General features: G+C 37.6%; 1 protein-coding gene across 1 annotated transcript; it reads right to left on the bottom strand.

The window, feature by feature from the left end:
- Positions 1–34,529: 34,529 nt before the first annotated feature.
- On the bottom strand, positions 34,530–89,904 carry ALDH1A1 (aldehyde dehydrogenase 1 family member A1). Its single transcript, XM_036893430.2, has 13 exons — positions 89,756–89,904; positions 74,694–74,798; positions 67,107–67,247; positions 65,069–65,198; positions 63,382–63,443; positions 60,919–61,047; positions 59,474–59,587; positions 55,005–55,107; positions 53,248–53,432; positions 48,388–48,552; positions 45,424–45,581; positions 39,740–39,814; positions 34,530–35,143 (listed from the first exon to the last, which is right to left on the bottom strand). Exons 1-13 carry the CDS (start codon positions 89,819–89,821, stop codon positions 35,071–35,073), a joined length of 1,506 nt encoding a protein of 501 aa, XP_036749325.1. The 5' UTR covers positions 89,822–89,904; the 3' UTR covers positions 34,530–35,070.
- Positions 89,905–144,179: the final 54,275 nt, after the last annotated feature.

Here is a 144,179-nt window from a genome sequence, read left to right as displayed (position 1 = left end):
AGTTGCAGGATACAAAATTAATACACAGAAATCTGTGGCATTCCTATACACTAATGATGAACTAGCAGAAAGAGAAATCAGGAAAACAATTCCATTCCCAGTTGCATCAAAAAGAATAAAATACCTTGGAATAAACCTGACCAAGGAAATGAAAGACCTATACTCTGAAAACTACAAGACACACATGAGAGAAATTAAAGAAGATACCAATAAATGGAAATACATCCCATGCTCATGGATAGGAAGAATTTATATTGTTAAAATGGCCATCCTGCCTAAAGCAATCTATAGATTCAATGAAATTCCTATCAAAATACCAGCAGCATTCTTCAATGAAAAAGAGCAAATTGTTCTAAAATTCATACAGAACCATAAAAGACCCCAAATAGCCAAAACAATCCTGAGAAGGAGGAATAAAGCTGGGGGGATATACTCTACTCTACTATAAAGCCACAGTAATGAAGACAATTTGGTACTGGCACAAAAACAGACCCATAGACCAATGGAACAGACTAGAGAGCCCTGATATAAACCCAACCATATGGTCAATTAATATATGATAAAGGAGCCATGGATATACAATGGGGAAATGACAGCCTCTTCAACAGCTGGTGTTGGCAAAACTGGACAGCTACATGCAAGAGAATGAAACTGGATTATTGTTCAACCCCATACACAAAAGTAAACTCGAAATGGATCAAAGACCTGAATGTAAATCCTGAAACCATAAAACTCTTAGAAGACAACATAGGCAAAAATCTCCTGAATATGAGCATGAACAACTTCATCCTGAATGCATCTCCTTGAGCAAGGGAAACAAAAGGAAAAATGAACTCATGGGACTATATCAAACTAAAATGTTTCTGTACAGCAAAGGACACCATCAACAGAACAAAGAGGCATCCTACAATATGGGAAAATATATTTGTAAATGACATATCTGATAAGGGATTAACATCCAAAATATATAGAGCCCACATACCTCAACACCCAAAAAGCAAATAACCCGATTAACAAATGAGCAGAGGATAAGAAGAGACAGTTCTCCAAAGAAGAAATTCAGATGGCTAACAGACACATGAAAAGATGCTCCACATCACTAATCATCAGAGAAATGCAAATTAAAACCACAATGAGATATCACCTCACACCAGTAAGTATGGCCAGCATTGAAAAGACTAAGAACAACAAATGCTGGTGAGGGTGCGGAGAAAGGGGAACTCTCCTACACTGCTGGTGGGAATGTAAGCTAGATCAACCATTGTGGAAAGCAATATGGAGGTTCCTCAAAAGACTAAAAATTGAAATACCATTTGACCTGGGAATCCCACTCCTTGGAATTTACCCAAAGAATACAAGTTCTCAGACTCAAAAAGACAAATGCATCCCTATGCTTATTGCAGCACTATTTACAATAGCCAAGATATGGAAGCAACCTAAGTGTCCATCAGTAGATGAATCGATAAAGAAGAGATGGTACATATATACAATGGAATACTATTCAGCCTTAAGAAAGAAACAAATCCTACCGTTTGCAACAACATGGATGGAGCTGGAGGATATTATGCTCAGTGAAATAAGCCAGGCAGAGAAAGACACGTGTGAAATGATTTCCCTTATTTGTGGGGTACAACAACGAAGCAAAACTGAAGGAACAAAACAGCAGCAGACTCACAAACTCCGAGAGGGACTAGTGGTTACCAAAGGGGAGGGGTGTGGGAGGGCAGGTGGGGAGGGAGGGGGGAGTAGGGGACTGAGGGGTATTATGTTTAGTACACATGGTGTGGGGGGTCACGGGGAAAACAGCATAGCACAGAGAAGGCACATAGTGAATCTGCGGCATCTTACTACACTGATGGACAGTGACTGCATTGGGTTATGGGTGGGGACTGGATAATAAGGGTAAATGTAGTAACCACATCGTTTTTTCATGTGAAACCTTCGTAAGAGTGTATGTCAAGAATATCTTAATAAAAAATTAGAAATAAATAAGTAAAATAAAATAAAATAATTGATTTTGGAAGCCAAATCTCACATGCTACATCAAAGTAAGTATCACCCTATATTTGATAATCTAAAGTGCCATCTGGGAAATTGGCATTTTTTCCTATATTATTTGATTTTATATTGAATTTATATTTTTACCTTGTTTTTAAAAGTAACTAGTCCAAAATTATTTCTCCTTATCAGAAAAGACAGGTAGAATCCCTGATATTTTGAAGTTAATTTTATGTTGCTGTTGATGAGGGCATGTTTCCCAGGTCATCATTGTTATTCAAAAGAAGAGTCTGGGATGCCTGCCCTTGGCGTCTTAGCCATTGCTGGTAGGGCACCAGTCAGAGTCCTTCTGGGTCACTCACTTTTCATCATATGTAAACTAATAGAAATTCCCAAAAAGTCCAAATGAAGTCATAGAGTATTTCATAATGTAGCAAATTAGTAATTGTTCATGTCAAGTGAATAATGATATAATCCCAATACACCCAGTTTGAATTCAGAGGGTGATTTAGGTCTGAAAGCCATTGATTGACCATCTGAAGACTTTGCCAAGAATTTTAGGGGAATAATACCAACTTAAAAGTGAATTAGAATACCTATGCCCCCATAAACCTCTAAAATTGTAACCCTCCATAAATCACCTTAGAATAACTGATTAGATTCATTGATACTTCGTCATCACCAAAGTCAGTATTATGAGCAAGCTTTTACCTGTGGGTAAAAGTGGATTAAAAAGGTCTAGCTAATATAACACCCCATTATTACAGTCCATCTTCTGAGTTAGTTTTCTTTTGTAAACAAAAATATTCTGCAGCAGTCAACATATTATGATTAAGTGAGTCATGAGAAAGAACTGGAAATACATTAAGAGATAATTTAGTGCTTCAAATAGAAAAACACATTCACCAATTTGCCAGGTAATTATTAGTAGCTATTATGGATACCTTGATCTTCAAAGGGAAAGCAAAATTCTATCTATATGATCTCCGTTGGAGTAGAGTATAATTGTGCTCTTTTTATATAGAAAGTAGTGGAGGCAGGCACAAAGGAGGTGACCTGCCCATTGCAGGAGGTGGAAACACCAGGGATCAGAATCGGAGGTCCTAGTAGAGTTCCTTTAAGCTCAGGTCCTGGAGGGGAGGATGAGACTGTTGTCAGCAGAGCACTGGACCAAAGAAAGAACTTCCCAGATTTATTCTCTGTGCTGTATTATTTCTACTGAAAACAGCAACATGATATTTACAACTCTAGGAGAGAATTGGTTAATGTAATTGCTGAGATCTTTGAACAACTGTTGGATCTTTTGGAGCTAGGTCCTCCATAAAGGTAGGTGGTGTCCCCTTGCTTCCCACTGACTTGTAACTATGTATGTGACTGGCCTAGTTAGGCTTGGAGCTCCGTGCTGGCTTGCAATGTTAGTGAGAGTGTATCCAAATAGAACACAGAAGGTATCTGTTACTTTTCTTCAGTATTGCAGGTTGGGAGGCACCAACGTGTCATTCATTTTGTTATTAATTTGTTCTTCTTTTTATTGGGCTGTTATGCTTCAGTTTTTTTGTATATCAGTCAACCAAACATTCCCAAATATGCTCATTTAAAACTGAAAAAAATTAACATGTCATGTGACTTTTAATAACTTGTTCAACCTCTCAAAGCTCACGTTTCTCATCTCTAGAAATGGGAATAGTAAGAGTCCTATTCCAAAAGTTTTCTACTTGGGATTAAAAGATATAAAGCCTTTAAAGAATACAGCACTGTGCCTGGCATGTAGTTAGTGCTCAATGATAGCCCTGGTTGTTAACCTTGTTTTTATGGAGTTCTAAATATTTGTAGTTGTGGTATAATTAATTTTTCTCCTTGACCATACTTACAAACTTTGTGAAGCAGTTGAGAACACCTTGAGATGTGTATTAGCCAGAGCCTGATTTTTATGGGAATGGAACACTGGAAATATCATGGTGATCCCCAGTATCTAATTTTATATAAAAAACAATATTAGTCTTTACTGACTAAACTTATACTCATGCTGAAGTCAGATGCTTCTTTTTTTAAAAAGAAATTCCAGCTTTGTTGTTTCTCTAAATACCTGCTTACTTACTCTGTTGTGTAATCCAGCTATGACAATCTGTAATGCTGATGTGATTATTAGGGTGTAAGCCCTTATAGACACGGTTAGTATTTGTCAGGAATTTTGCAAATGGGCTTAAATACAGGTCAGCGACTCAACAGGACCAGAGAGTGTGACTTAATTGAATGCTAAAATCCTAAAATGATTTTCCTTTTCTTTTGGGATCAAACTTTTTTCACACATGAATATAGCTCAGAATCAATCATAGAAGTAAATGGGTTCAGCACACATTTTTAGAAACGATCCTGCAGGTTCAGGTCAAACTAAATGGCATTAATTAAGAGAACCTGTATGTGAATGTGGTATTGTTATGCATGATGTGAAGATAATCCTGAGACAGCAGGAAGATGAACAGGTCTGAGGGGCAAGGTGGTTAGGTCACTGACCTCGAAATTGATAAATACATTTGTAATGGAATTCACGATTGCATAAATGGCTGTGCAAGAGCCCATCTACAGATGAAAATTAGCTGTCAAAGGAGCCATGAGCTGGAATTACAACTGATCTCAGTGGAACATGGAATAAGATGGTTCCATGGGAAATGTTTGTCCCTAGTGAAGCACTGGATAAGACACAGTTATCTAGTCTTATAGGAAATACTATAGTATTACCTACTATAGTATCCTATATACATCATATATATATATATATATATATACATATGGCATTCTCTATATATACTGTATATACTATAGTATTCTAGGAAATACTCAGCCTTTTGGACTTGATTTGCAGATAAGCCTCCATGTATCTCAGCTCAACAGATGACTAGGTATGTGGGGACTAAGAGGTGAAATGAAAGAGCCCTGGCTAGGGAGTCAGGGCTAAGGTTTGAGTTCAAGTTCTGTTCCTGACTAAAAGCATTACTCACTGGCCATGTGCTTTTTCTGCTATTGTTATTTGTTTCTTGGCCTGGGCTAGTTACTCACTTCACCAGGCTTCAGTGACTTATCTTTAAATGGATTATAATAGTTTCTACTTGAATTGCTGCAGGGATTACAGGAGATGATGCTGAAAACTGCTGAGCAATGTTTAGAATTTGGCACAGCTCTGCATATAGTTAAGAGCTGGATAAATACTACCCATGGCTCTCCTTTTTTGTCAGCCAAATAATTTTATCTGAAAAATTTAGTCATGTTCTACGTTAAAAGTTAGGTTGATTTTAACTGACCTAGTTCAGAAAGCGTTTAATCAAAAGTCAATTGCAAGGAAGGTTTTACTCAACTGGAAACATTATCTTTTCCAATAAAATCAATGGTCCAGATCATTTGGGCACATTCTTAGTTATATTTTAGATGTGAATGTTTCAGTAGTTGAGTGGTTTAACACATTTAAGATAAGCCACATTAAAAGAACAAAAATGCACGTGACTGAGCACTGGGTGCCAGAGTTTGAGTCCGGTCTCTGCTACTGATTAGCTGTTTGACTTGTAGGAAATCACGTAATCTCTCTAAGCCTCACTGGCAAGATAAGGGGGTTGAGCAATGTCATTTCTAAAATTCTTTCCTATGCTCTAAATCTGAGCTGCTGAATGTGTTAGCTACTAGCCACACATGACTATCGAGCAGTTACAATGTGGCTGGAAACTGAGATGTGCAATAAATAGAAAATACACACGGATTTTGAAGACCATATGAAAAAATGAATGAAAATATCTCAATAATTGTTTTCATTTTGATTGAGCCATAGAAATATTATTTTGCATATATTTCATTAAATAAAATAAATTACTGCAATCACTTTCACTTGTTGCTCTTCCCTTCCTTTAATGTGGCTGCTAGGAAATTTTAGGTGACATGTGGCTTGCATTTGTGGCAGTGTGCCATTTCTATTGGATGGTGCTGCTTTAAAGATTCTCTAAGCTTATGAAATAAACTTCAGTGGCTTCAATCAAGTTGTACACAGAACTGGTTTTCAGTTCTGCCAGGAAATTTCTGATAACCTGATGGAGCTGGAGGCTCCTGCCCATCCGGTACAGCAGTTTATTTGTACTGGGGATGGTGTTGCTGCCTTGAGGAGTTAGGGGAAAGGAATGTGAATGGATTAGAGTCCAGGGGAGACAGACAGAGGCTGCAGACAGATTCCGATGAGGCAGGTTGGTGGAGGGGGGTTTCTGGGACAGTAGGTACATGTGATTTCCCTCTGGTGGTCAGGAATAAGGCCCAGCATATAGGAAGAGAGTCATTCCGCTCACCTGTGAATGGAGCATGACACCACGTGGCACTAGCATCCATCGGCAGTTTGGGGAACATGGCAGATGCCCACCTGAAAGGATTCTGGTGTCCTCATGGCAGGCGGCCACCACAGGCACTTCTCAGGCATTCGTTTGAAAGGCTGGAATAAGAACACAGACCAAGTTTCATGGTGAACCAGGCTGATAGATCAATTCATAAATATGGACCCACAAACATAACAAGGTGACATTTTGCAGTGTCTTTTTGTTTATATCCCAAGATGTGGGTGCCGTAACATTTGGGATCTTAATGTTAATAAATGCTTCCTTTGAACCTGAGGCTGGTAAGGTTTAGGGAAGTTTTTTTAGTTAAGCAGCAATAAGAAGCTTTAAAGGGCCACGTTTCTTGAAAGTAACGACAAGTGAGGTCAAAGAGAAGGCAGTGTGCTCATGGAGATTGGCTGGGTTGTGCCGGGGAATGGGGATGGAGGAAGGAAGGGCTGATAGACATACACTTTGCCAGTTTTGTGATTCCTTTTCTATTACTTTGTAGCCAGTGGAGTATAAACGGGCGCCACAGAGCTTCCTTTCCAGGGACACGGGAAGAATATTCTAGAGGCAATGGCAAGATTGAATGCTAAGTCATACCATGTCCCAAGCATGTAGGTAAAAAATAATTCAAATTATGACTTTGTGACAGCACTCATGCTTAGTTTTTCTTAAACATGTCTATCATATGCCTATTGGTTGTCTTTTTGTTGTTCATGTCTATGCTGATCTGATAAGCTGTAACATATTAATTAAAGAGATCTGACCCTAGGGATGAAGCCACATGCTTTCTTCCCAAGTTCCCAAGTTATTTAATTCTGAAACCCATTTTAGAGTTTAGAAGTGGATCAAAAAATTATGAAAAGCAAATCTCCCAAATCTGTGAATCACAAGCGATACCAAATATTCCTGGATGAATCCAGTAAGCCCTTCGGAGAGAATTCTTGGAGTCGTGTTCAGGGTCAGGCTGATGGCTGAGAAGTGCTTCCCGCCTACTTGTACACATCCAGCAAAGTGTATTGGTGCCTCCTTGATTGTGAGTTCTCGCTTTGTCCTCCTTGGGCACATCAGCCGGATTTCATGACAGTCACTCATTCTGCCTTTTCCATTCTCCCTGGCGATAACCCGTGAGAATATAGAGAACCAGCCATCTTCCGTTTGGGAAACAATACCCTATGAGGTACCTGGATATTGGTGGGGCAGTTAGTGTCAGGCACTGTGCTAGGCTCCTCAGCCCTGAATATAACAGGTCTCTTCCCATAAGGAGGGCACAGACAATAAATCATTATTAAAAAAATCAGTAAACTGAATAAATGCACGAGATTTTATACAATAAAGCAACTTGCGCTATTGATAATGTCTAAGAAAAGGCAAAATGCGGTAAATATGATTAAGAGTGGCTGGAAAGGCTGCTCCACCAAGGCGATGATGGGCTGAACGATAGGGTGTTTTTGCCCAAGGTGACCGGCTGGGAAGTGGCAAAGCTGGGAACCAGAAGGCTCCTTTATCCCATGTTTTGTGCTCTTCCAACAACCTGGAGCCTTTTTGCTCTGCATTTCCTGCTTTGATAGCGATCACACATCCAGATACAACAGCCAAGGAAGTAACACAATGGGTGAACTTTTGTACTGGGACTGTGATGAACTGCACAGTCCTATTCTTAGGGAGCATTAAGTAGTCAGTTCTGATTCCAAATCTTCTGATTTTTAAAGAGAAGCTGGAAACCTGAATTGTTATGACACATACCAAAATATTTTATATGCTAATAATGAGCACAGATTATTACAGATACTATCAGCAGGATGCTGTGCCAAGGCATTAATGTACATTCTGATATTTCCAATATTAGAGGTCCTTCAGATAAACAGCTCTCTTTGGTGCATTCTAAAGCCGCTTGTCAGATCTTTCCTGGTCTTTTATTCATTCAAAAAATACAGTTTCTCTCCTGGCACACTGAGATATATTCACGGTTTTCCTGCGGAAACAATCTCAAAACTTCTACCACAAGGGGGAGCTCAAACTTTTTTTTTCAAAGTTTTACTTGACGTTAACACTAAGGCAGTAACCCAAACTATTATCCTATGACATTTTAGGTTACCTCTTCCTGCTGAGATTGCCTGTGTGGCTTGATTTTGTACAGAACCGTTTCATTAACTGTAAAAACAGATGCCAAACAAACCTCCATAAAACCCAGCATAATGGCCTATCATGGTAATTTCAGTTTAATTTAACTATTTATTGTTTTTATTTTATGTATAGTATGTGTCCAATTTTATATGCAGACAAGCAGGTAAATTTACAATGAGAAAACAAGACAGTTAACCTTGACCTGTTTTTCTTATATCTGATGAATATCTCTGAGTCTCCTATTAACTTCTGCTAAAATAATTCTTACAACATGCCTGAAGAAATATTAAGTTACCTAATAAAGCTAATCCTTCAGTCTCCAACTGGATGAAGTTTAAGAAGATAAAAATTGTGTGTAGTTATTTTATAAAAGGTTATATACCAGGGTTATGACATAGAATCTAATCTTCAATTACAGCACTTTCTTTATATGAAATCTGATTTGAGTTCACATAATTTTGATTTACAGGAAAGTGGCCAATCTCAAGTAAAAGCATAAAAGCATTTTCTGTTATTTTGTGAATTGTGTCATCCATTAATTTATTTAACATATATTTATTGAGTGTTTATTACGTGCCAGATACTGTTCTAATTACTAGCACTCTTCCCAATTTGAAAACAAGAGACCACAATACTTATATTTTCTTGCTAAACAGTCAAAATCAAGTGAAGAGATGAATAACCAGAATAGGTAAATTAAGGCAGTTCACAGCTTTAATATCTTATTAGTTTTTAAGGAAACTGAGGAGAGTTAGTCTGAGAGGTCTCTGAGTGTGAGTCCTCTTGACTTTGCCCAGTCTCGGACCTGAACGCTTATACTCACTACTGCCTCCTCGTGGCTACCTGCCGTCTCCTCAGACACAGCCTTTTGGAGAAGGTGGGGGCGCAAGGGCGATGTGTAGACACGTTGCCTTGCGCCCCATCTGCCCCTGACTTCCACCACTTTTGGGTTTAGATTATTATAAGGGTTTCCAAATTCCCAAAAGCTATTAATCTTTGATATTTGGGAACGAAGGATCAGAATGACCAGGAATTCTCATGAATTCCTGAAATGATGTTATTCATATAATAAAAAAAAAAAAATTTTATTTACATATTGTTAATTAGTAGTGAGTGTAATAATAAATCATTTTCTCACAAAAGGTTTTACTAAAAGTTCAGAAATGTATTTATTATTAATTGGTATATGGAAACAAAATTATATATTTCAATAACATTAAAATGATCTCTACTTGATATTGATATAAGAGAAAACATTGAAAAAAGGGAATATGAAAACAAAATAAATGTCAAATTAAAATATTAAAAAGTGTAAAGATTATACCATATGTATTTAATATTTAAAAGTTAATATTCTTGAATTTTAAAATACACAAAGTATTAGTTGCTGTGATGGTGTTGATATGTGTTTCATGGCAAAAATTGCTTTTATTCTGCACTGACATTTGTTCACTCATGCAAAATCACATCTAAGTTGGGTATTAGGATATATATTGTTTCATATAAGCTTATTTCCTTTTTAAACATTTTTTGCTGTTTTTGTTGACATCTATATTGCTTTTGCTCATTCAGATTTAAGATCAATTTCTGATTTCCCAAGGGACTATCCTTCAATAATATTCACATGTTCTCCTTACATGTCCTCTCTAAAGGTATTTACAAAGAACTGTAGCCTAGAGCAAGCATTCAGACCCTGGATAATGACAGAAAATATTGTTGGGCAATACCTGAGTGATGTAATGTTAAAACAAGTCTGTGAACCTTGGTTCACAGTACTGCACAGAAGCAGTTGACGTTGAAGTTGCTAATTTAGGCACTCATTTTGCTTTCCAAGCTTGTTATTGCTTGACATACCATTCACTGAATTTATTTAAAGTATACAATGAGGACAAACTTTTTAATATTTATTTTATTTTCAAGAATAACTTACTCTTAGTAGCTGACAGGGCCCTGAACACCCTTATGACATGGTGTCTAATACAGTACGGCTGGATTAGAGCATTTCTGCTTCTCTATGTTCCTGTCCAGGTTTCTGGAAATGTGGATATTAAACATCAGGCCCCAAATATCTTGTTTTGTAGTAGATATCACTGAATTCCTTGGAACCAGGATTGCCTTATGTTGACTGTTACACTTGCAGGAAAACAAGTTTTTCCCTTTTCTTTAATTTCTCAACTGATTTTTCATGAGCTTCTGAGAAATGTAAATTTCCAACAACATACCAGGAAAGAGTTTTCACTTTGAAAGTCCAGTGTAGAATACCCTGAAAGCCGTCCCCACTTTTTCTGCAGGAACTCCCTCGCATTTTTCTTGTGTTCTGAGTTCCCTTATAAAACCAACCTATTGCACTGTGTACTTCCAGGATTTCTCATGGTTTTGTTATCTAATGTATTTCTCCTTTGTGTTTTCAGCCTGCTGAATATCCTTTAAAATATATTTCCTGTTATTTGCAGGGTTCGGTGTGAGAGGGAAAGAGTGTGTACTTTATACTATCCTGAATGAATGTTTAGCATTTTCATTTTCAGATTTCATTACTGCAGTAAAGAGATAAGCAGATTCCCTTTATAAATATAGTGTTAGAAATGAAGGAGAGACAGGATTCCCACCTGCCTTAGAGATAAATGGTGCTATATTGAGCTGTTCCTGTCGACTGTGCCTGCAAGGTAAGTAATTTGATCAGCCGTGGTTTGACTCTTATTTTTTTATCTTTATTAAAATGAACCATTTTCACTGCAATAATTGCTTTAATATATTAATCAGTACTTTCTGATTAAATGCTATATTCCATTATACTGTGCCATTGAAATGACAGGCTGATGATTAGAGACACCTTTCTTATTAATGAGAAAATCTGGCTTCACATCTGTTGACTGCTCACACCTGCCCTCCCCATGACCGGGACCACTCCAATTAACAGGTGATTGTTAAAATAGTTAACTTCAACTTCAATCCTAATGCTCTTTATGATGCCCATTTCTTTGTTATTCTGTTTTTTATTTGTAAAATGAAAGCTGTTTTGGTAAAGGAACACCATTAGTAAGAGAGAGAAAAGAGTCTCCCTCCATGCCTGTCCCTTCCTCTGGCAGTGCCACCAGCCTTGGTTTATAGCAGAAGGATGAATGGATTCTCTCCCTCATGAGAAAGGACCTGCGGCACCAGAAGTCCTTGGCTTGAGCATGTCTGTAGTGGATTTTCATACGGTTGAAAAATGAGCTTTGCAAGCCATAAATTTGTAACATCTGCAACCTAGCATTTTAATTTGATCCAGACAATATATATATACAATGAGGATCAAACAATTAAATATAACCATGGCATTTTAATCTTATTTTATGAATAAGTTACAAATTGGGAAATTGAAAAGGAATGAGTAACAATGTAACTGAGATAACAATGGAGTTCTTTAAAGATCCTTAAATGATAAATCCCAATCTATTTATGACCCTTCAATGAGGTATGTGATGGAGAAGGAAAAGGACAAATTTAAGATTGTGTTCAAAATGATGGAAAACTGTGTTGTAGTGGATGTTTGTCGCTTTTTGACTGCTTGGTATACAAACTCCCTACCTATATTAATCAGGGTTCTCCAGAGAAACAGAACTGCCAGGATATAAATATATGTGTTGTATCCATGTACATATGTTTGGAATTGGCTCACATGATTTTATAGATTAACAAGTCTCACGATGTGCAGTCAGCAAGCTGGAGAGCCGATGGTACAGTTCCAGGCTGAGATGAAAGGTCTGAGACCCAGAAGAGTCAGTGGTGTTCTCCTGTCCAAAAGCTGGTGGGCTCAAGACCCAGGAAGAGCCGACGTTTCAGTTGTAGTCTGAAAGAAAAACTGATGTCCTAGCTCAAGACAGTCAGGTGGAAGGTGGTTCCCATTACTGTGGGAGGGTCAGGCTTTTTGTTCAATTCAGGCCTTCAACTGATTGGATGAGGCCCACTCACATTAGGGAGGGCAATCTGCTTTCTTAGTCTACAGTTTAAATGTAAATCTCATTCAGAAACACCCATCACAGACATGTCCAGAGTACCCTGGGCCTGGTCAAGTTGACACATAAAAGTAGCCAACACAGTGCCCTTGGGGAGATTGGCTTCTAAGTGTAGATTTAGTGGGAAGTAGTTTCTTCCCTATGGATGCCAAAGGGGCCACATCTTTTCTGTCTCTACTTTGATGCAGCCATGGGGTGGACATGTGACTTGAGATCAGCCAGTCAGAAACTCTCTTTGACTTCACATGGGTGATACACTCAGATGTGTCACCCATTGGCAATCCATTGCATGGAAAAATACTAAAGGTATCCATCGTCACTGAATATTTTTATACTATTTTATCTTTCTGGGAGTAAAATTTCCCTTACAACAGATGCACTCAACAGTATCACGCATCATACAAGTAGTATTCTATACATAAGCAGAAGATTGACTGTATTTCAAGAAAAGAAACAGCCAAAAGCCCCGGGCTGCAACACTCTGGAATTTCCTTGGAGGAGATTCTTAGTGCAGATTAAGAACAAGGAATGAAAGGGAAAAGACACTGTGGGATTTTCCTTACTTGTAAATGAGAGATAATATACAGGCCTCATGAGATTGTGAAGATAAAATGACATCTGTAGCACCTAAAAGAATATCTGTTGCACAGGGTGTGTTTAACAAATACTTGATTTTGGTGATGAGGATGATGGAGATAATAATGATGATTGTAATAACATGTGGTGATGCCCTTAATTTCAGGGCTCATCCAAGAGCAGAGGTGAATAAGAGCCAAAAAAGTAGGTGGTGAGAAGGAGCATTTGACCCTGGAACAACAGTACCAAGGGTATCTGCACTGCCTGCAGGTGTCATATTTATTTGAAGTGGTTGCCATTGATTTAAAGCTCAGCAGATTAAAAGGCAATAAAAAGAAAGAAAATGAGCATAAACAATGGTGGCATATGGAGTGCGAACATCTTTTCTTCTCTAGAGTGGCATCCACTTAAAATGAAGCCCAGAATTCAAATGAATCCACTCATAGAGCTGAGATGTTGAGTTTATTTTGAACCCTGACTAATCACTACTCTAGTGTGTCTGACACGGTGGTAAACAAATAGGTTATCCTATACTTCTTCAAAAGAGGAAGTGACATTTCTCACAAAGATAATGCCAGAGTCGGTATACAATCCCAAAGCTCTAATGACAAAGTCGGGATGCTGCTGAATGGACCGCTAATGGACCGCAAAGCCGCCGCAGGGAAGTCTGAGGACACCCAGTCCAGTCCAATCAACTATGGGTGAGTTTAGGGGCAGCCTAGGGATTGGGAGCATTTTCACGACCGACACTTAGCCTGAGACTATTCTAGAAGTATTTAGGACATCATTTCTCAACAAACAGGCCACCTCTCATCGTCATACGATTCACTAGTAGGGATAGGAATGGTCATTACAAATGCTCAGTAAATACCAAATTTCTGACCTCTACTTTTTAATCTTTTTAACCATAATCTCTGCTAAGTGGGGCCCTAAAACCTGTATTTTTAACAAACTTTCTAGGTGTACTTATGCAAAGTAACATTCAATTACCTCTGTCTATTCAGACTAACAGGGATCCTGGGTATAATTAGGTCTCTGGAAAAGATGTATTCTCCACTGGCCCATCCCCAAAAAAAGATGGAGTTAGAGAGAGTTCTGTGTGTTATTGACCTTGGCTTAATAACCTTAGAATCGCCAGTACTATTGAGGCTGTTCCAGATTATCTCCATCATCAAGGTTATAAAAGAACATTTATGATTTTGGACCATTGTAAGTACTGTCCTCCAGAAAAATTAGCAGGCACTAGCTAAGAACTAGCAGTCATTGGCTGGGATGGCTAATAACATTTGAAGGTTTATCTGAGCCTTATCTCATTGTAATTTCCACTCAGTATTTCTTTTCATTTCTTTCTCATTTTTCCAAAGGCTACTTCAACATTTACTTATATTACCATGTGAGTAAAACTCGTAAATATATAGCATATCAAAAGTAATAGCGTCCCTAAAGCTGGCGCCTGCTATTAACTAAAAGCTGTAAGTAGAATTTGTTCTTCGATTACACTACATTTTCCAAAATGAATGCTCTGTTTGATGCCTTCAACTAAATATGCAGTTGGAGGAAATAAAAATTTTAAAAACTACATCTAATCTGATGTGGATTTAAGAACAGAAGGCAAAGCAATTTACAAAACCATGTTTTATATAATTTGAGAAATGGAAGGGGCATGGAGTTAACACTGCTACAATTTTGATGTTATTTTCTTCCAGTTTTTCATCCATGTGTTTCATCATGTTGTCATAACTGTTCTAAATGCTGTCTATAAAATAAGCTTATGCCACAAATTTTTTTTCGTATTACTATATCATATTTAAAGCATATTATTAGTGGAGGGTTAATTTTCCATCTAATGAATGAACTGTAATGTATTTAACCAATTCCCCAGGGTGGACATGCAGTTTGTTTCCAATTTTTTTCATTTTCTTTTGCTTCTTTTTCATTATTACCTAAGACCAGATTAGTATAATTAACATATTACACATAATTATATACACTGACTCTAAGGGCAGTCAAAGCTTATGAACATGTTTATAAGACATTGCTCAGTTGAGTCCCAAAGAGTTGCAGCAATTTATTTTTCAATAGAGCAGTATTTTCTGCCTTTCCTTTCCAGAATTTCCAATTATGGACAAAATGTTACTCTCTCAGTAATTTCTTCAAAAATATTTATTGAAAATAAATAAATAAATAAATAAAATATTTATTGAACACTTTACTGTGTGTGAGGGTCTGGATACACAAAGAAGAATGAAGCCTAAAGGAAGCTGTGATTAAGTAGGAGGTAATAGAGAATCAAAAAACATGTATTTCCAGTTTAATCTTAAAAGTCCTATAAGAAAGATTTTCAGGTAAGATGGTACTAGGTAGCCATAACTAAAATGCTCCATCTGCTTCTAATATGTAACAATGATAAGTAAAATATAAATTGTAAAAGGTACGGCTGTATTTAAAGCCAAGGGCAGCTGAAGTCACAGGCCTGCTAAGCTCCTGGTGCCTGGTAATTAAGTAACCATGGCCCTGGTGCAGGGAGAGACTAGCGGGTTGACAAGTCCTTCCCCTATCCCAGGGAATAATACATACTTTTATCAGTGTGTGGCATTTTACAAAGAGAGTCAAAGGTGTTGATCTTTCGCTCCACAATGGAAAATGCAAACTCCTCCTTGTACTTTGTTTAATGCTTAATTCATTAAGCTTAGAACCTATTTGATATTAACATTCACTTAAACATTGAACAATCATATTTCCAAATATTTTTTATACTTATAGGGCTAATCCATCAAAACTTAGATTATCTCAAATATTTAAATGATTATGAACATTCGATTTTACTTGTCTAAATACTTAACAGCAAAATATAAGATATGAAATTCTCTTAAATGCGTTAAGCAACTTACAGTTCAGGAAAACACACAAAATATCATACCAGCTACAAAATTACAGTAAAATTTAAATAGTTGTAAAGGTAATTATGAAAACATTTAACTACATTAACTTAGGATTTCATTATATACTTATGTTCTTATTTTTGCTTTTATGCTTTTATCTTCCCCAAAATGCAGTAATTTTTCCAGATGCTGATGTTTATGACTTTTTAAAGGTGGAAATACTCTTTCCAAACCCCAAACGAAAAGAGTGCTCTCTCAGATTTGCCAAGGTCCAGGTTTTGCATTCTTCATCAGCTGATTCTTAGTTGAGCTGCAGAACCCAACCCATTCAAAGTGATGCCAAACTGAGCCACTTCTTTAGAAAGGATCCTTCCTAATAATGGATTTCCCTTGTTAAGGAAATTAAGTCCATGAGAGCTTAAGTCCATGTATTTTATGAAATTTTATGTTTTTGAAACTTGATACTTCTTCAGGAGTAATGTACACTTTAAAATGAGCAACAATACTAATTCATTATCCTGAAAAAAATTTTGGTATCACTGGAAATTGACATATGGCTTCATTAGTGTTTTGTTATTACTAGTAGAGACATCAGGGGTGTCAGCTTCTATAATGAAATAAAGGAAGCAATATGAAAGGAACAAAACTTGGTGAGAAGCACTTTTTAAAAACTTCAAATCCATTATATGGAGTAGATTTTTGGCAAAAACAGTATAATCCAGACCCACATAGACATTGGTTTTCCTTCTTTATTCTTGGAAAAGCTACCATCCAAGGGACACTGCCCTCTTTCAGTCCAGTACTGTATTGCAAGCTGGATACAGCTAAGTGGTGGGGTTAGGAAAACAGATTAACTTAACCCCTTGGTTAAGTAATTCCCAAGTATTTTATTCTTTTTGATGCTATTGTGAATTGAATTGTTTTCTTACTTTCCTTTTTGGATCATTCATGAGTGTATAGAAATTCAACTCATTTTTGCATGTTGATTTTGTATCCTGCAATTTTACTGCACTCATTTATTAGTTCTAATAGGTTTTTTTGTGTGTGGAATTTTAGTTTTTACATGTAAGATCAAGCTTTCTGTGAACAGAAATAATTTCAATTCTTCCTTTTCAATTTAGATGCCTTTTTTTCTTTTTCTTCTCTAATTGCTCTGATTAAATCTTCTAGTACAATGTTGAATAGAAATGGTGGAGGTGGGCATCTTTGTCCTTTGCTTAACCTTAGAGGGAGATTTTTGGTCTTCTACCATTCAATATGATGTTAGCTGTGGGTTTTTCAGATATGGACCTTATTATATTGAGGTAATTTTCTTTTATCCCCATTTTATTGAGTGTTTTTATCATGAAAGGCTGTTGAATTTTGTCAAATACTTTTTCTGAATCAATTGGGATTATTGTGGGGTTTGTCCTTATTCTGTTAATGAGGTATATTACAATGATTTATTTAGTGTGTAGAACTATCCTTACATTCTAGGAGTAAATCCCACTTGGTCATGCATATAACACATTTATCATGCTGCTGAATTCAGTCTGCTAGTATTTTCTTGAGGATTTTTGCATCAGTATTCATCAGGGGTATTGGTCTGTAGTTTTCTTTTCTTGTCATGTCTTTTTCTGGTCCTGGTAATAGGTAATGCTGGCCTTACAGAATGAGTTTGAAAGCCTTCCTCCTCTTCAGTATTTTTGGAAGAGTTTTAGGAATATTGGTATTAATTCTTCTTTAAATGTTTGGTGGGAATCACTAGTGAAGCCAACTGGTCCTGGAGTTATATTTGTTGGGAGGCTTTTGATTACTGATTCAATCTCCTTACTAGTTACAGGTCTATTCAGATTTTCTATTTCTCTATGATTCAGTGTTGATTGTTGGTGTGTCTCTAGAAATTTATCTGTTCCATCTAGGTTACTTGATTTGTTTGCATATAAGTTCATAGTACTCTTATAGTCCTTTTTATTTCTGTACATCATTAGTAATATCCCCTCTTATCTTCCTTACTTTAACTATTTGAGTCTTGTCTCTTTTTCCTTCCACCAATCTAACTAAAGGTTTGTTATTCAAAAAAAGCTTTTCAAAGAACTAACCCATGGTTTCATTGATTTTTTTTCTATATTGTTTTTTATTCTTTGTTTTGTTATTCAGCATATTGTTTTTTAACAGGCTGTAATTGGGTAACCACAGGATTGCCAGGGAAGATTGCCTTGAAGTTAACTCCTTTTTCAATCTCTTTGTCAACCAGTAGTTCAAAGAAGGGAGTGATAGAATTTAATTTGCTATTTAGAAATATAACGTGGACAGCAGTGTGCAGAATGGTTTAGAAAGAGATTTAGAAAAAAACTCAAAGCACAGAGAGCAGTTTGGAGCACCTTGTCATAATGCAACTGATAAATGCTTGAACTAAGATAGTGACTACAAATATTTTTCTAATTTGAGATTTGCTTTTTCATTTTTTTAATTGAAAATTTTAATTTAAAAGTCTGTGTATGCAAACATCAGTCTTTTGCTATAATGTAATTTGTAATCTCTAAAGTTAAAAAGATCATTTCTAGTTTCTTATATTTTCTTCTATGGTTTTCTAAATTAATAATAATAATAACTTTTTATTTACCAGGTCATTTTGCTTTATCTTCTGAAATTCATCTGAATTAGCATATTCAGGTCTTGAGGCAGAAGTGAGTCAAAAAGCATTCTAGGTTTTTTAAACAGAGGAATCAAATATAGGAATTTGGTTATACTCAGCTAACTGTATGTTCAGTAGCAATGACCTTTCTGACTGAAGGATAAATGGAAGCAATGGGGTCACCAAGCCTAAGGTCACAGAGAAGGGGCCTATCCCTGGCCAGTGCTGAGACCACAGTAAAGCACCACCTAACGCAGGGGCCAGGACTGCAGAGGCGTCTCTATTAAGCAGGTGACAGGAGCCTGCTGCACAAGCCAGAAGTGTCATAAGACAGTGAAGGCGTTAAATACCCCTTGCTACTGGAAAATACCGAGAGAACCTGGAACAGGAAGCAGATCCCTTTTCCTGACTTCTGCTTTCCAAACTTCTGTCAGTACTTTGCATTGGTAGAAACTAATCAGAAGCTTGCTGGCAAGTAACTGGGAAAATGAAATATGCAGGTCCCCAGACTCTTAAAATACGTGGCAGATCACAGATGGGCAGAAATGGGAGCCAAGAGCCACAGGTAAATGATGGTTCCGACCTGTTTCTTCTCAGGGACTCTGAGCGGGTAGAACACATCCCAGAAGGTCATCTGTTTGGCTTTTGAAGGTGTCTTTTTTCTCTATCATTTGGAATGGTTTACTTCCACAGGTTTCTGTATCGTCCACCAGATGGAGTCAGAGGCCATTTATTAAAGGGTTAAATTCAGGAAGTCAGCGTGGTGGAGGGTTACAGTTTCAGATTGGATGAAGCGAAGATAAACAGTAGGAGGGGACTACATTTTTTCCCTGGTGCTTCCTGCTAGAACGTTACCTTGTTATTACATTCCCTTTGGCTGTTAGGTGAATGTGCCCCTTCGCTGGCTATGACTTCGGAGAATCCAGTTACAAGGAACAGACTCATTCCAGCTGGCTCAAGATAAAAGAGTTCTATTATAAATATACAAGAAGGACTATCACAGACATTTTTGGAAGAGAAACAAAATACAGCAAAGGCTTACCAGGAGCAGGGGCTTCTTATTGCTTTTCTCAGGGAACACAGTCACTCCCATTTCTGCTTCTCATGTATTTATTATTCATTGAATATGCACTGAGTCTCCACTTTGGCACTGGGGACTTAAGATACAGGGTTACAAAACGCTTTAAGTTGGAAGAGCGGTATTAAACAAATAAATGAACACACATAAAATCAGAAACTGCTATAAATACTATGCATGAAATGTGCAGCTTTACATGGGGATTTAATTGCAATTAGGAGATCAGGGGGAAAAAATTCTAAGTGGCATCAAGTATAAACCTAAAAAGACAACTAGGAATTGGCCCAATTAGAGTGGGGCAAGAGTTTGCTCAGTTATAAGGGATTTGACCAAAGAAGTGTTTAACCATTTCTGTGTGTATATAATAAGCACGAGGCTTATTATTTGAACAATTATTATTTTAATATGGGGAAGCATAGTTATGGTGAATGGAGGAAATCCTGTCGGAATTACAGAAAACCCTTCGTTGTGGAAATCTGTAAAGTATACATTGTTCTATTGCATTCAGATTGGTTCTTCATTTTATATTTGCTTAATGTGTAATTGAAGGTAGAAATCATAAATTTGTTGTCAGCACCATGTTCCCCAGCCCTTGTTCCTAATGTAATTTTCAAGTGCATGAAAGTAACTGGCCTTGCATTTTCAGTTGGTCAAACTCCCTGCTTCTTGGGGGAAGTTTATTACATTAACTAGAAGGTCTGCTTCTCTTTCTCGCCACTGAAATGGCACAAAGGCAAACTGGAGCCATGTGTGTAAATAATGGCCTACCTACAGGTGATTTTTCTTTTAAATCAAGTCCTTGAAAGTCTCAAGACACCACCTGGCATGAATCTGGTGGCACTGTGCCCACTGTATATACGTGACTGTCAGAGGTGACGCCATGTCCTTATTCTCCCTGACCCCCTCATGAGCACCAGGCTAATTATGAATTAGAGTTGGCCACTGAGTCAGAATGTTACTGGTGGAATTTTTTCCTGTAGGTCCTGATTTCATAGACAACAATCCACAGTTAAATTCATTGATTTAATAGAGCTTCAGTGACAATTCTGATCCCTATGTTGATGTTCCTGCACTTACTGGGTTTGGGATAGTGTACTAATAAGCCATAGATTTTTTAAAAATTGAGTAACAAGGAGCAGGTCCTAATTGTCTACTGAAGTAAAAGAGTGAATATGAAATGATCACTATTCTCTCCTAGCTATCTAACCCTAGCAAAAGGACTGTTGAAAAACCCTGTCTAAAAAGGCAATATTCCACTTGGAATTTTCTGAGGAATACCTAGAAAGTATGATGAATGCAAAGGTATCTGCGTTGCTTGCATGATAGAACTGGCAATTTAAATGAAAACTTCCTGGTACCCCTGCAAATCCCTTGCAGGTATTTTTTTAAAGAAGAAGCTTCTAGGTCTGCGCTTTTTGCCTGTTAAGTCATTCCAATAAAAATACCTGAGTGTATTTAGTCACAGTCAATAACATCTTATTATCTTTAGGGATCTTTCTGGCCTCTGCACAGTTAGTGGTTCAACTGCCAGAAGATACACTAAGATGTGAAACTTACTGTATTCTTCAGAACTACAAATTATTTGCCCTAGATAAATAGGCATGACTCCCAATACTGAATCATCCCAAATAAACTAGATTAATTAGGCACAGGATAGATAAGAAAGAATATCCACAAAAAGATTACTTATTTTATTATATATAATATATAATTATATTATATATAATATTATTATAAACTTGTAAATATTCATTCTCTTATGATGATAATTTTATATTTAGTCTGTGAACAGTAAAGAAAGTGAGTGAGCCTAGCAAGACTTTTAAAGCAATATTCATGTCTCAGTGCATTGGTTAAGATGACAGGCCAGGATTCAATTCCTAGCTCTGCTTGTTACTAACGTGCAGCTTTGGGTCAATTCCTTGTTTTTCATGCCTCAGTCCTAGCCCATGAAGTGGACATCACCATGATTTGTACATATCATGAGGTTATTTTGAGAATGGAAGGAGATCAGGTTTCTAAAGTAGCTGTGTATAATAAGCCCTCATTTAAAAATCAGATAGCATGATGAACAGCCCTCAGTTTTATTTGTTTCATTGCCTATTTCTGCCACAGTGTACCTCTAGGGCAGTGATCTTTGACTGGAGGCTACCCTGCCTTCTGTCCCCAAGGGACTTTTGCAATGTCTAGAGACATTTTTGATTGTCACATCTGAGGAAGGAGCTTGTTACTGGCATTTAATGGGTAGAATTCAGAGATGCTGTTAAATATCCCCACAGTGTCCAGGGCAGCTGCTGCAGCAGACTCATCCATGTCAACAGTGCCAAGTTTTCAGAACTCTGCCTTAAGGGTCAGTGGGCCTCTGTGTTGCTGTGTGCTGTGTCGGTGTGTGACTTGTGTTTTTTCTCTAATTTAGTCTTTTCCCTTGCCCCACCCCCACTCCTCCCTCCTAGACCATGAGCTCCTGGGGACCAACTTCTGGGTCATCCTGACCACGGCCAATGCCTGCAGTGTCCAGCCCCAGGCCCGGCCTAGAGGTCACCTCAGCAAATGCTTGCTGAGGGCTGTTTAAAATATGCTTTTCAGAAAGTCCATAGTAAAGGGCTAAATCTCTCACTGTGGGGCTATGCACGGTGACCATATATTTTGAACCAAAACTCAGGGCATTTTTTCAGCCAGTGTATGAGGATATTTGTGGTGCAGTAGTCAGAGCACATGTTTTGGAGTTACAAAGAACTAGATTTGAACTCTCTCCTGAATATAACACTCAGCACATTAGTCTGAGAAGGTATAAAAATGTTGATAACCATGCACTGATTCTTGGGTTGAAGTTTTCATAAGATAGTCCGTGTGAAGTACCTAGTTCAGGCCAGTGGTTCCTAGCAATTGGGGTGTCCTATGACTCTGGGGAAATTCCCATCCCTCTGAAGCCCCAGGACCAGTCTTCAATTGTAAAATAGAGAAAAGAGCTTCCTAGGAGGTGCTAAACCATGTGTGGAATTTGCAAAGAGTTAACTAAAACTAAATTATACAGTGTGTGCTTCACATCAACTCCTTTTGGGTTCCTAGATCTGATTCCAATGTGTGTGTGTTGGTGGGGGAGGAGAGGGGTCTTCCCACACACCACACCAGAAGTTCTCAAGCACCAAAACAGGTTGTCTGAGAACTCAGTTCTGATGCTACTTGTCTGGAGACAGCACAAGAGTCCCCAGGTTAAGTGCTCCATCCTACAAGACTGCCTTCCACCCCCCACTCCAGATGCCAGCCGCAAGCACCAGGCTGTTCCCTATGCTCCTGACCAACTGGTTAAAGATTAGAGACTCCAAAGACTCCCCCCTTAGATTCGATTAACTGGCTAGAGCAGCTCACAGAATTCAGGAAAACACTTACGTTTACCAGTTCAGTGCTGCAAAAGATAAGAGTTAACAGCCAGATGAAGAGGGACAGAGGGCAAGGTCCCAATTAAAGGAGCTTCTATTCCCCCTGGAGTTTGGGGTGGGGCCTGGCCTGGCGGCACGTGGAAGCCTTCCAGTTCCCCAAGCATGGAAGTTCTCTTCAACAGGGAAACAGGATGCAGAAAGGGAGAAACATTCTTCTCGTGGGTTTTTGTGAGGGCTTCATTGCATAGCCATGACTGACTAAATCATTGGCCACTGGCTGACTTGACCTCCAGGCCCCGCCTTGGGTGGGGTCCAAAAGTCTCTCATTAACATGACAAGACACCCATTTCTCCTTTAAGGCTCTGAAGTGCTTTCAGGATGAAGACCAAATATACCCAAGAAATACATTTTTGGTCATCTGAATGACCAAATATAAATTTCTTATGACTCATTTTATCACACAGTGATGGAAATCTCTCACCTTTATCCAAAAAAAAAAAAGGTGGCTTGTATGATATTAAGGAGGAACTGGAGAACAGCATCTTTGGAGAAAACTGTTTTTGAGAAGGTATGAGTGGGGGTTTTAAAGGAATCACTCTGACAGCTTGAAGTGCACCCTTTGCAGTCAGTTTCCCCTGTAATCTGATTCTTCTCAGAAGCCTAGAGGATGAGAGAAAAGTTGACAGGCTTCCCTAGAAGAGTAGAGAATCACTGTATATTAGCTTTGCACTTCCAAAGTCTGACAGCAGAATGACACATAGGTGTTTCCTCTGGACAGTGTATTAGTTTGCAAAGGCCATAGCTTAACAGTAGAGACTGACTTTCTCAGCGTTCTGGAGGAGGCTGAAATCCACAATCAAGAAGTCAACGAGTGTGGTCTCTTCTCCGGATGCCTCTCCCTTGGCTGCAGACAGCTGCCTTCTTACTTCATTCTCCATGGTCCTTCCTCTGTGTGTCTCTCGGCACCCGGATCTCTTACTTTAAGGTCACAAGTCATCGTGGCCACCGTAATGATCTCATTTTAACTTAGTTACCTCTTTAAAGCCCCTTCCTCCAAATACAGTCACCCTTTGAGCTCCTGGAGGTACTGGGGATTAGGACTTCAACATGAATTTGGAAGGGGTGTAGGGACCCAATTTGGAAAAGTGACAGGAAGCTGGACACTGGGAAATGTCCTAGTCAACAAGCCAGCAATCCTGGATGCTAGTCCCGATGCTGCCTCTCACTTGCTGCATGACAGCAACCATCCACGTGACCTCTCCTAGCCTCTGTATCTTCATCTATATAATAACAGGTCTGGACTAAAATGTATACTTGATCTCTTCCCACTTATAACCCTGTGGCAGCTGGAAGGACTTTGTTTCTAGAGGGAGGACATTAACTTTGCAGTCTGACTTCTTCTTCAAATCTATAGCAAGCAATCTATCACAACCAAAAACGCCCTGGAAAGTTACTTGTAACACGGCTAAGTTACAGACATGTAATTTCAGGGCTTCCCTTGTACCTGTTGGGTATAATCATGTCATAGTTGCCCACATATTTTTGCTTCTAAAAAAATCTTATAAACCAGCAGAAGATTAGATGAGACTTTTACAAGCCCAGCAAAACCACTCTCTTTCTTTAAATTGCACCCACCCGCCTTATGGGAAAATCCTACCTAGTTTTTCCCTTCCAGAAGGTGACTCAAAATAACTGGAGAAAAAAAAAAAGATAATGCAACAGTGGAGAATATCCTGCAATCCTTTAATATCCTCTGCATAGTCATTTTCTGCCGATTCTTGCAGTTTGAGATCACAGGATTCTTGACACCCTAATAGCACTTCATGCCAATAAAGTCGAGACTGCCTTTTTGTTTGATGTTGTTCGGAACATGCAATTATCCCAGGGCAGGTTGGAGCTAAACATTTTCGTCTACCCCAGCTTTTTCTGCCTGGAGAGAGCCTGTGACAGATCTCTCGGTTTCAGTTATGCAAAGGTCTGGGATTTGCAAGGTTCTGAGCTTTTACCTTTCAGGATGCTTGATGCTGTGAATCCCCTGTGGGGAGGTTTTCTGGTTCTTAAATAATGGCCACTTTGCTTCCAATATTTGTTTGGATGAAAGGCCCAAAAATTTCCATAGTGTCCCACCTCCATCACCATTCAGACCTTCTCGGGAAGCTTTTGTCCATCTTTGAGATATGAAGGGGTTGGCGATCAGATTCTCAGGCCCCAAATGTAGAGCACCCTATGGGATGGATGAGGGTCCTCTCCAACCTGCAACTTCCATTCTTACGCAGATCCCATCTACCCTGCCCTAGGCTCATCTTACTTTTAGAAACAGGAAGCAAACAAATAAGAGCTAAGGGGGTCAGGCTTTTGAAGGGAAACAGAGCATCCCTTAGGGAGTAATGTTATGGGGTTGCTGGTCCAGTCGTGTTGAGACCTGTATCCTTACCTTCCATGCAGAACCAACCCCACGCAGCTCTCCCTGGGCATTATGGGCAGCGTGAAAGAGGAATGGCGCTCTGCCTCCGTGCGTAAGAACCACCTCCCATCCGCCTGTCCTCCCGTTCCTGGCAGGGAGCTCCTGCTCCTTGCCAGAGCTGTTTCACTTTCAAAGTGCAGTGAGAGGAAAAGCCATTACTGACAAGGGAGCTGTCGAGGAGCCTGGAGTAATAAAATCAGAAGATTCAGCATAATCTTTGTGCCATCACACCTTAACTTGTGTGAATTTGAACAAGTTAAAGTTTGTTATTTATCCGGCTGGATAACGATACTTTCCCAGCTCACCTCATGAGATCCTACAAGAGTCAAATACAGTAAGTAACGTGTGTGAAAGTGCCGTATGAAATGCAGCAGAAACGTTAGCTGGCATGAGTAATGGTTTTACAGCTGACTTTCATGAGTCACAGACTAAGACTATGGGCCGAAAACGATGGTAAATTATACGAGCAGGGCTTAATTGTCACGGCCTTCTGAAGTTTTCACCGTCACCTACCCGTTTCACTGAGGAGCTGAAGTAAGTGAAATCTCTAGCAGTTATTCTACCCCAAGTGGCACCATTATTCACATGAATTAGGAGCTGGCTCTTTGAAGCAAGTCTGTGTGAGGCAAAAGTTAGCTGGCTTGTGCAAAATCTGTACAGTATTTCTTGTAAGGATCAATGTGCCCTGCCTGGGTTAAGGAAGGTGTATTTCTGATCTGCTTTGCATGTTCTCCACCTGCATCTTGAGCAATGATGAGCCACTCCGGCCCGCGCGTAGCCTCCACTCCCTCTTCACTGGTGTATATCGCCCCCAGATTTAGAGCACTCAGAAGAGCAAATGGCAAAAGCCAAAGTTGTAGAAAATTCAACAAACACATGTAACACATAAAACGTATTTCTGGAAGTGAACTAGAGCTGGTGAAAGACCAGCATGTTGAGTGCAAATTCATTCTGTAAGTTTCATTTGAGCCCCTAATAAGCGCTAAGCACTCTATCGGATCTAGGAGTGTGAAATAAAAACATGGCATCAACTTCAGATTGTCCTTTCTCAGTCTAGTATGGGAGGCAAGCAAGCAGAGGGTTACAGCTGCAAACAATAACTTCTAGATGAGAGATTAACCAAGTTTGCTGTGGGCCGTATAGGAGATGCAGCCAACTAGAAACCTAGAAGAGAGTTAGGGAGAAGGGTGGGGTAGGGAGGCTTCTGGATTAGGTGACCACTAACTTAAGTCATAAAGAAACATCACCACAGTTAATTAACACTGCAGTAGAATATACTTCCTCCCTGTCTGCATCTGTACCTACAATCACTCCGTGTTTTCATTCCTTATTCTCCAAATCTTACCCTGATTCTTCCCTTAGCCATCTTTAACTATAAAAAAACCCCTCAAGTTTAAATACCTCTTCCTGCACCCTTTCCTTTAAGACTTGATTTGCCTAAAAATGGTCACTCCCTTTGTTGTTGGAGATGACCCCTAACAAAATTCTTTTATCTTCGAAAATCAGCTGAGAGTAGCTTACAAGTCTTGCAATGTTATAGAAACACAGTAATCACTTCGCTAGGCCAAATAAGACCTTGGATAACTACAGTGGTGGGAACAGCTATTTTAAACATGACTGGGCAGAGGAATATTTGAGTACATTTTTGGCAGATGGGAACAACTAAGGAGAAAGCTGAAGCTTTGCTCATGTGCCCCTTTGTGAAAAACGGGCACCGAGGTGACACAGAAGGAGCTCTCCCTCAGCTGTGTCACCAGGGGTTGCCTGCCACTAAGATCACCAGCCCATGGGTTCCTGCCAGCAGAGGTCAATAACAATATAACAAACTTGTCTGAGTGGTCTGGACTTAAATATTAAAAAGAGGAGGACAAAAATTGTACATTTGAAATTTGAAAAAACCTCAATGACTTTTCATGTAAATTTCATGCAAAAGAAAAAATGTAAGGTTTGCTAATGATTTCCTGTAGTTTATGATTGCTCAATTGGGCCTAGTGCCCAGATATTATGGTTAATTGATCAAGAATATGGGGGCTTCTGTAGTTGGACTGCCTAGCTTTGAAGCTTGCACTGCTAGCTGCTAGCTGTGCAATTTTGTCAAGTCAGTTAAATTTTCTGAGCCTTAGTTTCCTCAACTACAGGATAAGGAAAAATAGTACCTGTCTCATATGGCTGTTGAGAAGAGGAAATGAAATAACTCACTGAGTGCATCTAGAATAGCAGCTGGAGTGCACTGAGAAAGGGGTGCAGCTGTCTGGTGGTGTTCCAGGGACCCGGTGGTGTTCCAGGGGTTCAGTGGTGTTCCGCAGGGTCCGGTGGTATTCTGTGGCAGCTGCACCTTTCACTCTCTAGAGAGGGTCAGAGAGTAGGTGGGCACTGTGGCAGTCTTAGCCTGATGCAGCAGTTGGAGGAATAGAGAAAGAGCCAGGTGCATGTAGGGGCAACCTGAGTTCTTCCAGATATGGGAAGAAAGTGGGAGAAACCAGTCTGTTTGGCAGGATGAGGAGGTTTGTCAAAAGGTTGTGAGGGAAAACCCACATGCTTTTTACTACCTCAGGCATTCTGGGGGGGACTCATGAATAGAGATGGATGAAGACACACACGGGCTTAAAAGTCTCTTGACCTGTGTGTGCTTATCTGGGAACATGAGGTGCATTCTCTCCCATGGTGCCCTGCGCTGTACCCATCAAGAACTTGTTGTTCCTAATATGGAGGCTGGAAGAATCGTCCCTTCTATTTTTTTCAGATCTAACTTAGAATTCAGAGGAGATTCAGTTACACCTCCAAAAGAAGAGAAATGGAACATTCTGTGTTTGTGCTGACAAATCCTTCTTCTTACTCCCCTCTTCACTGTTATTCTATCCTCATATTTGGCTAGGGCACAATAAGAACACTTCAACTCTATTTAGAAGTTATTAAAGAAAAAAATAAATAAACTTCTTTCCAAAGACATCTACCTTAGGATCTGTCAAGACAATTCCCGTTACGAGTGATAAAGTGCAATCATGAGATACACTTACATTTACACATATTATGATTCCATGCATACAATAACTTGGATAAATTTTCAGAGAATTATACTGAATAGGAAAAAAAATTCCCAAAGATTACATATTATGTCCATATTCTTGCAATGACAAAATAATAGAAATAGAGGACAGATGGTTGGGAGTTAAGGAAGGAGTGAAGACAGGAGAGACGTGGGTGTGACAGAACCACCTGAGTGAACCATGTGGTGGTGGAAATGTTCTGTGTCTCAGTGTAACGACATCAGTGCTCTGGTGGTGACAGTCTATTAGTTTTGCAAGATATTACCGCTACAGAAACTAGGTAAGGGGTACGTGGGATCTCTTTGTATTATTTCTTACAGCTACATACAAGTGTATAATTGTTTAAAAATTAAAAGTGTGATTGAAAAAAATTCCAACCCCCATGAATTTATCATTCATTTTAAGATTTTTTTTTGTATGTATTTCTTTATTATGTTTTGACTGAGGTGCATATGATACAACGCACAAATTTTAGGGTACGGTTTGATGAACTCAGATTTCTCTTTTAAGTTTTTGTGGCTTAACATGGAATTCAAGTTCTCTCTGATCTTGCCCCAAATTATCCATCCAGTTTATCTTCCAACCAAGCAGGACCTTCACTGTCACCATATAAACATTATAAGCCACCCTATGAAGTGGCTTTCTCCTGTTCACTCCTTCTTCTAGGTCGCAGCATGCTTCCTGCCTTATTACTTGTACATGGTCAGGTCTCACTCCACGTCAAGGCTGGGCCAAATGCTGCCTACTGCATGAAAGCCACCCCATGGAGAAACCATTTTCCTTCCTCCAAACGATAGTAGTTTTTGTTGCTATCACTCTTACCATACTCTGTACATTCTTTTATTTCCATGACTTTGTTCATATTTCTCATCTCCTCTATTAAAGTATTGTGATTGCAGGATCTTTCACTTTTATATGAAGAAAATAACCTCTGTAAGGCACCTAGAACTGTGTTTACACAGAACAAGGACTTGATACTCATCATTTCCTTTTCAGTCCACAGTATTTTGTACAAAGTAGACTTCTAATAACTGTTAAGTAAATCAATATAATGGATTTTAATTTTTGTAGCTAAATCAAAGTATTCCTTTTCGTGAGTGATTGAAACTAATTTGCATTATTTAGGCTTATAAAAAGCTATCACTTGGGATTTTTTCCTTTTTTTAGACAAAAGGAAGAAAGTCCAATAAATAAAATATATTCAAAACAAAGCGTAAGAATGGGTGCTACATAACTTTCTTTTTTTAGACATAAAGGAATAAAATATAATACATAAAATACAATGATGGGTGTTATATATTTAATCAAGTATCAATTAAATATGATGCCACAGTGGACAGGCAGTAGTATAGAACCAGGAGTTGGAATACAGAAGGTATTAGCTAAACTATGCCACTCAAAGTTTGATGACCTTTCAGGTCCATGTGTCTGTGAAATGAAGTTATTGGGCAAAGAAGAACACTAGATTCCTTTCTAGCTCTGACATTTTGTGGTTACATGAATGTGGGATGACTGAACATTGAACACAAAAGCTAAGCCATTGTTTTTAAGTCCCCTAATCCTTCTCATCGAATGCGTGGGGGCTGAGTGTCTGAATCAATCACCCGGGGACCAATGGCATTGCCAGCTCCTCTGCTGCATTTGCAACCAGCCTCTTCTGTTTGTCCCTCACTTAGTCCCACTGTCCCTGAGTATTAGTTTAGGGATTTATCATGATGACTGCCAACTCAGGGGTGAAAGGCAATTGAGTTCATTTAATTAGAGTAACCTCTCTTTGTTATTAAATGTATTTAGATTTCTAATCTCAACTCTTAGCCAAGGTTTTTTGCTCACATTTCTTCTCCACCCTGTTCATTCTTTGATGGTGAATTTGAACCTTTAGCTAAGGTAATGATTGAAAAAAAAGGATGGAAGCATTGGGCAAAGTACAGTTAGGGGTTCTACCTGCGATTAGCCTAATGGTTAGGACACAGGAAGACTGAGAGAAAGCATGTAGAAGACAAAAAGCCAAGGGAAAGGGAAAGATACTTTTTTTGGTGTCTAAAGAAACTTTATTATTTGAGTTGATATTGTTATTATTAATTCCAGGACATTCATCAGTAGAACAGTTATATGCATTGGGTACTTGTTCTATACTAGGAACCCTGCAAAGCATTTTACAAACAGTATTTCTTTTAATAAAATAACCCAATTTGATAAGCACCATTATTAATAATACATCCTTACAGATAAAGCAACTGAAATTTAGAAAGATTGGTTATCTTGTCCCAAATAACAAGACTAGGGAATTGAAGCCAGATTACAGGGCCCCAGGGGCCCACATGATTATGTAGAACATTGTATCACTTCCCTGCAGAAATAGCAACCATTATATATTGAATGTTTGCTGAAAGAGGAAGTTTTAATAATTGACCTGAGATAATATCACTAGCAAGTGCTGGCATCAGACTTTAGCCTCTCTTTGATGCCAAAGGGCAAGATCTTTTGGCCACAACTGTACTTTGAAAAGAAAGTCATTGTGAACATTTCTAGGTAGCTAAGGGATTTGTAACTAATTACTATTAAGGTACTGCATGTGAGTTTTATCGCCATTATTATAAGGAAGGAGACAAGAATGAACCATGACAACAAAATGCAATCCATGATCCCGGATTAAGTTTGGGACCATGGGGAAAAAAATGTCATGAAGGACATTGGACAATTAGAAAAAATTATATGTGGATTGTGTATTAGGAGTCAGTATTTTGTCAATAGTAAATTTCCTGAATTAGAGCAGTAAACTGGTTTTGTGAAATAATTACCATGTTTCTAAGAAAGATACTGAAGTATTTTGTGGTAAAGGGACAGGATACCCAAGAGTTATTTCCAAACGTTAGTCTCAAGAAAAAAAACAATCTGTATAGAGAATGGGGATGATAAAGTCAGGGAGCAAAAATATTAAAAATTAGTGAATGATAAAAAAGAGTTATTTGAGCTCCTTCAAAGATTTGAAATTATTTAAAAATAGAGAGTAAAAAACAAAATCAATTGCCAGCCAAAATCAGTTTTGTGTTCTCATGTTTGGTACATTTTTCTAGACCTGCTGAAACTTTAAGTGGCTTGACAAAAAGGGAACAAGCTAAAATCTTAACATCTGGCGAAATCATTTCTGGATAGAACCATGGTAGCCTCCTATGAATATATTTATAAACCTCAGAGATGTCCTTTTGAAACACAACAAAACTAAACTAAATGCTTGTGAAGCTAGTCAGCATACAGCACAAAATGGGCAAAAAAGCTTTGCTTTATCTTTGCCGTAGATATTTCCTGAGGCAATAAACTTGACTTTCTAGGGATTTTTGAATTATCCTTAGTGTTTATAAACCATTATAGATGTTACTATGTTTCTCTGGGATAAACAAACCACCCAGGACCCGAGGACCAATTTAGAGAAAGGCTGTTCATACCCTTTCACAGTGTCTGTGCTAATTGAGCTCTTTCTCCCTCGTTTGTGTCTTGACTCAGGACACAACAACCTTCCAGAAGGCCGCAGTCCCAGTGTGCTACAAGAGTTGTGCTTTTATGCCCCCTTGATAGTCACTGAATTTTCGCATCCAGGGAGTTTGACCATCATCTCCAGTTCTCCTCCCAATATATTTTTTTCACCATCTAAATGGGGAGGCTCAAATGCATCTCTAAAGAATGTAAAAATAAAAAAATCCCAAGGTAAAACAGCAAATGAAGTTCGAATTGAGAACTCTGTGATTCATGTGAACATAAAACCTGGTTATCTGATATACTCTGAAAGAACCATCAAAAGATAAGAGTTTAGCTGATGGTACATGTGCACTTCTAAAGGTCCAAATGAAAAGAGAAACTCAAAAATTACATGTGTTGCCTGGAGAAAGGGGTCTTTTGGGTTTATGACTCCCTCCCCAGTTATGTGAAGAAATGGTTAAAATTCCCAACTTTGAGTTAATTCTATTTTCAGTTGGCCAGAAGATTTTAAGAAAAATATTTCTCCCTATTTCTCCTTGGCTATTTCAAAAGAAACCCAGAAGCATATAGCTTGAAAAATGAGAAAGAAAAGAAGAGAAAAGGGAAAGGACACTAAACATTTGAGAATCTGTATCTGAGTCCTGACATTATCTGTCTGAACATTGCTTCCAACTTCTATGACTTAGTTCAGTATTTCTGGACATGAAAATATTTTCTACCATGTGGATGTTGAGGACAATGAGATCACATTTATGATTGCGGAACTGAAATCTTTGTGACAAAATTCCCCATTGTATTTCCTGAAGCTTATGGGCTAATAAGGTAGCATTAACTTTTCAAGGTTTTAAGAATTACTGCCAGTATGGCTTTATAAACTGAAGGAAAAAGGATATAAGTAATGTCTTCAGGCTCAGGACAAGCCAATATAAAACAGATATTTTCTGTTTAATCCTGTAATGTCTTATTTATACAACGAAGTTTCAATTTTCAAATATTTAAACTTGATTCTGGTTTTTGTCTTGTTCTGTGTTCAACCCTCTTTGTTTTACATTTAAAGAATGTTCTGGTGAGATGCCATTATAATATTAACTTGTCTACCTATTAATTTATTTATGTGTGATTTTAAACACATCTTTTAAAAAGGTAGACACTCTCTGGTTTTCAGAAAACACAACCCTTCTCTGTATTTAGCTATTTTCCCTTCTCTATGCCCAAAGAAAGAGCTTTCAGTTTTCCCTAATACTTTGATCCCGCCAGCTGTCAGAATGGGAATTATGTCCAAAATCTTACAAGACAGTCCAGATTGCAAATGTTCTAGGACCACATAATTTTGAGAAACTTTTGCAATTGGAATTGAAATTATTTCAGGTCTAAGAAGCTACTGATTTTCATTTGCTTACACATCATTGCTCTCTACTATGACAGCTTTATATGTCCTAGTAGCCGTGTCACTGAGGTATCTATTAATGTAAAGTGGTATACTTCATTATTTATATAAAATCTGAGTGTGAAGAAGTGTTATCCTAAAGATTACTAGACTTAAAAATTTTAAGGTGTTGAACTTAAGAACATTTTAGCATATGTACAGTTAACACACAAGCAATATTCATTTTATTTTATTTCCTATATAGGAGCACAGCAGAAGCTCTTTCTGTGAGGGCATAAATATGTAAGTATGGTCCAGATCATTTTACATAGAGGACACAGTTCCGGCTGTCCACCCTTGATTCTCACATCTTTTTTCCAAACACTGAGAGCTAACTTGCTGAATAGAACCGCATCTTCTGACGGGGAGCTTCTTAACGTTAATTGTTGTTAAATGAGGATGGGAGGAGGGCAAAGTCTCAGATTAAATAAATTTAGAAAAAAAAAGTATGTATATTAAACTGACCTAACAGGTTGTAAGACTTCTCAGAAACTAGAATATGCCAAAATGCAATTTGAAACTCCAAGAGGAGAAAATATTATATAGAATTTTTCCAATGGAACATATCCTAAGAGCCTATGTCGTAGAATCTCTTTTCTCCTTACTAAATCTGCTCCTCGTTAAGGTTCATATCCAAATTTCCTTCATGAGGTTATTCCCAAGGGCCTCAGTTAAAGGTCATTATTACTACCCTTTGGTACATTACCACAATTCTATAGTTTTCAGAATCCTCATTTCCATTATAGGCCCCATTGTTGTTGAATTTTTTTTTGGATGGTGTCTTTGTTTCTATTAAATGAAAGCACCTGGAGGTAATAGACCAGCCACTGTTCACCTGTTTTTTACAACACCTAACTTAGTGCCCAGAACTTTGTAGGAACTCAGTACGTGCTTACTGAAGGGCTAGAACCTCTGTGTCAAATATCTGCTAATTGATTTCAAGAATTGCCCTGGAAACTAAACTATTTTATTTGAGAATGAGTGTATTTGACTTTTATTCTTAAATGTCTCTTTAGGTTTCTTTATGCTCTGCTTAACACTGTTTTTGAGCAACAGGGAGAGCAAATCACCATAACCAAAACTTCTACTGGAAGAATTCAGACTTAACAAGAATCATGCAAGGTTGTTTTTATTAAGCTTTATATTTAGATTACAGCTAAGTATTTCAGGTATTACTTCATTTGACAAGCAGACATGACATTCTAGGAATCATTCTGACAAACTACAATCACTTCACAACTATTGGGAAGAGGAAGAGAACCCATCTAGTCTGAAGTTAACAGGTGTGTTAAGGACCTCAAAGGGTCATGAAAGGAAAGAAGCTAAATGGCAACTGCTACTCTTCTATAAGATTATTATTCTGGACAAATAACTACAAAGTAGAGCACGAGACTGCATCAGAGCTAGAGACATCTTTCATCCAAATCCATCCTTTTTATTACAGGTAGGATGCAGGGGTCATGTAACAGAAGATAAATGATCCTTTGAGAATAAGCTACATGTCATGTTTTCAATGTAGAGTAATGCTACTATGATTAGCTCATGTTAAAAAAAAATCAAGAAAAGAACAACTGTGTGTTTAAAACCCACTACATAAGCGACTGTAGGAGATGCCTAACCATTGAGGGTTCTTCTCTCCATTCTTGTAGTTTCTTCATGAGTTCTTCTGAGAAATTTTCATTGTGACAGTCTTGACCTCTGTGTATTCATGAAAGCCATACTCGCCCCTAGAGAGAAATCCACAGAATTTAGCACAGCAGTGTAAATGTACTGCAGTCCATGATTTGTGCAAGTTTGTTCTTGCTTATCTAGCTAGGGACAAATGGAAAATACTGTCTTTGCACAGAAGCGCTTCAAATAGCAGCCAGCCAACCACAAGGTATCTAGTCTTACATAAATCCTCTTGTGGGGGAAGTTTTTAAACATTTTTTTTTTGCATCTTAAGTGATCATGTACACTCCATTGGTTTTTACAGAAATTGTCTATTTTGACATTATTCTACTTGACTATGAACAAGCTCATCACAAAAAAAGACAATTCAGCCCAACAAGAATTTTATCATTTCTAGTTTAGGTTCAAATGAATATGACAGATGTAGCACAAGAAGAGAAGTAGTACTGTTTAGTTACTTGAGCAGTATAATAAAACTATAAATTCAAGTAGAGATGAGCTTAGCACATTTATTGTTTCTGTTGGCTGGGAAGTCATGAGGGGGCAAAAAAAAAAATATGGCCATGCTTGGTTTTCATCCTAAGGTGCCCTAATATGGCTTGAAACAAAATATTTTCTGGCTGTAGTTTCAACAATATCTTTTGTTTCTTGGGAAACAACAAAAGAAAACACAACAGAATACAATACAAAACCAAAAAGGCTCCGGTCTTTATTGTTAGAGTGCTTTTTTTTTTCTTTCTTTCTTTTCTGTTTGTTTTGTTTTTAAGAGAGGCAGAGGGTTTACTGGCCACATTCAGGCCTTTAGGCTTTTTGTGGTTGGGTTTTCCTGTTCATACAACCCCTGCCATTTTCTTGTATAACTTAAATCCAAGCTGAATGATCAGGAATTAGCCAGAGTCAGTCAGTGAGAAGCGTGGTATCTTGTTATCAGGTCTATTGAGACCTCCTGCCAGTTTTGGAAACTGACTGGTTTACCCATCCTTGAAGAGATAATTAACTAAAAGAATTGGACTAAATTATTCTCTGCATTGTTTTGATGGGAGGGTTAAATTACATGGACCTAAGAGTCCTCTTGAAATCCTAACACTATGTACATGAAGGCTTCCAAAGGAAAAAAAGATCTTGATCCTATTCTACCCCTCCCTTCTGGTTATGCAGACAGGTATATAGAAGACATCTTTTTCTCCTTGGTAACCTAATCCTCTTACACTGATTATTTTCTTGGGCAATTAAGCTTCTGAAAATACCTTCTAAAAGCTTCAGTAGGCATGTTTTTCAAAGTAATTAAAAAGTTTAGCCTCAGTTTTCTGAAACCCATTAAAGGATAATATTTTAGTAAGAATTTTATCTCCCAAAGTTAGATAATCAACCCATGATTTTTGCCAATAGGTGTTCCATTGTATTTTCAGTTACATGGACACTTGAAACTCTCCACACAGTACTCAGTGATTTTGTCATACTCAGGCTGCAGTAAGTCCTGCTTCTTAGTATTATTTGGATACATAGACATTCCTATGTTCCTGATAGAACTGAAAAACATCTGTTTACATTTCTTCTTATCCTTCTGGTCTGTGTGGTTCTGTGCTTCTAAAATCTTCCATGTACCAACCATCCGGGACCTTATTCATCAAATGCTGATTCTGTTTCAGTAGGCCTATGGAGGGTCCTGATACTCTGCATTTCCAACAAACTTCCAGGTGACACCATTGCTTTTGACCCTGGGTCTATGCTGTAGCAATGCGTTACTACTGTTAGTAGTAGTAGTAACCCATTACATCTGTTGTACCCACCCAGAACTGAGCCTGGCACTAATTAAGTAGACACAAAGATAATGTTTGCTGAACTGACTTGGCAAATATAATCAAGCAAAAAATATTCATGCAAGCCCTCTCTATGACAATTCTTACAATAATTTCACACTCCCTTTCTCCAAAGGGGTCAGGAGGAAGGAAGTACCTTGTGATGGAATGTTTGCATTTAACTCATTCCAGCCAGCACCATGATGGGAGAAGCAAAGGGCTGGGCATTCGGCGTCACCACCACATGAACTGGTACACCACTATTTTTGTCTCTTTGAAAACCCTGTTCTCAACTGGTCAATTTGGCCTTTCTCTCTTTGGGGATAAATTGTAACTGAACTCTTGGGAGTCATATGAAGTTATTCATGGCTTCATTAATTCTCTTCAAACATGCAGCAAATGACTTGTTTATTAAGTTCCCCAAAATTGACTTCAGGTAGACATTAACAGTAGCATCCTCAGCTGGAATTTTTGAAGTAAAAAATTACAGCATGACTGTTTTCTTTGAATGTATATATGTAAAGAAGGAAATTATCTAGATCCACATTCCAGATTTTTACAACATGACTGATAGTTGATTCCTACATTCCTTCTCATTTTATTTCTGTCTGCCTCAACCTTAAAGTCTGACCAATTTGTAGTCAATAAAATTGACATGTTTGGTCTACATTAGTTATTTCATCCCTCTTGATGATTTTATCTTCAACATTTCTAGGGAAATGTTTAGATTGCTGCGCCAGCAGTGAACTAACTGTCCTTCAGAATAACCTAACCTTTCTTATAGCTTTTTGTGCAAAGTAATTAGTTCTGCCAAGGGATTCTCCAACGTGGATATTATAAAGGAAAGGAACTCAGAAAGGAAGAAACTATTTGAGTCCCTGCTTTGTGACTGTAAGAATGCTAGGGAATGAACCTGCAGTATGTCATTTAACTCTCACAACCATTTTAAGAGGAATGTTAACATCTCCATTTTAGGTAGGAGGAAATAGAGGTTCTAGAGTTAGACAATGTGAACCAGGTTGCACTGTTAGCAAGTGGTGTAGTCAGGATTCAAATGTAGGTCAGTTAGTCTCCAATTATGTTTTCTCTGCCCTGTCATGCAATTTTAATGACTGATCTTTTGTCACTCTACCTCCCAGCAACATTCCAAAGATATACATGGTTTTTTGTTGCTTTACTAATAAAATTTGAGCCAATTTTCTTGAATTCAAGACTTCTTAACTTGTCTTATTTAACTCTTAAATCATACTTCCCATCCCCATAAATCCCTGCCAGCCAACCAAATTCATGTCCCCTCCACCTGCAATATGTAATGTTCTATTCAAGAATGCCCTCTTCTGTACTTACTGACATCCTCCACTTGTTCCATGCCCTAGATCAAGTCCTATATTTTCTGTGAGATCTTCTCTTATTCTATCAACCGCCATAAAGTTTTTATCTACTGACTTCCCAGTGGGGTTAGAACCAGGGACTCTTAAGCATAGGAAGGAGCTCAGAGACCTTCTGCCTCCTTCTCTCACTAGTATCCCCACCCACAATGGCTAACCTTATCTGATAGATGAAAGCAGAGCATTAGAGAGATACCATAAATGTTATACTCTGGTGGTGCCCAGATTGTCTGACTTGTAATACTGTGCTATGTTTTAACTGCTTTTTTATCTCCATGAGCAATGGCCTCCCAGTCTATTGGTATTTATTTCACTGTGCACACAGCTTGTTTTGCATTATATGTCTTTTTACATATCCCTCCTACCATCACAATTCTATGGAGGATGGAATATGATATCATGTTTCTAGGGCTCCTTGGGCCTTAAGTATACAGCAAGTTCTTAATGAATATATATTGAGAAGGACGATGGATCATTTTATCATTCCCCCTTTTCACTGCCTCCCCAAAGAGAGCTGTTTCATTGTAATTTTGCCGATCTATTTAAATGACAAAATATGTACCTATTTAGTGCTTTCATAACCCTTAAAAGGGAAATTTATTTTTTCTTGCTTTCTATTTAAAAAATGAGCAGCTTTACTATGTTTGATTCCATAAGGTTTGTAGATGATATCTTTTTTCCTCCTGACTTTTAAAATTTAGTGATAAATATAAGAACATTTTAAGAAATAAAATGGTTGAAATTCTTGAATAAAATTGATCAAACATATTTTCTATTTTCTGCATATACATATGTATATTTTTAAAAGTTTATATACCTTGGTCTCAAAAACAACTGAAGGCTCATATACATTTATATATATTTTTTTCAATTTTGTCATGACTCTAAAACATGTTTTCCTTAGTCAAATTTTGCTTTTGGTTTAGATTTTAGTACCAGAAGTAACTCATTCAGGTTACTTTTTAAATTTTAGTAATTTTAAAGTTACTGAGTCTGCATCAATAATATTTCAACAAATGAGAATCATTCCTCTTAAAACTGAAAATATTTTGAGAGAGGGCACCTAATTTATTCAAAAGGTATATTCAAATAACTAGCTCATTCTTATATTTGTGCACTTCTTACAATCACCAATTTGTACTTTCCAACTCCTTTTTGGAAATGATTCCCAAATAGACTGCATTCATATACACAGCAAGCAATTCTAAAAGTAGGCAATATTTTAATAACCAATGTAAGGTGCCTACTATGGTCCCTTGCGAATGGTAGGAACTTAATGTTTCCCCTCTGCCATCACCTCTTTGCACTAATGGTGTAAGTCCAGCATTTAAAAACTATTAGATGGCATGAATATCCAGGAAAGAACAAAGGCAGGTTTTCATTCAAATAGCAACTCTGAATTAATTCCCTGGGAGTGACAAACATTTTTTTTATCAAGGTAAGTAGCTTAATACAAAGTTCTTACAGTTCTCTTCCATTTCCAGACATCTTGTATCCCCCAAAGGGGCACTGGGAAGATACCACACTATAGCAATTCACCCTGCAAAGCAAAGAAGGACTTTATCAATCATACTTAACCTATGAAATAACTCTTAAATTCTGAATTTTAGAAATTCAGAGAGCTCCTTAACAACTCCATTAATTTCAATATAATATATTTATTTTAACAAAAATGTAGCACTGTACCCTAGAGTGCAGAAGTATAACTGTATGTATATATACAGCCTAGAAATAAATAGAATGGTACAACTTTGTGTGTGGATAGTCATTTTAGTGCATCATGTCCCTAAGAAGTTGTGGTATGAATTGTAAAAGACAGAATGGCTAACATGCTATAGGAGAAATCCCATGGGTTGCTAGAGGCTGGAGTTTGTTGGATGCATGTTCTTTATTGCTTATATCCAATAAGCTTCCTAATTCTATATGAGTTTTGTGTTTAACAGGCTAGAATCAATTGTCTTTTGTTTGTCATATGTAGCATATTATTTATGACATAATATGTTGTGTATTAATTAGGTCACTTTTTTCACTAATTGGCTCAATAGATTGCTTAAACAGAGGCCTTGGTGGGACTTAGATCTCACTATTTCTATTTATCCCTTGCCATATTTCATAAAATGTTTAAATATGCTTATGTGAAAAAACATAATTACAAAAACATGAATAATTAGAATTAAAGAAAAAGTTATAAAAGATTAAGACAAGGAAAAAAAGTTAGAATGTAGTTATACAGGACATGACTGATTTGTTTAGCTTTAAATTTCTGGGCGGTTCAAGTGGACAGCAAAATCTAATTACCTATATGGTTGTTATTATGCATGAAAAGAAAAAAATATTATTTAAGGGAGAAACAATGTTCTTTAAAAATATTTTACCCTCCCTTCATGTTATTCTAATATGTGAACAAAAGTATGACTTCCAGATAAATTGTATTATGTTTGAAAGAGTTTAGTTATTTGATCATAAGACAATATTCAGACGTTTTCTCAGTTAAAGCATTTGCTATCCCAATTCCCAGAGCTGCACAGTCTCACTGGATCATAGAGTTCTTACTCAAGTCTCTCTTCCTGGAGTATAGTTCCTTAGATAAAGTTACACTTTCAAAAGACAACTTATCTCCACTTCGTTTAATTGCTCATTCAACTGCAAAATCAGATCCCTACTTTGAAATTATTGGTAAAATCCCAACAGCTCTGGGATTCAATAGTTATCCTGAAAACACCACACAACAACTATATCTGGGACAATGCCAGAACATTATTGTGGTCTTGGATAAGGATATGGTTGTCTCTGTTTTATTAGGAGAGAAAATTCCTGACTGGGGATTCCCATGCCACTGGGTGGGATGTCATATATAAGTTTCTTTCTTACACAGGTATAGAACATTTTCTTGCCCCAAAGTCAAAACTGGAATTGTGTCTTTGTTAAAAAGTGCAGAATATGAATTTGCTCTTGACATTTCAAAGGAAACTAAACTCTTTTAGTATAGGTACATGGAGAAATATTCAGTGAGAGAAAATTGTATGTTCAAAATGATCAGCTTTGCCAACTGATTCTCCTTCTGTGATCCTTTTTTGTTATAAGGTAGGAAGATGCTATGACCACAAACCCTGGCTCTGTGTTTTAGTACCTGGATGATGTAGGGAAAGTTATCTAGCCTCTCTAAGCATGTTTTCTCCTCTGTGAAATGGGAGTAATAATATTTAATGGGACTGTTTCAAGGTGTGAGTGAGATTATATATAGAATGTACTTCTTTTGGTGCTGGGTACATAGTAAGTCAAAATGATATGCATGTAGCACTAGTAATGCTGAATTTTTAAACAATTTTATCATAGAAAGAGTCTACATTAATCACTAGCCATACTGATTATTAACCTTGTTAAAGCTTGTGGCTGTGTGCCAACACAGCATACCCCACCTCCTTGCTGAGGCCACTGGGCATGCCCTGCCTCTTGCACTCTTCTACTGCCTGCATAATGCACCCTGCAATGCTCTCCTGCTGACCCCCTAAAGCTAGCAGGTGCGTGCAGTCCACACAGAGGGTGCCTATTGATTGCTTGACCCTAGTGGCCAGGAGGTTTGTGTTTCTGGGCCTCATGGGACTGTAATAATCAGAAAGACAGCTCTTGGCAGGCTACCACCTCTAGGGCAGTGCAGAGACAGCAGACTGAATGAAGCACATTCCCAGTCTTCCTGTGAGAAAGGCCTGGTACTTCAGCCTGAGGGACAGGCTTCAGTTTTGCCTCACATCTAGAGGCTAGGGAAGTGCTCTTAGGAAATGTAGACAAGAAGAACCCATCTTTGCACTCTTCCTTGCCCTCGCTACAGTGGGTACCTCCCAGAGAGGAGCTTATATGCTCATCTGAAGCTCCAATTTTTGTAACTGTTATTCAGGGGACACCTCCAGATCTTCTGGTCTCGAGGTCAGTAGGTTTACTACTGTGGTCCCATAGGACTGGGTATATCTACATATGTTAAAAGCTACTGCCTGAGGATGTGGCTCCTAATCATCTGAAACTGGGTGCTGACTGAGATCCCTCCCTTTGGAACACTGATTGGTCTTGGCACAGCCTCTACAAGTGGGACGTACCAAGAATAAATCAGGGTGCTTACACAATCATAAGTGTTCAAAAGACAACCAAGAGCTACAGCAAGGTTCATCTCTTATACAAGGCTCCTCTTTCAATAATGCAAGATTAGCTGTTTCACCTAATGCATAGGAACAAACAGAGAGACTCAAGAAAAAATAAGGAAATAGAAGAATATGTAATAAATGGAAGAACAAGATAAAACCTTAGTAAAAGAGTTTAGTGAAATGAAGATAAGTAATCTACCTGATAAAGAATTCAAAGCAATTGTTATAAAGATAGGAGAAGAATGGATGAACATAGTGAGAGCTTCAACAAAGGGATGCAGAATGTAAGAAAGTACCAAACAAAAGCCACAGAGCTGAAGAATATAATAGCTGAGCTGAAAAATACACTAAGAGGAGTTCAACAGTAGATTAGATGGTGACGAAGAATAGATCAGTGATCTAGAAGACAGGGCAGTGGAACTCACCCAAACAGAACAACAAAAAGAAAAAATAGTTTAAAAAGTAAATATTGCTTAAGGGACTTGTGGGACAACATTAAGCAGCATAACCTCCACATTATAGGGGCCACAGAAGAAGAAGAAAGAGAGAAAGGGGAAGAAGACTTATTTGAAGAAATAATGGCTGAAAACTTTCTTAATCTGGGTTAGGAAACAGATATCCAGATCCAGGAAACAGACAGAGTTCCAAGTAAGATGACCCAAAGAGATCCACACCAAGATACATTATAATTAAAATGGGAAGAGTTAAAGGTAAAGAAAGAAATCTTAAAAGCAGCAAGTAACAACAGCTTGTTATGGACAAGAGAACTCAATAATACTAACAGTAGATATTTCAGCAGAAACTTTGCAGGCCAGTTAGTGGCATGATAGATTCAAAGTGCTGAAAGTCTAACTGCAAAGGTGAACCCTTTAGATGAAGCCTCACAGACTTCCCATTAACAAAGAGAAGCCCAAGTTCCTTAATCATGACCTTGAGTGTGGAAATTAGACTGGGTAATTAAAGAAAATGGGAGTTTGCAAACCACAGAAAAGCAAACTAAACAGATACAGGACTCTTAGTTCCCACAAAGGACACAAATAAACCCTTGATTCATGTATCCTTCAGATATTTTGCAGGAATTTAGACCTCAACAAATGCGCTGCCTCCTAACAATAAGCCTCCTGATCCCAGAATAGGTGCAGCCAGAAGACTGACAGCTAAGATTCCTGAAACAATCTTGTCACCTCACCACTGACCAATCAGAAGAATGTGTATGAGCTGATTATATACCCTGCGATCCTTTCCCATAATTTTTCCCTTAAAAACCCCTGCTTGCAACTGTACAGAAAGTTTGGGACCTTGGGCAACAGCCACCCAAGCTCCTTGCATGGTGCCCTGAAATAAATGCTCACTTTCTTTCACTACATCCCTGTGTCAGTGTTTGGTTTATTGTGCATCAGGTGAGTGGACCCAGGTTTGCTTAATTCAGTAACAAAAAGAAAAAACTCCAATAGAGAATTCTCTACCAGCAAGGTTATCACTACTTAATGGCCTTACAAGAAATGTTAAATGGACTCCTTTAAGCTGAAAAAAAAGAAGGTACATATTAGTAATAAGAAAGTATATTAAATTTAAAAGCTCAGCAATGAAGATAAATGTATGGTAAAGGTAGTGGATTAATCATTTATGAAGCTAGTATGAAGGTTAAAAGACAAAAGTAGTAAAATTAACTATAATAATTAGTTAAGGAATACACAAAATAAAAAGATGTACAATGTGACATCAAAAACATAAAACGTGGAGGGGGGACTAAAATTGCTAGTATTTTAGAATGCATTCAAACTTAAGTTACTATCAAGTTAAAATAGACTGCTATATATGTGAACCTCGTGGTAACCACAAAAAAACCTATGTTAGATTCACAAAAGATAATGAGAAAGGAATCTAAAGATAACACTAAAGAAAGGCATCAAACTACCAGAGAAGAGAGCAAGAGAAGAAGAAAGGAACATAAAGGAACTTTTCCACAGAGACATTTTTTTCCACAAAAGGCATACAGATGGCCAACAGCCACATGAAAAGATGCTCGTTACTAATCATCAGAGAAATGCAAATCAAAACCACAGTGAGATTTCACTTCACACCTTTTAGAATGACTAGTACCGAAAAGACAAGAAATAATAAAATTTGGTGAGGATATGGAGAAAAGGGAACCTTTGTGCACTATTGGTGGGAATGTAAATTGATGCAGCCACTATGGAAAACACTATGGAGGTTCCTCAAAAAATAGTCCAGTAATTCCACTTCTGATATTTATCTGAAGAAAATGAAAACAGTATTTTTGAAAAGATATATAAATCCTCTATTCATTGCAGCATATTTACAATAGCCAATATATGGAAACAACTTAAGTGTCCATTGATAGATGAATGAATTAAAAAGATGGGGTATTTACACATACAATGGATTACTAGTCAGCCATTAAAAAGAAGGAAATCTTTCCATTTGTGACAACATGTATGGACCTTGAGGGTACTATGCTTAGTGAAATAAGACAGAAAGACCAATACCATATGGTTTCACTTATATGTGAAATCTAAAACTCAAAACAAATAAGAAAACAAACCAAACAAAACAAAACTCATAAAAACAGAGAACATACTGGTGGCTGCCAGAGGGGAAGTGGGCTGGAGGGTGGGAGAAATGAGTGAAGGGGGTCAAGAGATACAAAGTTCCAGATATAAAATAAGTAAGTCATGGGGATAGTGCCACAGGGCAACTTCAGTCAATAACGTTCTAATACATATTCAAAAGTTGCCAAGAGAAAAAATCTTAAAAGTTCTCGTCCCAAGGGGAAAAAATACTATAACTTTATATGTGACTGATGATAATTAGATTTAATTGTGGTGATTGCTTCACATTGTATACAAATACCAAATTATTATGCGACACACCTGAAACTGATATAATGTTATATGTCAATTTTATGTCACTAAAATTTTTTTTAATGGCTCAAAATAACTTTTCAATGTTAATCACATTGAAAAGGCAATATCACATCAGTTTGACTTACCACACTGTCCCAGACTGCAGAGCAGAGGAGACTGTAATAGCTTTGTCAAGGTCTTTGGTAAAGATTCCTGCTGATAAGCCATAAAGAGTATTATTTGCTCTCTTGATGACATCATCTAAAGATTTAAACTTCATGATTTGCTGCACTGGTCCAAATATCTATATTACAAGAAATGAATGAATGAAATCACAGTAATATGTTAAAACTAAATATTTTAAATGGTATTGTAGTGTTTTCCCCTAGAAACTATCCTAACTTGATTAAGATTCTTTTTTACTTCTCATCATAAACCTTTGTGTAAGAATCAAAATGGTAGCTTCTGGAATGGGAGGTTAACACAGGCAAGGTCCTTGTCAAACTCTCTTTGGAACAAGATGAGGTACAAATAAATAAGGCGATACTCATTTTCCAGATGTTGGAATTAGTCTTCCAAGAACCTACCATTGTGTATGAAATCATTAATTTGAGAGTTTTTTTCCATTTAAGAACATTTTCCATTCTCTCTCTAGTTTTCCTCATCTTCCAAGTCACTACATTAATAGCTAACCTGAAAAATCAATGCTTGCTTACTAGATAAGTGAACAAGCAATAATTGATAATAATCATAATGTTTTAAGTATCACTGTACCATCAATATCAACTGTTCTAATGGAACTTAGAACTTTTCATATTTGGTGAAATTAGGTGAAACAATATGACTTTTTTTCAGATCAACTCTTCAGTGGAATTTTATGCAACTTACATACATCAGTGATTCATGACTACAAGAGCTCAAATCCACAACCAGCCCATACCAACCACAGCATGAGTTCATTGGCAAAGGCTTTAATCAAAAGACAGGAAACTGAAATCACAATTTGTACATTCCAGCCTAACTAGCTCTTTTACTTTTCCTAGAATTTCTAGTTAGCTCAAGTCCCAATTCAACTCATTCTGTATCTCATGCCAAGGTGAGAGAGAAACACTGGGTTTTCCTTGAAACATGAAGCTCCTATAATCTATTTCCTAAAACATATGTTAAAATTAAATAAAAGAGGGGCTTCTCAGAGTGTTAACAGAATTTTCTCAGAAATGTAAGTTAGGGGAGATAAAAATCAGAAAAGATAAAACAGTTTTCTGCTGTTCATCTTTGATCTAAGTGTTAGGGGTGACTTAAGTCTTATACTTTATATAAAAATTAACCTAAAATAGAGCACAGGCTTAAATGTAAAACATAGGCTATAAACCTGTAGAAAAATAAAAAACACACAGGAAAATGTCTTTTGGATCTAGGAGTAAACAGAGTTCATAGAACCAAAACACACTACTCATTAAAGGAGAAATGGATAAATTGGACTTCCTCAAAATTAAAAACTTTGTTCTGAGAAAGACCTTGCTAAGATGAAAACAGGTTATAGACTGGTTGAAAGTATTTGCAAATCACATATCCAAAAAAAGACTAGCATCTAGAATATATAAAGAAGTTGGAATAGGCTCATGAAAAGATGTTCACTATCATTAGCCATTAGGAAAATTCAAATTTAAATCATAATGAGCTATCAAACCTATCAGAATGGCTAAAATTAAAAATAGTTATACCACCATGTTAGCAAAGATGCAGAGAAACTGGATTACTCACACTGTTAATGGGAATGTGAAATTGTTCAGTTACTCTGGGAAACATTTTGGCAGTTTTTTAAAAACTTGCATCAATAATATGCCCCAGCAATTGACTTCTGGCACTTATCCCAGGGAAAAATAAAGACTTGTGTTGATATAAAACCTGTATCCTGTTGTTTATAGCAGCATTATTCATAATAATCTCAAACTGGGAACAACTCAGACATTCTTCAGTGGGTGAATGATTGGACTGTGGTATTTCTGTACTATGGGATACTACTCAGCAATAAAAAGAAACAGCTATCCTTAAGTGCAACAACTTAGATGAATCAATAGAGAATTATGCTGGATGAAAAACATGCTAAAATGTTGCATGAAGTATGAATCCACTTTTGTAACATTCTTGAAATGAAAAAGTTACAGTAATGGATAACAGATTAGTGTTTAAGAGAAAGCCAAGGGTTAAGGATAGGATAGGAGGGCCATGGATTTGGCTATTAAAGGGAAGCATAAGGGGTTCAAGTGGTGATGAAATATTCTGTGTCTTGACTGTATCAATGCAACATATTTGCTATGATGTTATACTGTAGTTTTTTGTTTGTTTATAGTATCTTTATTTTTAACAGTTCCAAAATGGGAAGAAGCAAATGTTTGTGAACTGGCAAATGGATAAACTGTGATCCATGTGTAGCATAAATATTACTTAGCAATAAAAAAGTAACAAAATTTTGATACATACAACTTGGATCAATCTAGTGTATTATGCTAAGAGAAGGAAGTCAGACTCAGAATGACACATAACGTATCTCATTTATATGAAAGTTCTGAAAAAGACAGAAGTATAGGGATGGGGAAGAAAACGAATGGTTGCTAGGAGCTGGAGAAGGGGTTAAATATGATTATACTGTAGCTTTATTCCATGTTACCACTGAAGGAAATTTGGTAAAGAGTACATGGGATCTTTCTGTATTATTTCTCACAGCAGCAATTTAATCTACAATTAACACAAAATAAGAAGTTGAATTTTAAAAAACTGCATGTCACTTTCCCTTTTCAGTTATTTTCAAATATATTATTTCCAAAGGAGGAAAAGCAACAATGAAGAAGGAATTTTCTTGTCTATTACTATAAGGCTGTGGGGGAAGCCCCTAGAAATTGCTAAGCATCTTAATCTGTGTTTGGCCCATGAATTCCTTACTATATTTGGTCTGGATTACAAATAACTTTAACAGTTACCCATAACAGTATTGAAGAGTAACTTTTACTGAGAAAGATGTTCAAAGTAAAGAATTTTGAAGGGATACTTTGCATATGCACATGCAAAACAGGGCAACAAAGGGAACAGAACAGAATGAAACCACGTACCTCCTCCTTGGCGATGCGCATCTCATCTGTGACATCAGAGAAAACGGTAGGTTGGATAAAGTAGCCTTTGTTCCCCCATGGGCCTCCACCACACTGCAGTTTGGCCCCTTCTTTCTTTCCACTCTCAATGAGGTCAAGTATTTTTTCATATTGCTCCTTATCAATCTATTTGAAAAATATCACATGAAAAGGAAGATAGTAAATTAGCACCTTGTAAAGGCAATGCATTGCCTGGCCTATTAATGAGGAATTCAAAATTCTAGGATATATTTATGAAGTCAAATATTCCATCAAAACAGCTGACAGAGGCTCAGATTCTTTGGGCATATTTTATTCTCCTGACTTTTTCTGAGAAAAACAAAAACAAAAGCCTTGAAGCCTTGAAGACAGGTACGTGTATTTCATATTTGTTTGACGATTACGTGAGAAAAGTGTATTGATGCTGCAGACACATGGAAACCTTTTTTCACAACTGTCATTTATTTAACATTGGAAGAAATGCCTGTTAATAACCAAACACCCTACCTGGAAACTGTAGCCCTAACTGAAAAAAAACAGTGAAAAGAGAAAAAGAGAACAGCAGTACTGGTTTAAGGAAGTATGGCAGTTGGAAAGAGATGTTCTGGGACTTTCGGAAGACTCCTAGACCTCCTTTGGGCCCTCCTCGCGCCTGACCATCCCCTCTGGTCCGATTCATGCTGACCACAGCCTGGTCCTCCCCCCCAGTTTAGGGCCCCCTGGGGCAGTCAATAGATTTGCTTCCAATTTCTGTTCTGTCCTGAGTGTTACCATCCTGCTTCAGTAAGTGGGCCCCATCTGAATACCTGACAAGAATTACAGAACTTAAATGGTTTGTGTGACAATTTTTTAGTCCGGAAAAAAAAATGAGTCCAGAGTTCTGGCTGAAAACACCAGGGTTGCATACCTCTCCTCCATGCCCTGGAATTGGGGAATTCCTGTTTTGGAAGGCTGAATATGGGTGATTTTTGGACTCTCACTGAATGGTAAAAACTGCTTTGTCTCAGATGTGGCCAGGCTTCAATTTTAAAGGAAAAACTTCAGAGTTCCAGAAGGTAAGGTTGGGGCCTCCTGTTTAACTTGTCCTATTTAAAAGGTATTGTCCTTTATCTTCTTTTTTTGACTTCTGCAATCTCTCCCATCTTCCAAGGCCCAGAAAAAAGGTTTCATAGACTTTTAACTGCATACAACCTGGGCCCCATATCCAATTAGATGAAGTGCTACCTGAAAACAAAAACTGTTTTATAAAATCTGGCCCAGTATTTTTTACAGGGTTGCTTTGTGCTCCTTCATGCACAATATTAAACTGAATGTTCCTTCATTTTCAGTAGGTCAAATAAATTGAAGTGTTTGTTTAATAAGTGTTGATTTGATATTTAAATTATTGCATAGTATTTAAAACTAAGCAGTGTTGTTATGTTAGTTAGCTCCACTTGATTAAACTTCTAATTCGTTAGTAAATAGTTCAAGAATCCATGTACCTTCATGCTAAGCTTTTCTGGCCAGTTCCAAAATATTAATCTGACTATGCACTTAAAAAACATGATTTTGGGGGTTTTTATTTCAAGATGGGTTTCCCAAGTAAGAGTTTTTCCCTGTCTGTGACCAGAGAAGGTATTTGGTGACAACCCTACCGTGCTTATGCTGTGGGAGATAAAGGGTAAAAGGATTTGTTTATTGCAAAACTGAGATGGGCACTAACTTCTAAAAATGTAGGAATTCATAGTTTCGTGTTCAAATAATGACAGTGTAGTCCTACAGCCAGCAGCTGTCATTACTCTGTAGCAAAATGCACTTCTTGGGCCTCACCCTGGACATACTACATCAGAGTTTGCATTTTCACAAGACCCTCCGGTGATTCACATGCACAGGGAAGATGGAGAACATTGCTCTAGAGTTTAGGACCAGTGACAGAAATTTCCAGTTATGCTTAGGGACATACTCCATTGGGTCTGGCTTATTTTGGTTCACCATAAACACAAACCTTTTTCATAAGGTTTCAGATTGACCATATCTGAATTTGGCCCTCTTTTTGGTCGTCAGGAACTTCTCAGTGATGCTAGGATGTAGCAGGGGCTCTATACTGTGCAATGGGCCATTAGCTCACGGACACGGCTATGAAATGTAATAGGGCATGATATTGTTTTAACACTCCCAAAGTGTACATTTTGATATGCTCAAATGTACAAAATCTTTTTTTCCTTTGGGTTAATGAGTTGAAAAAGAAGATAAATTGAGAAATGACAGTGACAAATCTCTCAAACTGCTTGGAAACCATAGATCAATAAAAGCAATGAGAATAGACATATGAAGTTATTGACCTGTGATAATAGTTGTCACCCAAGATAGGTATGAGTGGATGCATGTGATTCTCATTTATTTAACAGACATTTGAGCATGCACTGTGAACCAGGTACTCAGATAGATGTTTTATATAGATATCTCATTTCACTACACAGTAACCCCTCAAGATGGTTATTACTACTTCCATTTTACAGATGAGGAAACAAAGCCTCAGGGAAGTTAGATTTAAAATCCAGTCTCTAACTCCAAAGCCTATCTCTTCACACTGGGATAAAATGTGACTCTGCTGATAATGTTGTTTTATTCTGCAATTTATGTAGATAACATCACTTCTTTTTTCAAAAGAAAATACTGATTTTTCCAAGTTTTTAAGGAAATTCACATTTTGGTCTATGAAATCAAACTGAAAGAGCCCTTTACTAATGAAGAATTTATATATATCTCTCTATATATATATAATATATATGTGTATTATATATATTATATATATATAAGCTCTTCCTTAAAACAACAGATACATAATTTTAAGGGTAAAGAAGCCCCATGGGCTTTTCAAGATTTTAGTTCTCAAAGTGTCAACAAGGCTACTTATTCACTGCAATCTGTGACAAAATTATTTTCATTTATAGGGATTAAAATAATATATTAAGCAGCTAAATCACTGGATTATTTTCTTAGGAATCTTATGAATAGGAATTTTCTTAAAGTCCACTTAAAATTTTTTCTCTTAGAAATAAAAATGTGTTCTAGATCAATTTTTGAGCTTCTGATTGACTTGTGCAGATCACTTAGGGGTATTGCCCCACAATGTTCAATATTAAGTTGTCTTAGATATTCTATTCCCTTTCCTTCCCCCTCTCTTTCCCTCTCTTTTTCAGAGCCAACTCTATCTATCTATCTATCTATCTATCTATCTATCTATCTATCTATCTATCTATCTACCTATCTATCTATGTATCTATTCAGCTATCAATCATCTATCTATCTACTTATAGATACACCAAATGGGAAAAGTGCTTTGTTTTTACTTGGGTTAATAGATATTTAGAGAGAGACAATCACAACTGAAAACTTAGAATTTCATCTTTTCTTGGAATGAGAGACCAAGTCAGAATTGAATTAGATAAATATCTTGGCACTCATTTGCAAAGGTACCAAATATGAACAAAGTTAGCAATTAACACAAAGACAAAAATAAAATATAATGGGATTAAGATAAAACAACTTATTACTTTATTTGCCAGCTACATTATTTTAGGGCTTTTAGGTTTCAATATTTGTCATTGCCTAAATCCTAAGATTATCATACTTGGATATCTTGGCATGAGCAGGAAAATCCAAGCCAGCACCTGAGTTTTAACTAATCCTCACTGTGAACTCCATAAGGTCAGGTAGCACAACCCCTTTGCTCCTTTTGGCATTTCCAGGAACCAGTCCCAGGGCTCAGCTGATAGTGTTCAATAAACTTTGGTTAATCAAATTTATTTTTGGCTTAACAAATAAGTCAAGGATAGTGTTTGTTTCAAATAAAAAGCATGGAAAGGTGTATAATTTTTAGTGTTAAAGACAAAAGCCTCTAAGTTTAATAGCCAGACTCAAGAACAGGATTTCTCAACTGTGGCCCTATTGGCATTTTGAGCCAGATAACTCTTTGTCTTGGAATTGTCTGTGCATTATAAAATGTTTTGTAGCTTCTCTGACCTCTTCTCACTAGAAGCCAGTTGAACCAGCCCTCTCCCCTGGTTTTTGTGATGACTAAAAATGTCTCAGATATTGCCAAATGTCCCTTTGGGGGAGAGAGAGGAAAATTGAGCCCAGTTGAGAATCACTGTTCTAAATCAAGATCCCAAAGGGCAGGAGTAAAGTCAGAACCAAAGACTCAGGAACTTTCATAACAGACAAGGAACAGAGAAGTGTGTAGGGCAGAGGGAAAGGTGGCCTTTGTATAAGAGAGACACTCCTCTTGATAATGGTTCTAAGTAGACAGAAGAATATGGCAACTCTAGGGAACAGCTGGGCTTTACCAACAAAAATGTGAAGTTTGCCACAAACTCAGAAACTCAGGACTTTCAGGACACTTGTGCTACCGTAACAAGGTTAGTTACCTTGAGTACCTGAAGACTCTGGAGAGGACTTAGAGGCATGCTACCGCCTGTATCTGTGAGATGGAAGCTGAGACAAAGGCCACATTTGGGGGGGAAAATGGGATTGAATAGGAACTTCCAAGTGGATAGAAAACTGAATAGAGACATCAAGAGGTAGGCAGATTGAGGAGAACAAGAAATTTACAGCATTTAAAATTTTTCCTCGTATTTTAAATTTCCAACACACCCCTTACACAGTTTTGCAACATGAAAACTGGGCAACACCAAAACGAGGGGGATTTAAAGCTATGGTTTTTTCAATCACCAAACTGATACAGTGTCGTCACCTAGGAAGACTCATGGCTGGAAGTAATCTTGTTCAGTAAAATCTAGACCTACAGAGGATACTTTATTCTTGGTCCCTGGAATGCTGTTCTTTTTATTGGATACTCACTTGAGGGCCTTGATTGACTCCCGGGGTCAGAGGATTTCCAAGAACATACTTTTTAGCCCGTTCAACACTCCTTCGAACAAACTCATCGTAAATCGACTCTTCCACGAAAAGCCTGGACGCTGCTATGCAACACTGGCCCTGGTGGTAGAATACCCCTTGGTGCGCAAACTCAACGGCGTTGTCCACTGCAGAGAACACATTCATGTTAAAGAGGAGATATTTCTAAAGATTATCTATTTTTGTACATCTTTCTCAAAGGCATTGTGGTGGCAGAGAAAAATCCTGTTATATAGTCAGACGTAGATTCAATAAATTCTACCTCGTACAAGCCAGGTGACAAATGAACTTTTTTGATTCTTTATTTGCCATGGATTTGAAAACAACAAATGATAAGAGTCTGAAAAAAATGGTGGTTCTCATTATAATTTAATGTGGACATTACCAAGAATGTAGGAAGTGTCCTAAGATCACATTTCACAGCAAATGATTCTTACTAATATCTCCATTTATAAAGTTAGGTGACTGTGACTATTTCTTTCAGGCCTCAGGTTCTAACTAAGTGACAAAGAAAATGTGAAATATTCATTGCATTAAGTAATTTCTAAGAAAACATTCTTAGATACGTGGATCAATAGAAAAATGAATATTCCTGAAAAAAAATAACATTCACTATTGCTCCGAAAGCTTTCGACTCTATTCTAGGACAAATATTTTCCAGCTCTATTTAAAGTATGCCATGTTATTTTATATATATGCCTATAAGCTCTTCTTATCATTGTATTTAAGATGGCAGAATGGGTATTCAAGGGGAGTAGTAGGTAGCTTTATTAGCAGATTCTAACCAATCAGAAGAAAACTTTCTTTGTGTTAAAATTATCTGAATGTTCAAGATTTAGTTCAACATTACAGCAATTGGGTATTATTACATTTATTCTGTGAACTAACATCACCTACTTAAGTTGAAGTGGAAGCATTTTATAGAGAGGTTTAGTCAATCAGGAATGTTGTCATATTTGTAGACTATCTCATGAGGTAGTGTGCTCTAAAACGCTTCAGTTAATATCACAATAACACGAGAGGCCAGTTCCATAAGCCTTTTGTGTTTATTGCCTCATACCGATAATGCAGTTGTTAAACAGAGTTAGAGAAATGTCTGACCATCTGTTTCTGCTAACTGAGGAAATAATTGTGGGATTCTACTCAAGAATGTAATCAGAGTGAACTTGGGATATTGTATAGTGGAGTCATATCATAATTATAGATTTAATATATGTAAATTCAATTACACTTGCTAGAAAAAAAAAGAGAGATTGTTAATAGATTGTCATTTTCTTCTGGTCATTTCATTTAATGAAGGTTAGACCCAGAGGGAAGGGAGTTGCCAAATGTAAAACTTCCCATTCCCCAATTGGTCTCAGCCCAACATATCTGAGGCCATCCTACCATGCTTAAAGCAATGTTAATATTTAAAGATGTGGAGTCTCAAAAGACACATCATGGTCCCTAAATACAAAACAGTTTGTTTCAAGTTCAGCTGAGAAAATGGTAATTTATTCCAAACCAGAAGGGAATTGTACCTGTGTTAGACTTATCCAGGTGTTATAACTTTAGGATAGTTGAAGAGATTTTCAAGAGTAATTTTCGGCCCTTTGACCTTAGAAGCAAACCCTTTCGAAAACTTTGTATGGCATTGTATGGCACGACCAGACACCAGACAAGGTGAAGGGCAGAAAGTCAGCAGAGTGGCCTTTACTCACAGTCGGCGTCAGCAAGCACGATGCAGGGGCTCTTGCCCCCGAGCTCCAGGGTCACCCTCTTCAGGTTGCTCATCCCAGCGGCTTGTTTGATCATTTTGCCAACCTGAAATGGAACATTACAAAAGAGGAGGCTTAATCTGCTTTCATGAAGGCAGGTTCATTTAGCATTTAAAATTTATACAATGTTTGGGCCACGGTGAAGTGTCATTAGGGAGAAATACTGAATGGCATCTTTCAAGAATTTGTACCTTCAGATATCAAAAGCTCCTCCATTCAAGCATAAACATGATGAATCAGAAACACACTCATGAGAAAAGATATATAGAACATGATAGCTGATCTTGAGGTATGTGGTTAGACGGGGTTATTTTTCATTTTAATCAGAGCTTCATGTTTCTACCAATTGATGTGACTGACATACCATGATTCAACCATACCTTACCTATTGACTTCATTCTTCTACTGAAGTCCAGAAAGCTCTATCCAGACACACTAGCATATCACTCCTCCCTGACTCTCTCATCTCTCTTCCTCCTTGTACACCTGCCCTCCCCTCCCCTGGGGTCCAGCTCAGCTCTTAGCTCCTGTGATGCCTTCTCTGATGACTCTAGGCAGACGTGAACGACCGACCTTTTCTTCCTCTGACCTTCCAAAGTCGTAAGAACCCTTTCAGATTCTCCCTTGGATTGTATTATTTGTATCTGTATCAATTTCTCAAACAGATGTCACCTCCTTGTTAGCGGTGACAATGTCCTATCATTACATCTGACTGGTCCCTCACAGTGACCTTCCTTGAGTGTTGACTGACTGACAGATCTTTCTTTCTCTTTCTGTCTCGGTCTCTCTCTTTCTCCCTCTTTTCCACTGTCCCTCCACACCTTTGAAGAGTGGAATTAGAAGAAATACATTGGATCTGTGCTCTGTGCTGCTACTAAAGTTAGCTGCAATCCTACGGTTCTGGTTTCTTCTTTAATGCTAGTTGCCTCTCTTCAGAGAGAGACATTGTTTTCTTTTTTTTTTTTTTCCTTTTTCTTTGTGGATCACTTCCCAGCAAGATTATTTTCTGTAAGTTGTTTTATTTTTCCATTTCTAAAAGTTGGCCTGTTTAAGGACTATTTCTCTTTATTATTTTTATTGAAGTTTTAATACACTAAAATGGTCTTTGCTTTTCTTTTTAAGAAATGATTCATTTCATCTTGCTTCTTTTATTTGGATCTAGTTTCCTACTCTATACATCAGATTTTAATAAAAAGTTTCTGTCTCAGCTGAACAAAAGATGGGTAGATGCTTGCTGAGTATATGTTTAAATTTTAGGTGGCTACTGAACTGACTGCTACTGTGCATTGCAGAGCAGAGCACTAATCAATCTGCTATTGTTTTATCTAATTTAAACACTTTATACACTAAATCCAACCCTTATATTTAGGTTAATAAAATAACTCAAAGTAGACTTACAGTGGAGAATCCTGTCTGAAATTTCTCTTTTCCCCCATTTTTTTTCCAGAGCATACTTCTTGTGACTACTTTCAAAAACTTTTCATTTAAGGCGATTAAGAATTTTCTACTTCCTAGATGATATTCTCTGCCTTTCCTCCTCTGAATTCTCCACATTCTTTATGCCATTTTTTTCTTTTGTTTTCTGCTCCTTTCTCTTTTTTTTTTTTTTTTTAACTTAGAAGAGCTTACTGGAAAAAGTTTGTTAAAGTAGATAATTTTTGTCTTGGGGAAGGGAGTAAATCAGAGGCATTTTTCTAACAGCTACAGATGTCAAGAGAACTAGTGGGAGGAATGGTTAGAAGTAAGAAAGAAGGAGAAAGGTTACAATTCAGCTTAGCTGAAGTCCAGATGGCAAATTAAAGGTTTGTTTGAGTTTTCCCAAAGGTCTAACTAGTGCCAGAACAAGGAAACATCCATTTTTGCCCAAAGATTTTGGTTCCTTATTTGGAAAAAAGTAAAGGTTCATTATTTTTCTCAAAGAGGTCTGCAATGAAGAAAAGATAAGAATGATTAAGATAGTATGTTCCATGATATTGTGGCATGACCTTGTAGGGCAGAAGCAGCAAGTGTTCATGAAAATGTTCCAACCTACCACATCCTAGGCAACGTGGGTTGGATTCCGTCTTGGATAAGCCCAACAGAACATTAGAATCCTTACCTTGCCAGAAGCATTTTTAGAATGAGGGTCATTGCTACAATGACCATGAAAGATACCGTCTGTTGTTTGCCTCTTTCATGGTGTCTGGTAAGTTCCCTACTACCTGCCAAGCAATAAACCAGAAGCTAAAAGCGAACCCATAAAGACTGATTTTTCTGTGTGGCTTCTAAAACCATCCTAATTATTTCATATTTGATTCTTTAGTACTTAATTCACATTTAATCCTTTAATACTTCTTCGGAAGCAGTGACTGTACTGGTTTCTGGAGAAAACAATAAATAAGATAGTGTGTGAGGATAGTCAGCAAAGGAGAGAGACATGGCAAAGCAATGAGTATGCACCATCATGATGATATGCTGCGGGCTGTGGGAACAAAATGCAGAGCTTTTAAATTCAGGATGCTCCTGGGACTGCAGAGAAAAATCACAGGGCTACCACACGGTGGGAGTCAAGATATAGTAGGTGTGGCCACAAAGAAGCAAAAGCCTGGGGGAATGAAAAGATACACGGTATAATCAGGCAGTATTGGGGCAGAGATCGAAGAAATAGAGGAGACCTCTTCACAACACATATAATACTCATGCCACTTACTGAGCACTTGGTAGGGTGTGAGATGTTTTATTACTCATTAGCTCATTCAGTTGTATCCAGTACAACTTGATGAGGTAGCTGTTATTACTCTCATTTTGCAAATGAAGAAACTCGTATTTAGCAAAGATATATAACTTTTGGAAGCCACACTACTAGGAGGGGTGAGGTCAGAATTTGAACTCAGTTGCTTCCTAGTCTCCTAATCTCACGGGCTTGGGGGCAGGTTTAGTGCCCCCAATATACTGTAGGGGCTCAGGGATGAGTCAAAACAACAGGCAGCCATGCTGGAGAGGGGATCAGGGCATGGTAGCCCCTGGTGCAGACTGGGGAAGGGAGTAGGTGTGGGATCTAGAGCAGGAAATATACATGGAATCTCTATGGGGAAAGGTCTAGAATGTTAGGCTGAGGAATTGGTGTCCCCCTGCCTTTACCTCCTCCGCTATGACTTCAACTTGTGACTTTACCAGTTTTTAACAGATTGCCCTATGTGCAACATTTCCAATTACTGTGTCCATGGAATCCTGAATGTGGTATTGGCTTTCCCCTGCCTCAGTTAGGGGTCTATGTAAATTTTCCTATTCTACATCAATAAAAAATAATAAAAAGTATACATATTTATGTAACTAGTTTAAAAAAGATTTAAAAAAATAAGATTTGATTTTCTACCATTTTAGTTCTCTATGTAAATGTTTCTTTATATTGGAGTGGCTAAATAGGAGTAAAAATATTCAAATGGGCCTCTCCTCTCTATCTAGAATGTTCTTCTTCCTTCTCAATCTCCAGAGAGTTAAAAAAAAGGAACCATTCTTCAAAACCCAGAGCAAGTTGCAGCACCCATTTAGACATCATCAATGCTTTCTGCAAACACCCTGATAGCACTCTGCAGACATCTTATTGTCTTATCCTGCCTTAATTCTTACTTGCGTCAGCAGCTTTGTAAGAAGGGGTTATTCTCATTCTTCATCCTCTGTGCATGTACCAGTAAAAGGCATGTGCTATATTTTATGTTGAATGTCTAACAATGTCACTAACCTAACAGACTGACTCAAAACAGTTTTTGTTAGATGCAGTAGGATTTCACCATACTTTTTGCTTTGCAACGATCATCTCAGTGGGTGGGAATCCATTCTCCCGAACTCCACCTTCCAGGCTGATCGCCCTTTCCCTCCTGCCTTTTCTTGCCATGTTTAAGGCTGGAGCCCTGTCTTTTATCCTTCTAGTCAAGCTGGAGCCAGAGAGGCAGAAAAGTTAGGCTGGACCAGGAATAACTTTCAGAGAAGTTGAGCTGCTGGCTCCCTTGAAGAATGTTTGGGGAAGAGAGAGCCCCAAATAAGGAGCTAAGAATGAGGCTCTGCTATTTAATTTTCATAACCTACTGGGTAAAATTACACACATTCATTCAAGTCATTGTGGCCTAATTTATATTTTCTACTATAAACTGTACTAATCAAATGACAAGGTCTAATCAGCAATATTTCTTGTCAGGGAAAGTAATGCACACACTAGAAATAATTGTTCCAGTCCTTCTGAATTTGTAATAGGTATTTCATTTCGTCTCCACTGTATCTGCTCATGTTCTATAAACATGTTTGAAGGCTAAAGTAGAACAAATCATTAAAAAGAGCTTTTGTTTTAAGGAAATGTCGGCTTAAAAACAGTTACATAAAACATGATCCTGACAGCTGCAGAGGCAGCTATTCCTCACTATTGTCAATGATGTTACCTCTGTAGATCCTGTGAAAGCCACTTTGTCTATATCCATGTGAGAAGAAATGGCTGCCCCTGCAGTAGGTCCATAACCAGGGACAACATTCACCACTCCGGGCGGAAACCCTGCCTGAATGATAAAAATTAGAAAAGTTACAATGGAACTGAGAATTTAATTTTATGCAAAAGAGAGGAGGGTGTGGGATCAAAGCTGCCCCTTATGCTAATCTTATGAGTTTCTCTACCAAGAAAGATTCACTTGAGGGGTTTTATTATTTTTATTATTATTTCCTTTCTTGGCCCACTTAAAATAACCTCAAGGGTTGCACTACCGAGGGACTATTTCTCCCTAGGGTAAGTACATATTTGACTTTTATGGATCATTGCCCCAATAATGGCTGTCTCAAATTTCATCATAGTAACCCAAAATGGTAATATATATTAAAAAGTCTGGTCAATTACTCACATAGAAGGAAATCAAAAAAATAAAAAGCTAAAAGGATCTCACATTTTTAGGTTCTAGCTTTCAATTGTTTAGGGCATGCTAACTGGGTTACATATTCCCACTGGCATTATTTAATCGGTAAAATGTTAGGTAAGTACCATCATCCCATGCATGATTCAGCTTCACATATTAATTTCATTCCTTGTTGAAGAATTATCAGGTAGAAAACAGGGTGGCAACTGGGATTGGCACATTAACGTTTCACGTTACTTGCATCGAAATGCCTCGTTTTGACATCTCTTTTGCCTCTTTAAAATTTGAAGTGAAGGATAGTTTTAAGATAGGGGCTCAGATTTCCTAAATTTAAGTTTCTACTGATTAAAGCTTGTTCTTTTAATTTTTGGTAAAATGTGCAGGACAAAGAACAATAAATCATTTGCAAGAAAAAAGGTATTAACACAATGTGGATAGCTGATGAAAATAAATGTCATGTGCTATTTTGCTAGTTTTTGAGCAAGAAGACAAATGCAGAGGAAACCATAATAGGAAAGAGAATACAAACATACCCCTAATGTGGCCCAATATTACAGCAAACATATTGCCCAGAGGCCCCCAGGCCTTCAGATGGACTAGTTAAATAAATGTGAACCTCCAGACCACTATTGGCAGTTATAAACCAGCTTTAACATGAGAGAAAGAAATGTCAACATTGAAAGAAAGCTATATCAATTTCAACATGAATTTACATTCATGAGAGTTGGGCTATAAAGAAACAAAAGAGTGATCTGATCATAAGGTGACTGAAGGCTTTGAGTCTGGTTTACTGTCTCCATCTGGGCAGAGGTTCATTAGGGCTGACTGCCAGAAATCCTAGCCGGAAGCCATGCTAAATATGTCCCCATCACTGGACAGGAGCCATCATCAGATAATGCAGTTTACAGTAACACCAAAAGATATCTTCTAATGTAAAGTAGGACTCCTGAGTTCTTGTGCATATTTTGAGTTGGTAAACTTACCTCTTTTATTAAAGATGCCACGTGAAGAGCAGTGAGAGGTGTTTGCTCTGCTGGTTTGACAATCACTGTGTTTCCGCAGCTAAGGGCAGGCCCTATCTTCCAAATGAACATGACCAACGGGAAATTCCACTAGAAAGCAATATATAACAATAGATTCTTTGTATTGCTGAAGGTCACATTTGCTAATCCAACTTCTCCATTATACACTCCCTGCAGATTCTAAATAATAATTGGAGTAGTTTTGTGTAATCATCTGGTGTAGTTGAATTAAGTTCATTGCTAAAAGCAACTCATAAATGCTAAAATGCTCCAAATAAACTAGAAATGGAGGAATGGAGCTATAAAAATTTATCAGTGTTGGTATTTTGATTTATGTTTCCTACCAGGAAAAAAAAAATCACTGCATGGTTTAGAAATTAAGCCTTACTATTAAACATATAGTAAGTTATCTGTGTTTAAAAAGTGTGATTACTCTTCCCTCCCTGCAGACCATTTATTGTAACTATTTACCCAATAATAATATTTATTAGCATTTATTTCTAAGACATATATCTCCTTAAAGACTAAGAAGTCTAGGATCTGGAGGCTGAGAGGCTTGGTTCAAATCTCAGCTCAGTTACTCCCAGCCATGTGCACTCAGACAAGTTACATACTCTCTGTGCATGACTTCATCATCTGTAAGTGGTGAAAAAGTCCTCTCTGCTTCATAAGGTTGTCCTGAGCATTCATTGAGAAAGTGGGCTGAGCACTTAACAGAGACTGGTTCATCATAGGCATGCAGAAAATATTAGCTATTATTAGTATTCAGGATTGTGTATTCTTGTGAGTTCTATTGGGATTTTTGAACTAATGGAACAATGTCATTCAAAAGATCAATATGGATGCATTTCCATCTTATTGGGATAGAGATAAGTCATTGCCACTTCCTCATCTAAGAGCTGCAGATCACTTAAGTACCTTTCTATTATGGCTTTTTTGAATATGTCAGTTACAGTGAAATCATTTAGACCGTCTCTTATTTGTTGGGCTTTAAAGAAAATCTTCATGATTCTGCTTAAAAGTATTACCTTCTTTAAGAAGAATTTGAAATATCAAAGTCTCTTATCTAAAAGTAGAATGTATTCCATACAGATTTTCCACTGGTTTCCTCCATTGTAATTAAAGATTTTCTTTCAGGATTTGGACACTCTGGTTGATACTACCCTCCAAGAAGTCCCAGTGGGGACCTAAAAAGTGTTGGAGAATGGAAGATCATCCTACATTTCACTAAACTGGTCCTGCAAAACAGATGTGCCAGTGATGCCGGGGTTCTTGTTCACGAAGCCAAAGAATGAGCTTCACAAACACTCAAGGTAGGAGAGCCAGGTACAGGCTTTTAATTAGAGATAAAGTGAAAGGACAGAGCTCCCGGCTCACGCCAGGAGGGGCAAGAGAGTCCAGGGTGGTGCGTTGTCTAGGGGTTTTATAGGCAGTTGAGGGTTTTTCGAGAACATGTGAAAAAAGCTTAGGGGTGTGGACTTATTAAGTGGTTCCAGAATATTTAGAATTAACTTAACACAAGCAACTTCCTCTGATGATTTCTCCCTGAGATACCAGCATCTTGGTCTGGGGGCACATGAAACAAGGCCACCTGCTCAGCCCCCAAGGTGGGCTGAGGTATTGTTTGCTAAAGAGTCAGTTAAGAATTCCTAACTTCTTAACTTCTTGGGTATTAAAAGGCAATCTTATCTTTAAGGTGGAATCCTTCTTGCCTTTTACTTTGTTGCTTATGGCTGGGCCTGCATGCTAAATTAGTTGCCCAGTTTGCAAAATCACCTCATCAGATCTGAAGGAGGGAAGACAGCATGCCTGGGCCTTTTAGCATGCGAGGGTGAATCTTACACATGATTATAAATGATTAGCATAATAAAAACATGTGCTACCCTTCTTTATCTGGGGAATATTAACCGGTCTCACTGAAGAATGACTCCAGTGCTTCATGTTTAACACAGAGTTTTGGTAGGGGGTTTCCTTGCATGTAGTTACACTGCTCTGACTGCAAATATCCTGCCTTGCTTTTTCCAGAGGCCCTCACTCTACTCTGACTACACCCATGGTCCCTGTCTCACCAGCAACGATGACTCTGTTATATACACGTAAAACATGGGTTTTAAAAAGAGTATGTGCTACAGCTTTTAAAAAAACAAACCAAGCATGAAAGTTTAAAATTTACTGATGCTGTGATATTGAAACACTCAAGAGATAAATCAGGATATAGATAGGTTTCTGGACTACCTAATTCATATCCAAGCATTCAGCCACAGGGAGACCCAACTTCAACAGTTACTACATTTGCTCCATAATCAGTAAATATCTAAGGATCCATTTGTGCTGGTGAATGGTTTGTTACCAAATGAAATAGAATTGGAACTCCTTTTTTTTTTTCTTTTTAAAGATCGAGAATTATACAGGAGACCAACTTACAGGAATGATTTGGCCACACACACCAACAGGCTCATGTCTTGTATAAGTAAAAAAGTCACCATCTGGAAAATAAAATACACACTTATAGACAAATGGGCTTGACATCCACTGAATGGTGATTTGGGCTGTTATCAGAGGAAGGTGGAGACAATAATTCAAAAAGAAAAGAACCACATCTTCAACTATTTACAAATGAAAACTTGAGCCTTCAAATAGTAATCTGAAGTGAGAGGAACTGTAAAACTGAGTGAAGTCAAAGCAAAGAAGTGAAATTGAAAAATACCTGAAAGAAAATGTAGTTCTATTACACAGGAGAGCTATTTTGTAGATCATATTGTTCTCAAAGTTTCCTTTCTTTCATGAGAAAGGAAGAAAAAAGTACATGGTTTAAGAAAAACAACTGTTAAGGTTCTGTTTTTGGCAGCTCTAAATTCTGCCAGAAATGGTAGAAACTTTTTTAAACAATATAATTTAAAATGCAGTTAAATTAAAAAATAGTAGAATTAAATAGTTCTTCCTGTCAGCAATAATCCTTTCTTACTGGCTTGTTCTACAATGTTCTTTTTTTGCCTACGAAACAAGAAAGCCAACTCTGAATCCATGGAAAAAAAAAAATGCCAAAAGTAAAAGACACTTCTTTTCAATCTGGACTTAATTCCTATGCTCCTAAATTGATTGAGGCAAACATTTACCAAGGTTCGATTTATGCTTTGGGTTCTGCTCTGTTACATTGGTGCTTCATGTCCTGCTGTGTTCTGTTCTAGTTCCCACAAAAGTGTCCTGGCTATCATAGCGGAAGGTGCCTTATCAAGCTCGATTTGTGCTTTAAATGACTTCTCCCACTTTGTCAAAGGGTAAATTAAGAATTTCTAAAGTGGCCACATTTCTTGGTATCATTGTGGTCGGTCTCACTATCCTCTTTTCACTTCCGGGCTATCACTTCTCACCTGCTGTCTGCTCAGATTAGATTGGAAATGCCCATCAGGGCCAGTCCTGGAGGGGGTTGTATTTGAACAGTCAGTGAGTTTGTAAGAATTAAATCCTACCCATAATATTTTTCAAAGTGATATTTTTTAAATATGCCTATTCTATTATGTGCATACTCTACTAAAATACTAAAACACACATATACACATTCACTCATAAGTTCTTAAATTGGACTATAAACACATTCCTATCTTGCTTTGAAGCTACTTGAAGCAAACCAATGGTTTGTTTAATTAATCTGCTGTAACTATACTGAGTTAGACCAGGCACAAATGATTGTAACTCTCACTGGAGCAAGCAAAGAGGCTTAAATAATTGTGTTACAGAACAAGTTATAAATGCCACTATTGGAATAAAACCCAAATAAATAATTTCAGAAGCCAGCTTTGAGAACTTTGAGCCCTTAGAGAGGCAATTGCCTTAAGTCTGTAATTGTGGGCATGCAAATGTTTTTACTCTATAATTTTCTGAAATATTTATAGTGTTATACTCTGCATGATTATGCTGACATAATTTTAAAGGCCATTTGATGAATTTTAGCAGAACTTCAGGCTTCAGAACTGCATTGTCTCAAAGTCAAGGAGAAAATTAATTTGCCTTATTTGGTTGACAGATTTAAAAAAGAGAGTTTGGAATTATTCAGCTCTGCAGTAATCTCCTCCCCTACTTTCACCTCTAGTAGTTTCTCAAGGCAACTTACCGATCGGTATTGTACGGCCCTGGATCTTGTCAGCCCACCCAGCACAGTATCGTAATGTTTTTATGCAGCCTCCTAAGTCCATCAGATAGGCGTTGGCAAAGAGTTTTCCAGCGTTCATAGACTCCATTGTCTGAAAACAAATCAAACCTCAAATCTAAATGTTCATAAAAATCTTAGATTAAAAATATATAGCTAATATTTTGAATAATCATGTGCAGTACTAGAAATTTTTTTGGAAATGGAAGAAATTCTGTAAGTCGTCTAGTCTGACCTCCTTTTTAAAAAATGGATACTAAAAAAAAAAGAGCTAAAATGACTTGTTTTGATTTGCTTAAAGTCATATAGCAAGATCTGGATAGAAAGGGTAGTAAGATTCTGGTTTCTGAACTCTACTGCTCCTTCTGTTTCATTCTGAGTATCCTCCAGTAACCAGATTTCTAACAATTGGTCACAATTTGATAAAGACACAGCTGGTGAGAGTGGCACCTCATCTCCTTAGTCAAATCAGTATTCCAACAAGATTTCACACCCTTTGTGACAATTTAGTGTCCATGACTGTGAATGATGCCTCAATAACATTTTAAGTATAGCATTCCATCTGCATGTAACCAACCAATTCATACAAACTTAAATGATCCTTGGTCTTTTCACCCATGAATGTTCTTCAGCAGAATTTTTCATCGTAACACTCCCAGGTTTGCCACCATTATCATAGTTATGTTTTGAATGGTCAGGCAGTGAAGTTGGACATTTTCTGGTCTAGTGCTCTAACCATTTCAGGATGACCTCTCTCTTCTTCTCCTGTATTCTTAAGCAGAATTTTAAAGAGCTCTTTGCCACCTGACGTTCTGGTGGGGCAGGAATGTTCAGGTGATAAACTGTGGAAGCTGTTTCTCATCTGTTTATTCAGTCTTCTGTCTCTTCATTATATTGTATGCCATCTCAAAATTTAATCAAATATGATTTTTGCATGCCTGTTCCTTTTGCCCCCTTAAGGTACTGTGCTGACAGAGACAGTCAGCACTCTTCATCCACAGATCGGATAAACAAGGGAAGCTAAGTTCTGACAAATTCTACTTTCTTCCTACAGGACATTTTGGTTAATATAGTTCTATTATTGATACTTTCTAATTCTCCATTTTCATATACTTTGAATTGTGCTGAATCTTTGAGTAATAAATGGTCCTTTGGTGAACTGTAATTGCTAATGTTGATTTTTGTAAAATTATAGGCCTCTGTTATTGCCAGTTTAAGATTCTAAAGGTAGTAATAATTTACTCTGAAATCTGATCTTAGTATTGGTTTGTATTAAATTGACTTCATTGTAATGCGCAATTGAGAAGAAAACAAGGAAATATCTCCCTCACCCATTTTATGTGCTGACCCATCTAAGTCTTAAAATTTTTTAAAAAGGCAGTATGCATAAACATACAATTTTTATAAACACATGAACTGTTGGAATTTTTGTTTAATTTTTGCTTTTACACCCATGAAAAGAACATAATTTAATCAAGAGCATTATGAACATGGACATTTCAGGAAGGGAAAAAGTGGCCTTCTATTAAGTGCCTTGGTGAACTGGATTAAGGAGCAATACATTTATTTTAGAGAAATAGTATGGACACCTTTAACAAACTCTGAGATTTTCCACTAAAAGAGGTCAGTGAGCAAGTATGTTTGAGAAATCCAATGTATTATTCTAGGAGAGTCACTGCATGTGACCTTGTTAAAGGCTCTGAGAAATTCTGAAGTAAAGGAAACAGACCTGTTTTATTTGGTTAAAGTTGGGGTTTATCAAGGGTTAGAATGTAGAATCTACTGTGGGAGTAGTAGAAATCAATAGTCCTAGAGATAGAATGCAGATTTACTACCTGAGAATAAGCTCAGTGGTTTAGTTCCCATACAAGAGCTGGTAGAAGTCTTTTTGTTTTGTTTGTAGAGAGCACGTAGTGATCACTAAAACCAAAGCAACTTGCCAACCCAAACAACAAATGCTTTCAAGAGATCTTGTTACTCCCCCAGTTTGATGAATACTCACTGCCAGGAGCAGACGATCTCTTTCAATTAAATCAGCCAGCTTGTATATTAGCCGGCCTCTCTCTGAAGCATCCATGGTGCGCCATGGAGAGCCGATCTGAAAAGCCTTTCTCGCTGCTTTCACTGCTTTGTCAACATCCTCCTGCACGTCAAAGAGAATTCAACTCAGGAGGTGAAACATATTAGCAAATCCAATGTCAATGACCCTATAAAGCAGACTCAGGCTCCCCAGAAACAGGTACTGTGTCTTCATTAGCCCGAACTCGAGCACACTGTACTAACGCAACTACCATATATTGGAATTACACCTGTTGCCTAATCCTTAGCATGATGAGTTCAACATAGTACATACTTGATTTTCTAGAATAGAAATATAATAATATTTTAATAGTTGCTATCCTTAGAGTGCTTACAATGTATCAGATCATGTTCTAATTGCTTTATACATGTTACCTCATTTAATTCTCAGCAATTTCATAAGACACATTTACTTCCCATTTTACAGGTGAAGACACTAATGCAGAAAGAGAGAGATTTGCCCAAGGTCAATAGCTGAAAGTGGCTGAACTGAGTTTTAAGTAGAGCACGTCTGACTGTAGCTCCCTGGCTTCTCACCACTGATTGTGCTGCTTTACTGACTGGATTACCGAGGGTTCCAGGGAAAGCTCGGGATCTAAACAGCGAGTATCTTCTTGGCTCTCTGGTGGCTCTATAGCCTGTGCACTCTCATGAAGAACACATTGAAGAGTGAATAAGAATTGTATTTTATGACTGAAGAGTAAATGTTATAAACATGGGCTCATTTCTCCTGTACAAGAGGAAAAAGACAGAGAGGCAGTGGAACTGGTGTAGAGAAGGGTCTTATATTACAACCTCTCATTTCCCAGCTGGGTACAAAGAGATCCGTTTCAATCGCTAACTAGGTAACAGAGTGAGTTTTTTATTATTAAGGCACTGCTTAAAACTATATTAATTCAAGCAAAAGTCAAATGATCAAGTAATTCCACACCCAGTCTAGCCTTCTGGCCTCCATTGATGTAGCCTTCACTCACACTGTTTCCTGAACTGGGTTTGTTCATCCTGTTCTTTTCCTACACACTCTACCCCAGCCACTACATTCCCTAAAGCTCCCTGCTCAGATCTCTTCTGAGTGCCTATAGAAAAACTACTTCAGAAACCACCACCTCTTCCATTACTATTTTGTGTGTCTTCTTTGTTCCCAACAAATCAGCTTTTTTTTTTTCACCAAAAAAAATATATATATATATATCCTTAAAGGCATAGATTGTCCCAAGGTTCTTTTGTATATAGGACTAGCTACTACACGGTGTTCCATGAGCTCCACAAATCATGGCTACATGTTAGGCCAGTAGGTTGCAACTTTTTGCAGAAGACTTCATTTCCTTTGAGACTATGAGGCAAGGATTGTCCTAAACTTTTTTTAAGTTACCCACAATTAATTTGAACCCCATTCAAGGATGACACCTCCTAATTTGGAAATCTTGAACTTCAAATTAATATCTCCTTACTTAGGCTGTATTCCATTAGGAAGTCCCGAACGTATGAGTCTGAAAATTAAAATATAAACAAAGTATTTTTACAGCATTTGTCACCACACTAAGATGATGGAGGGGTGGGGGTGGGCGAAAGGAATATTTTAGAAGTATAATCTGGTCTGATTAAGTGATAATATTTAGAAACTATAAGCCAACATTCTTTCCCCATAAAACATCATACATTTGTGTATTTCACTGTCCAACTTTTGAAAGTATGATTTGAGTATAAGCAATAAAATATATACATTATTATTGCCCTTCCTGAGAAATACATATACAGCCATATTTTGGGAATTTGTTAATCACATTGATTGCTTATATTCAGATACTGTTTTATGCCATACGTTCTAATCTTTCCCCAGTCATATTCAGTTTGAAAAAAAAGTAAACCACAAGAATATGAAGTTGCCAGTAAGATCTGTGGGTACCTCAGCTTGTAAAATGTATGCTGCTCTGTGTTTAGACAGAGCCGTGTGGCACAGCTTTCATTTGAATCTTTCTGCTCAGTAATCTGCCATCGGCTTAGCCCGATATGGTTGATCACAGGCATCCTGCTCTCAAAGCTAGAGCATCTCTGCCATATTTTTGAAGCCTGTTGCTATAAACAAAGACCTGGTGGTTATGTCCTTCTGATGATGTCTCCTCCTTTTCTCATTTCTTGTATTTTATCTCACCAGGTGCAGAAATAGAATAATGGTAGTTAATATATAGCTTTGGAACAAAATCACTCAGATTTGAATTCTGGCTCCTTACTTATTGGCTATGCAAACTGCGAGGCATCCATCCACCCATCCACCTAAAGATTTGCTGAGCACTATGTTCTGTAACATTCTTATCCTCAGACTGCGAGTGACAAAATAGTGAAGAAAGGAGATTGGCCTTTTGAAAATTCCAGTTGAGTGGGAGACACATACATCCAAATAGTCACATCATTATAAATCATGAAAAATATTCTGAAGTGAAATATATTGTGATATGACTTCTCTAAGCATCAGTTTTCTTATCTTTAAAATAGGGATAAGTTACCTCATGGAGCTGTGTTGAAGATTCAGTAAGTTAACACTTGAAACACATTTTCCATGTGACAAAGCCATTATGTTAAGTATTCATTAAAGGGCAGCAAGTGCTACTGCAGTTGGAGCCATCAAAACGACCTTAAAATAACTCAGCAGTTCAAGGATATCTTAATCCTTCCTTTCAGTTTTCACTGGCCTGAATTATTTTCGGCCCCTGTTATCTCATAGTGCTGCCAGCCTTTCCAAGTCCTTTCTCTTCTCTTCTCAAACTCTCTTGCCTATTGCTACCAGGATGATCTTCCTCTAATAATTTGCCTTTCGAATATTTGCAACTTCTCACTTTTGCCTAAAGTCCTAAGGCCAAACTCCTGTTTCTGAATTTCAAGGCCCAGCTTTTTTGGGCCCCACTTGACTTATCTCAACTTGTGTTCATATTTTTCTACTCTGTCTGGCCTAACTGCTACTCACCTTTGCTCCTGTAAGTCTCCTTGCCTAGAATGTTCTACCAACACACTCCTTTACTTTTAAAATCCAACATATTCTTTAAGACCTAGTTCAAATATCACAACCTACCTAAACCTTGCCAGACTAATCCAGCTTGATAATAGCTACTAGTTAAAAGCCTATTAAGTCCCAGGCACTAAGTTAAACCTTTTATAACCCCAGTTACTATAATAGTTGCGCATCACAGGCCTGTTTCACAGGGCATGAAATCAACCAAAGTTTGATCCCACATCTGACTCCAAAATCCAGTTTTGTAATTCTGCAAGACTATACTGATGATCTCCTTTGCAATGAATATTTACTACTATCTTCAATATAATCTGTAATATTTCTTACTGTTCTGGGCCTATATAATAGACAGTTAATAGATACATGCAATAATTTTGTTACCTATCTTATCAACTCATCATGTTACAATGATTTTATAGAAGGGTGCTTCTTATATAAATAATCAGCTTATATTGACATTTATTTAATAAATATTTGAATTTATTCCATTATATAGCAAAGTGTGTACATGAATCAAAACTACCAGGCATACTTTTTTAAAAAATTAATTCTAGGACTAGTATTTCTTGCATTTTTATTCCAGAACTAGCATTTCCAAGGGCTTAGTTTTTAATTAACCAGAAAATAATTTGGCACATTAACTTAGATTTGCTACCATCAATAACACTTTTGCCTTCTAGTTTTTAAAACATTCCTTTCTTGAAGTAAGGGACCAAAGCTGAGTGTATGAAGACCATTCAGATGATGATAAACTATCAAATGCCTCTTACAGTGGAGGAAGGACGGAACCCTTCCTTCCCTTCCAGATTGTGCATTTCTATATGGAAATCACTTGGACTCGGAGAAAAGAGTTATCAGACCAGTTTCACTTTTACACCTGTCATAGGCACTTACTTTAATGGACATTCACTTTTATCCCCACCAATTATTTGTTAGGTCATGCTTTAGTATTAAAAGCCATTTTCAGGATTAGTCACTATAGCCCAAAAGAGCCACTGAAGCGAAAAGAAAACAGTTCCCACCCACATCTGAGCTTTGCTTTGTAACCTCCATTTGTTCTTGCCCCTCCTCTTTTCTTTATAATGCCACTGAATGGAGGTATATAGCCCATTGTTAGCTCCATTGTACTCACAAATTAAATCCTTAAAACCTCTTGGCTCATTATCTAAAGAGTCAGCTCTAGAGTATTAGGTTTACTGTGACTATGTAATTTACTAGATTTGTACCTTTCACTAAACAATGTTAGAAGTTACTATACATTTGTCGGCAAAATTGTGAGAATAGCAAAAATTATTTAAAACAAATGTTAGTAGAGCATTCCAAAAAAGAATATGATGACGATGGCTCTGGAAGTTAAGCAAACAGTTGCTTACCCTGAACAGTTTATACCAAAAACAATTGAACTTGAGTGATCAAGTGTCCAGCCAACTCGATTAGCACTGGGACCCGATTTGAAGCTTTGATGAATGTTAATGAGTGTTCTTGATCTACCTTTGCACAGACAATACTGCTTTCCTATGAGTAGGAGTAATTGTCCATAAGCTCACAGCAAATAAATGACAAATATTTCTAAAGCTTCAGATCATCAGTACTCCCTCCCTACACTTTAGAAAGAAAGTAAATCCCACCAGCCATGCCAAGAAAAGGCCTCAGGTTTCACCTGATGGGATTTCATCAGGCACAGATCTGTTTTACTGATGGAAGTAAACCTGGAAGCCAAAGCAAAGCAAGATGTCCAAGGCCCCAGAGCTAAAACACCAAGAATACTTTTTCTTTTGTCAATTACACACTACAAACGCTCTGCAGGCTCCTGCCTGAGTGGCGTTTATACCTCTGGAGAGAGAGAGAGTAGGCAGCTGTCAGGGGCTCAGCTCTGCCTTCACCTTGTCCTTTATTGCTTTTCCCCCCTCCCCAAGGTTGGCAAAGCTACTCAAGGAACTAAAAGGACATTTGAGGCAATGCAGTGCTGTGTAGATCTCTGGAAATCTCTGATAAAAAATATTCCTCATTGTTGAATATAAAAAACAAATTTTTGTCTTATTTGTGGGGATGGCTCATAGGGCACAGGCCTTAGGGTCTCTGGGAACTTGTTGCCTGGGATTACCAGTATTTCTCTGCCCATGTTTGGTCCCGTAACGTTTAGAGAGGTGCAGAGTGGTTATCATGGTACAGTTTCCAATCTTCGGCTTTTCTACTTGTTAAAGTCCATATCCCCTGTTACATGCTAACAGAGGAGAGCACGTGTGGTCACTGCCTTAGCTCAGTGGCTCTCAGAGTGTATGGCTGCACCCCCAACCAGCAATATTAACATCACCTGAGAATTTGAGAGAAAGGCAAATTCTGAGGCTCCAGGCTAGAATTACTGAAACGAACTGTGGGAGTGGATAGGGCTCAGGAATCTGTGTTTTAATGAGACTTCCAGGAAATTCTGAGGCATGAAAATTACCAAGAGTCACTGCCTTACTTAACAGTTAATTTAAGTACTAGACTGCTAAGGTGAGGTGTGTGGGGTATGTGGAAACTCAAATCTTGATGGGGGAGATTATTTCATTGATCCGTTACATATAGTGCATTAGATCCTAAGAGTATATATGTGAGCTGTGGTGTTGATCTCTACAAGAAGCATATTTCTCAGACAAATTAACCAATAACTAGATAACATAAAGACTGTAATATAGGTAAGTAGGATGATTTATAATGACAGAGAAGAGAGCAATTCTACTTGGGAAGGCTAGAGAAGGTGGAAAGAAGTGATTCAGCAACTGAATCAATGATTGAGGCTTTGTCATGTGCCTGGAACAGTTAAAGCACTTTATGTGCTTCTTATTAAATTTCCCCAAGTTTTTCCTATCTCCCCATTCTATGTGAAAAGGAATAGAAACTCAGAGAGAGTAAATCAGATGTGGAACCTCTGTCTCTTACCACAGATGTTGATTTGAACAAAGGTCCCAAGGACCATGGCCGTGGCACAGAGGCAGTGATCAGCACGAAATGTCTGGGGTGTGATATGGGGCATGGTGAAGCTGGAACTCTGACACTGATGGGTGGCTTGAGACAGCAGCCAAACACAGGTTTTTTGTCATTTTTTTTCCTCTCTTGAGAGGCTGTAAGAAGCCCTTGAAGAATTTATGCGCAGATGAACTCTGGTATACACGGAAAGTGAATTCTGAAAGCAGGTGTCATGTCTCCATCCTATTCTGCTTCTACTTCTCAAGCTGTTGACCGTCTAGCTAAACTCTGTACTCTCACCCCTTGAGGCATGGATCTTATTTCTTCTGATAGTAATGCAACCTGAATCCAATCCTTCCCCAAGCCCAAACCAGCCCCTGATATCGATGGCTATCTTGGAATAGATCTGCTAGGCTTAACACCCTGAGATTAGTGATCTCCATCTCATTGATTGGGGATGAGGGAAGGCAAGAGAATGGAAAATGGACAGGAACACGTGGCTGCCACAATGGACCCAACACAATGGACCAATGGCGGCATCCTCGGGTTGTGCTGACTTCCTCTTCCAGTAGCCTTTTCATACAGCAAAATAATTTACCTCTGAACATCTTATGTGACAGAGATGTATAGCTTGATAATATCTGGACAACTAAAGACCAGAAAAAACATTTCAAATTAGCCTGAAAAACATATGCACACTTTAAGGTAGGTGTTCAGATAAAATTCTAAAGGCATTTAGTCTCCTCACTCCTGAGGCTATTTAAAATTGCCTTATCTTACTTATATTTATAATAATAACAAAAAGGCAGTAGCCCTGTCAATCACAGGCTCTGGGCTCAGAAGGACACATTTGAATGCTGATTTCATGATATCTTAGCAATGTCATCTAGTAAATTACTTCACCTTCCCATTCTGCTATTTCATCATTTATAAAAGCAGCTAAAAATAGTACCTTTCTCATAGTGTCGCTCTGAGTATTAAAACAACATTTAGGATAAAAACAAAAAACCCTCTAAATAACAAGTGGGTTTTGTTGTATTATTAGGTAGAGAGCAACAGTACTTTCAATTTATGATTCAATTTAAGTCATTTTGAAATTCGATTTTAGCAGTGCTGATTAATATTAATTCAATGATTTTTAATGAAGTAATTGGCAATATATTGTTCTAAAAGTCTTATATTTTCTTTTAATTTCATTTTACAACTTGGTAGAATAATTTTATATGAATATAGGATTTTTCTGCTTTTGGCATCTATGATCAGTCACTTCAAGTGCAGTCTCTTTGTACAATAAACACAAATATTATTTTGATCAAAAAGCAAGCAAGGAAAAACATATGGGAAAAAAGTCACCACAACACTGAGAAGCATAGGCTCATCATTGTCACATGACTACTGAGTGCCCTTTATGTGCCAAGAAAATTTCCCTAGATGACCCCAGAAACCATACTTTCATGACATGTGTACTTGAAATCATAACGGGGTTCGGGAGCTCAGGACAGCAAGAAACAAAAAAAGCCAGCATCCACTGGAACCAAGTGTTAGGAAACTCACCTTATCTCCTTCTTCTACCTCACAGAGTTTCTCCTCAGTTGCAGGATTCAAGACAGGAAATTTCTTGCCACTTATCGAATTATGCCATTCATTGTTTATGAAAATCTGTAGAGAGGGAGAGAGAATAAGGAAAAGCATTTAAATATGCAGCAAATTTAGGAATTAAAAAAAAAAAGTAAACTAAAGCATTCCAGAATGCCTAAGTGAAGCCAGTGTTACAACCTCACCTGTACATCCATCTTCCCTGCAAGAAGTTTTTGGTCATTTAAGACGTTATATACACACATACGCACACACACACACACACACACACACACACACATACATACACACACACACACTCCAATAAAGTCATACTTTTAAATTACACTAAGGTATAAGGTCATTTCAGTGTCTAAAAATGCAGCCTGGAGAAAACAATATAGAGAAAGATGGTTTATCTGAACCTGAGGCAAGAGCAGAGGCTTTGGTGAGCTTGGTCTTTATGAATCACTGTCCCTAGTTTCCACATCAGATTCTCAACATGTTCGTTTGGGGCTACTGGAGATTTGGTATCTTAAGTAACTATTTTCTGATCCTTTATTTTAGTGTTTTAAAGGTAGCATTTGGGAGGATTTTAAAAGAAGTTTGCTCAAAAAATAATTGACTAGTGGCACCTTTTTCATTGAACTTTTAAAAGCATAAGGGTTTTGTTTTTCCCTTTAAAAGATCATCTAATAATTTATTTGTCCTCAGGTAAAATCAGGCACTAGATTTCTTAGTGCTATCAGAAATAAAGATACACCTAAAGAAACAGAGGGAGCACATCCTGGTCTCATGGATAGGAAGAATTAATATTGTCAAAATGGCCATCCTGCCTACAGCAATCTACAGATTCAATGCAATCCCTATCAAAATACCAACAGCATTCTTCAATGAACTAGAGCAAATAGTTATAAAATTCATATGGAAGCACAAAGACCCCAAATAGCCAAAGCAATCCTGACAAGGAAGAATTAAGTTGGGGGATTACACTCCCCAACTTCAAGCTCTATTACAAAGCCACACTAATCAAGATAATTTGGTACTGCCATAAGACCAGACCCACAGACCAATGGAATGACTAGAAAATCCAGATATAAACCCAAGTACATATGGTCAATTAACATATGATAAAGGACCATGGATATACAAGGGGGAAATGACAGCCTCTTCAACAACTGGTGCTGGCAAAATTGGGCAGCTACATGCAAGAGAATGAAACTAGATTATTGCCTGATTCCATACACAAAAGTAAACTCAAAATGGATTAAAGACCTGAATATAAGTCATGAAACCATAAAACTCTTAGAAGAAAACTTGGGTAAAACTCTCTTGAATATAAACATGAACAACTTTTCTCCTGAACACATCTCATCAGGCAAGGGAAACAAAATAAAAAATGAACAAATGGGACTACATCATGCTAAAAAGCTTCTGTACAGCAAAGGACACCATCAATAGAACAAAAAGGTATGCTACAGTATGGGAGAATATATTTGTAAATGACATACCAACAAGGGGTTAACATCCAAAATATATAAAGAATACACATGCCTCAACACCCAAAAAGCAAATAACCTATTAGGAAATGGGTGGAGTATATGAGCAGACACTTCTCCAAAGAAGAAATTCAGATGGCCAATAGGCACACAAAAAGATGCTCCACATCACTAATCATCAGGGAAATGCAAATTAAAACCACAATGAGATATCACCTCACACCAGTTAGGAAGGTCAACATAGAAAAGACTAGGAACAACAAATGCTGGTGAGGATGTGGAGAGGGAAACCCTCCTACACTGCTGGTGGGAATGTAAACTAGTTCAACCATTGTGGAAAGCAGTATGAAGGTTCCTCAAAAAACTAAAAATACAAATACCATTTGATCTGGGAATTCCACTCCTAAGAATTTACCCAACAAAAAGAACTTCTCATATTCAAAAAGACATATGCATCCCTATGTTTATAGCAGCACTATTTACAATAGCCAAGATATGGAAGCAACCTAAGTGTCCAACAGTAGATGAATGGATAAAGAAAAGAGGGTATATATACACAATGGAATATTATCCAGCCATAAGAAGGAAACAAATCCTACCATTTGCAACAACATGGATGGAGCTAGAGGGTATTATGCTCAGTGAAATAAATCAGGCAGAGAAAGACAAATACCAAATGATTTCCCTCATTTGTGGAGTATAACAATGAAGCAAAACTGAAGAAACAAAATAGCAGCACACTCACAGACTCCAAGAAGGGACTAGTGGTTAACAAAGGGGAGGGGTAGGGGAGGGGTTGAGGAGGGTGGGTGGGAGGGATGGAAGAGGGGATTGTGGGTACCATGATTGGTGCACATGGTGTGTGTGGGGTCTCGGGGAAGACAGTGTAACTCAGAGAACACAAATAGGGACTCTTTGGCATCTTACTACACTGATGGACAGTGACTACAATGTGGTATGGGAGGGGACTTGATAATAAAGGTGAATGTAATAACTGCTTTGTTTTCCTTGTGAAACCTTCATAAGAGTGTATATCAATGATACCTTAATAAAAAATAAAAATAAAAATAAATAAATAAATAAATAAATAAATAAACAGAGGGGTCTAGAAAATATGGAACTTTGTTCTGTGTACACTATAAAAGAATAGAAATACTTAAAAAGTGTTGGTATGTCATTTAAAAAGTCTGAGTTTCTACATGTGCCATCCTGAATTTGCATTTCATTATGAAGTCAAATAGAGCTTTGATATCACATTACCCTTTTACTAGAGTAAATGTATTTTACAAAGCCAAATTAATAAGAACTCTCTGAGGTGAATAAAGCTTTGTTTTGTTTCTGACAAAAGCTAGAATTTTTTCTTCCTTCTCCCATTCCATTCCTTCCTGTTTATTCTCCTTTTTCTTATTTATTTTTAAAGTATGTAAAGTAGTCATAAGTACAGTATTGAACATTGTGTCTCCAACTTTCTGTTTGATTTATTATTGCAACACAAACTAGTTTATCTACTTTTGAATTGTAGGTAGTCGATACATGTAATTTCAAATGGAGAGAGACATATGCACTGAATTTATACTATATATCTTAATTCAGATACTTCTCCCTACTTGATATTTAAAGATAAATTATTGCTAGTGCAACCCTGAGGGAGAATGTATTGAAACATTGCTCCCCATGGCTTCAATCTGATGGTATAATAAATACAAATCACTTTGCTCTTAAAAATTCCCCAGTGACAGATATCAAGATTATACTTTATTGGTTTAGTGACTTATACTGTCTATATTTGAAATAAAAGTAGTCTTTTAAATTAACCAATGAGTTCATACTAAATTATTCTATCATGTAATGTCTATAATATAGCTTAAAATTTGGTCAAGTTAATAAAATACACATTAACCGCATATCCCTAAATGCTTAAGTACAATTAATTTTATATTCTGTGATTTACAAGGTTATTTAGACAGACAGCCTGTTTGCAAAAATATTTCCCTGGTTTCCTATACTTCTACTGTAAAATTCATCACTTTTTAAAGTCATTTTTAAATGTCTGCCTTCCCTCCTGGGCTGCAAGCTCTATAGGAAAAAGTCAAAGACTGTGTTTGTTTGGTTTTTCTGGTTTATTCTGTGTCCAGCACAATCCCAGCCACAAAGTGATTTTAACCTCAGTAAAGACTTCTTGAGTAAATCACTTAAACTTGAATCAATGAACCTACAGTCCCGTAGCTACACAGGGATAAGACCTATAATATTGGGCACATGCATACCCTATATTTTGTATTTAATTTGACTGTCTTCAGCATGATACCCTTCTGCTCCACACCTTTACAAGGGGAAGGGTTAGCCTTCTTGTCTGTTCACACTAACACAACCAGGCGTATGAAGAGACAGCATCCACCTACGTATATGGAGGAGCTCAAAAGAATTGCAGTGCTACCCTGGAGGTGACAGGACAAAAATATGAGCATGAGTAACTAAAGGTAGAGGGGGTGCAAAGCTGTTCAGATGAAGAGAATAAATGTCTGAAGACATATATATGGATGTATAGGAAAGACAGTAGTATCAGGAAAACCTTGTTTCTCTGATTGGGTAATGGACTACAGATGAAGACTGTAACATTCCTATTACCCTCCCAGGAAAAAAAAATGTTGGCATCTTTGTCCAACTTGAAGAAAGTTAAGTTCAGATTAAAATACTGCCTGGCCCAGTGTCTTTTAGAATGAATCAGCATTTTATCAGAAACACATTTTACAGAATCCTGTAATTACTTTGAATGACTATTTTCTTTTATGTGCCTCTAGCCCCTACCCTTTGTACTTTTCTTCCCAAGGAATGGTTGGGAAACATTTTAATCAACCTGTCCCAAATTCACTCACTGTCACTCTAACTTTATGCTGCTCTTATCTCAAACTAAAGTTCTGAAGCTTGCATATCCTCTCTCCTACCTCTCTCTCCGTTTCTCTTACTCTCTCACATGCACGTGCACACACCCTCTCCTGTTAATGACACACCCCATCACTAGTCATCCTTTTCTATCACCTTGCTATAGTCTACCACAAAAACTTCTCCCTGCCCCCCACCTCTGCCTAACTGGAATTTAATTTTCACTCTGTTATACAATCTTCCTAAGCCAACCCAGTTCAGATTTCGTCCCCTCCTCAAAACACTTGGGTGGTTCTCCATTCTTCAATGCCTTAGCATAGCACTCATTCAAGCTGGCTTATGATCTGGCCCCACTGTACTTTTCTAAACTTTTATCCTGCTATTTCATCAGTTTCTCCTTTGTTTCAGCTTCATTGGGCTGTCGCAGTCATGATGCCTTTCTGCCCCACACCTTTACTTATGGTATTCCTTACACCGGAGTTTTACTATTTTTGTGTATTCACATTCCACACTCTAGCTGAAAATGTTGTCTTCTCATGAAACTTTCACTAGTTGGTCCAGCTGGATTTAACTTCTGCTTTTCTCTTTTCTAAGAAAGTATTTTAGTCTCCTATTAAATTATCTGTAATGTTCTGCTTTGTATTAAAGTTAGATAACTACATATCAGTTCATCAAAATCCAAACAGAAAATGAAACACATCATGGCACTTGCTCTAGATTCTTTAGTCACCCTTGCAAAACCTGCATCAAAAAGTTGTAGAACTCACAGATTTCTAATTCTCCCTTTTCTCTGCCCTAAAAAAGCATTACCCCCTTCAGACTTCATATCTTTAAACCAAGAGAGCACAAATCTCCCTCTGTGAGAGATATATCCAGAATTCCACCCTTGCACAGTATAATTTTACCCAAAATCTAATAAAAACAAGATACAACATGTATTGTATTTTGTTAATCCTGTGTGGTGAAACTTTCAAGCTCCTATTTGAGTTCTCCTACCCCCTAGGTCAGTGATAATTTGTGGTTTCAGCTTCTCAGTAATATGCTGCCGATATATTGTAGCTCATTTACTCCCTTCATATATCTGTTTTTGTGAAAGAATCATTACAATATGTACAGCCCATCTAGTTTCGTTATCAGACTCTGTGTGTAGCTGCACATAAAACTTCCCTTTCAGATTAAAGTCAGTGAATGTTTTGTGAATGAGCATTAGCTAATGTAGGAAGTTCATCAGCCAGCTTTCAGACAACTGAAAAGCTCAGTTGTAGTTGATTCCAAATGACCAGAAACTGCTCTGCATGATTCAGTTTTGACCTTTACTACGGAGAGCACTGTGAACCCAACTCTTGTTTGCATTTGCGCTCACGTTCAAATAGTTCAAAACTGTCACTTTTGTTTTATCAGAAAAGCATTTGCCAAACAATGAGCAAATCTCTGAGTCAGCTGGAAGGTACTGGGGGAAAAAGCGAGATGAATGAGCGATGGCCCCTGCTCTCAGGTGTCTTGTCATCTGAGAGAAGAGTGGATCTGTATCAAGATCATCAGTCAGGAAGAACTGAAGGTTGTGAATGTATCGAGAATTGAAGAATTGAAGGTTGTGAAGTTGGTCGGTAAGTTGCAGATGGACCTCATGGAAAAGAGGGAGGAGGGCTGGAAGAATGCATCTTTGAAGGACTGGATTGGATTGGTGGAAAGAAGGAAAACAAGCAAAGGGCAGGAACAGGCTTGGGATTTTAGTAACACAATGAAGAGACCAGCCCCAAGCAGACAGTTCCAGTGGAAACAAGTCACAGAGAAGTTCTCACAGTGAAAGTGAAGCCAGTTTGTGGTGCATCTTGATCTCCAGAGTGAGAAATTTGGACTCTATGCTGGATATAAGAAGAGACTGATGGGAACAAACGGAAGTTTCAGGAATATTGACTGAAATGTTCAAAGCAGATTTGAGGCAGAGCAACCACAGTCCAAGGGGTTGCCTAGAGACTAGTTTAACATTCCAGGCATGAGTTCATAGGGCTTTAGAGTAGGTTGACCTAGCAGTACAGTCTGCAGATTATGAATTATATCCATTCTCCCCTAAACAGAGGACTTCCAGCATAACAAAACCCAGCCCAGATAATGAGATGATCCAGGTTGCTATAAACCCAGGCATTGCACCACTCTTATCTTCCCCTTAACTGTGGAGAATTTACTGATAGGAGCTACCTTAATGATCCTCTCCTATTTTTCATTTTATTGACTTGACACTTGACATTTGCCTTCCAGCTAACATGGTGACCAAACGTTTTTGAACATTCGATTCTTCCCGTAGTTATATACAATGGCTATATGGAGACGTGCAGGCTAGTGAATGTTTATTATACTAATCCTGAGGCCTATTTTAGGCCCGTTAAAGGGATCTATTATGGTGAGAACCTCATTATCCATTTTCTGGTTGCCTTTATCAGGTTTAGGGGAAAAGGTATTGAGCTCTAAACGTTAAAAAAAAGTCATGGGCTCTATTTAAGCATTATATTAGCCATTCTATTTATGAATGTTGGACTCAAGGCACTTTTGAATAATATATATGTACAGAAGACTTCAACTTAAAGTTCATAATATTGATTGGAAATTATAGATGCATTGCATACACTTAGACTTAAGTGCTTCTTATTGGGGGAAACAATGAATGGGAAAGTTGAGGCAATTCAGAAGTTGATTTTTACTTTTTAAACATTAGATATGTTTGAGGGTTGTATCATATGACCTTTCATTTTTTTTAAAAAAGGGATTATTTCCTTAATACAGTTTGTTGTTCAAGAATAAGTCATAATTTGGGGGGGAAAAAGCCTTTCCAAAGTAAAAGTTATTATGTCTTAATGTGTTTGGTGTAAAGCTACAGTTGTAAATAAGTAAACCCCTTCCTAGAAATATTTCTGACTTGGATCAAGCTGAATTTGACTAACAGAGCAAAATAAAACCTATTAGTCTTATCTGCTGGTAGGAGATTTTGGAACCTGTTGGCTTAAAGGGGAAAGTCCCTGACTCCCTGCAACAGATATTCTGGGTGCCCTAAATTCCCATGATCTCTGCAAGGCTGTACCTGGGACAGTGGCTCTAGATGGTATAAAAGGAGCCAGTGCTTTCTTGGTAGTAGTAGAGAGATCATAACACATCACATTTTTCGTGCATAAAGAACTTCTTTTAAGATATGCCAAAGGTAAAGAAGGGTGATAGTCCTCATTTTATGTCACCTATGTGAATTTCCAAACCCGAGATCCTGGGTCACAGATTGTGGAATGATGGGTATTGTTATGAGTGCATAGGAAATGATGGGTGTTGTAAAGGTGTAAAACTTTTCTCAGCATTGGGCAATTAAAAATGTACCAAAGACGGGGGAAGTCAGGGCAACAAGACTGGGAATGAATAAGAGAGAGACTGAACAGAAGTCAGGTCAGGCTGTTAGACACATTTAAAAGAATCAGTGCTAGATCTCTGGCAATTCTTTCAACCCAAACCCTGAGGCAGCCTAGTGAAATGCTGAGACTCAGAGTAAAAAAATGTAAAAGGAAATTAAGGAGGAAATAACAGATGGGAGGAAAATATTTAACTGAGGTCAAAGGAATGAAAACAAAAAGAGAGAGTGATCAACACAAAAGTAGGAGAAATTCACTTTTCCTTTCATTTCTGTTTCATAGTATGGTCGGACTTCAGCAACATGAGTGTATACTCTTTTTGTCTTGTTCAAAAAAATCCCTTCAGCCTTTCAACACTGAAACAAAATAGATGCTAAGCATTTCTGTTTTGAACTACACCTCGACTGTGTCCCACAGATGACAAATACCTGTCAACAATTTCTGTGCCATCATTGCATCTCCTGTATCAAAGAGGTAAGACATAGAAGCACTAGAAAGTTCTGTACATTTAAAAAAAAAAAAAACCCCAAGATCCAGCAGTACAATTGCTTGCCTGTTAGCCCTCTTCCTTCTAAAGAAAGGGCCAAATGCAGAGCATAATTCAGTTTTTTGGCATTCTTTCAACTTCTAAAAAAGTACTTGGAGAACAGCAGAAGCAGTCAAATAATGGGACATGGGGAGGAGGAAAGGTAGTAGTTAAGGCAAAGTTTTGAAATCTCTGATATTTGTTCAGATTCCCAGGAAACAAATTTCCACTAAGAGCTCCAACATTACAATGGAGTCATCAGGCAGAGATACTACAAACATTAGCGACACTTTACACCCCTTGCAAGTGCTGCCGCTGTTTGTGGGAGCATTTGATGTACACATGCACCCAAAATATACCACGTTACGAAGCCCAGGTTTACACAATACTTCCTTTTCTGATTTGTTTATTAGTTGTGGTTTTTAATTAGAAGGTTTATTATGAAGCAAATACTGCTCATGTGCTTTTGAACCTGGCTCAGCCTGTGTTGCTGCTCAAATCTGGTAAATGTGTCATGTGCTTGGACAGAATTACAACAGCAGTATGAAAACCCAAACCAGCGCTATCACTCCAAGCCAGATAACTGCTACTTTGAGACCAGCGTATCGCCATTTCATCAATACCTGTATCCCCATAAGGTTTCTTTCAGGGTGGTCTGTGTTACTCAATCCTGTGACATTGCCCACACCATTTCAGAGGCATTCTTAACTTTGTGTTGCTCTTCAAACAAGTTGTTTCTCATAATCTTGAGGAGCTTTCCTCACCCGGCCCTCTCATTCTGGCAGGTAAGTAATGACAAGTTCATTAGGTGAAGTCCAGTTTAAAAAAAGCATGTGAACACTTGGAGTACTGAGCATTCTGAAAACAAATTGGGATAATACACTCTTAGAGTATGTGTTATTTACTTTAGGATTTATACTGATTAGGTTTCCTGAAACTAGGCAGGTGTTAAAGAACAAAATGATTTTCCAAGACAGCAGTCTTACGAGATGACCTAAACCATTTCATTTGTAGTGAAGGGTATCACCCAGGAGCAAAATCAGTGGCTGGTCCCACCACTGGTTTATGCCCACCATCTGGTTTCTATTGGACTCAGGCACTTTCCTGAAGGGGAAGGTAAATGTTTCTGACTTGGCTGGGTGTGAGAGAGTTTCTCAGAGAAAAAGAAAGCCGGGTCCCTAAGTAACTCGACAGTGGTCCTTGCAGGTAAAGCTATAAGGCTGACCCAGAACTTTTAGACCATAGCTGCTGGACAACTGACTACAATTTGGGGAGCATGAGCAAAATTGGAAGTCTGTTGGAAATGCAGAATCACATACCTCCCCTCAGATGTACAGCATCAGGTTCCACATTTCAACAAGATCCTAAGTGATTCACTTGCACATTCAAATTTGGAAAGTTCTAGAGTATCTTCTCTCTGTTGGGCCACCTGTCTGAGGACTTAGTGCACAAATTATTCCTCTTCTCTCATCATCCATATTTCCATTCTCATAAGCAGAGTAAAGGATAAAGATACAAATGAAGTAATAGGTGTGAAAGCTTGTTAGAAACAACCAGCAAGATTTCAGTATTATCGTGTTTAGTATTTAGGGAAAATGGTATCATGTGGAAAAGTGTCAGATCTGAAATGAGAAGATTCAGAATTTATTTCATTCTGACTTTGCCTTTTAAGAACCATGTGACCTTGAGCTAGTCGCTAGTAACATCCTCTGTAGCTTCTTCCCAGTGGTTAATTATGAGCCTCAAATGAGATCAATGCATGAAAGCAGCTTTGAACTGTGACAAGTGATGCAAGTATTAGATGCACTTACAAGGGGAATGGAATAATTTCAGAATTCTGGGAGCCATCTTGGGAAAGAGAGAGTTAAGGAGAGCCTGGATTAAGTAGCTAATCAGCGCCAGGTGTTTTCCACAAAGTACTTTCCTTAATTCTCACAGCTGCTTTCCAAGGTAGGTAGTATCCCTCCCAATTTACAGACAGGGGAACTGAAAGGCAAGGAGATTAGAAGCTTGGCCAAGGTCCTATCAGTAAATAAGTAAGAGAGCTAGAAATCCAAGCTAGATTTATCTTGTTAAACCACTGCCCCTTGCAGTCATCCAGCTACTTGTTCAACTGCTTTTGAACCCAAAGCACATAAAATATTGCTTCAGTCAGGAGGGAGTTAAAAGATTTCCTGAATGGAAGAAGTGCCTCAACACAACCAGCTTTGACTTGAACATAAGACCTGTCCCCTTTGAAGCACACTCAGGGGTTTCCCTCTAACAAAATCCACCAGGCAACCAGGCCACAGCTTCGGCCTCCAGTCTCATAACATCTATTCTCTCTCTTCCTCACTTTACTCCGGCCACAGTAGCCTTTTGATAGTTCTCTGAACATATCAAGCTCTAGTCTGTAGAGGTCTTTGCACGTGATCTCAGGATCTTAGTTCTTTCCTGCTCTCCTCGGTCATGTAATGCTCTGCATCGCTGAGGCTGGCTGATGTCCCTTCCATAAAAAGACCTTCCCTAAAACCTCATCAAAGTAAGTTCTTCCCCTAACAATATCTTTGCTTTCAGTTATCCTCTTGTTAGCATTTATCATAATTCGTGATTACTCACCTACTCAGTTGTTTTCTTCCCCATGCACCCTCCAGGAATATAAGGTCTGTGAGGCAAGACTCACATTAACCTTCTTACATCATAAGGCCTAGCACAGGGCAGTCACTCAATGACTTGTTAAATAAAGGGAAGGGAAAATGGGGGAAATAGTGAAGAGGATGGGTATTTGGAATTGCATGTGGTCTAACGTTGTTTGTTGTAACGATTTAAGAGGAGATAATGGTGCTTGGCACATAGCATTCAGTGATTCATAACTCTTCTTGATCAGAAATATATCTTTAACCCAGATGGGTTAAACAATAACACCAGAAATCTTAGAAAGTAATCTCTTACTCCAACCAAAATTTATTCCATAAGAGTTAAAGAAATGTCGCTCACAAAGAAATTGCACACCTATGTTAAAATCTTCTGCATCACAGCCTTTCTCACCCCCACCCCTGCTTTTCCAATGAAAGCAGAAAGTCTGTTCATTTCCAACTTTCCTTATTGTTCTTCTCATTTTCTAAGCTGGTGGCAAACTTCCTCCTGTTGACCTGGACACAGATGAGCAGAGCTGCAGTCATGTCCCTTCCAGCCATCAGGAATGGACAAATGAAAGCCAGAATAAAGAAGGACAGAACAGGCTTCCAGCCACTCCATGTCCCTGAGCAGTGACACTGATCTTAGACAAGTCACTTGTGGTGGGAGGGCTCAGACTGCCAGCATTCGAAGATTAGCTTTGTCACTTACTGGTCATAAAATTTGAGGGAAGTTACTCAGTCACCCAGTCTCCTCATGTACAAAACAGGAACAGTTAACTTCCTCCCTGGATTATTAATTATTATATATATATAATAATCCAGGGAGAAGTAAATAAATCATTACAAAGCCTTTAACGGTCATTGACACAGAGTAAACTATTGAATTTTAGCTATAATTATTTCCTGTGTATGCCTGTGTGTGCAATGTTATGAGATAATAAAGATCTTTTCTAGCATGAACAAATTACTGTTCAATGAATTATGTTTAGGAGTTAAGTGAAACATTTTGGGGTTTGAATCCTGCCTGAGAAAGCTTTTCTTCTTGAATTTCCTATTCATCATTTTTTTTTTTAAAGGTAAAAAACAATGTCATGAAGGGAGAATGCAAAATCAAGGCACCAAAGCCTCTAAGAGAAAATTCTGGATCCCTGAAATCCTAGATAATCCCTCGGACCTTTGCTCCAATTCGATTCTTGTCAGGTAGGGCATGACTATGCAAAAAAGAGTGGTAGGAAATAAAGGAGAAAAGAATGAGATGAGAGAAATTCTGTGGGAAACAGGTCTAGGAAAGGCTAAGTATAAGAAGCTTCTGAAAAATTGGAAAGAATTCAGAAAAATAAATAGGACTAAGATAGTAAAAGGCAATCAATCACTTCCCCTGTGCCAAACACAGTTTCAAGTACTTGATGTACATTAAGCTCATTTAACGCTTTCATCCACCTTAGGAAATTGGTACCTTTATTATTCCCATTTTACACATATGGAAACCAAGGCAAAGAGAGAGAATGCAGTTTGTTCAAGAATCACATAACTTTCAAAGAAGCTCTTCATCTAAAGGCTCAATAAAATGGATGAGTTGGCAGATGTAGGAATCATTTAGAATTGGAAAGTGGAAAAATTAGAGAAGAGATAGGATCCAAGTTTATGTGGATTTATAAATATGTTATTGAGGTTTTAAATTCTAAAAACTTGTATGTCATTTTAGAAAGTATTTCTTACCTCTGATCTCTGTTTTATCCAATCCCCCTCCCTCCCTCAGAAAAAAATCTGACTGTAAGAGAGTAAGTTATAAAAGATAGGTAACAATGACGTTTTTTGTTTGGATGAAAAGCCAACTCAAGTTTGAGAATGTGGAGTTCTGCCATAGTTGTAAGAATTTTTGTTACTCAGCCCTGTGTGTCTCTTCCCTCCAGCTTGACCCAATGACCAACATAATTATAGTGATAATAAAGAAGGGCATTAACATAGTAGAGAAAAATAATTCAGAGTTTAGAGGCTGGCCAGAGTAGGTAATTCCTTGGATACTATAAAAGTCTTGCTTATTTGGTTTGCACCTTGGAAACTTAGTGAATAACCATCATTTTTCCAACGTGCAAATCTGATAAAATTCTTCAGGGGGCATACAGTAAACAGGAAGTACAAGGCATTTGAAAAAGCTCACCCATTTAGATTTAATTACATACATAACTGGTGTCCTCCCAAGTGTGAAAATGCTGTAACAAGTAAATCAGACAGTAAAATGCTATCTGAACAGAACAGATTTACAGAGAAGATGTGTGAGCAATCAAAATTCACTGAGTTGCATTGGGTATTTTTCCCAGAAAAGTTCTTACAAGCAAGAGCAAATTCTGGCTTTTTGAATCTTGCCTTCTTTTGAACACTCAAGGTCAGTCATTTTCCCTAGATGGGTGTTCCTGTCTAATGATCTTGACGTGAATGGACGATTTCAATCTTAAAAACATCCCTCTTTGTTAAAGGATCACTAGATCTATGTTTGTATGTTAGATGTTAAGGACCATCTCATCTGCCTACCACTGCTTAATTCATAACTACTAAAGAGTATTTCATATTTCACATTAGAGCTTCCTTGAGATGCACATACAAGGAAGACTGAAAACTTCTGCAAAGCCAAATTTTAAAAAATGTACCATTTAGACCACCAAAGTATCTTCCCAGGGAGGATCACAGAAAAAAAAAAAAAAGCCTCTTTGTAATAACAGTAATGGGATCATTCAATCACTGCCAATAATTTTGATCTTTATGCCATGCATTTTAAGGTGTGCCTGTTTTGGATTATATTTCTTGCAAATGACCAAGTGGGAGTAAGAAAATTGGGAAGCCTGGAGTCTTGTCATCTTTTGGAGGTACCTTAGCCAAATGTAAATTGTTGGAGGGGATAGATTCTCAAAGTATCTCTCAAGCTCTCATTTGGAATAAAATTGAATGGAAAAAATCAGTTTGTCTTTTAATAAAACCTTGTGAAAACAATATCTTACTACACATAGCTGCTGGTCAACCATGCTAATGGCACAGTCTGATCTCTGCAGACTCTTGCCTATGGAAAAGAGTCAGCCAGCTGAGCAACTTTCTCATTTGTTGTGCTCATGAAAATGAAAATGTAACTGACCTTAGGAAAACTATCCATGGCTGTAAGTCAGAAAATAAATAATAGCAAGGCTTTTCCTTTCTCATTAAATGATAATGCTCTTGATTTTCCATTTGCTAATTCAGGAAGCAAAATGACTCTCCCTGAGTTGGAATAAATTCCATTCTTCCCTTACTTTGCACAGCACACCAGAAAGCTAACTTTGAGCGATTTTGGTTAGACAAGTTTTGTTTGTTTTTTGTGTGAGGGGGGGAGTTCTAGGCTCTGACACGAAAGCAGGCATAGAACAGCGTGAAACAGCCGAAGTCCTGAGATACTTTTGAATGACTCAAACAGGATCCATTTCCTCCTTCTCGCTGGCTGTGGATTTTTAAGTCTGGGTCTGGCTCCTGCTTTTGTTTCTCTAAATATTTATCAGTTAACAATCATGCTTCAGCTCCAGTGGCAGCAAACTAGGCTGAAGAAATAAATGAGAATGCTTTCTCTCCCAAAATATGCTAAATAATGCAAGTCCATTTCAACTTTTTGAAATGGGAGCCGTCATCCAGTTATTCAGACTTAGGTCTTTCCATTTTGATACTCATTAAACACGAAGAAAAATGTTACTTTGGCATGCTCTGTTTATCTGTATTTAAAGTCTTTTCCGGTTTGTTTGGCTCTTTCCAGTAAGTTTTCTCTGGTAAGTATTTGCCTCTCTTCTTATACATGCTGGGCAGTGCTTAAGTTAATGAATTGCTTAGAAAAGTCCACTGAATCCTGGCACAAGAACCTTTCACAATAGAAGAGAATTCTTTTCCCTTAGAGATATTTTAAGACATAAATTTATGACAAGTTCCCTGATATGATTTAGAATTCATTATTTGATCAAGACACTAAACCCAGAAATGCATTTTGCAAGGCTTTTATTTTTGTATTTGCAAAGGGCTCTGTACACAGTTTGCTTAAATTGACCTTCTATGCTTTAAACATATGTACTTTTTATAAACCTAAGGCAAAGTAGCAAATATAAATTGTACTAACCTTAGTATATTGAAATTTCAAATTGGTGAGTGGGACAGGTAAGTCTGGCATGGCTGAGGACGACATTTCTGGTTCGGCTTCCAGAACACAGGTGACAGGCTCAGCGATTTGGTTCTGACGGAGCACTTGGCTTTATTTGTGCCTATTTATCTGCAGTGGCTAAGGTTTATTTGCATACCGGGATATGATTGGATGAGCAAACCCAGAGCAAAAAGAACACGACACGACTTATTTGTAACACCTAGGGCAGGAAGCCCTTGACTTTACACTTAAATCCTTAAGAAACCAGTGCTGGAGCACTGAACTGCATCTGGAGACAGGGCACTATTTGCCGATGAATTAATTTACAAAGCTGAAACGGTGATAAGGATACACAGCGCAGCTGCTCCGGCCACTAAGGCTAGTTATTATTTTTTTTGGCTTTTCATGCTTTCCATGTTATTGTGAAACTTTCCGTTCTCTGGCAGACTTCAAATCAGAGAAAGTGAGGATTGAAGGAGTCTCAAAGGGCACTTGTTCCCAGGAGAAGCTGGTAAGGAGAGGACCCTTGGCCACGTTGTCTTCAGGACATTGTCCTCAGCAACTCAGCCCGTGTCGCAGCAAAGCAGGGTGCTGTTAGGGGAAGAAAGACCTTCTAGATAGACCCTACTCCAAGCCAGTTGTAAAAGATTATACCAATCAAGGGTATTTTCAGTGCTGGATAAGTAGACCTGCTGTGATTTCAGAAACTCTAATTTATCTTTATTTTGAATCTAAGAACAGAGCAGTCAGCAGGATTTTTGGGGAACTCAGAGTACACTGTCACGCAGTCACCACACTAGCCATATGGCAATATAACCTGTTAAAACTCATTTAAAATGAAAGTAACCTCTAGTTTGGGAAGTTGGCTATATTGACAGATCGTTGATAGAGGCCATGTACAAAAAGCAGATTTAAGCAGGACTCCCAACGATTCAAGTTCTTAAAATTAAATTAATGTTTCAAGCAGGGAACGTTCCAAAAGGACAATTTTTAACCGTACCACTCCCATTGGAAGTACAAAAGTTTATTGTGTGAAGGTCTGGGAAAAGTTACAGCAGGAACAAAATAGAAAACTTGGATGCTTCTAACTCTGGTTAGTAAGAATCAAGAACAACAATTTTTTTCTAGTGAAAATTGTCAGCTCCCCCAAATAAGGGGTTGTAGGTAGGGAAACAAAGGCTTACTAAATAGTTACTCCAGATTGGCTGCAGGGCTTAACTTTCTCTTTCCACCTTGCGTGGCTCCCCATTTCACAGACATAAGAGTAAGTAGCTTATTTATGATCACAGGTCTAATAAACACAGGACCAGAATTTCATTTTCCAGATGGGTTCTCTGAATGAACAGTCATCCTTACAGGCACTTAAAGTTATTAGTCTTTTATTCACCAAAGACATGGGTTGGTAAACTTTTTCTCTTAAGGGGACAGGTAATAACCTGCTTTCTGGGCCAGTGCTTTCTACTGTAAATTACTCAACTTTGCACGAAAGAAACTATAGACAATAGATATATTAACGGATGTGTTTTTCAAAAAAATTGTATTTATGAAAACAGGAGGCAGGCCAGTTCTGGCTCATGGGCAGCCCCCTCAATTCTAAGACAACTATCCCCCAGGCCCTATGCCTCCAGCTTGAAGACCTGATAGAAACTTCTTCTTTATTTATTCATTTTTGTCCCTCTCTTTCTCTCTCTCTCCTTCTTTCTTCACTCTCAATTTATTTCCTTTTGGAAAATCTAACTGTTTTCCTCTTTTTAAAATGTGTTTTGAGTTAAATGCACAATTACACAACAGCTGTTACATAACATGCAGCATGGGGCTCTGGCCATGCCCAGACAGCTGTGTTTCCTACTCTCTCCTGCTCCCGGCTTCATAGTTATTTTGTGGATTCGAACAGTGGTTTACCTGATGTCCAGGCAGTGAACGCTCAAAGCTTCATAACACACTCCGTATGTTACCTCACTACTTGTATGCTCATCCTTGATCATATTTTATTGAATAATTACCTAAGAACGGGTTCCTTACACCAGATATTACTGAACATAAGTAAAAGGAGCAGCTTTGGAGACAGGTTACCACACCTGCCCACTTAATTGCAACAAATATTTACCAAGTCTCTTTTATGAGCAAAGCATTGTGATTAGAAGTTCAGGAACTCTCTCACATTTGTCTTATTTGAAGGGCAGATCTAGTCTGCCCAGAAAGCACAGTGCCCAAGATGTCTTATTTTTGAGGTGAGTGTCATCCTGTCCTAGAGCGTGTCTTGCAGGAGAGTACATTCCTGGGAATGGTCGCCTGGGCACAGGCTTTCCCAGACCACAGGGAGAAAATGCTTTGGTGAGAGCACAGGGGCCAAGAAGGCCCACTGCAAGACTGGACCCAGGGCTGTATATTTTTATCATGTCAGGATTCTGCAGCAAAGGGGCTGGGACTTCAATTTCGGAGTAGGATGTTTTATCCAACTTTCCTTCTTAGGGACCAACTAAATTATGTACACACATGCACACACATACATACAATGGGGCAGGAGGCTGGGGGGAAGAGAGGTGCATAATTTCTTCTTCTCTTGAATCTGACTTCTTTCCGCCCGTTGTGAAAGCTGTCATTATGCCAGGAAGCATATAGACGGTGACTTCAACCATTGCTGGAACTCGACTCATTTCACAAGGAAGCTCTCCAAAACTCAAGCCTCAGTCCCTGATAAGATAACGGAAGCTAACCTTCTGCTACCCATAGGAGTAACCGAAATAAAAACTGTTGATATTTGTTAACAAACATAACTGGATGCTGACATAAATATAGCTTTTTTTTACATTTTCTGATTTCAAAATCCAGAATCAATTGGTTGGAGCTTAACTTTTGTTCAGTGACTTCCGTCCTCCCCGGCTTTTCGATGCTGCCTGCAGCGTGGCGGGGCGGGGTGGCCAGCGTTGCCTCATGGTGGGTATATCCCTTCGCTTTTGATCCCTGCGATTTTTAACAGACATCACTTTAACCTTATGTTTATTTCAGTTTTCATAATTTGGCAACAGTGGGTTTTGACTGTGGTGAGAGAATGTGTGCTTGGTTGTTAAGGTAGAGGTGAACGTGGAGGTGGAAAGCAGTATTTGCGTATGTGAACATAGGTATTTGTGGGCTATTTCTGTTTATCTGCCATTCTTCTCCAATTTTGAGGGTGCAGAATTCCCTCGCCTCTGATTTCTCCTGCTCCTCACACATCCTGTCATTGTTTTCTCTTTGTCTCCTGTTACTACTGACGTGGCAGATGACCCTCTTATCTGATACAGTCCAGGCACTAATGAATTAGTAAGGTTGCCAAAAGAAACATTAGATTCAAGCCTCTTAAGATAATTATTTTAGTTCAGATGGGTTTTTGCTGAAGTCTACGGGCCAAAGACATTTCTCAGAAGTGGGTCTGCTGGAGTTTAAAAAATAACCTTGCATAAATACTGTTCATTTCCTCAAAGCAGAGAGAGAAATTAAAGACACTAAAGGCATCTTTGTAGTACTTTGAATGTAGACTACTTTGAGATTTTTATGATTTTACCCATATCTTTTTACAATTGTCCTATGTGCAGATTATATGTTTTCAGCCACTTGACAAGATTGTTTGCATAATATTCAGTTTAGTTTTCATAGAAATAACTTTCCTTTTCTGCCTGACAAATTCATTATTTAAATAACATTTAATTCAATCAAGTTATTGAAATATTGAGTTCACATGACTGATCAGGCTTTAAAGCAGAGATCTGACCCATGTAAGCAGAGGAAATTGTGCTCCAGCCTGAATGCATATGACATGAGTGTCAGTACTATTTTTTTGCTTTGTATTTACTAATTTTTAAAAAACATTTTCAAGTCAAACATAGCACATATAGAAAACTGCAAAAATCATAAGTGTACATCTTCATAAATAGTCATTAAGTGGACAAAACAGAATAACCACCACTTGGGTCAAGGAATACAAGAAATCAACACCCATAGCCCACGTTGTACATCCTCCCCTTCTCACGCCCCTTCTACCTCACCCTAAATTAACTTCCACATATTTTTGCCACATTTTTTTGCAAATTTTGAACTTGATCTAAGCAAATCATACAGTCAGAATATTTTTACAAAGGAAATTCGGAAGGGCAAGTTAATCTGGCAAGCAAGTTAAATTGTGTTTGTAGGTAAAGAAAGTTACTCAAGAGCACTCCCCACCCATTTATATGCCGATAAACATAAATCATAAGTGAAAATATGAAGCAATGAGTTAGCATTTTTATGAGCAGAAGGGCACTTGTTCACCCCCATCACAGAACATGTAAAAGTGCAGAGAAATGGCCCTTTCCCCACAATGTTTGTAAAACCTAATAATATTTGTAAATTGTATCAAAAGATTAAAAATGTTCAAACCCTTGATCTGGTTATTCTACTTCTAGACATGTATTTTAAGGAGACAATCAAATATGAAGAAGTATCTTTAATGTAATATTATTTACAAATAGAAAAAATACCAAATGGTTAAATCATGACTTCACAATAAATAAATATATAGAAAAGCTAACAAACAAATACTTAAGGAAGGACCTGGTAAACTTTTGCAATATATTGTAATTTAATAAAAAAGCAGATTATAAACCTGTGTGTTGTGTGTAGGGATGCTAAAAAATTGTGCTTCATGCTCAGTATTTGGCCAACATCTGCAGTTTGCCTTTGACCTTAGTCTCTGCATTTGGAAAGCTAAATAACTAATTTGACATCAGTGCCATTTCTGGAATCCTTGAGTTATGCATGATCAAAAATCATTTGATACCTTGGTTATATTTTATAGAATTCTTCCAGGCTGAATAATGACCCCCAAAGATAGACCTGGAAATTGTGAATTTTCCCTTATATGGCAGATATAAGGGAAACTACAGATGTGATTGAGTTAAGGATCTTAAGATGAGATATTATTCTGGATTATCTGGGTTGACCCCAAATGTCTGACAAGTATCCTACAAAGAGGGAAGCAAAGGAGATTTGACTACAGAAGCAGAAGGCAATGTCCCGGAAGCTGCTAGTTTTGATGCTGGAGGAAGGGGCCAGGGGCCAAGGAATGCAAAGAATGCTGCACTAGAAGCTGGAAAATAACAAGGAAATAGATTCATTCTACCCTAGAGCCGCTGGAGGGAATCGGCCCTGCCTAGCGCTTTGATACTGGCCACTGATTTCAGACTTCTGACTGTTAGGCTTGTAAGAGAATAAACATGTGTTGTTTTAAACCACCAAGTTAGTGGTAATCTGTCACAGTGTCCATGGGAATGAAAAACACTCATCAAAAAGCACAGGTTCAAGGCAGCCAAAAAGTGCATGCGGTCACTGATCACACACTCTGTATGTTGTTTGGTTTATTGTTAGTATCTGAGTATTTATGATCAAATAAAGGAAAACCTCCCATGTGTACCTTGGAATAAAACTTCTCAGGTGCTTGACATCTTGAAATATTCCAGTTTCAGTCATAGTATAAATGGATATTTATCCAACCGCAAAATTAAAGTATAACAGATAATGTTTGTGAAAACTACTAATTCTTTTAAAAAATCATTTTATTTGGATATCAAACGTGGCTTGCATTTGCTTGAATGGAATTGTCCCATATTTTAAAATTACACATATGTACCCAGATCTACAACCACAATCCAAACTTCTCTTCCAGGACCTGGCTTTCCATTTTAGCTCCTTGTTGCCTACCCGAGCTATGCGTCACATCTAGTCACATAGCTGGGTTTGCAACTTGAGAGCCTGCATATTTGTTTTATGTGGACCATTCAGTGTTATAAAAATTAGAAACATTAACATAAAAACCCAGATTTTAACTTCTTAAATCTCAGAAGACCCACAGAGGTTTTAGCCAGCTGGCCCTTAGGAATCACCTAGGGAATTCAAAACAAAACAAAACGAGATTCCGATGCAATAGGGGTGGTCTTACCCAGGAATTCGAGTGCATTTGAAGCTCCTCAAGTGATTCTAATGTGTGGTCAGTTGTCAGAACCACCGAAGCAGCAGTCTGTCTCCCCATTTCCTCATGGTGCTCAAAGTTGGAACGTCATTCACATTACCTGGAAAACTCTTAGAAATGACAATAATCAGGCCGATTTCAGACCTGATGAATCAGAACCTTTGGAAATAGAGCCCAGCAATCTGTGTTTTAACTAGCCCCCCAGGTGACTGAGTGAAGGTCAACAACCACTCCCCTACAACATAGACCCAACCTAAGTCTATTATTTAGTGCAGGCTGTTTTCACTAGTCCCTTGGATTATGTTTTAAGACACCTAATTGAACTCATTATTACATCCCCAAATCTAGTCTTTTTCTTGAATTTCCTCTTTCTGATTATGATGAAACAATGTTATGGAGTCCAAGCACCATACCACTCACCCCTCAACAGGCCAACAAGTTGAGAGACAAGCTGTTGGGGCAAAGAAAGTGACTTCATTTAGAGAGCCAGCAGACTGAGAAGATGGTGGACTAATGCCCTAAAGTACCATCTGATTTGGGGTTGATTTCAAGCTCCTTTTAGGCAAATGAAGGGGGAGAGGAGGAGGGAGTTGAGGTCAGGAGGTGATGGTCAGCTTCAGACAACTGAGGAAGGTCTGAGGAGGTGGTGACACTTTGTCCCTGGTTAGATGACTGGTCATTTAGGTGATGTCGGTCTGGCCATAATGTTCCTATAAATCCTTGATAATCTAGTCATTATTTTTGTACATATTTCCTTACCTCCTCGGGAAGGTGAGTTTTTGGGAAAGGGCTATTTGCACCAGTGTTTAAACCATGAAAAAAATTCCTTTAGATGATTAACAAGGTTATAGGGCTGAGCAGAGCTGTTTGACCCAAATATTAAGGCAGCAAAGGAGACAGGTACAATATGAAAGCAGAGATGCCAACTCTCCTTCACCCCATTACACCACCACTATCCAAACCTCAGGAATCTGTAATTCCTTGCCTTTTTCCTGTTAAACTATCAATTTTTCTAATTTATTAAAACAGTTATTACTTTCAAATTTCCAGTGTCCTGACATTTTAGGTCTGGGTTTTAAAGAGCACATAGGTGGAATAATTCTAAATCCAATCTAAGAGTCTCTGCCTTTAACATGTATGTTTAATTCATTTATATCTATTTCTACTATTGTGATTACTGATGCTTTCTGCTTTGTCCTTATATCATTTAGGATTAGGTTTGGGTGTCCACAATGGAAAACCCAAAATAAATACACAAGAAAAAAATGTGTTTCTCTTTCACATATACAGAGATTGTAAACTGGTAATCAGAAAGGGAAGCATGATAGCAGAGTTGAAAGGTACACGCTCCTTTGGGCTCACTGCTCCTCTTTCTTTGAAGTTTGATTCTTAGACTCCTGATAAGAGAAGGCTGCTCGAACTCTAACCATTATATTCATAGTCCAGCATTCAGAATGGAGAAAGAGGAAGAAAACTGACAAAAGACTAGGGTTGTCTGCATTTCGAGAGTTCCCTGAGGTTTAGAGCTCAGTGACCAGAGCTTAGCCACATGTCCACACTTAGGTTTAAGGAAGGATAAGGCTGTAAACTTTTTCTGGGCAGCCAGGTTCGTAGTTCAAAATTAGTTATCGTTTTATTAGGGAGGGAGCACTATTGCACAGGTAACTGCATAATCTTTTCCTTCTTAACTATAGTCTCTTATATTAGCTACAATTTCTTTATTCCTCCATTTTCACTTTGTTTCTTGTTTGGCAGAAGTACTTTCCATTTTTATTGGTTAACCTAAAAATCTTAGCATACTTATTTGCATGTGTACATTTAATCACCCTTCTCTTGTACAAAAAATTTAAGGACTCTGAATCCTTTACATCTGATTCACTATTCCTGTTCTGCATGTGCTATATGTCTGTTAAAAATTTTTTGTTGTACCTTAATTTTATTCCCTAAAACCAGACATAGTTATTATCTTAGTCAACCAATTCCCATTTATTTCACCTATTTACATAAAAATTTATTTGCCCATTATTCACTCCTTTTACCTCTATTTGTTCTCCTGGGTTTAGCTTCCTTTTCTGAGAATCTGGTAGAGGTTCACATTCTTGACCAGGCTTGTCAGGAGATTGTCCAGTTTGTTAGTATTTTAAAGAAGTTTGGGCATTGTTTATCCTCTCCACTGGATCTTTGTTTTTTCACTAATTTCTGTTCATATTCTCATTGTCTCATTCTATTTCCTCTAGGTTTGTTTTGCTGTTCCTTTTCTAATTTCTTGATACTTAGATCATTTGATTTTTAGCCTTCTTTCATTTATAACTCTCATTTTCCTTCCAAGCATGTCATTAGCAGCATCTACAAGTTTGGATATAATATTTTCATTTCATACCATTAAAAATACTTGCTAATCTCTATTGTGATTTCTTCCTTGACTCATGGCTTATTTTGATGTGAGTTTCTTAATTTCTCTATGGGTTGGCAATAAACAGCTACCAGAACATTGCAGCTTGTATTAGTAAAGCTATATTTTTATGTGCTTGTAAATTTACTATTGCTATATCTTCCTGGTGAATTGAACTTTTTATCATAATAAACTGTCTTGGTTAACCTGTTAATCTCTATGATATTTATCATAACGTTTCCTGTGTCTGATAAATTATTCCTACAGTATCTTTTCTTTGGGCTGAGATTTGCATAATATATCTTCTTCCATCTTCTTACTTATAGTCTCTGTTTTCACATGTATTGCATATGTCTCTTCAGTTGACCCACAGTTGGGTTTTATTTTTTATGCAGTATTAAGAATTTTGTCTTTTAATCGCATCATTTGCCTTATTGACATGGAATATAATGTGTTGATGAATTTATGTTTGAAAATGCTTCTATCTTATTACTTTTGTCTTATCTGCTCTATTTTATTTTTTCTCCCCCTTTACCTTCTTTTATTTTGATTTTTAAATTGACATTAATTTTAAAATTAAATTAAATTTTAATCTTACATTTAGTATACATTCATTTTAATAATTAAAAAATTATCCTATTAGCTTGGGAGTTATATATTGCCTTTCCTATTATTTAATGGTTATTTGAGAAATTACATTTTGTTTTTTCACTTTAATCAAAGTCTAAAATTAACTGGTACTTTTACTCTTTTCCTTGGCTAATCCAAATGCTTAGAATTCTTTAAATTCATTTGTAACCCCAGCCCCAAGTATACATGCCATTGTTGGTATATGATTATTTAAATGTTTCTGTGCTTGTTAATATTACTGGGTATTCTGTTTTCCACTCCAGATCCATTTCAGCTCTATGCCTCAGGATCTGGCTCTTTTGCCCTGTGGCTTCTGGTTTAGTTCAGCCAATAGAAATGGGAGGGAAGTCCTGATAGAAGAATGGAATATAGGAGTGGAGAATAGCCAGAAAACGTCCTTGCTTCTTTCCCGTCTCAGTGGCATCATGACAGGGTTCAGGCAGGGCTGTGTCTTCCTTCTGTGATCGCGGGTGCCATTGTGTGCCCCTCACCAACAGGGTCTACAGTTCACTATTCCTTGAGCTCTGATAACACCATTTCCACCTCTTGTCTCTTCAGGCTTTTGGGAGTGGTGACTGCTTCTTACCAGTGCAAGCTCTGGCTTTTTCAGCACCCCTGTGGCTTGCCCGCACTTCTGTAGAGTTTCTTCATTAAATCATTTTCAAAACTGCAGTCAGATATGCCTTCTGCTTTTTTGCTGTGACCCTGATATCATTCCTTTAGAATTTCAAATGTATTTATTTTTGGGGAAAGGCAGTTTTCTACAATTAGTCATGCACAGTAACTTAACAGGCACTAGAAAATCACTATGCAAAACAACATGCTTTGAAAATAACCTCCCGGTATACTTGTGGTCCTTCATCCCATGGCTCTGTCCCCTCTCTCCCACCCAAATGAGGGAATTAGGAAACCTGTGCTCAGAGTTCTCCTGATTGGCTTCCATTGGATCTTTATGTATCCAAAAATGGAATGTGTGTGTATAAATTTTAGTTATTTTTAACTTTATAAATATTGACTTTTTCTTACTTAAATATTATATTTATAGAATGACCCATATTGTTGTACATCACTGTAGTCTCTTTATGTTGACTGCTGTGTAATATACTTTTCCAATCATAGTTTATTCATCCAGTCTTTTAATAATATTTTTTCTTTTTTTTTCTTTGCTGGGATGGGGGCAGTTTGCTATTGTGAATTGAACTCCTACAAACATTTCTGCATATGCTTCTTTTGGCTATATATCTGGAATCAAATTTGCTGGTTCTTAAAGAATGTTAACTTTGGGACATAATGCCCAAGTGGTTATATCAATATATCCTTCCACCTTCAGTGGATGATCTTGTAGATCCATATTCCTTAGCCTTTGATAGTGTTAGGCTTTTTAAAATTTTGCTAATCAGAGAGATGTAAAATGCAATCTTGATTAGTTTTTCTTTGATCAAGGATTATTTCAACTTCCTTATAATATGCTTATTCTGTTTTGTCTTTGTAAATGCCTACTCACATATTTCACACAGTATTTATTGGCTTGTCAGGGCATTTTAAATTTTTTTGGTAATTTTAATGTATATTTTTTCTAATCCTTAGTCATATTTCTAGTATTTTCTCTCAGTTTTTGATCTCTGTATTTCACCTTACTTGCGATATGTTTTTAATGAGCAAATCATTCTTGAAAACCACGAGGCACGGCCTCTCATGTGTTCAGGTACCTGCAATCAGAAAATGTCCCCAAGGTAAAGGTAAATTTCCCAAACACTGGACTTCCTTCCCAGAACTTCCATTCTTCCCTAGAATCTAGCCTGAGAGTACTTTACTATCTGGCTAGTGATTTTATTCTCTAAGAGATTGCTTAACAAGCTAGGTGTCCAAACATTCTAGCTGCTCTTCAATGGACAAGTCAGTCCAAATTATGTGTTCTGCCATTACCAGAATCAGATACTGGGAAACCTTCTCAATTTTTTAAGTGAAATTTTCTTAACTTAAAATTTATATTAAGTAATAATATTGGGCTGGCAGCTTATATTTTCTGTTAGTCATTTATAAAGGCTCTCTTCTCTCTGTTTTTTTTCATGATATTCTCATTTTTACTATGGTATGTCTAAATGTATATTTTATTTTTTCATTTTGGGGGATCATTTTGATACCTAAATTTGAGTTTTATGACTTTGATTAGCTATGGAGATTCCTCAGCCTTTATTTCAATTAGATACATATTGGACCTTCTAATTCTAACCTCTGTGTCCTTTAATGTCCATTTCATAATTCCCATATCTTTATCTCTCTGTGCTGTATCCTAGGTAATTTCTTCAAATCTATTCTTTAGCTCATTTATTTTCTATCCAACTATTTTAAATCTCTGTTTAGGGTATCCACTGAGTTTTAAATTTCAATGACTATATTTTTTCTTTCTAGAGTTTTATTTGATTCTTTTAAAATCATCGTGTTCTCTTTGATTTTGTCTTATGTTGATGTAGATAAGATGAACAGTCTCAAATCATTATGTACCTGAAGAATTCAAAACTCATTTGTATAAATAGCACTTCCAAGAATGTGTTATGAAATAGAGCAGGATGACTAATTTTTATACAAATCTCCATCCTGGAAAGGAAAACCATACTGAGATGTTTTTGTGACTGTTTTCAATTTACCACTTTATCAGAACTAAATTTAAGAGATGAAATTATATCAGTTTCTCTGTACTGTAAGGGGAAGAAGGAACATTTTATTGTTATCTTTCTGATGTTCATTTCATTAGCATTTGGGAGGGACTGCAGTTTCAAGTCTAAGAATATAAGCCTGTGTTTATAAAATCTCAAAGAAGGAAGAATTCTTTTGTACCCACAGCCTAAGCTAAGGAACTATGACGTGCTGTAGTTTCCCTCTCCGCTGACTCAGAGGGTGTATTTTTCTGTTATATTCTTTAGTGAGCGTAAGCTGTTCCAAGATGGGGCGGTCTCAGTTCTCACCTCTTCACGCAGCCTCGATTGCTCTTCTTACTTAGCATTTCAAAGCAACAAATTCTCAAGGACAGAAACAGTCTGTTTCTCTCTCAGTTTTTAGTTTCTTCTGTTCTTTTGGCTTCTGGGGACTTCTCTTGCTCTCTTTTTGGACCAAGTATACATTTGATAGCTTTTAATTTTACTTTTACCTTGCATTTTTAGTTGTGATTTAGAAGGAGGATTTCAGCATGATCTAGTTTGCTATAATGAGTAAAGTGGAAATTATTTCTCAAAACAGTACATCATTAAAAAAGAAAGCTGGTTATTTCATTAGTGGGCTAGGTTATATGATTTGTTCCTGTTTAGTGTGTGTATACTTTCAGAAGCTTTTTCTTAGAAATGACAATACCAGAAAATATTCTTGCTCTCTTATAAATGTTTTGCTTAATTATTACTCAAGTGCATACAGGTATATGTATACAGAAACATTTTTCCTGACTTGGGACTATTCTCTGTCAGCTTTTCCCTTTTAGAGAAACTCGTCAATTTATGTTAAAATTACATAATCATATGAGTTTGTTATTGCTCCAACACTAAGTTTTATATTTGTACTTGGGGTTCAGAGTTAGCCTAAATTCAAGTTGAAATCTACTGGTATTCAGGTATTTTTAGATTTCTTTGGAGATCTGATCATAATGACTCATCAGGAGTATTTTTAAAGGAAAGGCAAGGATCTTCCTGGGAATAACTCCTTAAAGCAAAGATAGCATTAGTCAAATGAACTTGATGTTTATAACACTGTCTTGGCTGTCAGAGATGAAGTCTGAATCTGATCCCAACTTGCCATTTGCTACTGAGATTGGCCCCTGACCCAATTCCCCCTCCCTCAAACATGGGCTTTCTTTATAATGACAGAGAGCGGGTAGGCTGAAATTAATGCATAAAAAATCAATCAATGAAAAGTAATTCTTCCACATACATGGAGAAATTCCAGGGGTACTTTATTTATTTCTGTTACACATGATAAAGAGATTTATAAAAGGGGAGAGACAGATACATTCTCCTTACATTGGCTTGGGGCATTAGTGAACCCCCCAAATCCATTATCTCTGGCAATGCCTAGAGGACCGAGTAGCCAGGGAGATAGGATAGTTGCACTCAGGCAGCAGAGCTGGTTTAGGCAAACTAGCGTCTGTCCAAGAGGGAAACTGTGCCCTTGGCTCTAGGATCAGCTTTCTTCAGCTATAAATGGTGGCAGTGAGGTGCTCTCAGGTGGCTTTATGGACAGCAAAAGCCTGGAAACAGCTCTCACTCAGAGGGATAGATCACAACAGGGGAAGCAAAATAGACAGACATATTGTAGACTGGTGGTTGCCAGCGAGAAGCTGATTAATGGCAAGGAGTAAAGAGCTTCACTTTGGAGTAATGGAAATGTTTTGGAGTTAGAGAGGGGTGGTGGCTCAACCACATTGTGAATGAACTAAATGCCACAGAACTGTTCACTGTAAAAGGGTTAATTTTATGTTATGAAAACTTCACCTCAATAAAGTATTTTATAAAACAAAAGGGGAAGCAGACCTTGTGTTATTCCTGACCACATGTGACAACACTATGACTGCCCCAAATAATGGATGATTCTTTGATGGGGCTGTGCAACACCATGGATATCCTTGCAGCACCACAGATATGGAAAGCTTGAGAAACATATTACATTTGAACTGACCCAGGAATGGTTGCCTTCAGGAAATGTGAGTTTCATGCCATTTAAAATATTTTGCTTCCGTGTCCTATTGTTTCAGTCTCAATTCTGATACTGTGACAACATAATGATTAGCATGTATTGGATAACACCTCAGGAGTATTATAAAAGGGTAATTGTGTATACTTTTCTTGTAGTTTCTGAACATTTTCTGAAGGATGGAAGATGATTTCTTCATGTTCATCCTCCTTCAAAGAATAAAGCAAAGGTGGATATTAATCCAAAAATCTTTTGTGACTTGTCCTGATTAGTTTTGGAAAGGGTTTGTACAATGTCCTGAGAATCAGGAATTTACTTTTCTCTGAAGTCAGACTACTTTAGCTTTACAGCACGGAACAGTAATTTAGAATGTGGAGTTTAAAGATTTTAAAAACAAATGGTCTGTGAACATAGGAAATGGTTTCCCTCGGGCGACAGTATCCTGGTTGGTCCTGGACCCAGATTTCAAAGAAATCCTTCCAAAACACTGGGAGGTGGTTCTCCCAGGATTAACTTTCTTAGAAAAAAAGAAGCGATGACATGTTTCTCTTCCTCATGTTCCTGTATGAAGACTGATTTCTTATTTCTTAAATAAGTGGTCATGAACTCCATAAACACACATCGGCTCCTAACATTATCTGCCATTGATCCAAACTGTTTCTCCAAGAATATGGACTTCCACAGTTCAAAGTCCTAGAAAAGCTCTGAAAAGGTCATTATACGTTAAGTACCTGATTTTTCATGAGATTTTTTTTTCCAAATATGAAGTTAGATTTTCAGTTTAACTTGCAAACTGCAGTTTCAAGAAGCACACAGCTAATGTCAAAAATTGTTTCTCTGAATTTTAAGAAGCACCCATGTACAGAGCCCACACTGTCCCATAGAACTGTGAGTTATTCATTCCTTCCAGTTTGACCCAAGTATACCACCCCAGAGCATCAGGACTGACATTATGTAACTATTCTTATTTCAACTACCATTAAGTGAGGACTGACGCTATAGAAATGTTTTTCGTTTGCCTCCCTATATGGGCTGTCAGGCGGTCACTGATCGGTGCCTGGATAAATTCTTTTACCTTAATACACATACAGAAAGAGGCTGGTAAAGTTCTTACTCAAAAGCATAAAATAGGAAATTCATAAAATTGAGTAAATAAAATCACTCCTTGTAAATATAAAACCAAGGACAGAAAAAACACAGTGCTTAGTTTCCTTTAGGCATCTGACTTAGAAAGGCATTGTGCTTAGTGAATCCATACTGAATCCTATTACCTTCTGGATTTATACCAGTGAAGCATCCAGTAGCTGATGATTCCATTCCATCTGTCTGGAATTCTACACTCCAGTATTTTTAACTAGAACCCTGTTCATTATTCAAAATCAAACTTTCAAAGAATTATATTAATAAAAACAGCAACAATGATGACTGATAGTTATAGTTATTATGAACCTGATTTTGTTCAAGTGTTTCATAAATCCCAATTGAAAGTACAACTATTTTTTCTATTGCAAAGATGAGAAAATCAAGGTATCTCTTAATCTAGCTCCCATACATATCCTTGATCATTCTTCCAGAAGTTTATAAATCGAAGGAATAACCTATCTCACTCTGCTTTGTACGAAATGCAAAGCAAAGGGAGGTGCCTTCATATAATGGAATCATTCATAATTGACTTCAAGTTTTGCAAATTGTTAACACTGATGTTAGAGAAGTACCTTGACTGGGGTATAGACAACTTAGTATCTATCCTCTGAATAGCTAATGTTTTATTTCTGCCACATTTCTTGAGTGATGGTTCAACCTGAGTTGCCATAGATTAAAATATCTGTATTATAGTTAAGAACCAGGATCCCTAACCAGCACATCGGTCCAAAGAATTTTCAGAAAGTCATTAGCACCATAGATTTCCATTCATGAAACTGTTAATAACTGGTTAATAAAACAAGAGACTTGGAAATCCTCTTTGGTTAATGTACAAGGGTCCTTCCCATGAAACTTTATGTTTATTAGCCTCAAGAGGCAAGGAGACCTTGACCCTATCACCCAGCCAGGGTTCTTAATCTGTGGCAGCTTTGCATTGTCAGTTTTTCTTATCTTAGATTGAATTTGTTCTGTAACCACATCGTCATTCTTTCAACCTTGTTCTCATATTCCAAATAACTAAATGTACAGAGGTTTCAGTGACTGGAAAAATACTACATTTCTTCCTCTTATCCTCTAGTGAAAGGGAGAGAAAATCTCAGCCTAATCTCTCATAATTCGAAGTAAAAAACTCTGAAGAATTTTTATGGACTTGTCTTTCAAGCAAATATCATTAGTAAGTTACCAGATGATCTCCACATTTGGAATCATATTCTTTCCATATCTGTTTAGTTTGGAGTCAGCTGGCATTCTTCCACTAGATAGAAAACTATTACTCCTTGTGAGAGTAATCCATTATCCCTCATTTTCCCTAACAATAGAATTGAGGGTGGTGTATGAATGTACAGCACATTTCCAGAAATTATGTGTCCAGTTCTTGGTCCAAGAATGCAGACGTTGAGTATACCTCCTCCACCTTCTTTTTCCCTTTTCTACCATCAGGACCCTACATGAGGTGGAATTCACTTCTGACCATACAAATAGTGATAGTGCCAAAGGGATGGCATGGCAGTGACTTTAGAAGGAATCTTGTCTATAATGACCTCAAGGAGTAGAGGTTCTCTGCAAACCTACGGGAGTGAGACACGGCTGCTTTTATTTATAGGCCATTGGGTTTTTGGAAATTACAGTAGTTTAGTTTTACTCTGACAAATACACCTGTGAGCAGATATCCTATTGTGGACTATTGTCATAACTGTAGAAGTCATAAAAGACACTAGAATATCCAGAGAATCTTGCAACAAAACTCAAATTTTCACCACTTATTTTTGCTCTTTTAAATTGGGTCAATTCCATATCCACATTATGTAGGACTTTGTCAATTCATAGGGAATATTTGGCCTTCTGTTCCAGGTTTTTCACTATGCTTACTAGATATCAAAAAGTCTGCTACATTTAGTCACAACTTGGTATCAGTTTGGAAAGCCATTTACCTGAACATACTCTGGACCTTATTATCTTCCTGTTTCGCTCTAATTTTAGCATACCTGGATTCTGTAATTCCTTTCCATGACAGTGATCAAGAATTATTTCATTGTTTCATTGGAATATATTTTTAAAAATTTCACCAAGCTCTCTAATTTTTTTCCCAGATGTTTTAGTCCAGGGATTATTAGCAAACTGTTTCTATAAAGAAGAAATAGTAAATATTTTAGGCCTAGTAGGCCATATGATCTCTGTCACAGTTTCTCATCTTCATTGTTGTTGAGCTAAAGCAACTATAGATTTGTACATAAATGAATGGCTATGGCTGTATTTCAATAAAACTGTTTACAAACAGGTAATGGGCTGGATTTGGTCCACAGGTTATAGTTTGCTGGCCTATATCTTAGTCTGCTTACTAATATGAGTACTGTGGATAATTATTTTAATTTTACCTCACTTGTGCCCTCCTGAACTTTAACCCCATCCATTCTGATGGTTTTTTAACCTGTCTCAATCTGCTTTCCTGACTGTTGCTGCCAGGCTTCTCAGTACATCTGGAAAAATTTATGGCCATTGATGTCATTTCATATTTGATTTTGAATATCTGCTCATTTCTGTGTTCATCACTAGTCAACCCTCTTTCCCATTCCTCCCCTAAACCTGCCATTACTCATCCAAGACAATGACAAACTATTCTCCAAAGTGGTTGAACCGATTTACACTTTGGTAAGCAGTGACTGAGAATCTCATTGTTTCAAATTCTTGCCTATGTGGCAGACTTGATTTTCTGCCAGTTTTGGTGGTTGAGAAACAGGGACCAGGCATTCCACAGCTTCAGGGGTTTGACACTTACCTTTGAGTGCACAGGAATGGGGCTGCCTCAAGTTGCGCAGTGCATGATCCATGCAGTTATATACAGCAACCCTGTATGAAACATATCTCAGGGTGGCTTTAATTTAAAATTGCTTGGTTATTAATGAGTTTGAGAATCTTTTCATCTGTTTAATGGCTACTTATATTTCTTCATCTGTGAGGCCCGTAACCATGGTTTTTTCCAGTTTTCAGTTCTTGCAATTGTCTTCATGCTCGTCCTTTGTCACTTATAAACATGTGCTACATATATCTCCTCTCAATTTGTGACTTGTATTTTTAGTCTTTTTAGGGTGTCTTCGGATGAAGAGAAGTTTATTATTTTTTAATACTTATCTTTTAAGGTAAATGCTTTCACTGAAGGGCTTAAGGAAGCCAGAAAAAGTTTCCCCTAGATTATCTTCAAAAAGTCTGATGGTATCTTTCACATTAAACTTTTTTATCAGGGTGGGGTTGATTTTGATCTTGTCATCCAGCATTGTTTACTGAATAGCTCCCCTTTGTCCTTCTTTTAATCTCAGTCATAAATTAAGTTTCAATACACGCATCCTTTTTTCATTTTTTAAAAATTTAGTCGATATAGTCTTTATCCAAATGTATCCTTTTCATTCATTTTGTATACTATCTCATTATTTCAAAAGTTATCTTATTTTCCATATTTCTACAGTTTTGTAACTATACTATTTGTGCCTTTATATATACATTTTTGCAGCATTTTTATCCATTCTATATTACTGGCCAGTTAAACTTTGTCCAATATATTTGCTATTACAGAGAATGGACATTTTATCCACATGTCTTTTTTATTCTGCTGAGTAGTATCCTCTGGATATAATCCCAGGAATAGAAATATTGAGTAAGAGTAATGATATTTTGTGGTTTTAAGTACAATAAACTAGATATTGCTGTACTCAATTCCAAAATGATGATTTCACTTTAATATTTTAATTTCCTGCCTCCAAGTTTAGTAATGAAACGATACTTTGGTTTTGTTTTAATAAACATTTATTTGGTTGCCCATGAGACTAAAGAAGTTTCCTGGAGCCTGTTTTGTGCACATGTCTCTTAGTGAGTGGCCTCTTGCTCATTCTCTTTATCCTGAAGTCTTGATCCTTTACATGAGAATTTGAATGGGCTCTCTTTAAGTTACAGATTTATATTACATATATGTATAACTTGACTTTGTTTTGTAAAGAACTATCATCTATTTTAAGTGCCTGCTTACCCTGTATTTTTTTCATTCTATCATACTGGACAAATCACACAAGATTAATCTTGAGCTTTTGAATAGAGGCAGTGGAGTCCTTTTCTAGCTGTATTTTGGCACAGATGTGGCACTATCTCTCTGAAACTGCTATCACTTATACCTCTGGGAACTGGAGATTGAATTGCTGCTCTGTTTGTAGTTATCCTCAAAGACCAGCTTCAAAGATGAGGGTTAAAGTTTCTGTCCCATTCAAAGCAGTGGCAAGCAGAGAAGCAGAGCACAGAGAATCGTACTTATCATTCTGTGGACACTTGCTTTGCTGACACATCACATCTGACAGGGCCCAGGTTTTAGATGAAGGAACAGCCAGTGCTATGTTAGCTAATTACACCAAGCTTGAAACCTGACTCCCGGAGAACCAGGGAGGAGATGCACACAGTCTGTTTTTTTCACATTGGCTATTCGCCAGGGTGCAATAAACCATATAGATTTCCTTGGACTGAAGACGGAACTGAAGCCTATCCTGCTTTTTCACTCATTCACTTTAGTTAAGAATGCACCCTTTCACTTGCCTGTCCCTCTCCCCTTCGCCCTTCATAGCATCTAACACATCGCTGAATCTTGTTCATTCAGGATTAAAACATTTGGGTTTACCTTATCTTCTTTAGCGCTTATTCTTATTTCAGGCCCTTACCATCACTCATCCAGATTAATTCCTCATACTACATCTCTCTGCTTCCATTCTTAGCTGACTTTTACTCTCTACATTAGTGAGGACATTTTCAGTTACACATACAGAAACCAAACTCAACGTATGTTTGTGAAATAAGCCAAAAAAAAAAAGAAAAATAATTTACTGAATCAAAGAGTTGAAGAAGAGTTGACTGCAAACATAGGCAGATACAGGAGTCTAATGTAATCAGGATTCTGTTTCTCTCTCCATCCCTTGTCTCTCTGCCTTTTTACCACTGACCTAGGGGCAGGTTCTGCTCACATCATGATAACAATGGCCAAGGATCCACAGGCTTATGTGAGCCTTTTAGTTAGAAACTCCAGAGAAAAATACATGATATACCATAGTGTGGATATCATCCACCCATCCCATCCCCAAAGGCCCGTATTAATCTCTCGTGGTTCAGGGCCCACTCCTGGACCAGTCTGATTAGCAAGCTTGCGCATGTGCCCAGCCCCTAGGTGGAGAGGTAGAGACGATTGTTTATCAGTTCCACTGACACTACAAAGAACAAGGAAGGAGTAGATCTCTAAACAAACGGTGCTGGGGCCACCTGAAGATTAATACATGTGCACTGACTATAGTCACCAGAATTATCTTTACAAAATAAAGTTGCAATCACATAATATAAAATAAATTTATAATAAAATATAATCATATAAAGTTGTTTCTTGCTTTAAAAAAAAAACACCTTCAAAGGCTTCTAGTTTCTCACGGGATGAGTTCAACCGTCCCGCCTGGCACATAAGTACATCAGACTTAGGACTCATCCTACCCTTCCTGTTATCATCATACACATGCCCTAACATACTTGAGATTGTAAAACATCCTTGCCATGTAAATCGCCATTGACTTAATATTCTTACTCTGCCTTAAACTTTTAAATTTCTAGAATTTATCATGTTGTACCCTCTACCATAAAATCCTGCATCCTGTTTCTCCGAACAGCTTAAATATTACCTTCAATTCCCAGCTTCGATTTGATCTCTTCAAGTTTTTTGAGGTTCCATGAGGGGTTGCCAACCCCTCTGGTGTTATAGCACTTTGCATTGATCCTGAATCTAATCTTGTAATTGCTTTTTAATTGTTATTATGTGTCCGTTTTCTATCCTGGACTTTGAGCAGCTTGAGGACAGCAACCATTTCTTAATTGTCTTTACTTTCTTCACTGCACACTGTGCTATAGCTCCTAGCAAATGCCTGAACAGATGATTGATTGAACACATGCATGAAATAAGATCCCAGATTTTTGTGTTAAAAGGTAATTGAAAGCATGTATTTCTAACCAAGTGAATCTGGTCCCTCAAAAAATAATTTATGCTAAGGGAATTCATCTGATAATGTGGCTCAACAGGGTGGCAGAAGTATGTTGGCACAGTAATTTATTTGCAATGCTGAAGACATTCTGTGGTTTGGAAGCATTTCTAAATAGTGGAGTGAAATGTTATATAACAATCCAAGAGATTACAGGGCTGAATAATGCAGTACATTAAAAGTATTTCCTTCTGGCACTTGGATCCCCTGGCTACCATCCAATATTCTCTATTTCTACCTATGATAGGTGAATCTTGCTTTAAGACTCACACATTTTAGACAAACTAAGGTATTATATGTTTCTGAAATGATGGTTTGAAATAACATTATAATCTCCTTCGTGGTGCTTCCCTCTCATGAACATCCACAGAATGATTACTAGAGAAAAGAAGACAGCCATTTTGCAAGACTTGAACTGTTATGATCAAGTACATGCAGACATTTTTTCACTGTGTGTCCTTTTTCTCAGACGAAGCCTCTGCTGGCCCACCCCCTCCAGTCCTTACTAAAGAGGTGATTATCTGCAGGCAGACAGGCACAGAAGCCACAGAATGCTAGGAGGCGCTATGTACTTTCAGAACAATGTAGTCACATGGAATTCACTTGTGTGTCCTAGGTTCTAGTGCCCATAAATTAGCTTGAAGTAGAGTTTTGGTGCAAACAGCAACACCACAAAAATGCTCTAGTGGATGCCACCATGGCAACCGAATATAAACACAACTTCAGATGTATAAACAAGGTGTGCGCCCCGTTGCAAAAGACAGTACTTAAGGCCTTTTGGGTTGTAATGAAGTGTAAGGTTATGAAAATGGCTTAGCAAAAGATAAAGCTGTAGATTCTATTTTCACGGATTATGTAACAGCAAGTGTGGAAAGTTTATATTTTCTACTGGCACCAGATAATGCTGACTCACTGTGCAAGAAAATAAAGGTCAGGTGGCGAGGGGCGGAAGATGGTGGCGTGAGTAGAGCAGCAGAAATCTCCTCCCAAAACAACATATATCTATGAAAATATAACAAAGACAACCCTTCCTAGAATAAAGACCAGAGGACACAGGACAATATCCAGACCACATCCGCACCTGAGAGAACCCAGCGCCTCGCGAAGGGGGTAAGATACAAGCCCCGGCCCGGCGGGAGCCGAGCGCCCCTCCCCTCAGCTCCCAGCGGGAGAAGAATAGGCAGAGCGGGAGGGAGACGGAGCCCAGGACTGCTGAACACCCAGCCCCAGCCATCCAGGCCAGAGTGCAGAGCCATCGATACTAGGAAAACAGGGCAGCAAGAACAGTGAGCGGGCACTGGAGGCCGGGCGCCGGAGGACATAAGAAAAGCGCACGACGATTTTTTTTTTTTTTTGCTTTTTTGCTGTTTTGTTTTGGCGAGCGCTTTTTGGAAGCCTTAAAGGGATAGGGACCCCAATACTAGGGAAACAGGGCAGAAAGACCGGTGAGCAGAGGCCTGAGGATGGCACTGGAGAATAAAGAAAAATGAGCGACCACCTTTTTTTTTTTTAATTAAAAATTTTTTTTTCTTTTTTCTTTTTTTTTTTTTGGTGGTCGTTGTTTTGTTTTGGCGGGTGCTTTTTGGAAGTTTTAAAGGGACAGGGCGGGTCACTTAATTCAGAGGTAGGGAATCTGGGGATCTCTGGGCACCCTAACCCCTGGGCTGCAGGGAGCAGGGAGGCCCCTTACGGAGATAAATAGCCTCCCAGCCGCTCCTGCTCCAACGCGACTCCACCATCTTGGAGTAGCTGCCCGCGCCAGGCCACGCCCACAGCAACAGCGGAGATTAACTCCATAGCAGCCGGGCAGGAAGCAGAAACCCTGTATGCGCGCAGCTGCGCAGCACAAGCCACTAGAGGTCGCTGTTCTCCCAGGAGAGGAGGGCCACAAAACAACAAGAAAGGAAGTCCTTCCAGCTGTCACTCATCCCAGCTCTGCAGACTATTCCTATCACCATGAAAAGGCAAAGCTACAGGCAGACAAAGATCACAGAGACAACACCAGAGAAGGAGACAGACCTAACCAGTCTTCCAGAAAAAGAATTCAAAATAAGAATCATAAACATGCTGACAGAGATGCAGAGAAATACGCAAGAGAAATGGGATGAAGTCCGGAAGGAGATCACAGATGCCAGAAAGGAGATCGCAGAAATGAAACAAACTCTGGAAGGGTTTATAAGCAGAATGGATAGAATGCAAGAGGCCATTGATGGAATTGAAATCAGAGAACAGGAACGCATAGAAGCTGACATAGAGAGAGACAAAAGGATCTCCAGGAATGAAACAATATTAAGAGAACTGTGTGACCAATCCAAAAGGAACAATATCCGTATTATAGGGGTCCCAGAAGAAGAAGAGAGAGGAAAAGAGATGGAAAGTATCTTAGAAGAAATAATTGCTGAAAACTTCCCCACACTGGGGGAGGAAATAATTGAACAGACCACGGAAATACACAGAATCCCCAACAGAAAGGATCCAAGAAGGACAACACCAAGACACATAATAATTAAAATGGCAAAGATCAAGGACAAGGAAAGAGTGTTAAAGGCAGCTAGAGAGAAAAAGGTCACCTATAAAGGAAAACCCATCAGGCTAACATCAGACTTCTCAACAGAAACCCTACAGGCCAGAAGAGAATGGCATGATATATTTAATACAATGAAACAGAAGGGCCTTGAACCAAGGATACTGTATCCAGCACGACTATCATTCAAATATGATGGTGGGATTAAACAATTCCCAGACAAACAAAAGCTGAGGGAATTTGCTTTCCACAAACCACCTCTACAGAACATCTTACAGGGACTGCTCTAGATGGGAGCACTCCAAGAAAGAGCACAGCACAAAACACCCAACATATGAAGAATCGAGGAGGAGGAACAAGAAGGGAGAGAAGAAAAGAATCTCCAGACAGTGTATATAACAGCTCAATAAGTGAGCTAAGTTAGGCAGTAAGATACTAAAGAGGCTAACCCTGAACCTTTGGTAACCACGAATTTAAAGCCTGCAATGGCAATCAGTACATATCTTTCAATAGTCACCCTAAATGTTAATGGGTTGAATGCACCAATCAAAAGACACAGAGTAATAGAATGGATAAAAAAGCAAGACCCATCTATATGCTGCTTACAAGAAACTCACCTCAAACCCAAAGACATGTACAGACTAAAAGTCAAGGGATGGAAAAACATATTTCAAGCAAACAACAGTGAGAAGAAAGCAGGGGTTGCAGTACTAATATCAGACAAAATAGACTTCAAAACAAAGAAAGTAACAAGAGATAAAGAAGAACACTACATAATGATAAAGGGCTCAGTCAAACAAGAGGATATAACCATTCTAAATATATATGCACCCAACACAGGAGCACCAGCATATGTGAAACAAATACTAACAGAACTAAAGGGGGATATAGACTGCAATGCATTCATTCTAGGAGACTTCAACACACCACTCATCCCAAAGGATAGATCCACTGGGCAGAAAATAAGTAAGGACACGGAAGCACTGAACAACACAGTAGAGCAGATGGACCTAATAGACATCTATAGAACTCTACATCCAAAAGCAGTGGGATATACATTCTTCTCATTCTTCACATACTAGGCCACAAAAAGACCCTCAGAAAATTCCAAAAGATTGAAATCCTACCAAACAACTTTTCAGACCACAAAGGCATAAAACTAGAAATAAACTGTACAAAGAAAGCAAAGAGGCTCACAAACACATGGAGGCTTAACAACACGCTCCTAAATAATCAATGGATCAACGAACAAATCAAAATGGAGATCCAGCAATATATGGAAACAAATGACAACAACAACACTAAGCCCCAACTTCTGTGAGATGCAGCGAAAGCAGTCCTAAGAGGAAAGTATATAGCAATCCAAGCATATTAAAAAAAGGAAGAGCAATCCCAAATGAATGGTCTAATGTCACAATTATTGAAATTGGAAAAAGAAGAACAGATGAGGCCTAAGGTCAGCAGAAGGAGGGACATAATAAAGATCAGAGAAGAAATAAATAAAATCGAGAAGAATAAAACAGTAGCAAAAATCAATGAAACTAAGAGCTGGTTCTTCAAGAAAATAAACAAAATAGATAAGCCTCTAGCCAGACTTATTAAGAAAAGAGAGTCAAAACAAATCAACAGTATCAGAAATGAGAAAGGAAAAATCACGACGGGCCCCACGGAAATGCAAAGAATTATTGGAGAATACTATGAAAACCTATATGCTAACAAGCTGGGAAACCTAGGAGAAATGGACAACTTCCTAGAAAAATACAACCTTCCAAGATTGACCAACAAAGAAACAGAAAATCTAAACAGACCAATTACCAGCAACGAAATTGAAGCAGTAATAAAAAAACTACCAAAGAACAAAACCCCCGGGCCAGATGGATTTACCTCGGAAATTTATCAGACATAAAGGGAAGACATAATACCCATTCTCCTTAAAGTTTTCCAAAAAATAGAGGAGGAGGGGATACTCCCAAACTCATTCTATGAAGCTAACATCACCCTAATACCAAAACCAGGCAAAGACCCCACCAAAAAAGAAAACTACAGACCAATATCCCTGATGAACATAGATGCAAAAATACTCAACAAAATATTAGCAAACCGAATTCAAAAATACATCAAAAGGATCATACACCATGACCAAGTGGGATTCATCCCAGGGATGCAAGGATGGTACAACATTAGAAAGTCCATCAACATCATCCACCACATCAACAAAAAGAAAGACAAAAACCACATGATCATCTCCATAGATGCTGAAAAAGCATTTCACAAAGTTCAACATCCATTCATGTTAAAAACTTTCAGCAAAATGGGAATAGAGGGCAAGTACCTCAACATAATAAAGGCCATCTATGATAAACCCACAGCCAACATTATATTGAACAGCGAGAAGCTGAAAGCATTTCCTCTGAGATCGGGAACTAGACAGGGATGCCCACTCTCTCCACTGTTATTTAACATAGTACTGGAGGTCCTAGCCACGGCAATCAGACAAAACAAAGAAATACAAGGAATCCAGATTGGTAAAGAAGAAGTTAAACTGTCACTATTTGGAGATGACATGATACTGTACATAAAAAACCCTAAAGACTCCACCCCAAAACTACTAGAACTGATATCGGAATACAGCAAAGTTGCAGGATACAAAATCAACACACAGAAATCTGTGGCTTTCCTATATACTAACAATGAACCAACAGAAAGAGAAATCAGGAAAACAACTCCATTCACAATTGCATCAAAAAAAATAAAATACCTAGGAATAAACCTAACCAAAGAAGTGAAAGACTTATACTCTGAAAACTACAAGTCACTCTTAAGAGAAATTAAAGGGGACACTAACAGATGGAAACTGATCCCATGCTCGTGGTTAGGAAGAATTAATATCGTCAAAATGGCCATCCTGCCCAAAGCAATATACAGATTTGATGCAATCCCTATGAAACTACCAGCAACATTCTTCAATGAACTGGAACAAATAATTCAAAAATTCATATGGAAACACCAAAGACCCCGAATAGCCAAAGCAATCCTGAGAAAGAAGAGTAAAGTACGGGGGATATCACTCCCCAACTTCAAGCTCTACTATAAAGCCATAGTAATCAAGACAATTTGGTACTGGCACAAGAGCAGAGCCACAGACCAATGGAACAGACTAGAGAATCCAGACATTAACCCAGACATATATGGTCAATTAATATTTGATAAAGGAGCCATGGACATACAATGGCAAAATGACAGTCTCTTCAACAGATGGTGCTGGCAAAACTGGACAGCTACATGTAGGAGAATGAAACTGGACCATTGTCTAACCCCATATACAAAAGTAAACTCAAAATGGATCAAAGACCTGAATGTAAGTCATGAAACCATTAAACTCTTGGAAGAAAACATAGGCACAAACCTCTTAGACATAAACATGAGTGACCTCTTCTTGAACATATCTCCCCGGGCAAGGAAAACAACAGCAAAAATGAGTAAGTGGGACTATATTAAGCTGAAAAGCTTCTGTACAGCAAAAGACACCATCAATAGAACAAAAAGGATCCCTACAGTATGGGAGAATATATTTGAAAATGACACATCCGATAAAGGCTTGACATCCAGAATATATAAAGAGCTCACACGCCTCAACAAACAAAAAACAAATAACCCAATTTAAAAATGGGCAGAGGAACTGAACAGACAGTGCTCCAAAAAAGAAATACAGATGGCCAACAGACACATGAAAAGATGCTCCACATCGCTAATTATCAGAGAAATGCAAATTAAAACTACAATGAGGTATCACCTCACACCAGTAAGGATGGCTGCCATCCAAAAGACAAACAACAACAAATGTTGGCGAGGCTGTGGAGAAAGGGGAACCCTCCTACACTGCTGGTGGGAATGTAAGTTAGTTCAACCATTGTGGAAAGCAGTATGGAGGTACATCAAAATGCTCAAAACAGACTTACCATTTGACCCAGGAATTCCACTCCTAGGAATTTACCCTAAGAACGTAGCAATCAAGTTTGAGAAAGACAGATGCACCCCTATGTTTATCGCAGCACTATTTACAATAGCCAAGAATTGGAAGCAACCTAAATGTCCATCAATAGACGAATGGATAAAGAAGATGTGGTACATATACACAATGGAATACTACTCAGCCATAAGAAAAGGGCAAATCCAATCATTTGCAGCAACATGGATGGAGCTGGAGGGTATTATGCTCAGTGAAACAAGCCAATCGGAGAAAGAGAAATACCAAATGATTTCACTTACCTATGGAGTATAAGAACAAAGGAAAAGCTGAAGGAACAAAACAGTACCAGAATCAAAGAACTCAAGAATGGACTAACAGGTACCAAAGGGAAAGGGACTGGGGAGGATGGGTGGGTAGGGAGGGATAAGGCGGGGGGAGAAGTAGGGGGGTATTAAGATTAACATGCATGGGGGGGTAGGAGAAAAGGGAGGGCTGTAAAACACAGAGAAGGCAAGTAGTGATTCTACAACATTTTGCTATGCTGATGGACAGTGACTGTAAAGAGGTTTATAGGGGAGACATGGTATAGGGGAGAGCCTAGTAAACATAATATTCGTCATGTAAGTGTAGATTAGTGATACCAAAAACAAAGCAAAACAAAACCAAACAACAAAAAAAGGGCAGTTCCTGTGTGGTAACCTCCAATGAGGTCTACACAAGGGTATAAAGGGCATATAAAAGTGTAGGCAAAGGGTCTGTTTGTGTTTATACAGAGGATCAAAGCCTAATTGGGCTACCCTGAAAATGAACTAAGATACGATATGAAAGAGAACTTCCAACATCAGCATTCTCTGGAAGACTCATGCCAGAAGATGATCATCAAAAAACCCCAACAAAGATCCACACACTGCTACAGCTGTAGATGTACTCATCCCACCAGTTCCTGGACTTGCCATGGGAATGAGGAAGGAGATATCTAAGCTGGCCTGTGCATACAGTAAAACAACAAATTTGACTGGATCTATACTGTTATAACTCAACCAAGAATTAGGCAAAGTGCAAATTGTAGCGCTCCAAAATCTTACAACTACAGACTATTTACTGTTAAAAGAACATAAGGGATGTGAACATTCCCCAGGAATGGGTTGTTTTAATTTGTCTGATTTCTCTCAGACTGTTCAAGTTCAGTTGGACAATATCCACCATATCATAGATAAGTTTTCACAAATGCCTAAGGTGCCTAACTGGTTCTCTTGGTTTCACTGGAGATGGCTGGTAATTACAGATATGCTTTGGTTATGTAACTATACTCCTATTATGTTAATGTGTGTGCGCAATTTAAGTAGTAGCTTAAAACCTATACATGCTGAAGTTACTCTACAAGAAGATATGTCAAAGAAATAATCAATCTTCCCATGTTTTCTTCCGCCTGCTACTTCTATAGCTTTTCTTCTTCCTTCCTAATTACAACCCTTAAATAGAATTCGTGCCTCATATCAAATTTACCGAGTATCATAATTCTTCCAAGTGGTAAAGACACCTCAAGACAAATGCTGGGCATAGAAGCTACAGGGCATAAATATGCAAAGAAGTAAAAAGCTAACCTTTTCAAACAATAAGGCTTCCCTCTCACTTACCAACTTTACGTTTCCCTGTATGGCCCCGGAAGATGACTGGTTAGCCAGAGACGGGTAAGATTCCTCAAGGGAGGAACAACCTAAGACAGGCACAGTTGCAGGGGGGCCATCAGGTGAGAAATTGGGGATCAACAGAGGTGAGGGTTAGAACCTCACCCCCCCTGTTCTGAGAGAAATCTTCTGCATACGTGGATGTTTTATTGCCCTTGTCTAGCTTGGATTAACACATAGTCTACAGGCACACACCTGATCATCTACATTTGCTCTCTTACAACACTAAACTATGTTTTCTACCTTTATCTTGTATCTACCTACCACTTCAGCATTTTATTAAAAATAATAATAATAAAGAGAGAAATGTGGTATCCACATATAAATCAAGTATAAAAACCAAATGAGTATTCATATTTGAACTAACTGTTTATAGTTCATAATGCATGAGCAAAACCGAAAGTTTCTGTGATGACTGCCCTTGTACTGTTCACTATGTAACTTATTCATTATGTAAGAATTTGTTCTCCATGTAAGAACTTGTTTGTTATGCCTCAGAAGATTGGAGACTGACGAAAATTAGGCTTGGGGTGGATTAATGATTGTGCATTGAGCACTGACTCCCCTATACAGAATTTTATTGTCGTTAACAACCATTTGATCAATAAATATGAGAGATGCCCTCACAAAAAAAAAAAACAAAAAAAACGGGACAGACTTCCAATGGTAAAATAAATAAGTAACCGGGATGTAATGTATAGCATAAGGAATATAGTCAAGATATTGTAACAGCTTGGTAGGGTGATAGCTGGAACCTAGAATTATGTATATAAATGTTTTATCACTGTGTTGTACACTTGAAACTAATGTAATGTAATACTGTGCATCAACTACCCTTCAATAAAAAATAATTATTTAAAAAAAAAAAAAAATCAAATTGTGAAAAAAAAAAAAAAAAGAAAATAAAGGTCAAACCTGAACATGCCACTGAAATCCAGAAGCAACTGTGCTTTCCCCCAAATAAAGACATGGTCATTGTCAACAGATGTTGTATGAAGTCAAATGCCCATTTGGGGCTTTTATTTAACATATTAAATTTTCAAGATGGTTTCAGTATTCAGAGCTCCACAAGGCTAATCTCGTGGTGCCATCTATCAGAAATGTCACAGTTCAGGTGTTTTCTCTGCTGACCAAACCTTTTTCATTATGTAAATATATATACATAAATTTAATCAAGTGGGAGTTTCCTTTCAAAAACTTAATGCCCTACAGCGGGGAAGGGCCTTAGAGATTATTTTATTTTACCATTTAACTGTGCATATTAGATGAGTAAAAAATATTCAGTAAGTATTCCAAAATACCAGTTATTTGGGGCAAATGGGAACCTAAGAATGGTTTGCCATTGAACTCAGTCCCCCTACAGTGATAACTGCCAGGATTACCGACCAGTTTTCAGAACTTGCTGGTTTCTCAGTTAGCACTTAAATTTTTGAGAGACGTTTTCTGTTTTTCAGGAATGTGGGACAAATACCCAGCACTTAGGAGGCCGGTAAAACAGTCTACAGGGATCCCCACACAACAGACACAATCAGAGTGTCCTATACATTAGGGGTTCACTTTCTTTTCTTGAACTTTTTCTTCTTCACTTCACTGGAAAGATATTTTGCCCATTTTCTTCCTCTTATATCCTGAGTTAATCTGAAAGAAGATTCTGATCTACATTTTTGGCTCTTTAATGACTAGATTTCTTGATATAGTCTCAAGAGTTAGTTCTTTGATCTTCCACCGAAGCCTGCTAGTCACAGAGGGAGTTATTGTTTGTGCTAGAGTTTTGGGGGAAAGTGCTTTGAATAACCATACTTCTGCTCTATGTTACAGCTCAGATCTTTATTTCCTGTCCCTTAGTGTTTTGTAAACCTGTTTCAGCTGTTGCCAGCATTACTCGCCATAGCTTGAATAGACTTAGAGAGATGTATTTATGAATAACGGAAGTGTTATTCACTCATTTTTTGCTTCTTCCTGATAAACAACTGACTTTCTTAATAGTTAACCTAACATGTTTTGAAAAGACATGCACAAAGATTATAAATGTAGGATTAAGAGAACGCCAACTCTCTAAAATAAAATCCAGAACCTCAAAAGATTTTTTTTTTTACTGGAAGCAGAGTCTCCATAGAGAAGTCCATTTGGAACCAAGTGGCTCCAGATTTGTTCTCTCAAGTTCTCCCCTTTCCCATGGTGCTGATTTTCCCTGATATTAGAGGTTCTTCTCAGTACAGCAAAATAAGGCTAGATTTTCAGACTTTTACAAAGTGCCCAGGAAGAGCAAAAGGGGAAAAAAACATGCAGAAAACACAAGATTTTGTTTTTCTTTCTGGGAAAGATGTGTGGATCTCTCTCAGGGCCAGGAATTAGCCTTATTTCTCTAAATCTCTGACACTTAGCACAGTCTTGACACATAGTAATTGTTTTATACGTCTTGAATGAATCAATATGTTAGTGACTAAAATACCTTAGGAATTTGAATAACAATGTACACATGGCTCACATGCAATCAGGCTCTGTAGCTTGAAGTTTCCAAATTCCAGCTCCAAAAGACTCTACTAATTTCATAACCCCTTGTTTTACTTGTTTCCTGGGTCTGACCTCTGCTTGCGTGGGAATCACCATCTCAAAACCCAAGCCTTCTAATTGCTTCTTCCTTCTAATCAACATCCCACCCAAGTTACGATAAGGAAAGGCAGATCCCCCTCTGCTCAAAGTGGCTTCAGGCTCTTGAACAGAAAGTTGACACCTGGGATGTCTCCATCCCCTCCAAGCCCTGCTCCATGGCATAGGCCATACTGTCCTTTAAAATATCAAAAGGAGAAACAGAGACTAGAATGGTGGTTACCAGGGGCAAGGGGTGGAGAAAAAGGGGAAAGGTTGGGTCAAGAGTATAAACTTCCAGTTACAGCATGAATAAGTTCTGGGGATCTAATGAACAGCATAGTAACCATAGTTAATAACATAGTATTATATCTGAAACTTGGTAAATGAGTAAATCTTAAATGCTCTCACCACAAAAAGAAATAGTAATTATGTGACCTGATGGTGGTGTTAGCTGACACTATGTGGTAATAATTTCACAATATATATGTATATCAAATCAATGCATTGTACACCTTAAACTTACACAGTGTTATATGTCAATTATATTTTAATAAAGCTGGGGAGAAAAGTGGTGGAGAGGTGTTTCTCAGCATGGGTAGTTTGAGGTCACTGTTTTTGTGAGGAGAAATATGTAAATCAGATTTAACAACAATTTCTATCAGGCTACTTATAGTTAAGAAAATTGGTTAAAATGTCATCTGTTTAATTGTTGTTTGTTAATCTTAATTAAAATGTTAATGCAATACAAATAAAACAAAATACTAAAAGGATCACTCCATTTCTTTGCTTCAAACTCTTCAACAGGTTCTTGTTACTTGTAAAGTCAAGCCCAGAATCATTGACAAGGCTTATAAACTGTTTTTTAACATGACTTTTAAAAAAGTTAATAGGGCTTAAAATAGTATTTTTCAAATGACACATCAGATAATCAGTCAAATTAATTGTCAAAGTAAAACAGATATAATTTAGTGGGTTGAGACAAATATTTAAAAAAATAAAATGCAGTTGAACATAATATGTTAGAGTATACTGCATGTAGTAAGGGTATTATTTCAAGAAAGGTTTTCAATTATGCTTGTATGATATGATATACTATATTAAGTAGGACATATGAAAAAATCATAGCACATAATACATTGGCTCAATAAATACTTGCTGGGAAAAAAATGAAAATGGCTGAAAGTAATCATCCCTGAGAAATAACTGTCATAGGGATAGGTATCCTAATAGATTCTAGAAAGAGAAACAGCATGACTCAATCAAAGAACACACGTTTGAGGAGGAATACCAGGTCTCTGTTCTAAGCAGCATGCTCTTCCCTGGTATTTTTCCAATTCTGGCTATTATGTGTGTGGTTGGATAATGATCCACTGAGTCCATCAGTCTTATGTTGAGAACGCTTAATGAAGAGAATTCTCATTAAAATTGTGATTTCTTAGGAAGAGTCCCATGTTCAGAATCACAAGCCTTTTTTAGTTCTTTACCCCCCTACACTTCACAGTGGTGTAACAGAGGATCCACCTTTACAGATCTTTTCCCCAGGCTCTTGTAGGTAAGAAGATCCATCTGAGTAACTTCTGCTCTATATTTGAGGGGACAGTAAATAAGTTTTACTGCCTGAGCCTGCTCTGAACCAAGTCATCTATTAAAATATAAAGGCTTTGAGTTAAAAAATGATCTACCTGTAATTTAGATAACTTCTGTGGGTTAGGAAATGACAGAATAGATAACTTGGGTTAATATATCACAGGAGTTACCAACTAACCAACAATCTGGGAAAGCTAGTCAATGATTAAGAATTATCCTCAAAACCTTTCCAGAAAAGAGTTGAGTATATTATATGTACCTACTAGGGAATACAAAATTATCTATAAAATGTGTGAAATATTAGCTGATCACTGGCAATGGGAAGCAAAAAGCAGGTTAATAAGCTAAACAAAAATATCCTCCACAGAGGGCAATGAATGTAATAGGTGATCCAAATGTAGAGGTATTCCTTACAAATGACTAATGGTTTTCTTCAGTAGTTCAGTCTACTAATTGCTCCAATTTGGAAAATCCTAACATAAAAATTAGATGCCGGATGGAGCAAGGAGAGGCCCAGTTTGAGTTAGGAGTCCAGGACTCCAGTTCTAGGCTCCTTCAGTAATGGAGCCTGGACAGGTGAAAGCACCTGGGCTCCCGTGTCCTCTGGATCTCCACCTGAGAAACAATGCTTTGGATGAGATGGGCCTGCCTTCCCACCTTAGTCATGCAGGATTCCATGCACACTTCCTATTTCCAAGCTGCTCATTAATGTACTTATTTACCATGACTGATAATAATCTGATTCAAATGACACATTGAAAGAGACCAAATTAAACATTAACCTGAGTTTTTCCTCCCTAAAAAAACGAAATTATTTTGTGTGCAAATGTTTAAGGAATAACTGACTGAAGTTTTCTCTATCCAATATAATATGAACAGACAAGCAGATTTCCAGCCGCACAGCAGGTTGCCGATGGATGCCAATGAAATCCTTAATTATCAGCTTGTATTGTGTAAAGCAATGGGGGTTAAGCAGGTTTTTGCTTTCCCTAAAGCAAGCTTGGTTTCAAAGCTAAGATTTAGATAGCCCCTTGGTTTTTACATGCTTGAGATGTGGGCAGTACATCTGTATATAAATCTTTTTGCAATTAGGTAGCACATTAGTGACACAGCATTTTGAGGCAGAGAAAACTGACCCCATAAAATATGATATGATAAGACAACAAAAAATAATTGCTTAGGAGTGAAACACTTTCCCCTACATAACATTGAAGAAGACCACATTCAAACTACTTTGCCATTGTACAAAGACTGGAGTTAAATTAGTTTGATGCCAAAGTTCATAGTTAAGATAAAGTTATTCTTTAAAAGACTCTTACCCATCTGGGTCTATGGAATGCCTGGAGTTATTATTGATACAAGTAAGTTTCTTAAGGAAAGCTTTGCCCTTAAGAAAAAATTACAAATATGTGCAGAAATTTGCCAGAAAAATGATTCTATTGTTTTTCTATATTCATACTAGACTATATTTTTACAAGAGGAGATTATTGTGAGCAATACTCCATCAGATAGTTAATAAGCATCTACAGTGAGCATCCAGGCAGCATGCTCTCGAGTTCTTTATAAGGGCAAAGAAATGCTGGACTATGTCCCTCCGGGAGGTTGCAGCATACTAGAGAAATAATGGCTAAGTCAACGTTCTTGACTTTTTCAGACACTGGTTTGTTTAGAAGGCAGGGATTAGGGCTAATGACCTTAGTGATTTGTTGCCATACAATTATGGAATAGTTCTCTAAACTGTGCTTCCATGATAATTATTAGGAGAAAAGTCTCCACTGCAGTAAAAAAAAAAACAACAGGATGAATGAGCACTCAGAGGATTTCCCCATTAAAAGGAACACGAAATACAGACAGACAGGCCTGGTCACTCTGAAGTAACTTGACAGTGCCTTGGCCCTTCTAATCCTTTTTCCACGGAGCCAGACAAATCTTTCTGAAACACAAAGCTGGTTGTCACCTCACTGCTAAACCCTGGTAAGGGGCTCCCATTATCCTCTGGATGCTAAAGTTCAAGCTCTGTAGCATGAGTGTTAAATGCACTTACCGGGGTTAGGCCTTGCTTACTTCCCAGCTCACTTCTCACTTCTCTGATCATAATGCCAAGTTTCATCGTATTATTTTATTTCTCTGAATGGAACTTCCTCTCTTTATTTGCCCACCTTCCCTCTCTCTCTTCACTTTGTTCATTACTACTTCAGTTCTTAGCATTGCTAGGACTTTATCCCAGAAAACCTTCCCAGACCCCTTTATACTATTCAGGCTTTAATAGCACCTAATGCCTTCCAACTGCAGAATTTACCACACTACGGTGTCTATGAATCTGTCACAACCACTGAGTTCTTACCATACTGTGACTTGCTAGGATTTTGTCCCCAGACATTGATATAACACATGGCTTAAAGTAGATGTATCCAATAAACAATTATCAATGACACAAAAACATTATAATCCTAGGGGGTGACGCAACAAACCATTCCCTTTGTGTACCAGGCACATACCAGATTTTTAAAAAATTTGTTACGAAGACAGAGCACACTAAATTCAGAAGCTTAAACCTTGTTTCAAGAGAGCGAGGGGCAGAAAACTACAGAATTGTTTAGAATCTCCCAAAGTAGCATTGGAAAGGGGAAGACCCTGTTTAACATAACTGTGTAGAATAGGTCCCTTTGAGGAATATGACTATAAAAAATAACTGCTTCCATTTTTAGACACATTGCTTCAATCCAGGGTGCTGCCAGGTACAGGCTCCTTTAGCTCTGCAGCCTGGGATAGAGTTACAGCCTCTGCACTGCATTTCATTCCCTTGATTATTACATAATCCCTCTAGCTCTACCTATCAATTTACAGACCAAAAGGAATCCCATCATAAGCACACTGAGTCATCTACTTGGCTGCATCATACAAATGTGTTTTACCTGGATTATGTCTGTCAGTACAATCCCCCCAGTGATGATAGTTTCATTGTATTTAACACAAAGTCTCCCTAGAGACAGTCATGGGGGAGACACCTGAGGTGCAAGGAAATGACACCATTAGGTATAATCACCCTTGATAACTCATCTTCTTTCTACAACCTGTGATTTTAGGAATGTTATTACTATGCAGGGTATTTAAAACCCCATTGCAGTAAAATGGTTCCAGTACCAGCCTCCTTTGAAAACTTCGTACTCATACCAAATTATCATACTGTGATCATTTGTGAAATATTAACTTTGAGAGGAAAGATGGTTCATTTTTTCCCTCTAAATTATGGAGTTTGTTAGGTCCCTAAATATGGTAAAGGATAAGAGAGGCCATGATTTTAACATTTAAAAATATATAAAATGAAAATACATAGATATTACCAGAAGTAAATTGAGAAAAAAGTTGTTTAATGAATAGGTGGATACAGATAAGTCTTGTGAAAACAAGTGTGATTGTGCCCATAGTTCATTTATGTGTTCACAAGTTTGTAAGCTAATAGAACATCACAGTACTGAAGCATTAAAATGTCTGAAAGTGGCAGGAGAGCAGAATATCGTTCCACTGGTGAGCTTTAGATGAATTTTCTGATACCAAGATGAAGAACAGTAAGAATGGTATTTGAGTACATCAGTGTGGTTTAAGACATCAGTGTTGTCCTTCAAGAGATGTTTTCTTTTCACACAGAAGCCCTGGAGCAGACTTAACAAAGATTTTGCTGTGCACTTTTAAACATTTGGATTTTCCCATTTGTAGGAACGTGTTCCTAGACATTGAAATGATTGAGTCTAATCAGGCAGCTGTTATCTCCAATATAATCTTCAAAGTCAAGAAATATTTAATGAAAAAGTATTCATTATCATAATATTCTCATTTACTTCTTGCATACTAAAATATGACAATCCATGCTGTCGTTAACTGCTTCAATTTCAGTAAAGTCCTAGAGAAGTTCTGTTTAAAAAATTATCCAAATAAACTTTAAATACAGGTGCAAGAAGAGTTAGATCTTCACACATACATAGAATCTTGGGCAAGTGGATCTGAGTTGGGGGTCGACACATGATTTCTAGGCCAGTTTTACCTCTGATTATGTAACTTTGGGCAATTCTGTATTGCTTTTCACTTTACTGATGGTTCTCAAACCCAGAATTTGTTGATACACACATTGGTGCTCCCTATTACCAGAGCTTCTAATTGATTAGGTCAGGGTGGGGCCCAAGAATTTGCATTTCCTACCAACTTCCCAGATATTTCTAATGCTTCTGGAATGGGACAGGCTTTGAGAACCTTTGCAATGAACACATCTCCCAGTCTGTTCCTCTTTATCTAGGAGGGAAGCAGAGGGTAAACAGTGAAATACAGCATGATAGAATGAATTATGGTCTTCCGATAACGCTGTGGGAGTAGTATGCTTATATGGGAATGAAGGCAGGAAAAGAGGAAGAAAGAAGCACATATTTGGATCCAGCTCCCCACATTTTCAGTTTCTTGATCTCATCCACAATGAGATGGGCCTAGTATTTGTAGGCAAATAACCCAGAGGAGGAGAAGAGTGAAAAATATGCCAGAAAATCCCAAGTATATTCTCTGGCTCTCCATCTTTGGCTTGGTCCATACTATGTCTTGGAGCACAAAAATCCAAAATTGTACACAAATGTAAAGGGGCAAAGCTGACCTGCATTTATCCTGCTGGTAGAGATGTGAAGATCTTTCTTTACATAATAAGTGACAACTCTCAACAGCTTTGTGTTAGAAAAGAACAGCAAGGCTGGATGTATTTTTTTTAATGGAGTATGAAGAATTATTATGCTTTAACAGAGTATTTTTAAATTTAAACTTAAGTAGATCTGTTTTCTTGTGATACATATGAAAAATAGTCACACTTTTAAGGCAAAATATGGCATAACGCATTGTTGAAAAGCATTTTCCACTAGGAACACCAACAAATGAAAAAGATTTATTTAATTCATAAACTTGCAAAGAATATCAAGTTAGAGCTTCCTTCTTATTTTCTGGAACTCAAATCCCATTTATCCGTTGCCATTAAAACCAAAATATGTGGAAACTATGTTTTCTTCTACCCTAACTGATGTATTACTTATTTTGAGTAGCATTACACACAATAAAATGCCAGTATAAAAATCATCAGGTGTATTAGCAAACTTCCTGCAAAGGGATTTGTCTTGTAAAAGCTATTTTCTTTTAAAGAGATGTGGCTGCAGGCTTCTTTATTTGCACATCATTCTCTGCATAGAACATTCTTTGTCGCTGCAATTCATTGCATCCTCGTGGAGTTACTAGACAGTTTGGCATATTTATAGTGGCATGAGTTACATTGTTGGAATAACTGTAACAATGCATTATTTAGAGGGCATCATGGGCAAGAATATAACAAGTCATTTGCTTCCTCTGAAGGAGATTACACGAGCACTCTAGTTTTCAATGAGAGAGAAGAGTTTGTGAACCTAGGACAAGCTTGTGTCAAATATTTACCCATAAAAGTCATTCATATTCACACCAGGTTGTCTAGACACAAGGTTGTCCATTTGGCTAAATAGGTTTTGTAAACTGAAAAGATTCAGTAAAAAAAAACTTGAAGTTTTAAAGATTAACTGGCTCCCTGTATTTTGGATACTTCCTTACTCACTGGTCTTATGTAGCAAAATTCATATAAAACATCCAAACAATGAAGGTTTGTACTGTGGTTTTTTCACTATATAATTTTAAAACAATAACCACTTTTTAAGGAAAATAACTTCATGTGACTTTCCATTATAAAAATTCAACCTTTTTCTTCTCATCATACTGTCAAACACAAGGAAATTATTTCAAGATATTTTTTAGAAAACTGAGATACAGATATTTTCAGTGAATAAAATCATAAAAAATGAAATTATTTAATTTCCTAAATATTTATTAGGTACATAGATTTAACATATACTTTTACATATATAGTTAATGCAAACTTTCAAGGTCAGTTAAGCAAAAGCACACCAAGAAGTTGAGTGATTTTTATCCATTTACTTGGAGAGGGGATGGGTATAACATGGAATTTTATTTTTCCAGAGAGAACATATATTAAGATTTTAATCTCATTATTTAATGGTGATTAAGGTGATACAAAATAGTAGAATAAAACAAATCCTTAAGGATTTTTATCCATCATATCTTGATTTTATTATTTATCTTATTATTAATAAAGCTTATTTATTCTAAAAAGTGAACATTTTTCAGAACATACGGGAAGGATATAAGAGTAGAAAAAATAGTGCAATTAAACTTTCAGTAAATATTGATTTTTTTTTTAAGTGCTTGGTAAATCTTTGCAATTCTTGCATCATTCCAAGGACCAGGAAAATGAGTAGCTCAGTGTGAATATTCAGAATTTTGTTTATAATTTCATTATTAAAGTTGCAACTTAAAAATAAAGAAAAGTAATAGAAAGCATCAAACTTGTCTTCTCCAAACCTTTCCACTATATGAAAAGGTCACTCTTTTTAAAAAAGAAATGAACTGAGTTTCTCCTTTCTTACTTGAAAGTAAAAATATACAAAGTCCCAAATTAGAAATTGTGTAGGAAGAGATTCTTTTCCTTGAAACATTTGAGTTATTCATCTTTTAAGCAAAAAATTATGAATATGTCTGTTACAGACATAAGTCATTTTATGGAAAAAGAGACAGTCAACAAAGTTAATAAGCATGTATAAGAAAGTTGAAACTTCCCTTGTTGAAACTAGTATTTTAACAAAGTAGACATCCATCATGCTACCAAATCTTTTATATAAACCTATGCATTTTGTTAAAATACTACTTTTAAAAATTTGATTAATGATTTACTTCTTTATTTGAACATTATTTTTTTAAAGTTTATATTTTCAGGTACCATACCTTAAAAATATCCAAGAGCACACCTGATAATTAAATAAACACATTCTTTAAAGTTTTTATAGTAACTGTATGACCTATAATCTGTCCAATAACAGAAGACGCACGCCACATGTGGTTACCGAACATGTGAAATATGGATAGTGTGACTGAAGAACTGATATTTCAATTTTACTTTTTAAAAATGTTAAGTATGCTTGGAACACCTTTATCAACTGTAAATTTTATGAAATCTAAATACAGGTGAAATTTTTCTAATGTTAACCTCTGAACTGAGATTTTCTTTAAGTGTAAAATCCACACTAGATTTCAAGGATAGTATGAAAACTAAAGGGGAAAAAAATGACTTTTTATATTGCTACATGTTTTGGATTAATACTATTTTGGATATATATTAGGCTAAATAAAATACACTACCAAATTTTTAAAAATTTACCTGTTCTAATATTTTTTATATAGCCACCAAAATATTTTATATTACAAACATGATTCACAGTGTGTTTGCAATAGAACAGCACTGATCAGAATTATATAGAGCAATTAAAACTTAATCTTTGCAGTTTATAAAATCTGTGGCCAATTATTACTACATGTATTTTTTGCATATCCAATAAATCTGTTGCCAATTGTTACTATGTACATTTTTTAATGTACCCATTATGTGTAGCCACGATTAATCTACCCACACAGAGCTTAAGTTTCTCCTTACTTGTGAGGCCATTTCAGTCCTTAGTAGGTGTTTGTAGCCCATATTAAGTTAATTTTTACAGTAAAAAACTGAGTTTTTAAATTAAAGTCTGTTTGCTGGGTCACCGTGTACAGTTATACAGGTTGTTCACCATACAAGACCTCCTATTAAAACACCCAACTTGCACTCCACTCACCAAGTCAGGGCCCTGGCAAGGGCCTGCAGTTGTCTGGAAAATGGGGCTCCTTTTTAATTGGCACGAAGATAGCATATGAACTAGCTAATTGCATGTTTGCTTCAAGATGCAATATTGCAACATACAATACTTTTTTAAAAATACATCTTCAGCAAATTGTTTTCTGCTTAAATCATTCAGGTAGAGTACATTGATCTAAGTGATATGCAGTAGGAATTCTGGTATCACCATACATTTGTCAAAGGTTTTGTTATTCTCTCAACCTCCACATATATTTTACCAGTATTCTCATAGTAATACTAGGAGACAAGGAAAGCAAGTAGCATCCTCATTATATAACCAAGAAAATAAAACTGAATTTCCTCCTTGAATTGGTGTGGAACACAGAATTACTATATTTTCCCCTTGCAAATGAAATTATAACTCTTAAAACTCATGAGGTAGCCTCATAGATATAAACACTGCAACTAAAAATGAATGTAACCTTTATAGGCTAAGAACAGATTATAATAAAAGGAAACAATTCAATCATATTTTTTGTTTCTAAAATTCAAGCAGAATTTAGTTTTTAATAAAAAATGCTTAATCATCTTTTGCTGTTTAATTTATATGTTTTGAAGAGCCAAAAAATAAATGGCATGTAGTATCCCCTCAAATGTAATTTATTTATTATAATTCTAGTTCTATGCAGTTTATGTAAGTGAACCTATGCAAAAAAGTTCTTCCTTGAAAGTGTTCCTAACAAGAACAGCTGCCTTGAGAAATTTAACATTATAGTCAATTAAAATATATTTTTAGTGAATAATAAAACACTGTTTTGATGCTGTATCTTATATTTTAAAATAAGAGCAAAAAACAACTTAGCTAATACTTTTATGAATCTTGAGGGCTCTGAGGAGGATATCCTTAAGATAATTCCTTAATATCCCTTTTGGAAGTGTATTAGTAGTTTTTTATTCAATGTAGATTTCTTAAGTAGCTGACATTTATTTTGTTTCCTACCACCTGATCTTGCTACCTTAAAATCTGTTTTTCATTTGTTTTACATTTATTCATGTTCTAATGGCTCCCAGTGATTTTCAACTAGAATTTTCTTAAGGAGTGAGTTTTAGACCTTTCAGCATATACAATGAGTATTATTGGTACCTATGTGTTTTTAAAAACTTCTGCTTGTTAAACATTAATGACTCATTCATACTGATTATATTATTAATGGTTATTAATTTTGGACCATTGAATTGGTAAATGGTGTGTCTATTTAATTATATCAAAGATTACACCTTTCTTTTGATGTTTTCATAAATAGCATATTTGTTCATTGAATTGCAGACCATGTCTAAACCTCATCGTTTTTAAGAAAGCAATGTCATACCTTTATGGAAAATTTGGTCTTGCAGCCTGTGCTCAAAAGCAAAGGTTCCTTTTTGTCTTTAACCACACCACAATTGCCAGACTATCAAGGATTGGCGGTAATGGATCTACAACATTGTATATTTATTTCATTCTCATGTTTATCAAACCACTGTGATCATCAGAAGAGATTATTCAAGCATTTATTTCCCACGTATTGGATTTAAGAGGAATTTTGATAAAATGTGGCAAAAAAGGAAATTTATTTTAAAAGTAAAAAAATGAATTCACCCTATACTATCAGTCATCTATTCATTCTGTAAACCACGTAATGGACATTGTCATTTTTGACAAGTAGAACATTTCTCTTCTTCCATCACCTTCGAATTAACTGGACTGTAAGGAGTAGGGCAAGGAAAAGAGGGATAGAATTTGGAATGTGCAGTGGCTTCCATGCAATTTGTGCCATTGGAACATTTCAAAGTCAGGTAGACATTAACTTAATAAGGGAAACCCCACTGGCTGGCTGTCTCCTTCATACAATAAAATGATCTAATCTTGTCTGTGCCTCATTTTTTCAATCGTTCTCTTATAACAGAAACTAACTACAGTTTCTGATTAACTCAAATTAGGCTATTGAGCAAGATAATAAGTACTACAAAATGAAGGTTAAGAAATTAATCCCTATTTTAAAACTAAAAAATGTTGGATACAAAGGCAATAAATGTTAGAGATACATTGAGCCACTAACTATTTTACAAATATTAGAAGTTAGCACTAACCAATGACTTTAAGCCAGTTTGAGGTGGAGCAGGGATATGGGACAAACATCATGATTAATTTTTCCTGCCTATGATGAAAAATGCCAAGATGTAAATACTACAGGAGGGACTCCATCTTAAGGCTGAGATTCCATTTTAAAAACCAGGGAGTTAGGAGGTAAGTTTCCTAACACATTAGGAACAACTGACCCTACCTCATGGCAGGGCAAGAAGTCCTAAATGATGTCCCCATTGCTTGAGGGTAACCACTATCTTGGAGAAGAACAGGATCAAGAAATTCCTCATGTTAAATTCATCTTACAGAATATCTAGAGGACTGAGTATGGATGGTGACACAATGTCTCTCACAGGATATGGACATCATGAGACCACATGTCAAGCCTGAACCCTCTGGTCCTTTGCCCCATCCTTGCAATCCTTAAAAGACAAAATCCTAAACCGTGAGGCCTGCCTCCTCTCCAGTTTCAAGCCCTCTCCTTTCTTCATGTACTTTGCCTTAAATAAAGCATTCTCACTGCTCAACTGTGTACTTTTCTCTGTGCTCTTCAGTGGTGTCTTTATTACTTCGTTATTTCATTCTTTTTTCTAGACTTAAGCACAGGAGGGAAGGTATACTGAGATCTCTGATTTGGGCTTGCAAGTTCCCATCTCCTGGGTGACCTGGGCAGGAAAGCAGCTGTACAATCATGCTCTTCAGCAGCCTGTTTGAAAAATCTCCTTTTTTTTTTGTCTTAGCGAAGTTCTAAGAACATAATCTCACTCCATCCAGTGCTCTGTGGCTCCCTCAAATCCTGGGGTGGTAGGGGCTTAGTTCCCATGCCATGCAGATTCAAGTGGATATTGCAAACTAGATGAGTCTGGCTTCAGGAGTTGGCAAGGGCTCTGCCCTATGCTGAGCAGGGGTTCACTGAGCTTGCTGTTCCTCCTTCTGTTCTTTCTTGCTCTCTGCTGCCTATATGGCTGCTGCCATTCACTGCTACTCTCTCTTTAATTAATTCCTTTCTTACCTACACTCATCTGACCTGGTCAAGAATTCTTTCTTTATCAAAATCAAGAACCCTTCCCCATCCAGGTTGAGGTTTCACCTAGTGTGCAGAGAGAAACCTCCCCAGATGCAGCTGTCCAACATCAATTTGAATGCAAATTTCTGACTTTCTACAAGGAAGGGTTTGGGTGCCTAAAGGAGAAAAGCCCAGGTTTCAAAGTGGCTTTAAGTTTTTGCTTGCACTTCTTGCACTTGATTCTGCATTTATCACTAATTTGGGAATAGGAAGGGTAGAAATGGTGGGAATAAGAAAATACTTTCTCAATTTAAAAATAATTTATTGATTTAAAAACTTGCCCAGCCCATTTTTTAAAGTGGAGGAAATTAGAAAGACTGAATACTACAACATATTATTAAAGACATTTGTAAAAGATGTATAATGAAAACTTTTATTCTATCATTGTTTGAGGAAACCATATATTAATTAGAGAGGTACATTAATTAAATCCTTTTAAAAAATGTGCATACTTTCTTTTCTCCATAATTTACAACTATTAAAAACATTGTTTTTAAACTCATGCTTCTAATGTTCACTAACTTCTCTGAAAATCTCAATTATTTACTGTGAAAATAAGCTTGTAGAGAAAAAGTAATCTTTTTTTAGTGTTGCAAGATTCCCCTACAGCAGTCATGTTTGCTGAAATCCATATTATATGATAAATTCATTTGTAAGTATTTTTTTGTAATTCTAATCCTTGCTACCTAAAGGATTTAAGATAAGAATAAATAACTTAAAAGCCTGCTATAATAATGAAATAGGCAGCAATTTCACTATAATTAAAAAATCAAAATCACATAAAGGAAGAAAACTAAAAAAGCTGTTTGGAGTAGCCCAGAGGATGTATAACCAATATCAAATTTGACTTAGAGTTTTCTGCACACTGAAGTAAAAAAGGTAAAGAAAATAGGCTACCTGACTCTCATTATTAAAAAAAGATGAAATCACATTAGTTCTTCAGGGGAAGCAGTATTTTCAAAAAAATATATTCTTTAGAGTCTTTAGAGTAGGAACTCATGTTGTGGCACAGCAAACAATAATCTCCACAGATTTTCTGTTTTTAGTAGATGTGTGGTACATTTATAAAGAAAAGTTTGGATTGGTATTCCTACTAATATTGAAAAAGAATCATGGTGAAGGAACTTAAGGCAGTTTGTTCATAATTGTTAAGGCTCTTTTTGGTTGATTTTTTAGTTCCGCCTTCTCTCCTGCTCTCCCCATGTTTCAGGTAGTGGGAAGCTCCAGGTTTCCACATACCAAGTGGGGTGGTACCAGGAAAGTAAGTCTCAGATACAAGCCAGCACACACAGATTTGTTACCAAGATGGCACAAAAGCATTCAAGCAACCTGTTCTTTAAACTAGAGAAAATTCCAGGTCTCTATCCTTCAGTCTCTTACCAGTACCTTGCATAACAGGTTATTTGGAAGCCCACGTGACAATAGTCTTGAGTACCAGCTAGTCAACTCATTGAAATTAGGGGAGTCCTCTGCTATGACAATGGGCCATGGGAAAGAACAGGAGTTCTAGGATTAGGAAACTGCTTTAAAGGGCATCAGGGGGCTGGCTCATCCAGGTATTCAAATCATCTTTACAATGGGAAAAAGTATTTCCGACATCTCTTCTGTTCTATTATAGAAGTAGATGGAAATATTAGAAGTCATTTTTGGAAATAATACACCACTGACTGGCAACTTTTAAATTCTATTTAATTATTCTAATTAGAATACTTCAAATGCTAATCACTCCAACATGTAGTTCATCCATCCACCTACATAGCATACTATCTTCATTAAAGTATTTAAAATGAACTACAGGCAATGTAAAAAGAGTTGTTATAATCTACCCCTCAGAAGACTCAGGGTTTTCCAAAGATGTCTTTATCAGCTATTTCTCTTGAATACCTTCTAATTCCAACTTTCTTCTTTATTAAAACACACAAAATATTTAATTTGTAATAATAAATAAAAGCATTCTTCTTTTTAGTGCCTTACACAGAGTATTTTATGTTTCAAATTATTTCCCATGTATCATTTAATTTGTCCACAGGGACCTTGTAAATTGGAACAAAATAGTGACTCTTTTCTCCTTTATACAAAAGAAGCAGAAGGGCTCACCTTATTAAATGAAGTGTCCAGAGCCACAGGGCAAGGTTTGGCCAAGTTAGAATTTCTAGGCTCATAGTTTTCCATGTGAAATTGTCTTAGTGATCTTCTGTAATGTTGCCCCTGCTTTTTTCCAGCAAAGTCTACAAAAGGAATGAATTTGTATTCTTTTACCTGTTTCACTTCCTCTAATTATTCAATAAAATGACTTAAAACACTCTCTTTGGCTAGGCAGATGTATGCTTTTAAGTCGTTTGAGGATTCCTCTTAAAAAAAGGAAAAAAGTTCTCCAATATGGAATTGAATTGCAAATTGAACTCTTATTCTTACTTAGAAAAGTTTGAGTGGTAGTCTGTACTTCACAAAGATCACAAATTATTTGCTACATAATAAGCCTAATTTGAAATACAAATGGAAGTTTTTGTCCACTTCTTTTGTATGGGGGTTAGAAAAGTGGAGTATTTCAGACAAAACTGTTAAACTTATTTTTGTTCTCTGGCTTGTAATTAGATTCAAATCATCTCAACTTCCGACTCACTTCTCCATTATCAATCTTTCTTCAAAATGGAATTAGCTGCTCCTAACTGAACAACATTACTTCATGAAAAAAGCACTAAATATGAGTCAGACAGAATGAGTTTGCTTTGCCCCATTTCTGCCAGTTATTTGCTAATGGACTTTGCCTTGTCCATGTAACTGCATTGAAGTCGGGTTGCAATATCTGAAGAGAGACAATAATATCAAGGAGAATGTCATAGGGTTTTCTGAAAGTATGAAGTAGGGGCAAAATACATCAGGTTTTTTGTTTTTTTGCAAACTCTTACTTCTTCATGCTTCAACTCAGACATCCCCTCCTTGAGGACCCAGCCCTTGCATGTAGCCTCTTCTCTCAGCTTAGGGACACTGTCCCCTTGCTCATGTCTGCTTCTCTCTGTCACTGTTTTTCTGATACATAGTAGCTACCAAATTCTATACCTCTCCCATAAGACTGGCAATTCATGGAGAATAGGGACAGTTAGTCTTTGTAGCTCCATTATAAGAGCAGTGCTAGATACAGATGAGATTCTTTTAAAAAGTTTTTCAATAAATGGATGAATAAATGAAGGGAATGCAATAGAATGGAAGAAATAGGTACCCATCTACCTTGCAAGGTTGTTGAGAAGATCAAAACTGGGGATGTATGAGAAGTTAAACTTTTTTAAATGTAGGTGCCAGATACAGTTACCTTAAGCTTCCATAGGCTTAACAAATGACCAGGGAGTTAAATTAAACTAAAAGTTGAAAAAATTTACCATGATTTTGTGCCTAACCATATGCAGTTTGTGAACGCTGACCTTGTGCAGATTTAATCTAAAAGCCCTTGAGTGAAGATGTTTCTCCTTCAGTTCACCCTCCTTGGCCTGGTCCTGGCTGAGATTGAGAACTGTGAGTATCTCAGACCCCAGAACATAAGGAGATATGACAGGTAACCAAACAGGAAGCTGCTGGCTGCCTTGGGTTTACTGAGATTTGTGTCTAACAAGGCAGACTTGCCACTGGGCCCTTTGGAGAGGATACAAAGCGGTGAGCTAAAAGCCAGGCGTAGGAGGCGCCAGGTCCTGACAGGCTAAGGTGTGACCTGCTGAATCCTAACCATCCCAGACATCTTTAGAAGAACAAGTCAGCTGGGAGATGGCTAGGGGCAGACAAGGTTGCAGGGGAAAGGAGGTGTATCCAGAGCCCACAGAGAGCAGAAAAAGAAAGGGCAAGTGAGATTACTGGTCATCTGGTGTCTTAGATCCCAGGCAAAGCAAACTTCAAGCACAACAGCAAACACAACCTTTGAGCATTACTGTCTCCAAAGTATTTACCAAGTGCTGTCTGGCTTGATCTCTCAGACTTGGTTAAATATGCATTTTGTTAATGTTGTATTTCTGAATTTTTTTCTTTCCCTTTTTGTTACTGTTGTTATTATTTCTTTTTTTTTTATTATTTCTTTTAACACCTCACTTGCTTTAACACTATAATTCTAACACTGAGGAAAGGAAAAAATGAGAGTAAGGAAATAGGAGAAAACTCCATAGAGCATTTTAAGAAAGATTTTCATGGAAAATTATGTAATTTGGTGTTTATAATTCTATCTTAAACAACATATTAGGGAATATATGTGACTCTTCAATAATAGTGTTAGACATAATATAAACATATGCTTCTACATGTTATTCTCCATTTAAAAATATAATATTTAGAAATTTGTAGGCAATTCATTTAACTCATTTTTATAAGCTACTTTTTCTTTAAAATGAAAAACAGGATCAAGAGTAACATTAAAATACATTTTTATTTGGTGGCTAAAGGCACACAAACATATCAGAGCATTAAATATATTATTGTACTTTATTTTATTGAGGGGAATTGGAGTTACAAATGAGGTGAAAGTTTTTATATGCCTTTATTGTGGTCATTTCACCACATCTTATCACAATTTCTGTTTATATGACCAGTGCTCCAGATGAATCCAAGATCCAGGGAAATGGAAATAACATTTCATCATCCTTGAACTTTCAGCACCTAGTAAAATGCTCAAGGCATAATAGGTTCTTAACTGAAGATATTTAATTAATGAAAAAAATGAATAAAATTAAGGCTTCCCATACATCACACTATATATTTTAATGATGTGTTTTAGAATGACAGCGATTAGGTATTTTTTTTTAAACATACAACACAGTTCTCATTTTTACACACATTGAAACTGGTAGAAACATAATATGAAAAGGCAGTTTTTTCTAATGGGTTCATCACTGGTAATGAATATTTAATTGATCAAATATTTTCAGTTCTATGAAAATTAGAAGGCAAAAATGTGTACACTGAAAAATCTTGTTAATAGGGGCAGATCAACTAATGTAATACATGCCCCTCAAATCCAATTCAATACTTCTCAAGGACAGACATAGTTTTTCCCCACTACGATAAGGAAATTACAATGAGTAAAGGTTTCTCTTGCATCCAGGTAGGACCTGCTAAACCTCTACAACCTGAGCTGCACATAACACTGAAAGAAAACCATCTTTCCTCTCTTCCCCAGGCCTTGAGAAACCACCGCAAGATTCGTGCACAGCATGCCTGTCAGTCATGAGCATCAGTCACCAGGGCAATAACAAATTACTGGAGCTAACGTCTTCCACACCGAGAGTCTGTGCCCTCACCAGCAAAAACAGGCAGCAGGGACATCAAACAATTCTGGCTAGATGAGACACAGAGTTCCATGTGGTTCTCAAACCTTCCAGACATGAGGGATTTTTAAAAATAGAGACTGCTAAGTTCCAGCTCTAGGAATTCGGATTCATTTGGTTTGGTATGGACCTCACCCTAGTGAGCCTGTAGACCGTGAGGCTGAAGAACATCTGATATAGTCCAGGCCATTGTACAGATGAGAAAGGCAGGCCCAGAAAAGGGAAATTGCTGAGGCTACCTATAACTTTGATGTTAGAGCAAGAACCACATACTGGATCTTAGCAGTTTTATCACTGTGATGGCACACCCTTGACTTGGTAGGGCTGAAAATGTTAGCAGTCCATTGTGTGACTGATGCACAGCCTTTCGTCATGTGGGATTTACACTACTCATTAGTTGGGAACTTCTATTTCCAATCTAGCAAATGTAATTATAATTTCTGCCTCTACTGATTAACAAAGGTATCCTAAGTTTGATGCCTTTAGGAATAATAATAATAACAAAATATTGCTTGTGTTATGTATTTTCCCCACTGAAAGCAGTCTTATCAATTTTTCTGATTATATAAATAAACCATAATCTTGTAAGACTTTAAAGACTACAACAAATTATAGGAAAGAATGAAAAAGAAAGCTTCTGAAATCCTGCTACCCTCAGATATCCATTTGTTGTATTTTGGTTAAATCCATTATGCATCTTTATGCAATCATGAACATGTATATATAAAACAGCATAATTGGGATCATGCCATATATACTGAGTCAGTTGCTTGAGTGAGCTGATATCTGTCTCCCTCTACTCCACACTCCCCTCTCCACCTCATCTCCTGCTATCTAACTATGTAGCCAAAAATAAACACTTGGTGTATGTCTTTCTGTACCTTTTTCCATCATACAGAATCATACACACACACACACACACACACACACACACACACACATCTCCAGAATAGCAGTTCATTCACAAAATGCAGAAAACAATTCTTTGAATTTATTTTAGTCTAACAAAGACAAAATAAGCATTTTTTCCTAGAGTAAAAACTAATGAAGCTATTTACTCCCATGTTTTATTATTTGATTTTGGTTACAATTTTTGGAACAGTTTTCTTGAGATAAGATTTCCATCCTTTTAAAGAGTATGATTCAGAACTTATTGGTGTATTTACAGGGTTGTGCCACCATCATTACTATCTAGTATCAGAATATTCTCATCGCTCCAAAGAGAAACCCAATACACATTAGCATCACTCCCCATGCCCTCTGCCCCATGCCTTGGCAACCACTAATCTACCTTCTGTCTCTACAACTTTGCCTATATGGACATTTTGTATGAAGAAAATCATATAACATATTGTCTTTTTTATCTGGCTCTTTTCATACTGTGATTTCAAGGTTCTTCCATTTTGCAGCATGTCCAAATATTTTATTTCTTTTTTGCTACTGAATGATACTCCATCGTATGGCTTTACCACCTTTTGTCATCCATTCATCAGTTGATGGACATTGGGTCAGTCCAGATTTTGACAGTCAGTTCCTTTGTGACCACAACTAAGATGAGATAAATAAAGCTTAAATTCAGTTTCCTTAGCCCCAGTACGCTGGATGCTTGGCCACTTGTTGTGAGGAGTTAGTAAAATAGTGTGTCTAAAACACAGTACCAGCTGAGTAATTGTATTAGCAGAGTCCAGTCAGGAAATCAGAAACCACTCTAAGCATTCTGACAGAGAGAACTGAATATGGGGAATGACTGAAAAAGTAGGAAACGAACATTGAGGGAACAGAAAAATGCACCACGGGAAGCAGCTGCACCTGTAAGGCCGGGAGAAAACAGACAGGGGCTGTCAGAGCCTTGAGAGAAGAGCCCATAGAGCTGGAATCCAGCCTCCTGGGAAGGGTTCAGCTTGTCCTGCCCTGTTTTCTGTGAAGGGGGCTTTTTCTGCTGCTGCCTGGGAAAAGGGACTATTGCTGGAGAGGTGCTGAAGGAACAGCTAGTTAACAACAGCTAATCATGGGGCATGGTTCACATTTGTGACTTCGTTCTTTCAGTACACATTCCATGTTCCATTTGTTCCAAGCTGATTGGGGTGTTTATTAGTGAGCTTATCTAAATTCTTGTCTCTGAAGGATCTGAATCCTCAGTAATCTAACTTCTTAAGGTTGTTTTAGTTTTCTATTCACTTCTATCATTGCACATGAAAGTACGAATAGGTTCTCAGAGCCAGCCAGCGTGCTCCCTGCCTGCCCCCACTGTTCAGAAGCTCCTCAAGTTCTCTTTGATAATCAGCATCAATTTCCCGAGCTGGGCAGCAATCTTCTTGAAGTGTTGATCCAGTGTCATGAGGAACCCAAAGGAACCAAGTGATAGTTTCAACTTTCGTTTAATGGGACCTCTGGTGTGCCTGGCTGCGTTCCTTCCTTGGGATCTAAGCATCTGTAAACTCAGCTCAGGGCTTTGTTCCTGAGTCATGGGGAACTCCCGTGGAGGGAGGAAGAGGAGGCAAGGAAGCAGGAGTAGTAGTCAGAGAGGGGCACAGAAGGACAAATGAGGGCATCAAGCCACTGTTTGGTGTGCAGCTCTTAAAACCATATCCACCTAATGTCTGATTATTTGCTCAAAGTTCAGACTTGGTGGGACACATGACACCCAGTTCATGAGCAGCAGTTCAGGTGTGTGGTCATTTTGACATCCACAGTCAGGAGCTCAGTCTCTACAAGAATCAAAAGCACTCCAGAAAAGGAAGAAAAGAATATGTCAAAGAAAACAGATTCACTCCCAAACCCTACAGGTTGGCACTGTGCTCCTCCTATGAGGGCTTGCTGGAGACTCCATGTGACATCCTGTTTACCACAGCACTTAGAGTCTTAGGATTTGCAGCTGTGGGTGTCCAAGTAGGGAGCAGCTTGCCCTGCAGCCTGGACTTGCTGCAGAGCCTCCTCTTGCTCTGGCCCCATTCAAACACGGCAGTGGTGGAAGTGACTATAAATGGAGGGAGAGGACACTGTGTTTCATGCTGGTCCTACTACGGGGGTATGATGAGGCTGGTTCTGGGAGTGCTGAAAGATGCTGGTGAATGGAGTGAATTGCTGCTGCTGTCAGGGTGACAGCCCATTGCTGAGATGACAGCCACAGGAACAAGCAAATAGAATGAGCTTATCCCTTCACAGTGTGCTTGTCTTCCAGTCTCCTTCCGTGCCCCTGGTGGTGGAATCTAACAGGAAACTAGCTGCAGAGGAGAAAGAATACTTGCAGACTTGAAACCTCAGATCACAAAGGAATGTGGAATTGGGTTTGCAGATGATAGATGGTAGGTTAGTAACCAGCATGGTATAAAATTAATAATCAGCTTAGTCTGCTGCAGAACATATATAAAAGCAACTTGAATTGGCTTGTTTTTCTTACTATAAAAGTAGTATGTATTTATTGAGAACTTAGAAAATAATAAAATAAAAATTACCCATAATTACATCATTAAAAAATTCAATTTTGGTATCTTTACTGCCTTTACTGCATTCACACACACACACACACACACACACACACACACACACACACACACACACACACACACATCCTGTTACATTTGCAAAAATGGAGTCATATTCCACATGTGATTTTTGAAGCCTACTTTTATATTTGATCTAATATACTGTTATACTGTTAGGATCTTACTAAATAAGCCACATAAAATATTAGTATATCTATCTATCACATCTACTAATATATTATAAATCATTCCCTCCTTCTTGTATGCTTTAAATAATTTGAATTAATAAGTTATACTGTGATAAAATCTTTCCTTTAAATTCTTTACAAACACTTGCTGCTATGCTGAATTTTGGAGAAGTGCTCACTCTGTTCCTATTACATTTTGTTTGAATCTTAATGATATTTACTCTGTGTATAAGTCCCTTTGAAAGTAGTGTTTGTCACATATAGTAGGGCAGTTTCTTGAATGGCAGAATGGCAGTTCAAATGCAAACTCCCTCCCTCCTCCCTTCATTCCTGTTTCTTCTTATTATTTTTTCTTCGTTCCTTCGTTCCTTCGTTCCTTCGTTCCTTCGTTCCTTCGTTCCTTCGTTCCTTCCTTCCTTCCTTCCTTCCTTCCTTCTTCCCTCCCTCCCTCTCTTTCCTTCCTTCCTTTATTTTTGTCTCTCTCTCTCTTTTTTTTCTTTTTCTTTTTCTGCCAGCCACATTACAGTGTTGGGCTGAGGCATTACTTGGATTATTGCACATTCCTTTCTAGAGCAGAAATTATGACTAAAAATGCACATAGGGAGAGCTTTTCTAGTGTGGGTACTGATGAGAACAGCTGGGATGGAGACTGAAGGAAATGGCAAGGACTTTTCACATAGCTATAAATGGAATTGCTTAGCACAAAACAGAATTTCTTATGCTAGGAGAATAAATAGGAATTGAGCATTTTTTCCCCTTACAAATATTGAATGTTAAATCTTAAAACCATCTGTACTCTTTCCAAAAATTTAAAATTTGAATGTAGGTAAGTCAAAGTGAAGAAGTTGGAAGGAGGGGTCGGGGGGACCTGGTGTGTGGCCAAACAACATTCTAATCTAGGATATCACAATCAAGTACCATAAAAAAATTTGGCTACAATAAGTGTGTCCCCCAAGCAAGTGAGTCAGCATTAGCTATTTCAGGACGAGTTTGTAGGGAGCCCAAAAAAGTCCCCAATGAGGTTGAAATTGTCTTCAGGCTGTTTTGTTTTTCTTTTGCAGTGCAAACCCTTATACCTCAACTCACTGGTCCCCAAATTGGATATAGTCAAGGAACTAAAATGTATCCTGTTCCATCCTATGAATGTATTCGCAATGAAATGAGAGCATCAGCTCAGTACGCAGAGTCTAGGAACCCCGGTCCTTGTTCAGAGGACAGAAACCCATGGCTACAGTCGACTAACTGGGAAGTTAGCATCCCATCTGGATCTC

The sequence above is a fragment of the Manis pentadactyla genome, chromosome 3, assembly GCF_030020395.1.
Source record: "Manis pentadactyla isolate mManPen7 chromosome 3, mManPen7.hap1, whole genome shotgun sequence".
Classification (NCBI taxonomy): Eukaryota; Metazoa; Chordata; class Mammalia; order Pholidota; family Manidae; genus Manis; species Manis pentadactyla.
Note: the sequence above shows the minus strand (reverse complement) of the source record. Positions and strands in the feature narration are given on the sequence as shown.

Coding starts and splice junctions, on each gene's coding strand:
- ALDH1A1 (XM_036893430.2), bottom strand. CDS start 89,821: ATGTCGTCCTCAGCCATGCCAGACTTACCTGTCCCACTCACCAATTTG. Junction 55,108..59,473: donor CTTTCACAGGATCTACAGAG/GTAACATCATTG, acceptor GTTCCATTTCAG/GTTGGCAAAATGATCAAACA. Junction 39,815..45,423: donor CTGCAGTCTGGGACAGTGTG/GTAAGTCAAACT, acceptor TTTGCTTTGCAG/GGTGAATTGCTATAGTGTGG.